General features: G+C 39.1%; 1 protein-coding gene across 2 annotated transcripts; it reads right to left on the bottom strand.

The window, feature by feature from the left end:
• Positions 1–35,967: 35,967 nt before the first annotated feature.
• On the bottom strand, positions 35,968–94,564 carry LOC113101067 (beclin-1-like). 2 transcript variants are annotated; one of them, XM_026265526.1, is made up of 6 exons: positions 94,447–94,564; positions 88,109–88,239; positions 87,931–87,995; positions 87,281–87,391; positions 86,232–86,297; positions 35,968–37,152 (listed from the first exon to the last, which is right to left on the bottom strand). In XM_026265526.1, the coding sequence occupies exons 2-6, from the start codon at positions 88,233–88,235 to the stop codon at positions 37,063–37,065; spliced, it is 459 nt and encodes a 152-aa protein (XP_026121311.1). In that variant the 5' UTR covers positions 88,236–88,239; positions 94,447–94,564; the 3' UTR covers positions 35,968–37,062. The 2 variants fall into 2 exon arrangements, with proteins under 2 accessions (XP_026121311.1, XP_026121312.1); XM_026265527.1 differs by lacking the exon at positions 87,281–87,391 and having other exon boundaries at positions 35,973–37,152.
• Between the last annotated feature and the right edge of the window lie 49,615 nt (positions 94,565–144,179).

Here is a 144,179-nt window from a genome sequence, read left to right as displayed (position 1 = left end):
TGACCATCAGTTATTTTACAAATGTATCATATTCTTGTTATAGGAATCATGTCCAAATTTATACCCTGCAAGAGCGGGAAAATGCGGACCACATGCTTGATAAGATAACATATGATTTATGATACCCCCCGAGCCAAGACAATATCTGATTGGTCAAGACAGCATTTGAGGTGTGGCCAACGGGCCAGTTTAAATACTCAGGACCCCATAAAATCTTGCTTTTAGTCTCTAGCTCTGCTTTTGCTATCAGTCATGCCTGCTTTTAGCTTTGCTTCTTAGCTTTAGCTTTTAGCCATGCTGTTTGTCATCACTGTTCTTTGAGAGCAGTTCCAGCGTGCTTCAGCCTGCACGCCTGCTGCTACTTAGCCACGATGAGAAGAAACACCACCTAGTTTCGTCAAACTTTATTTCTTTTCTTTTCTGTTTGAGAGTTTCATGTTCTGAGTTAAGTTTTGTAACGCTGTGTCTATGAGTCTGACCTCGACTGCCCGTTCAACTTCCACTAGCCACACAACTCTGCATCTTCAGCCAACGCCTAACCACGGGCTTCCCATTGAAGGCGTCACTTCAACAACTACTGAACTTCCAACAAAGGGAACACAGGCAATGTACCTTCAGACATTTGTACTGGTGTATCTAATATAATTTTAACCTCATTGAGGAACTCAATGCGAGGGTTATTTAAGTGATTGATGGTTGTTCATGTCTATGCATTTTAACGTACTGCTTTGAACTTGGGATTCCACAGTTCCATTCCTTCAACTTGTGTGAATGTGTGCGTGCGTGCGTTTATGTGTTAGATTAGTTCATACGTCTTCGATTTATCTAATAAAGTCTTATTCATATTAAAAAGAGAAGTATTAATGTCTTAAACTGCCGATCTTGTTACTGTGCTAATTGATAGTGTTTTCACTATAGTTTGGATATTAAAGGTCTCGTTATTCGCGTTTTTTCGAAGCTTTGATTGTGTTTACAGTGTACAATATAACATGTGTTCATGTTTCGCGTGTAAAAAAACAGTATTTGTCACACAATTCACCTATCTGTCATAAAAATGGGCTGATGACTTCCTTGTTCTATAAAGTCCCTCCTTCAAAAATTCGTAACGTTCTGATTGGGCCAGCAGTTCCTGTGTTGTGATTAGACACCAGCTTAGAGCAGGCTGACCTACTGGTAACGCGATTGGGCTAGAACGCACGTGCTGGAGATGTACTTATAATCACAGCAGCGTTTTTACATGAAAATCGCATTCGTTTTTTTGCACAGCCCTAACATCTAGTTAACCCTTTAGGCGCCAGAGGTTTTTTCCTAAAACGTTCGATTTTGACATCTTAATTTCAAAAGGCTATATCTTAAAATTTATAAAAGATAGAGACTTTCTGTCAATTATAAAAATATTAAGGATGACCCAATGTTTATGTAGGGATTTTATTTTCCCATCTAATTTGCATACTATGACGTCATATGGGGTGGTCATCTTGAATTATAGAATTTTCATGAAAAGTCACATATTTAAATGATAAAATGGAGCACTTCTTTCCCCAAAAAAATTTTCCCTCACCTTCTGTGTGCTATATTGCACAATACTGAATGCTCAGGTAAATAGTAAGCAGTAAACAAACTGTAAATCATTACTAATAAATGGTAGAAACAAACCGAATGCATGTAGCGGTTGGGATTTTCAATTTACTACATGCAGCAGGCACTCTGATTCCATGTATGGGGCACATATATATTACTCATATGACACACAAACACAAGTAGACAAGACCTGTTTAGTTCAAAAGCTATGCCCCGTGTCGCATCGCCTCTGCTTCTGCTAAGAGCAGCGCGGCCAGATCTGCCTCGCGCACGCGCTGAATGTGCACAGCTCGGACTACTGTCAGTGTCATCGCGACTCCCACCTTGCCTCCTAACTGTCCTATGAATACTTCGACCTCGTCTAACATACCCAGTGGCATTAGACAAAGTCTCCACTACAATACTGTCGCCGCGATTGCGGAGTGGTGCGGTCAGAAGACAAATATACATGTCTAGCGCGGTAAAAATCTCCCGCCTCGTCCCCGCAACAATAACTTGCCTGCTAATTTCACGATGAACACTCCGACCCTGGCAAACATTGTTCACACCTCTGACATTTGGCAAATGACCATTTATTTACATTGGGCAAAGGATTCACCATTTGTGCTTGGTGTAGGGCTATACTTTCACTTTCAATATCACCGTCATCTTCTGAATACAGATATTCCCCTTCAGAATGAGTGTCCGCGAATAAAAGTTCCAACACCTCATTGCGGCTTTATTGAAACTTTATTGATGCCACTAGATAATAATAATAATGAAAATAATAATAATCTAATGCCAATTCTCGCTGACGTTGACAATATTGTTCAGATAAAATGGCTCACTCTCACACAAGCTCTGCTTTTTTTCGCACTGATTCAATGCACTCTATCTCGAAGATTTTGTATAGGAGCATGGCGTTTTTTTCAGTCAGAGATGAAGTATTACATGTCTGCTATCTAGTGCAGGGGAGGTTGCATGAAATTTGACACCATATTTGACAAAATCGTCCGTTTTATTCAGTGCCGCATCTTGTCGAGTAAACTCGACCGTGGCGCCAAGAGGGTTAACAAAGCTAAACAGCGATGCCCTTTGTGTAATAAGTTACAGAAACTGTTAAACTTCAATAATAAAATACACTTACCGGTTGTGGTCCATAAACAACGCCTTCTCCAGACAAAGAGGGAACTGCTCCATCTTTCAAAAATAATCTTTGTGCGAATCCGGCATTAAACTGATTGAGATTGAGGAAGTTGTCCTCAGCAAGCTGTCCTCAGCAAAATGTGCTGCACATAGTTTTACATGTGGATTATAATTTTCAGGAACTGAGTTAAACATAAATTGTAACCATTAATCTTCAAGTACAGTGCCCTGGGAAGCCCAAACAAAGATAATTGGACTCCGAGATGAAAATAACAGCGTTTCGACGACATGGCAAACACAAACGCAGCTCTTCCTTCTCCGTCGGAGCACAACAAGGCCACGCCCCCTATTTGTGAATTCATGTGGGCAGAGGTTAGTCAAAAAACTGTTTTAGTGACGTCATTACTGAAGGAACTAGAGGGATGTAGTCCAAACGGGTCGTTTTTTGTAGGCGAATTCTGTTAAATAAAATATCTCGCTTGGCATTGAACTTCGAGCTTTAGAATTTTACAGATATTATTTATACTATAACAAGAACATTACACACTAACTAAAGTTTAAAACATGGGATCACGAAGAAGGGGACCTTTAATATCCAGCGCAGATTTGATGTTAAACGCCTCGTTCAGTGTATCGCAGCGCGTCTCAGTGAACAGCCGTGAAACAGTGATTCTGTTCAAATTCCCTTTAAAATCTTAAATGATTCCCTTTGAGCTAAATTGACCTGTTTCCCTTAGACAAGTCTCAGTTAGGTTAACACAGTACACGTACCATGGGCTTTTAAATAATATAATAAATAAAAAGAAAACCGATAAAATAAAAAAAGAATAGAGCAAGCTATTGTTAGACACACACACACAATTGCATAAGAAATGAAAAGAAAATACAATACAAAAAGATTAGAAAGGTAGATCGATTTTTTTTTTTTTTTTGATTGAGTAGAATAGAATTAGAATAGTGGGTGTTAAAGGGTCAAATAAAGATGGAAGAGATGATGGCTAAGGACTGCTTGGATTAAGTTGGGGAGGTCATTCCACCAGGAGGGAAACATTTCATTTAAAAGTCCGTAAAAGTGACTTTGTGCTTCTTTGGGATGGCACAATCAAGCGACGTTCACTTGCAGAACTGGCTGGAAGACCAGCCAAGAGGGCACTGCAATAGTCCAGCCTGAAGAGCTTGCACAAGGAGTTGTGCAGCTTGTTCCAAAAGAAAGGGCTTGATCTTCTTGGTGTTGAATAAAGCATATCTGCAGGATCGGTCAGTTTTAGCAATGTGGTCTGAGAAAATCAGCTAATCGTCAACCATAACTCCAAGGCTTCTAGCTGTTTTTGATCTTGCTTTTAGTCTCTAGCTCTGCTTTTGCTATCAGTCATGCCTGCTTTTAGCTTTGCTTCTTAGCTTTAGCTTTTAGCCATGCTGTTTGTCATCACTGTTCTTTGAGAGCAGTTCCAGCGTGCTTCAGCCTGCACGCCTGCTGCTACTTAGCCACGATGAGAAGAAACACCACCTAGTTTCGTCAAACTTTATTTCTTTTCTTTTCTGTTTGAGAGTTTCATGTTCTGAGTTAAGTTTTGTAACGCTGTGTCTATGAGTCTGACCTCGACTGCCCGTTCAACTTCCACTAGCCACACAACTCTGCATCTTCAGCCAACGCCTAACCACGGGCTTCCCATTGAAGGCGTCACTTCAACAACTACTGAACTTCCAACAAAGGGAACACAGGCAATGTACCTTCAGACATTTGTACTGGTGTATCTAATATAATTTTAACCTCATTGAGGAACTCAATGCGAGGGTTATTTAAGTGATTGATGGTTGTTCATGTCTATGCATTTTAACGTACTGCTTTGAACTTGGGATTCCACAGTTCCATTCCTTCAACTTGTGTGAATGTGTGCGTGCGTGCGTTTATGTGTTAGATTAGTTCATACGTCTTCGATTTATCTAATAAAGTCTTATTCATATTAAAAAGAGAAGTATTAATGTCTTAAACTGCCGATCTTGTTACTGTGCTAATTGATAGTGTTTTCACTATAGTTTGGATATTAAAGGTCTCGTTATTCGCGTTTTTTCGAAGCTTTGATTGTGTTTACAGTGTACAATATAACATGTGTTCATGTTTCGCGTGTAAAAAAACAGTATTTGTCACACAATTCACCTATCTGTCATAAAAATGGGCTGATGACTTCCTTGTTCTATAAAGTCCCTCCTTCAAAAATTCGTAACGTTCTGATTGGGCCAGCAGTTCCTGTGTTGTGATTAGACACCAGCTTAGAGCAGGCTGACCTACTGGTAACGCGATTGGGCTAGAACGCACGTGCTGGAGATGTACTTATAATCACAGCAGCGTTTTTACATGAAAATCGCATTCGTTTTTTTGCACAGCCCTAACATCTAGTTAACCCTTTAGGCGCCAGAGGTTTTTTCCTAAAACGTTCGATTTTGACATCTTAATTTCAAAAGGCTATATCTTAAAATTTATAAAAGATAGAGACTTTCTGTCAATTATAAAAATATTAAGGATGACCCAATGTTTATGTAGGGATTTTATTTTCCCATCTAATTTGCATACTATGACGTCATATGGGGTGGTCATCTTGAATTATAGAATTTTCATGAAAAGTCACATATTTAAATGATAAAATGGAGCACTTCTTTCCCCAAAAAAATTTTCCCTCACCTTCTGTGTGCTATATTGCACAATACTGAATGCTCAGGTAAATAGTAAGCAGTAAACAAACTGTAAATCATTACTAATAAATGGTAGAAACAAACCGAATGCATGTAGCGGTTGGGATTTTCAATTTACTACATGCAGCAGGCACTCTGATTCCATGTATGGGGCACATATATATTACTCATATGACACACAAACACAAGTAGACAAGACCTGTTTAGTTCAAAAGCTATGCCCCGTGTCGCATCGCCTCTGCTTCTGCTAAGAGCAGCGCGGCCAGATCTGCCTCGCGCACGCGCTGAATGTGCACAGCTCGGACTACTGTCAGTGTCATCGCGACTCCCACCTTGCCTCCTAACTGTCCTATGAATACTTCGACCTCGTCTAACATACCCAGTGGCATTAGACAAAGTCTCCACTACAATACTGTCGCCGCGATTGCGGAGTGGTGCGGTCAGAAGACAAATATACATGTCTAGCGCGGTAAAAATCTCCCGCCTCGTCCCCGCAACAATAACTTGCCTGCTAATTTCACGATGAACACTCCGACCCTGGCAAACATTGTTCACACCTCTGACATTTGGCAAATGACCATTTATTTACATTGGGCAAAGGATTCACCATTTGTGCTTGGTGTAGGGCTATACTTTCACTTTCAATATCACCGTCATCTTCTGAATACAGATATTCCCCTTCAGAATGAGTGTCCGCGAATAAAAGTTCCAACACCTCATTGCGGCTTTATTGAAACTTTATTGATGCCACTAGATAATAATAATAATGAAAATAATAATAATCTAATGCCAATTCTCGCTGACGTTGACAATATTGTTCAGATAAAATGGCTCACTCTCACACAAGCTCTGCTTTTTTTCGCACTGATTCAATGCACTCTATCTCGAAGATTTTGTATAGGAGCATGGCGTTTTTTTCAGTCAGAGATGAAGTATTACATGTCTGCTATCTAGTGCAGGGGAGGTTGCATGAAATTTGACACCATATTTGACAAAATCGTCCGTTTTATTCAGTGCCGCATCTTGTCGAGTAAACTCGACCGTGGCGCCAAGAGGGTTAACAAAGCTAAACAGCGATGCCCTTTGTGTAATAAGTTACAGAAACTGTTAAACTTCAATAATAAAATACACTTACCGGTTGTGGTCCATAAACAACGCCTTCTCCAGACAAAGAGGGAACTGCTCCATCTTTCAAAAATAATCTTTGTGCGAATCCGGCATTAAACTGATTGAGATTGAGGAAGTTGTCCTCAGCAAGCTGTCCTCAGCAAAATGTGCTGCACATAGTTTTACATGTGGATTATAATTTTCAGGAACTGAGTTAAACATAAATTGTAACCATTAATCTTCAAGTACAGTGCCCTGGGAAGCCCAAACAAAGATAATTGGACTCCGAGATGAAAATAACAGCGTTTCGACGACATGGCAAACACAAACGCAGCTCTTCCTTCTCCGTCGGAGCACAACAAGGCCACGCCCCCTATTTGTGAATTCATGTGGGCAGAGGTTAGTCAAAAAACTGTTTTAGTGACGTCATTACTGAAGGAACTAGAGGGATGTAGTCCAAACGGGTCGTTTTTTGTAGGCGAATTCTGTTAAATAAAATATCTCGCTTGGCATTGAACTTCGAGCTTTAGAATTTTACAGATATTATTTATACTATAACAAGAACATTACACACTAACTAAAGTTTAAAACATGGGATCACGAAGAAGGGGACCTTTAATATCCAGCGCAGATTTGATGTTAAACGCCTCGTTCAGTGTATCGCAGCGCGTCTCAGTGAACAGCCGTGAAACAGTGATTCTGTTCAAATTCCCTTTAAAATCTTAAATGATTCCCTTTGAGCTAAATTGACCTGTTTCCCTTAGACAAGTCTCAGTTAGGTTAACACAGTACACGTACCATGGGCTTTTAAATAATATAATAAATAAAAAGAAAACCGATAAAATAAAAAAAGAATAGAGCAAGCTATTGTTAGACACACACACACAATTGCATAAGAAATGAAAAGAAAATACAATACAAAAAGATTAGAAAGGTAGATCGATTTTTTTTTTTTTTTTGATTGAGTAGAATAGAATTAGAATAGTGGGTGTTAAAGGGTCAAATAAAGATGGAAGAGATGATGGCTAAGGACTGCTTGGATTAAGTTGGGGAGGTCATTCCACCAGGAGGGAAACATTTCATTTAAAAGTCCGTAAAAGTGACTTTGTGCTTCTTTGGGATGGCACAATCAAGCGACGTTCACTTGCAGAACTGGCTGGAAGACCAGCCAAGAGGGCACTGCAATAGTCCAGCCTGAAGAGCTTGCACAAGGAGTTGTGCAGCTTGTTCCAAAAGAAAGGGCTTGATCTTCTTGGTGTTGAATAAAGCATATCTGCAGGATCGGTCAGTTTTAGCAATGTGGTCTGAGAAAATCAGCTAATCGTCAACCATAACTCCAAGGCTTCTAGCTGTTTTTGAAAGAGTTATGGTTGATGTCCCTAACTTGATGGTGAAATTGTGATGAAACGATGGGTTTGCTGGAATCACAAATAATCTGTCTTGGAAAGGTTGAGTTGAAGGTGATGGTCCATCATCCAGGAAGAAATAACTGTTAGACAAGCTGAGATTTTCTTTTATGAGCAAATTTTATCATTTTTGCCATTTCCATGCGTTGTATTTTAACGGACTCCTCCTAGAGATTTATTCAGATCAACAACAAATTTGGTATGCCTGATCTAAAGGCATTTGCGATGTTAAATTGCGAAGAACTTGAGTTTTCGTCGAAGGGCGTGTCTGTGGCGGCCTGGCGAATTTCGATGATTCGCCATGAAAAAATAAAGTTGTTATAACTCACATACTGTATAAACTTCACATGTTTGATGAGACTCCGAACCTAAACAGATTGACATGCCCATATTCAGTTATAGACATAGCGCCACCCATTGGCAACAGGAAGTGACATATTTTACACTGTGACGAACTACTCCTAGAAATTTTATGTCTTTTTTTGTGGTCAGTCTAATCTAAAGGCCTGTGCGAAGTTGTGAAGATCTTGAGTTTCCGTTAAAAGGCGTGTTTATGGCGCCGTGAGGAAGTTCGTTGTCTCACCATGGAATAAAAGATGTTATAACTCAGGCATAAAATGTCTGATCTTCCCCAAACTTCACATGTGTGATAAGGGTCCTGGCCTGAACAGATCTGAAGGCCAATATTCCATCAGGTGTGGCAAAATGGCTCGATAGCGCCACCTATAAACTCTTCAACAGAGTGCGCCTCGAGCTATGTTTAACGTACATTTACAAAAATCGAAACACACATGTAACACACCAATACCTACAAAAAAGTCTCTTGGTACGAAATCCGATCCCCAACAGGAAGTCGGTTATTTAGAATTTTCTCTGCAAAATTGGCATTGTTTTTGCCATTTTCAGGGGTTGTACTTTAACGAACTCCTCCTAGAGATTTATTCAGATCAACACCAAACTTGGTCAGTTAAATCTAAAGGCCTTTGCGATGTTAATTTGTGAAGATCTTGAGGTTTTGTTAAAGGGCGTGTCCATGGCGGCCTGACAAATTTTGATGTTTCGCCATGAAAAAGGAAGTTGCTGTAACTCAGACATACAATGTCCAATCTACCCCAAACTTCACATGTTAGATTAGACTTCTGCCCTTAACAGATCTACATGCCCATATTCAGTTATAGTCATAGCGCCACCTGCTGGCAACAGGAAGTGACATGTTTTACGCTGCGACAAACTACTCCTAGAAATCTTTTGACATTAATGTATTTTTTGTGGTCAGTCTAATCTAAAGGCCTGTGCAATGTTAAATTATGGAGATCTTGAGTTTTTGTTAAAGGGCTTGTCCATAACACCATGACAAAATTTTATTTCTCGCCACAGCCAGCGAAGTTGTTTTAACTCAGGCATAAAATCTTTCCCAAAATTCACATGTTCGATAAGAGTCCTGCCCTGAACACATCTGAAGGCCAATATTACATTATAATGATAGCGCCACCGGCTGGCAACAGGAAGATTGGCACATATATGGAATAAACATTGATATATTCTACTTATATTTATGAGTTTAAACGCATATTTCTCACTGTTCACCTATTTACTAAAGCCACACGCTTCCGGTGAGCCCGGGTGCGAGGGCCCGTTCATCGCTGCTTGCAGCTTTAATTACTTTTGTAATGGGGTGAAACATGAAAAGGGGGTTTCAAGCATTAAAAATTAAGGGTGTAATGCAGCTGTAATTTCATATACGTTAGAATTTATCCTATTTAATGTTGTTTTTCTAAGCAAAAAAAATGAGTATCATACATATCATACAGAAGAAAGCCACTAAAAATGTCATTCAGTGTAACGTGACTGTTGAGGCAGTCCACCCTCAATACCATGGACTGAGGTGAGACCCTTCAGCAAGGCACCATAACTGCTCCCCAGGCGCAACAGCAATATGGCTGTGCACTTGGATGGGTTAAATATAGAGCTCTAATTCAGAGTATGGATCACCATACTTGGTCATGTCACATCACTTGGTCAGGGGGCACATTTGTCAGCAAAACGTTTTTTGTAAGGAAGTGAAAGTCATTTAAAATATAATGTGATTACAGCTGTATCTCAATAAATTAGAATGTCATGGAAAAGTTCATTTATTTCAGTAATTCAACTCAAATTGTGAAACTTGTGTGTTAAATAAATTCAATGAACAGAGGATGAAGTAGTTTAATTCTTTGGTCCTTTTAATTGTGATGATTTTGGCTCACATTTAACCATCAACCCAACCAAACCCACCAATTCACTATCTCAACAAATTAGAATACTTCATAAAACCAATAAATAAATAAATAAATAAATACAAAAATTGTGAACTGTTGGCTTTCTGGAAAGTATGTTCATTTACTGTACATGTACGCAATACTTCGTAGGGGCTCCTTTTGCTTTAATTACTGCTTCAATTCGGCGTGGCATGGAAGTGATCAGTTTGTGGCACTGTTGACAGTGGCCTTCAGCTCATCTGCATTTTTGGTCTCTTGTTTCTCATTTTCCTCTTGACAATACCCCATAGATTCTGTATGGGGTTCAGGTCTGGTGAGTTTGCTGGCCAGTCAAGCACGCCAACACCATGGGCATTGGTTGTGCATCTTTTTCTTCCACATTTTCTCCCTCCACACAACTTTCTTTAACATGCTTGGATACAGCAATTTGTGAACAGCCAGTTTCTTTGGTAATGAATGTTTGTGGCTTACCCTCCTTGTGAAGGGTGTAAATGATTGTCTTCTGGACAACTGTCAGATCAGCAGTCTTCCACATGATTTTGTAGCCTAATGAAACAAACTGAGAGACCATTTTTAAGGCTCAGGAAACCTTTGCAGGTGTTTTGAGTTGATTAGCTGATTGGCAAGTCACCATACTCAAATTTGTTGAGATAGTGAATTGGTTGGTTTTTGTTAAATGTGAACCAAAATCATCACAATTAAAAGAACCAAAGACTTAACTACTTACAGTCTGTGCACTGAATTTAATACACTTGTTTCAAATTTGAATTTAATTACTGAAATAAACTTTTCCACGACATTCGAATTCATTGAGATGTGCCTGTACATATTATTTTATGTATTTTAATAAGTACATGTAAGAATAAGTATATTGTTTAATTTTTACATAAATATATCCAATATGCTAAGTGACCATGGTTTGTTACTCTGAATGACGTTTTGTCAAAAAGGGAAATAATATTGTCATTGTTCCCATAACTGCAATGTTTTTGTATTAGTCTGTATCATTAAATGATTTTTAATAATATTCATTGCATTTACATTTAATCATTTAGCAGACGCTTTTATCCAAAGTGACTTAAAAATGAGAATATAAGCAATCAGAGCAATGAGAGAACAACAACAGTATACAAGTGTCATGACAAGAACAGAACCCGTAGTTACGTTTTTTTTTTTTTTTCTTCGAGAATAGGATAGACAAGAAAAGGTAAGTGCTAGTATTAGTTCGTCAAGTGCTGGTGAAAAAAGATGAGTTTTTAGATATCTTTTGAAGATGAGTAAAGACAAAGCTGTTCGAATTGAGATTGGGAGGTCATTCCATCAACTGGGAACAGTCCAGGGAAAGCTCCGTGAGAGTGATTTTGGGAAGGCACCACAAGGCATCGTTCACTTGCATAATGCAAGCTTCTGGAGGGCTCATAAGTTTGAATTAGTGAGTTTATTGGTGCCGCACCAGTAGTCGTCTTGTAGGCAAGCATCAGTCCCTTGAATTTGATGCGAGTGGCTTTTGGTAGCCAGTGTAACCTGATGAGGAGAGGAGTAATGTGAGCTTTTTTTGGCTCATTGAAGACAACCCTCACTGCTTCATTCCGGATCAGTTGTATAGGCTTGATTGTACATGCGGGAAGGCCCATCAGGAGAGCATTACAATAGTCCAGTCTGGAGAGAACAAGAGCTTGGACAAGAAGTTGTGTGGCTTGCTCAGACAGGAAGTCTTCTTAAAGGGGGGGTGAAATGCTATTTCATGCATACTGCGTTTTTTATACTGTTAAAGAGTTGGATTCCCATGCTAAACATGGACAAAGTTTCAAAAATTAAGTTGTACGTTTCTCCTTCCGGTTTGTCACAAGTTTCGGAAAGTTTTTTTCGAGTATGGGTCTGTGTGACGTTTAATGGAGCGGAATTTCCTTATTTGGGTCCTAGGGGCACTTCTCTCGGAAGAGCGCGCGCTCTCGTATAGCAGAGCACTGAGAGCACAGACATTCACTGATCAGAGCGAGAGCGAAATGTCACAAAAGAAGTGTGTTTTTGGTTGCGACGGCAAGACAACCCTGCACAGATTACCAAAAAAAATAAAAAAAATAAAACATTAAGGGACCAGTGGACGGAGTTCATTTTTAAAGAGCATCAACGGAGTTGTGCAAGTGTTTTTGTTTGTTCCCTGCATTTCGAAAATGCTTGTTTTACAAACAAGGCCCAGTTTGACGACGGATTTGCGTATCGTTTATTTCTTAAGGATGATGCAATCCCAACGAAAAAGGGTCACGATCATGTGTTGGAGCTGCGGTGAGTAAAACTGCCTAAAATATCTCTGCCTCCTTGTTAGTGTGTCCGCCTCCCATGCCGGAGACCCGGGTTCGAGCCCCGCTCGGAGCGAGTCGTTGCTGCTGCTGCTCTCGTTCAGTTTCAGCCTCGGGATCTGATTCTGGATCATAAATAAACGGCTGAATCTGACTGTTAGCCATGGTTTGTTTTGGATGATGTTTTTTTTTTCCTCACGGTAATGTCACAACTTCCAAACGCTCTCAACACAAAAGCCTACTCTTGCTCGTGATTCTTTAGTGAGCTACAGTGCTTCAAGTCAAATGAACGAACAACCATGTGAAAGTGATTCGAAAGCATAAGGAGCCATCTGCTCTGCTCTTTATAGCTCTCATGAATGTTACACAATGATCAACCTGCATAGTGCAAATAGCCAAAACCTGGATATTTTATGCAATATTAAAATCATGGCTGGGACGTGTCCCATATTAACGGCGCATGTGGTAACCCTAGCATTAAACCACAAAAACATTACCCTGAAAGACAAAATTTCTACTTCAGCTCAAACAATCAACTGGCCATGTATTTGAAACACTGAGCTTGACCAGTAATCACAATATATTCACAACATCACAATATATTTATAAAAAATAAAAAGTGTCATGTCATTCAGTGGCATTTCACTGAATGACATTTGTTTTTGTAACTTAGGTTACCACACCATGAAAAGGTGAAATTATGAAATATTAAAGAGCAATGAACTCACTTTTCTCGCAGCACCACACAGTCTTCACCATGCCATCTGATGATGTCACAGACTGCCAAATGGCTTTTAGTTTTTTATGTGATTTCAGAATGGCTTTTTGTTCCTGTTACACTGAATGGGTAACACTTATATAAAGTTCCATTAGTTAATGTCAGTTAACTACTTTAGTTAACATGAACTAAGCAAGAATAATCCTTCTACAGCATTTATTAATCTTAATGTTAATTTCAACATGTACTAACACATTATTCAAATCAAAAGTTGTGACATTCGCATCCTCCTGCACCTGAATGAACAAATACAAATCGCAGTTTATACAAACAGAAAAAGATGCTAAAGAGCTCAATTCAGCACTGCGGTGTTCTGGTGGTTCAGGGCGCACACAGAGACGCGTCTCAAAGTCTTCTTGCTTTTGTACTTTACAATTGTACATACTAAATATGTCAAAATACCCACCTTGGAAAGTGTGTTCGAAAAAGTCTGTGGTTATGTCTTAAGTGAAAGTAAAGAGTTGAAAAGAAATTGGATGTGTATCATTATAATGGAAGCACTGTCTTTTAAAGTGACCATGCCTAATTTACTAGCTCTGCTGTCAGTGTCTTTAATGTTAATCCAAGAAAATGAAAGTAAATCACTCACTGCTCTTGATTGAATTCCTTGGTATTTTTAACAATAATTTATCCACAGTCAACCCATAAATCTGATATAATTGATTATATTGTTTTACTGGTGGGTGCAGGACACGATTTCATTTATGTAAGCGAGTATAGCAAAATACAGTGATCTGTGAAATATTATACCAAATTCATACTACCCAAAATTCTTCATACTGTAGACTACCAGTGAAACTGATCACAAATAAATAAATAAATAAATAAATAAATAAATTAGGGTTTCTTTCTTTTATTGCTGATGCAACATTTTCACACCACAGACTGAACAAAATTAAGCATTGCTTGGTAACTGTTCAAAAAAGTATGGATAGTTGTGTAAATATTGTCATACACAGACAGTTATCTGAAGTTTTGGTTGATTCCATTAATTATCTTTTTATCAAGGTTATCTGACATTATCAAGAGGAATTTGTTCTGACACGGTTAAACAGTTGAGTTCTTGTCATATTTTATTACCAAATTCTAAACTATAGCAAATAAACTAATAATGTGATAATGATAATGTGAAAATGATAAGTGATAATGTGAGAAATGTTGAAGGTGTCTGAATAAATTTTTGTTTGATCGTGTATTTTATTTTACAGTGAAGACTGTGCAGTGCTATTTTAAATTAGTTTCTGGACACCTACAAACTTAACTTTAACTTTATTAAACAATTTCAAACAGGGCCCACTGGTACAACCTGCACCAGGGCCCCTCTAACCCCAGCTGCAGCCCTGGGTTAAGGTAACAAGACTGAGCAATGCACTGTGTGTACTGTAAGAAATAAAACAAGAAGGCATGTGGTTTAAAAGATGGCAAGTAAAATAAAAAGCACATTTGTATGTAATACAGTTTCATTATCATCCAGAGCGGCTTACTATTAAAAATTTGTGCGACCAAATCATGTTTTGCGCCAGTAACTGAAAAAGTTAGTCGCGCAAGTGCCACCAGTGGAAAAGGTTAGTGTAGTTCCCTGTATTGTTCATTGTTTGTTCATGCTGCCAGCTGCCCCTGCCGAGGGAATATACTGCCATACTGCTAGTTGCTGTTTACATTCCTCCGAACAACAACAACAGGAGCGATGAGAGGAGCCTACAAATTTGGGCGTGTACTGAGAGACATTTTCAACATCTCACTTAGTCAGGCTGGTGTCCCCATGTTTCAAAGCTACCACCAACATTCCAGTCCCTAAGAAGCCCTCTCCATCCTGCTTCAATGACTACGGTCCAGTTGACCTTACTCCTATTATTATGAAGTGCTTTGAATGGCTAGTCATGCACCATATCAAGTCTAATTAGTGGTGGGCCGTTATCGGCGTTAACCTGCTGAGGCCAGCCTAAAAAGATGCTCAGGACGGTTTACGGGCCACTGCTGCGCATCGTCACGAAAGCTTATCTTTTTCACATGTTTTTAAGCCTTACCGCTTGTCGATTTAAACATTAAAGCATCCAAACACAAGACGCGGTAAAGCTGAACAGAGTAGCTGGTTACTCGCGCTGTGTTCAGTGCGGAGAGAGAGAGAGAACCACGTATCATGGACAGCGACACTGAACCGAGCTCTCTTCTGCAAAGTTCTCCTTGAATTCCCTCCTGCACCTGAACGAACAAATACAAATTGCAGTTTGAACAAACACAAACATGTGAAAGAGCACAATTCAGTACTCGCGGTGTTCTGGTGTTCAGGGCTCACACAGAGAAAGGCGTCTCAAAACACTTGATCATCGAATTTGCTTATTTTTGCTCTTGTGCCGACAAATACATACAAAATGTGTCAAAATATCCACCTTGTAAATTATGCTTGCAAAAACTGTCAGTTATTTCTTAAGTGAAAGTAAACAGTTGAGGAAAAAAATGGGATGTGTATTATATTGGATGCGTTCATGGTCTCTTAAAGTGACCGCGCCTAATTTAGCTACTAGCTGCTGTAATGTTAATCCAAGAAAATGAAAATCACTCACTGCTCTTGACTGAATTTGTAGTTTTAACAGTCAAACCCAAAATTATTCAGACACCAGATATAATTTTTGTTATATATAGCAAAACTGTAATAATGTGAGAAATGTTGAAGGTGTCTGAAAAAATTTAGGTTTGATTGTACATTTCATTTTTACATTGAAGACTATCCAGTGCTATTTTACATTTAATTATTTGGTTTCTGTACCTTGACACCTACAAACTTGAAAAAAACTTAGGCGTAAGGTTGTTTGCACCTTGTGCAATGTAGAATTAGTTTACAGCTTTTTTTTAAGCACGTTGTGATGCATTTTGGAAACAGGAGATGAGCCCCTTTTCTAATGCACCACCTAGCTTGATAAACCCCTGCTCAAAGACTTACTGTTTGTCAATTTTATTTGGGTAACACACATATTCTGAATGTCTTCGGCAGAATTAAAATGAGCCATTTTAATCAAGATTAATCTAGATTAATTTCAAGATCACAGTGAGATTAATCTAGATTTAAAAAAAAATATTCTATGCCCACCACTTAACATTATCACTATATATATATATATATTAGGGCTGGGACTTTAACGCGTTAATTGAGATTAATTACACAAAAAATAACGCGTTAACTAAGATTAATTAATTACAGAAAAAAAAAATGCCCGCATTTTTAATTACTTAATTTTTGCACCGAGGAACGTTTCTCACTGGATTTGTTTCGGCGGACCGATTATACTGAAGCACCAACTAGCGTTCGCTCCGCATATCACTGCAGTCTGCAGCACATCGAGCCTCAAGTATCACCTCAAGCAAAACATATAGCAGCTAGCGTGGACTTTACACTTTATGTTGAACTATATATTATTTTGTTGGTGCAACGGCCCTAATATATATATATATATATATATATATATATATATATATATATATCAGGGGTGTAACGGTTCACAAAATTCACGGTTCGGTTCGATACGATACACTGATGTCACGGTTCGGTTCGGTTCGGTTCGATACGTTTTAGATACAGCAAAATGTAAAACCTCTCAACTTTTCAGAATGCCGCAAGCGCACCGCGGGTCATGTGACAAGAACCAACCAATCAGCTTCATCCTTTCCCGTAACAACGTTGAGAGCTCAGCCAAGATGAAGGAACAGCTGATCATAGTTGTATATGGATTGCAATTTTGAAATAAATTCAGTAGCAGAGCTACTGCAAGCGATCTTTAGAGCTGCAAATCCATTTATCCTTCGCTGAAATTTCCGCGTCTCATGGAGAGAGCACGTCATTGTTGCTTAGCAAAGACAGACGCCTCATGAGCGCTTCTGCCCGAGCGCTTTGGAAAGGAGGAGAAAGACGCGCTTAGCGTTTTCCATGCGTTTTTAGGCACGATATGTGAACGGCCCCTAAGGCGCTCGCTCACTCAGCACGCGCTGAAGGCTCGTTGCAAAATGTCTAATGCATTTAACAGACCAGAAATATAAGATCCTAAAATAACCAACAGGTCTGGTGTTTGGGTTGGATTCCCTGTAAGATAGTGTCTAAATGCTGCAGGGATAGTTTGCTGCGTGCATGTTTCTCCTTTTTTTCGTCTTTTCCCAGATAGTACTGACGCATATATCCCAGATATTCCCGCTGTTTTTTTTTTTTTTTTTTTTTTGTAATCCCGCTGGTGTACCCTGTCATGTTGCAGATGCGACATACCGTTGTTTTTTTATCCACCACTCTCTTGCCATCACCATTATAGCTTAAAGGGAATCCAAAGTGCACCCAAACACCAGACCTGTTGGTTATTGGAGGATCTTCTCATTTCTAGTCTGTTAAACGCATTGGCTATTTTGCAACGAGCCTTCAGCGTGTACTGAGTGAGCGAGCGCCTGCTGAGTAGCCTAACATAAACATATAAGATGGTGTTTTTTTCTTCTTCGGGAGTGTCAGGGGCGTTGCCTGTTACGTTGTTTGGGTTATTGGGCTACCTTGTTGAACGCATATCATTATATTTCTTTCTCTCTCTTTTTTTTTTTTTTTTCAAATATAATTAATTACTCCAACGAACCGTTCGGTATACATAATGCGTACCGCGTACCGAACCGAAAGCGTCGTACCGAACGGTTCAATACGAATACGCGTATCGTTACACCCCTAATATATATACACACACACACACATACACACAAGAAGGTATATGTATATATTCGTCACTTACTACAAAATATTCAGAAATCTGAAGAACACGGACTTCAGGAAAGCAGGTTTGATGAATCAGTGGCCTGGTGTCTGCAAGTTAAGATTTTAAAAACACCTTTGCTCATGTGCGAACAAGTATACACACAACCGTGGATGATTCATTTCTCACTTCTGACAAGTCAAGTCAGGGGTGTGCGACAGCGTCGTCTGCAATAATATGGTAAGATTTGTTGTAATGATGTGTGATCTGACATTATCAGGTATATCACCAAATCACATAGAGTGCACTCGCTTGATTTATTAGTCTATTAAAATTTAAAAATCCAGGCATTTTAAATTATAGACAGAAAAATGTATTCTGCATTTTTTTATGTTTATATAATTTAATATAGTTAACTTAATCTATATCACACAAAAAGTACCCTTTTTCTGCAAATATCAGCATGAAGACATTTAATAATCATTTTATACAAGCTTAGTAAAGCAATAAGTGACTTACGTTTTAGACATAGTATTGCTTGTTTTTGCTAAATTTTGCCAACGAAAATATTTCCAAACAAAGATCACAGCACTGCTTTGCATCTCCAAGTAATGGACAGTGTTTACTTATTGAATGAACCAGCTTTTTGAACGAATCGGTTGAATACTCATTAACACAGTCAAATGCTTTGTTTCTGAATGAATCAGCCGTTTGAATGAATCAGTTGAATCTCAATGGCTCATTCATTGACAGTCACTTGTTGGCACCTACTGGCTGTTTTAATTTCAAATTTTGACTATTTTGTTCATGTTTTAAATTATTTAAAATATTAGTATTCAATGTTTTATGTAAAAAAACAAACATTATTTATCCATCTGTAACTGCAGGTTAAATGCATCCATGTCCCTCTGAGATACATAAAATGTAAATAAACCTAAACTCTTTTTCAGATGCAGATTCCAAAAAAGTTTTCTTATGTTGAAACGAAAGACACCAGGTACAGATGAAGTGCTTCTTATTCTTTATCCAAAAATAGAAAATAGATAAAAAGAGTTAAAACTGAACAAAATCTACTGAAGCTGTGTATGAGTATTAAACATTTATATATATATATATATATATATATATATATATATATATATATATATATATATATATATATATATATATATATATATATATATATATATATATATATATATTTGCTTTTCCATTTTGCATTTACTTGTACTTTTACTTTCAATACTTAAGTATGTTTAAAAATCTAAATATACTTTTTGTATTTAAGTACAATAGATATCACATACTTTAAGTCTCTATTCTAATATTTAAAGTGAACACTTTACTTGAATTTCCCATTTCTTTATTTTCTTTATGCATTTTTTAATTATCTTATTGAATGTATCTGTATTGTTATTTTATGTGAAATAGATTGAACCAGTTACTTCAATCACAATAATATAGACTGCTACCAATAAACATTTTTTCAACATTACACTGCAAAGGTGAACATAAACTACCTCTGACATAGCATTTGTTTATACAGACTGTTTAATTGTTATAGATCACACCTCTGTGGCTCTCTCCGATCACTGAAGGACACTATTAACCCTCTGGAGGTCGATCCCAGCATTCAAAATTTGAGTTGAGTTACTGAAATAAATGAAGTTTTCCACAACATTAAAATTTATTGAGATGCACCTGTATTATTGGGGGTGGTGTTAGCGCATTGGATAAGACACATGCCTTTGGTGTGAGAGACCCGGGTTCGAATCCACTGTGAGACATCAATGTGTCCCTGAGCAAGACACTTAACCCCTAGTTGCTCCAGAGTCGTGCGACCTCTAACATATATAGCAATTGTAAGTCTCTTTGGATAAAAGCGTCAGCTAAGTGAATAAATGTAATGTAAATGTATTATTCAATATATAGATTTTAAAAGTATCAGTATAATCTGTGTCCCATTCACTAAGAGAGACACAATATGACAAAGTAAGGGGAACTCTACAGTTTAAATGCTGTAATTTTGCATAATTTACAATAAATATAATAATGAATAACATTAGTATCTAATTAAATATAATAAAAACCTTAGGGCTGGACAATATGGCCAAAATTTATATCACAATATATTTCAGTTGATACAAGATAATTCCAATATCGATATGAACACTATAAAAAGCCTTGTAAAAACTGCTAAGAACATCCACAACAGATGCCTGTGCATACAAACTTATGAAAAATTAATTTGCCAAGTCTATGCCTCATTTAAAAGCATATATATATATATATATATATATATATATATATATATATATATATATATATATATATATATATATACAGTATTGTTCAAAATAATAGCAGTACAATGCGACTAACCAGAATAATCAAGGTTTTTAGTATATTTTTTATTGCTACGTGGCAAACAAGTTACCAGTAGGTTCAGTAGATTGTCAGAAAACAAACAAGTCCCAGCATTCATGATATGCACGCTCTTAAGGCTGTGCAATTGGGCAATTAGTTGAAAGGGGTGTGTTCAAAAAAATAGCAGTGTCTACCTTTGACTGTACAAACTCAAAACTATTTTGTACAAACATTTTTTTTTTTTTTTTTTCTGGGATTTAGCAATCCTGTGAATCACTAAACTAATATTTAGTTGTATGACCACAGTTTTTTAAAACTGCTTGACATCTGTGTGGCATGGAGTCAACCAACTTGTGGCACCTCTCAGCTGTTATTCCACTCCATGATTCTTTAACAACATTCCACAATTCATTCACATTTCTTGGTTTTGCTTCAGAAACAGCATTTTTGATATCACCCCACAAGTTCTCAATTGGATTAAGGTCTGGAGATTGGGCTGGCCACTCCATAACATTAATTTTGTTGGTTTGGAACCAAGACTTTGCCCGTTTACTAGTGTGTTTTGGGTCATTGTCTTGTTGAAACAACCATTTCAAGGGCATGTCCTCTTCAGCATAGGGCAACATGACCTCTTCAAGCATTTTAACATATGCAAACTGATCCATGATCCCTGGTATGCGATAAATAGGCCCAACACCATAGTAGGAGAAACATGCCCATATCATGATGCTTGCACCTCCATGCTTCACTGTCTTCACTGTGTACTGTGGCTTGAATTCAGAGTTTGGGAGTCGTCTCACAAACTGCCTGTGGCCCTTGGACCCAAAAAGAACAATTTTACTCTCATCGGTCCACAAAATGTTCCTCCATTTCTCTTTAGGCCAGTTGATGTGTTCTTTGGCAAATTGTAACCTCTTCTGCACATGCCTTTTTTTTAACAGAGGGACTTTGCGGGGGATTCTTGAAAATAGATTAGCTTCACACAGACGTCTTCTAACTGTCACAGTACTTACAGGTAACTCCAGACTGTCTTTGATCATCCTGGAGGTGATCATTGGCTGAGCCTTTGCCATTCTGGTTATTCTTCTATCCATTTTGATGGTTGTCTTCCGTTTTCTTCCACGTCTCTCTGGTTTTGCTCTCCATTTTAAGGCATTGGAGATCATTTTAGCTGAACAGCCTATCATTTTTTGCACCTCTTTATAGGTTTTCCCCTCTCTAATCAACTTTTTAATCAAAGTACGCTGTTCTTCTGAACAATGTCTTGAACGACCCATTTTCCTCAGCTTTCAAATGCATGTTCAACAAGTGTTGGCTTCATCCTTAAATAGGGGCCACCTGATTCACACCTGTTTCTTCACAAAATTGATGACCTCAGTGATTGAATGCCACACTGCTATTTTTTTGAACACACCCCTTTCAACTAATTCAACTAATTGCCCAATTGCACAGCCTTAAGAGCGTACATATCATGAATGCTGGGTCTCATTTGTTTTCTGAGAATCTACTGAACCTACTGGTAACTTGTTTGCCACGTAGCAATAAAAAAATATACGAAAAACCTTGATTATTCTGGTTAGTCACATTGTACTGCTATTATTTTGAACAATACTGTATATATATATATATATATATATATATATATATATATATATATATATATATATATATATATATATAAAAAACAGCACAAATAAAGTTAATAATAATTAATGTTCCGCTTATATACACACACACACACACCTAAAGGATTATTAGGAACACCTGTTCAATTTCTCATTAATGCAATTATCTAATCAACCAATCACATGGCAGTTGCTTCAATGCATTTAGGGCTGTGGTCTAGGGCTGTCACTTTTGTGAAAAAAATCATTTTCGATTTTTAAGACATAAGTGTTTATTGAATTGATTGTAAAATCGATTTTTCATGTCTAAAAAAAAAAAAAAGACGTTTCCTTTTTCAAAGTCAAATAACGGACGAACGTAAAGAGAGGCACAAGTCAGCAATATTTCCTATTGTCCGAATATGTACAGTCCCTGACTCTGCAGGACCGTTTTTTTTTATTAACTCTTGCGGATGGAAGCAGGCTACCTTGTCCATATGCCATACAGCCATATGAATTACTTTTGGGTGGTATGGGGAATTTTCTAATGTAACCTATCGCTGGGCTAACTATGATTAGCAATGTGTATTATTTTAAGAGACCATTCAAAGGATGGCACACACATCTATCGCTGTATGTTTGTTTAACATTTAAACTAGCTAGTGCGCTAAAGGTTGGCAACTTTTCACCTATAAAACAGAATCTTGCTGATTTACTAGATAAAACCAACACACCAGTTCATATGCATAGATTATTTTACCTGATATGAAGTGTGCACTGCAAACACAAGCATTATTTATGATCAACTCCGTCCAGTCTGTACGCCGTATTGCATTCAACCACAATTGTCTTGATTTCCGTGAAGGAATATCTGCCGGGATCCGGTAAAACTTTAGTTTTGAAAAAAAAGTGCAGTTCCTTCTATTCTGTCAGCCAAAAACCCAACAAGAAGACATTTTAAAGTCAAAACCTCACACTTTTAGAGCACCTGCAATGAGTTCTGCCTTATGTTTTGCCTCCAGCTACAGTGGTGACGCGATTAAGGCGCGTAAAATTGCTGGTATTTTCTGTGTAGCTTTCGCAACATATATTGCACTTTCGGAATTCTTTATTTTCTTTTTCTGCTTATTTGTGAGTTTTGTTACATCTATATTTTTAATTGTTTTATTCTTTTAAAATTAATAGTATACATATTTGGTTAAAATCGATTCCCTATTTTCATTTTCGAAACTTTTTTGGTTGGTCCGATCGATTGTGCAATCGATTTTCGAACTAAAAGTGACAGCCCTAGTGTGGTCCTGGTAAAGACAATCTCCTGAACTCCAAACTGAATGTCAGAATGGGAAAAAAAGGTGATTTAAGCAATTTTGAGTGTGGCATGGTTGGTTGGTGTCAGACGGGCTGGTCTGAGTATTTCACAATCTGCTCAGTTACTGGGATTTTCACGTACAACCATTTCTAGGATTACAAAGAATGGTGTGAAAAGGGAAAAACATCCATTATGCGGCAGTCCTGTGGGCGAAAATGCCTTGTTGATGCTAGAGGTCAGAGGAGAATTGGCCGACTCATTTGGCGTTGACAGAATTAGAACATGGATCCATCATGCCTTGTTACCACTGTGCAGGCTGGTGGTGGTGGTGTAATGGTGTGGGGGATGCTTTCCTGGCACACTTTAGGCCCCTTAGTGCCAATTTGGCATCGTTTAAATGCCAGAGCCTACCTGAGCATTGTTTCTGACCACGTCCATCCCTTTATGACCACCATGTACCCATCCTCTGATGGCTACTTCCCGCAGGATAATGCACCATGTTACAAAGCTTGAATCATTTGTCAAAATTGGATTCTTGAACATGACAATGAGTTCACTGCACTAAAATGGCCCCCACAGTCACCAGATCTCAACCCAATAGAGCATCTTTGGGATGTGGTGGAACGGGAGCTTCGTGCCCTGGATGTGCATCCCACAAATCTCCATCAACTGCAAGATGCTATCCTATCAATATGGGCCAACATTCCTAAAGAATGCTTTCAGCACCTTGTTGAATCAATGCCACGTAGAATTAAGGCAGTTCTGAAGGCGAAAGGGGGTCAAACACAGTATTAGTATGGTATTCCTAATAATCCTTTAGTTGAATATATATATATATATATATATATAAATATATATATATATATATTTTTTTTTCATATTATTGTATTTAGCCTTCATACAAACAATAAATGTGAAGTCACTTTCAAATAATCGTCTCACCTAATTAATATTAATATCTTAAACTTTAAACTATAGGCTAATATACACTACTTGTCAAAAGTTTTTGAAACAGTAAGATTTGTAATGTTTTTTTAAAAAAATTATCCTCTGCTCACCAATTCTGCATTTATTGGATCCAAAATACAGCAAGAAAAATAAAATTTTGAAATATTTTTACAATATTTTTGGTAATTTGTACATGATTGTATTTCTGAAAAAAAAAAAAAAAAATGTTATGCGTGGTTAGTGAAAAACTAAAAATTTTAAAACACTTGAATAAGGCCACAAAACACAAAGAACAATGGTTCCCGGGATTTTTTATAACAGGAGCTTGTAGCCTAGAATCTTTCTTTCTAAATGATGTGAAAATCATCTTGTTTAATCACTCACAGAAAACAATGTATTGATTAAAATTTTCTAAGACACCTTTTGTTGGTAATAGTCATATGCGAGTAGGCGTCAACTATCATGAATATTGTTGTGATTTACACCTGAGAAGACAAAGGCCTGCATAATGATTATCTATAAGGCAGTGTGCTCCAAAACGGTGACAATATTTGCTTTTAGAAGATATAAGAATTCAAAGCTTGCAGTTCATCTCAACAAATTTTTTGATGTTACATCATACTTCATCTTCTCATCAAATCTTCTGACCAATTAAATACTCTCTAGAATCTTAAGCACCCATCTCCTGCACTATAACTATAGACACTGACACGCCAGCTAAGATGAGTCACTTGTTCACAGTGTAGTATTTCCTGCACAGTGAACGTTTCGTAGTGCACAGTGTAGGTGACAGGGAATGATTCAGACAGTGTATATATGCTTTTATTTATGCAAATGAGGTCTGGTTTCACGTTGTTTCACACAAACCGTGGCAGTGCATATCCAGTAGGAAATCTACAAAATATCTTTATGTAACATAATCTTTACTTAATATCCTAATGAATTTTGCCATAAAAGAAAATCTATAATTTTGACACATGCAATGTTTTTTTTTTTTTTTTTTGGCTATTGCTAAAAATACACCCCAGCGACTTAAGACATAAAGTTTTGTGGTCCAGGGTCACATATACTGTATTGTCATACCATCCAACCCTAAATTACTTCATGATTTTCTGCTCCGAATAAATTTTGGAAGGGTAAACAAAAAAAAGGCTTTTAAAGACCATTTTAAGGCATAAAGAAACCTTTCCCCTTTTTGTTCCATAAAGCTACTAAGAAGCCAAACTACTCGACATTGATGCATGAATCTCTGTCTCTTTTATGTCACCCTGAAAACCCACTGCTAGAATTCACGACACAGAGAATCATCAATCAGTCAGTTTACCTTTCTCCATTACTGCATCAATCTGTGTCACTGATAAATGTGCTTTCTGTGTATCTGCCTAATTGTTTGTCTGGTTTGCTTTGTTCTCCATGGTACCTAAAAGCCATTCAGGGAAGGTTTAGTGGCTGACAAGGCACATTAATGGTCACACCAAAGTGTATTTGGTGTACCACCACATTTATTAGGGCCCGAGCACCGATGGTGTGAGGACCCTCTTGGAATTGCTCCGTTTATTATTATTATTAGGGCCCGAGCACCGATGGTGTGAGGACCCTATTGTATCTGCTCTGTTTTTAGGGCCCGAGCACCGAGGTGCGAGGACCCTCTTGTATCTGCTTTGTTTATTAGGGCCCAAGCACCGAGGTGCGAGGACCCTCTTGTATCTGCTTTGTTTATTATTATTAGGGCCCGAGCACCGATGGTGCGAGGACCCTCTTGGAATTGCTCCGTTTATTAGGGCCCGAGCACCGATGGTGTGAGGACCCTATTGTCTCTGCTCTGTTTCTTATTATTATTCTTCCGCTTCTCCAAAATGAATCGCATTTTTGAGGGCTTAAACATACTCAAAAAGTCATGAAACTTTGCACACGTGTCAAACCTGGTGAAAATTTTCGTCTGATATAGGATTCAGAAGAGGGTGTGGCAAAATGGCTCGACAGCGCCACCTATACTAAGAAAATCAACAGCCTTCCGGCTATGTTTCACGTACATGCACGAAAATTGGCACACATATGTAACACACCAATACCTACAAAAAAGACTCTTGGAGCAAAATTCTAAACCCAACAGGAAGTCGGTTATTTTTAATATTATGAGCGTTGTATTTCAACGAACTCCTCCTATAGATTTCTTCAAATCAACACCAAATTTGGTATGCCTAATCTAAAGGCCTTTGCAAAGTTAAATTGCGAAGATCTTGAGTTTTCGTTGAAGGGCGTGTCCGTGGCGGCCTGGCGAATTTCGATATTTCTGTATGAAAAATGAAGTTGCTATAACTCAGACATACAATGTCCAATCTGCCCCAAACTTCACATGTTTCATGAGACTCCGAACCTGAACAGATTGACATGCCCATATTCAGTTATAGTCATAGCGCCACCTATTGGCAACAGGAAGTGACATATTTTAAGCTGTGACAGACCACTCCTTGAAATTTTTTGACATCAATGTCTTTTTTATGGTCAGTCTAATCTAAAGGCCTGTGCAATGTTAAATTATGAAGATCTTGGGTTTTCTTGAAAAGGCGTGTCCATGGCACAGTGACAAAGTTCAAATTCTCGCCATGGGAATAAAAGATTTTATAACTCAGGCATAAAATGTCCGATCTTGCCCAAATTTCACATGTGTGATAAGGGTCCTGGCCTGAACAGATCTGAAGGCCAATATTCCATCGGGTGTGGCAAAATGGCTCGATAGTGCCACCTATAAACTTTCAACGGAGTGCGTATACACATTTAACGGAGTGCCTCTCGAGCTATGTTTCACGTACATATACAAATATCGGTACACACATGTAACACACCAATATCTGCGAAAAAGTCTCTTGGTTTGAAATCCAAATCCCAACAGGAAGTCGGTTATTTAGAATTTTCTCTGCAAAATTGGTGTTGTTTTTGCCATTTTCAGGGGTTGTACTTTAACTAACTCCTTCTAGCGATTTATTCAGATCAACACCAAACTTGGTCAGTGTAATCTAAAGGCCTTTGGGAAGTTAAATTGCGAAGATCTTGAGGTTTCGTTAAAGGGCGTGTCCATGGCGGCCTGACAAATTTCGATGTTTCGCCATGAAAAAGGAAGTTGCTGTATGTAGGGAGGCCGACCAGTTGGAGTGGAAAAGGGAAATGACGTGCTGTACAAAAAGTTGATGCAAATCCAAAAATGTTGTTTTATTGGAAGGTGCAAAAATATTGTCAGTGCAAAAGAGAAAACAAAAATAAACAAAAACTGTACAAAAAGAAAAGAAAACAGCAACAATGTGCTAATTCTGGCTAAACCAAACGGCCCAAGTTTGCAACACTGCTCAGCATTAGAGTCCACAATCAGAACTGAACTTCTTTCAGTCATACAGCCTATTTATAGGCTGAAGCCCCGCCTATAGAGCATACCAACTACGTACAAATGTTTTAGTCTTTGAGTGATCAAATTAAATAATATAAACACCCAACACAACAATCAAACCTTGCAAACAGGTAAAACAACAACCATTAACAGAGACAGAGCTGAACAACTAATCAAATGGCAAAAGAAGATTTTCCTAAATCCCATCCCCCTCTGACATCACACCAAAATGGTATCTTCCACAGGAAGTGATGTGGCTATTGCTTTAAAAAGACAGATTGACCTGGATTATGGGTTTGGTCGTACAGAGGGTGAACCTGGAAGTTTAACTGCAAAAAGGTTTGTGGAAAATATGTGAAAAATAAAGGTAATTATCCTATGAATTATTAAGTGTCCTGGCATTCTGTTATTTTTAGAAAAATGATAGCAAACTTTAAGGAAAACTATCAAGATTTGAAAACTATGACTAACACAGATGCAACAAACTTTAGATTAAATAAAACAACAACTCCATAAAACTTTCCTGAGGTGTACACAGATGTTAATGATGCCGGCAATGCACAGTTTCAGTGAAATGGGTATATGTTTTAAAGTCCAAGTTTATATAGTCACCAGGCTAACCTGTGACATTTCCCCCCCTTTCCTCAGACACCTGAGGTGTCCTAGAGAGGTAATCTGCAGCACAATTTTGTGACCCAGCTTTGTACAAAATTTCAAAATCAAATGGTTGGATGGCTAAAAACCATCTGGTGATACGAGCATTTGTGTCTCTCATACGGCCTAACCAGGTCAATGCCCTGTGATCAGTCTCAAGTATGAATTTGCGTCCCAGCAGGTAGTATCTTAAAGCATCCAATGCCCATTTAATTGCCAGGCACTCCTTTTCTACTGTAGAATACCTAGATTCACGGGGAAGGAGCTTTCTGCTGATGTAGGCAATTGGTTGGAGCTGCCCTTGACCTTCCTGAAGCAGTACAGCCCCAAGGCCACGCTCAGAGGCGTCCGTCTGTACAGTGAAAGTCTTTTCAAAGTTGGGACTCTGTAAAACAGGCTCTGTGCATAAAGAGCTCTTTAAGTCCTGAAAAGCCCTTTCACAGTCCTGAGTCCAGTTAACTTTACTTGGCTTGTCTTTTTTAGTTAAATCAGTTAGGGTAACGGCTCGTTCAGAGAAGTTGGGGATAAAACGCCTGTACCACCCCACCAGTCCGAGGAAAGAACGGACCTGTTTCTTGGTCACTGGCCGTTCAGCATTCTTGATGGCCTCCACTTTGCCCACCTGGGGACGTATTACTCCATGACCTAGCACATACCCTAAGTATTGTGTTTCAGCCCTGGCTAGGGTGCATTTGTCTGGCCGGATGGTTAAACCAGCATTCTTAATTCTCAGTAGTACGTCCTTCAGATGACACATATGTTCCTGCCAAGTTTGACTATAGATGATTATGTCATCTAAGTATGCAGCAGCAAACCTCTCAGTCCCCCTAAGGATCTGGTCCATCATCCTTTGGAAAGTAGCTGGAGCTCCATGAAGGCCAAAGGGTAGGACACAGAACTGAAAATGTCCAAAGGGTGTTTTAAATGCGGTCACCTCCTTGCTCTCTGGACTTAGTGGAACCTGCCAATATCCTTTGCATAGGTCGAGTGTGGTGAGATACTTTGCTCTGCCAAGACTCTCTACTACCTCATCCACTCTTGGCATGGGATACGGGTCAAATTTGCTCACACTATTGAGTTTGCGAAAATCCAGACAGAATCTAAGAGTGCCATCCTTCTTGGGCACTAGGACAATGGGATTGCTCCATTCACTGGATGAAGGTTCAATCACACCAAGGCTTTGCATGGTCTCCAACTCCTCCTTCATAACTGGCAGAAGTCTTTCTGGGACCCGATATACTGGCTGACAAATGGGTTTGGGATCCTTGAGAGTTATGTGGTGGTGGATAACACTTGTTCTGCCAGGTGTTTCCATAAAAAGTTGGGCTGGAATACATTGTAGAAGTTCCTGTCTTTTACCATCTTCCAGGTGCTCAAAATTCAGCTGACTGTTCCCCTGACGCCCAGGCAGGTATTGTTCCTCGATTTCCTCCTCTCCCTCAATGGATCTCACGAACAAAGCAGTTGCAGTTCCCACTTCTTCCTCAGACATAGGTTCTAATTGTGTTGAACGAGAATACCACTTCTTCAACATGTTAACATGGAAGATTTGCAAGGGCTGGGTCCTGGAGGGGATCTCTATCTCATATGTCACAGGACCCACTTTCCGCTTTATTTGGTAGGGGCCCTGCCACCTAGCCAGCAGTTTATGCTCACTCGTTGGTAACAACAACAATACCTTTTCACCTGGTTCAAATGCACGGGATCTGGCTGATCTGTCGTACCACTCTTTTTGCCGTTTTTGGGACTGCAGGAGATTTTCTCGTGCAAGGGTTGTTGTCTTTTGCAGATGCTCTCTCATCTTTAGCACATAGGAGATAATATTTTTCTTGTCTGGTTTATCATTAGCCTCCCAACTCTCCCTCAGTACATCCAGAGGCCCTCTGACATCGTGAGCATACAACAGTTCAAATGGCGAGAACCCTGTGGAGGCATGAGGCACCTCTCGATATGCAAACAGGAGGAATGGAAGCCACTTGTCCCAGTCTTTGCCCGTGTCAGACACATATTTTCTCAGCATTGTTTTCAAGGTCTGGTTAAAACGTTCAACAAGACCATCAGTCTGTGGATGGTAGGGGGTGGTCCGTACTCTTTTTATGCCTAGCAATTGATATACCTTTTGTAGGGTGTGGCTCATGAAGTTTGGGCCCTGATCTGTGAGCACTTCCTGAGGTATGCCTACCTGCGAGAAAAAACGTAGGAGTACAGTGGCTATTTGCTTAGCTGTGACCTCTCTTAGTGGGTATGCCTCAGGGTATCTGGTAGCATAATCGCAAATAACCAAAATAAATCGGTTCCCTCTCTGACTCTTTTCCACAGGCCCAACTATGTCCACCCCTATTCGCTTAAAAGGAGTGTCAACTACAGGAAGTGGTATAAGGGGTGCGTAGGCAGGAGTACGGCCCGTAGTGAGCTGGCATTCTGGACAAGATTTACAGAACTCCTTAACCTCACTGTACATCTTTGGCCAGTAAAATCTTTTTGCAATTCGCATTAATGTCTTCATAAAAGCCAAATGACCTGCCCAGGGAATAGAATGCCCAAGTTCTAATACCTCCTTCCTGTATGCTTTAGGTACTATTAGCTGCAGTCCCTCTTCCTTACTCTGTCGGTACAAAAGACTATTTTGTACAACAAAAGTCTCACCAAGCAAAGACAGAACACCATCATTTTCCTCAGCCTGTTTAAAACATTCAGTCAAGGTTAAGTCCTTACGCTGAAGTTGGGCTAGATTACCAGGGAAAACTAAGTCTGCTTCAGTGAGTTCGGGTTCTTCTACCCCTTCCTCAGCTTGCTCTGAAGTTTCCAACAACCCTTCAACCCATTCCCTGCGTTTCTGCAGCCTTTCCTGCTCTGTAGGCCGTGACTCACCTAAGCTAGTCTCAGAGCTGAAGGGCATTTCGTGCAGAATGTCTGGTGTTATTTCTTGGGGCTGTGGAATCTGACTAAGCTGCTTGGCTTGGGCCCTTGTGACAACGCCACACCATACAGTCTCTTGCAGCAATTCAGCTAATACAGGGAAGTCAGTACCTAACAGTACAGGATAGGGCAGCTTGCTTGCAACACCCACATTCATCAGATAGGACTGATTACAGACCTCAATATAAACCTCAGCAGTAGGCAACTCAGTGCTATCCCCATGCACACAGCAAACTGTCACTGCGTCTCCTTCACTCCAGGAATCTCTGGGTATATATTGGGCCTGGACCAGTGTATGGGAACAACCTGTGTCCACCAATGCAGAAAGGGGTTTACCATTTAACAGTACAGTGATGACTGGCTCTCGATCGGGCTGTGTTCTTAACTGTTCTGGCCGGGGCATATAACAAAGACTAGCTGTCTTGGGCTTCTTGAGTGGGCAAAGGGGCCTAGTGTGACCTGGCTCACCACAGTTATAACATATGACAATCTCTCCCTTAACTGTTGTCTGGGGCATTGTGGCCAATGTTGGGGGTTTAAAATGACTGGGCTTAAATATTTTAGGGCCTCTTTGAGAGTGTGAACCTCCCCCCAACCCATCAGACTTACCCTGCAAAGGGTGCAAGATGCCAGCATATCGAGTAGTTCCAGGTCCCTTCCGGGCAGCAATGTAGGCCTCAACCAATGTTGCAGCCTCTGCAGCGGTGTCGGGATCTCTTTCCTTTACCCAAGTCCTCACCTCAGGGTACAACACTCGCAGGTACTGCTCCAGCACCAGGGACTCCATAATATCCATCTTATTACTTTGCTCATAGTGTACCCATTTGGAGAACAAGTCCTTCAGTCGGATGTAGAGTTCCGTAGGGGTTTCATCGGCAGGGGTACTAAGGGACCGAAATCTCAACCGGTATGTCTCTGCACCAATTTCATATTTTTTTAGAATTGCAGCTTTCACTTGGTCATAGTCTCTGGTTTGTAAGGAGTTCATAGCCACAAAAGCACTTCGGGCCTTGCCAGTTAATAAGGGAATAAGACGAACGGCCCAGTCATCCCTTGGCCACTGATACACCTCTGCAAGTCTTTCAAAAGTTGTAAGGTAGTGTTCAATATCATCACTGTCCTCCAGCTTGGCTATTCGAGGTTCATGGTCTATCACCCGATTAGCAGCTCCTGCTGAAGCTCCAGTTCTTGTCCGCTCCATGTCTAGCTGCATTTGGGTGACCTGGTGGCTGAGGACCTTGTAATTTTGTTCACGGCGAGAAGTCTCCCTCTCCTGCCTTTCATCCCGGTCCTTTTGATACTGCATGAATGACTGAAACATTTGTGCCAGCGCTGTGATGGCAGCATCTCCCCCAGTGATTGGGATTTCTGCAGGCAACAATCTCTCCTCATCAGCACCTCCAGCAGCAGCTTGATCCATTACTGCATCTGTGCCCTCTACAGGCTGACCCCTCGTTTTAGGTGGCATGTCAGCAGAGCATTACCTTATGTAAGCACGTCACTCACTGGTGGGAGGATCCCACTTCTGACACCATATGTAGGGAGGCCGACCAGTTGGAGTGGAAAAGGGAAATGACGTGCTGTACAAAAAGTTGATGCAAATCCAAAAATGTTGTTTTATTGGAAGGTGCAAAAATATTTTCAGTGCAAAAGAGAAAACAAAAATAAACAAAAACTGTACAAAAAGAAAAGAAAACAGCAACAATGTGCTAATTCTGGCTAAACCAAACGGCCCAAGTTTGCAACACTGCTCAGCATTAGAGTCCACAATCAGAACTGAACTTCTTTCAGTCATACAGCCTATTTATAGGCTGAAGCCCCGCCTATAGAGCATACCAACTACGTACAAATGTTTTAGTCTTTGAGTGATCAAATTAAATAATATAAACACCCAACACAACAATCAAACCTTGCAAACAGGTAAAACAACAACCATTAACAGAGACAGAGCTGAACAACTAATCAAATGGCAAAAGAAGATTTTCCTAAATCCCATCCCCCTCTGACATCACACCAAAATGGTATCTTCCACAGGAAGTGATGTGGCTATTGCTTTAAAAAGACAGATTGACCTGGATTATGGGTTTGGTCGTACAGAGGGTGAACCTGGAAGTTTAACTGCAAAAAGGTTTGTGGAAAATATGTGAAAAATAAAGGTAATTATCCTATGAATTATTAAGTGTCCTGGCATTCTGTTATTTTTAGAAAAATGATAGCAAACTTTAAGGAAAACTATCAAGATTTGAAAACTATGACTAACACAGATGCAACAAACTTTAGATTAAATAAAACAACAACTCCATAAAACTTTCCTGAGGTGTACACAGATGTTAATGATGCCGGCAATGCACAGTTTCAGTGAAATGGGTATATGTTTTAAAGTCCAAGTTTATATAGTCACCAGGCTAACCTGTGACACTGTAACTCAGACATACAATGTCCAATCTGCCCCAAACTTCACATGTTAGATAAGAGTTCTGCCCTTAACAGCTCTACATGCCCATTTTCAGTTATAGCTATAGCACCACCTGCTGGCAACAGGAAGTGACATATTTTACGCTGAGACAAACTACTCCTAGATATTTTTTGACATTAATGTATTTTTTTGTGGTCAGTCTAATCCAAAGGCCTGTCCAATGTTTAATTGTGGTAATCTTGAGTTTTTGTTAAAGAGTGTGTCCATGGCGCCATGACAAAATTTGATGTCTCGCCACAGCAAGAGAAGTTGTTGTAACTCAGGCATAAAATATTTGATCTTCCGCAATCTTCACATGTTCCATAAAAGTCCTGGCCTGAACACATCTGAAGGCCAATATTCCATAATAATGAGAGCGCCACCTGCTGGCAACAGGAAGATTGGAACAGTGTATATGGAATATACTTTGATATATTCCACTTATATTTATGACTTTAAATGCATATTTCTCACCGTTCACCTTTTTACTAATGCAACTCGTTGGCGGGGAGCCTGGGTGCGAGGGCCCGTTCATCGCTGCTTGCAGCTTTAATTATTAGGGCCCGAGCACCGATGGTGCGAGGACCCTCTTGGAATTGCTCCGTTTATTATTATTAGGGCCCGAGCCAATGGGCGCAGGGCCCTATTGTTCCCCTAAGGATTATTCTTCTTCTTATTATTATTATTATTATTTTTATTTTTTATGAATCTTCCGGGGGTTTTTGGGGGCCTTAACATACTCAAAAACTCTTGAAAATTGGCACACACATTGGAACCTGCGGCCATCAGGACGCCGCAGAGGATGGGACCCGGGCGTGGCTCTACAGCGCCCCCTGGAATACAGACAGAAATCTTGAACCATAGCTCACACACACTTGCATGTATTTATATGAAACTCAGTACCCTTATAGATATCATTAGGCCGAACAAATTTTGCGCTCTATGCCATAGGCTCCGCCCAACAGGAAGTCAGCTATTCAGGGCTGTTTAAAAAAAGCATGCTGTGGAATTTGATATACTTGTCATAGGTGTTTTACTTGATTGCCACCAAACTCGGTCAACATGATCTCAAGACATTGGGGATGAAAAATTGCCAGGGGATTTTTAATATCTCGAACGGTTTGCCCGTGGCGAGGCGTTGAAATTAGGGCAAAAAATTAGAAACAGGAAATGCCTAATAACATCCACATACATTAACTGAGTTTGATCAAACTTCATCAGTTTGTTCGATGTATGATACCGATCGCATATATGTGACTATTAAGAGTCAGCGTTATAGCGCCACCAACTGGCAGCAGGAATTGAGTCATTTTCAAAATGCTTTGAATTCAGCATCTTATTTTTACTCGATTTGCTTCAAACTTCATCGATGTAAATCTGTTGTGGGGATATTGATATCTTATATATTGTTGCCATGGCAACGTGTCAAACTTGAATATTCTGTTATGGTGATTTTGAGGCAGATAAACTCAGATTTACATGATTTACATACAGATTTACATACAGTGCTTCATGTTTAAACATGCAACAATTTCTTAATCAGTTTACAGACAAATGTATTTTCCCCAATAAGTTAAAGGACAGGTAATGAATAACAAAAATGCATGTTGTTTTATTAAAGGAAAAATATATTTATATTGAAAATATAAATTATAGGTATAATGTATGAAAATAGACATTTTGCATATTAATCCATGAAGCCAACCCCCCTAAAATAGGCTACCACTTTTAATGCTCTGATACAAAGTAAACCACAATTTCTTTTGAATAATATAAAAAGCGCCACTAAAATAAAAAGGTTAAAGCGCCACTCAGTGGTAAAAGGCTGCAAATGCACTTTATACCGCCGCCACAGCGGTACGTGCGGCGGTAAAAAGGGCCTTTTGAATGTCTACTTAGTGTATAAAGCCCTGAATGGTTTAGCACCTCAGTATTTGAATGAGCTCCTGTTACATTATACATTACAAAACTTTGATAATACCTAGAATATCAAAATCAACGAGTCCGTCTGTTGTTTCGTTATCTAGCTTGGCTCAGTGTTCATCTTTAGTCCTCTCTCTCACAACTCTCTCTCACAACAGACACGGAAGAGAAGACAATGCTGAATAAAGTCGTATTTTTTTGCAATTTTTGGACCAAAATGTATTTTCGATGCTTCAAAAAATTCTAACTGACCCTCTGATGTCATATGGACTACTTTGATTATTTTTTTCTTACCTTTCTGGACATGGACAGTATACTGTTCACACACCTTCAATTAAGGGACTGAGAGCTCTTGGATTAAATCTAAAATATCTTAAACTGTGTTCCAAAGATAAACGGAGGTCTTACAGGTTTGGAAAAACATGAGGGTAAGTTATTAATGTCATAATTTTGCTATTTGGGTGAACTAACCCTGTAAGCAATAATCACACAAATAATGTTGTTGTTTTTTTTCTGAAAGTAAGCGCAATTGGCTTACACTTTAGACACACCATTGTCTATTTTTATATTTCATTTATGAGAATATTTCCAAACAAAGCTATAGCAGAAGCACTGTGAGTCTATGAGCAATACATTTAGGTGATAACTTTCTAATTAAATAAACATTTTCAACAATTCTCAAAGATTCAAAGACCAATTTTAGAATCAGTTCCCTTGATTCAGTTTCATATTTCAAAATAGCATTACTTTTTCCATAATTTCATTTCTATATTCACAATATTACACTTTATAAAACATTAATCTCAAAACATTATTTATGCAATTGTAATTGCAGAGACAATAGCTCATGACTTCTGAGCCGCATTAAACAATCTGTGCAAAAACATCTGTCACTTTAGAAGCAGCTTCTTATGCAAAAAATGGGAAATCAGAAACAAATATTGTTTTTTCTGAAGACAAGATTGACTGAAATGATAATCATTAATACTTAAAACTTGTGACTTAAATGTCTACGGTTTTCAGTGTCTAAAAATGCAACTGACAGAATTAGCACAAATTGTAAATGTTCAGTAATTCTTTTTACAATATTGTTTGTTAAATTATGCACATTATTTGCTGTTTGTCACATGTAACAAGAAATTTTAATTGCAGAGTCAACGTGCTCATGACTTCTGAGTTGCATTAAACAATCTGTGCAAAAACATCTCTATCTTTAGAAGCAGCTTCTTATGTGAAAAATGGGAAATAAGACAAACAAATATTGTTTTTTTTTCTGAAGACAAGATTGACTGAAATGATAATCATTAATACTTAAAACTTGTGACTTAAATGTCTACTGTTTTCAGTGTCTAAAAATGCAACTGACAAAATTAGCACAAATTGATGTTTGTCACATTGCTTGTGATATAATGGCATCCTTTTCCACTGGCTAAAATCACAAATATATTTCTTACCTGTAGGAAACTCCGTTGTTTAAATCATAATTGTAATCTTTAAATGGTTAATCATGCAACTCTAACTAGAATGTGTGTGTGTTTGTCTAAAAAAAGGTGTCATCAAGCTCATCATACCTTGCGGGTGGGATGTATTTCCGAGACACACCATCCTGTTTGCTCTCCAAAAAGGTCTCCTAAAATAACACACAAAGGTTTTTAACGTATTAAAAATTTAGTTTATTCAAGATAACAATATTTTTTTATATATTAAATTACACAATTAGAAGAGTAAAGTTTGTAAACCGATTTTGGTGTTAGTGTGTCTAAGCCTAGTTTGAAAGTTTAAACATTTAAAAAAAATTGCTAGGTTGTTCTGGGTGGTGCTAGGCAGTTGCTAAGGTAATATAAATAGTTGCCAGTGTGTTACTATGCATTTGCTAGTTGTGACGACCGTGTACCCAGAAAGACACAGGGAGAGCGAGAGATCCAATTGCAGGTATTTAATAAGGTAATCCAAATGGTAGTCGAATACAGCCAAGGTCAAAACCAAAAAGACAGTCCCAACAAAAACAAATAAAAGGGACAGAAAAAGGGAACTCAGAATGCGAGATGACTCGGAGGACGAGCAGACAGGAGGAATCTCGGGGGACGAGAAAGCTGGACACACGAAAGGGTAAGGACCCCATACAAACAACAGGAAAGACTGGAATATATAGGGAGGCTAATGACAATAGAGTACCTGCACCTGGTGCAATTAACAGGAGTGCAATTACCGTGAAGACAGGACCAGACTAGAGGAATTCTAGTGCCTAGGGTGAAGTGCCTAACGGGAAGTGAGCCCACTAGTGGACACCCAGAGAAACTGAGACTAGACAGCGTGACACTAGTGTGTTCTGGCTGGTGGCTAGGCAGTTGTTTGAGTGTTACTGTGTTCTCAGCATTCAAAATAGAAGTAAAAATTCATCTTTACTTTCACTTTTTATTAATTTAATACAGTGGTCTCAAACTCAATTCCTGGAGGGCCACAGCTCTGCACAGTTTTTCTCCTACCCTAATCAAACACACCTGATCCAGCTAATCAAGGTCTTCAGGATTACTAGAAACTTCTGAGCATGTGTGATTTGGAGCTGGTTGGAGCTAAACTCTGCAGAGCTGTGGCCCTCCAGGAATTGAGTTTGAGACCACTGATTTAATATGTCCTTGCTGAATAAAAGTAATCATTAGGGCTCAAGCCCGAAGGGGCGAAGAGCCCTATTGTTCCCCTAAGGATTATTAGGGCCCGAGCACTGCAGTGCGAGGACCCTATTGGAATTGCTCCGTTTATTATTATTAGGGCCCGAGCACCGATGGTGTGAGGACCCTATTGTATCTGCTCTGTTTTTAGGGCCCAAGCACCGAAGGTGTGAGGACCCTATTGTATCTGCTTCGTTTATTATTAGGGCCCGAGCACCGAAGGTGTGAGGACCCTATTGTATCTGCTTCGTTTATTATTATTATTATTATTATTATTATTATTATTATTATTATTATTACGGTGCCAAATGAATCGCCTTTTTGAAGGCCTAAACATGCTCAAAAAGTCAGGAAAATTTGCACACACCTCCAAACTAGCGAAAATTTACGTTTGATATGGGTTTCAGAAGTGGCAGTGGCAAAATGGCTCGATAGCACCACCTATACACGTTCAGCGGTGTGCGCCTCGAGCTACGTTTCACGCACATGTATGAAAATCGGTAAACACATGTAACACACCAAGACCTACAAAAAAGACTCTTGGAGCAAAATTCTAAACCCAACAGGAAGTCAGATATTTTTTATTTTATGAGCAATTTTTTTGTCATTTTTGCCATTTCCATGTGTTGTATTTTAACGAACTCCTAGAGATTAATTCAGATCAAAACCAAATTTGGTAAGCCTAATCTAAAGGCCTTTGCGATGTTAAGTTGCGAAGATCTTGAGTTTTCGTTCAAGTTCGTGTCCGTGGCGGCCTGGCGAATTTCGATGATTCGCCATGAAAAATGAAGTTGCTATAACTCAGACATACAATGTCCAATCTGCCCCAAACTTCACATGTTTGATGAGACTCCCAAACTGAACAGATTGACATGCCCATATTCAGTTATAGTCATAGCGCCACCTATTGGCAACAGGAAGTGACATATTTTACACTGCAACAAACTACTCCTAGAAATTTTATGACATCAATGTCTTTTTTGTGGTCAGTCTAATCTAAAGGCCTGTGCTATGTTAAGTTTTGAAGATCTAGAGTTTTCGTTAAAAGGCATGTCAATGGCGCCGTGGCGAAGTTCAATGTCTCGCCATGGGAATAAAAGATGTTATAGCTCAGGCATAAAATGTCCGATCTTCCCCAAACTTCACATGTGTGATAAGAGTCCTGGCCTGAACACATCTTAAGGCCAATATTCCATCAGGTGTGGCAAAATGGCTCGATAGCACCACCTATACACTTTAAACAGAGTGCGCCTCGAGCTATGTTTCACGTACATGTACAAAAATCGGTACACACATGTAACACACCAATACCTACAAAAAAGTCTATTGGTACGAAATCCGAATCCCAACAGGAAGTCGGTTATTTAGAATTTTCTCTGCAAAATTGGTGTTGTTTTTGCCATTTTCAGGGGTTGTACTTAAACGAACTCCTCCTAGACATTTATTCAGATCAACACCAAATTTGGTCAGTATAATCTTAAGCCCTTTGCGATCTTAAATTGCGAAGATCTTAAGGTTTCGTTAAAGGGCGTGTCCATGGCGGCCTGACAAATTTTGAGGTTTCACCATGAAAAAGGAAGTTGCTGTAACTCAGACATACAATGTCCAATCTGCCCCAAACATTGCATGTTAGATAAGACTTCTGCTCTTAACAGATTTACATGCCCATATTCAGTTATAGTCATAGCGCCACCTGCTGGCAACAGGAAGTGACATTTTTTACACTGCGACAACCTACTCCTAGAAATCTTTTGACATTAATGTATTTTTTGTGGTCAGTCTAATCTAAAGGCCTGTGCAATGTTAAATTGTGGAGATCTTGAGTTTTTGTTAAAGGGCGTGTCCTTAACACCATGACAACATTTGATGTCTCGCCACAGCAAAAGAAGTTGTTGTAACTCAGGCATAAAATGTTCAATCTTCCCCAAACTTCACATGTGTGATAAGAGTCCTGGCCTGAACACATCTGAAGGCCAATATTCCATTATAATGATAGCGTCACCTGCTGGCAACAGGAAGATTGGCACATATATGGAATAAACATTGATATATTCTACTTATATTTATGAGTTTAAATAAATTTTTCTCAACGTTCACCTAAAGCCACTCGCTGTCAGTGAGCCCGGGTGCGAGTGCCTGTTCATCGCTGCTTGCAGCTTTAATTAGGGCCTGAGCACCGATGGTGCGAAAACCCTCTTGGAATTGCTCCGTTTATTAGGGCCCGAGCACCGAGGTGCGAGGACCCTCTTGTATCTGCTTTGTTTATTATTATTAGGGCCCGAGCACCGATGGTGTGAGGACCCTATTGTATCTGCTCCGTTTATTATTATTATAATTATAATTATTGTTATTATTCCGTTCCCCAATGAATCGCATTTTTGGAGGCCTAAACATACTCAAAAAGTCAGGAAAATTTGCACACACCTCCGAACTGGCGAAAATTTATGTCTGATATGGGTTTCAGAAGTGGGCGTGGCAAAATGGCTCGACAGCGCCACCTATACACGTTCAGCGGTGTGCGCCTAGATCTACGTTTCACGTACATCTATGAAAATCGGTACACACATGTAACACACCAAGACCTACAAAAAAGACTCTTGGAGCAAAATTCTAAACCCGACATGAAAGTCAGATATTTTTTATTTTATGAGCAAATTTCGTGTCATTTTTGCCATTTCCGTGCGTTGTATTTTAACGAACTCCTCCTAGAGATTTATTCAGATCAACACCTAATTTGGTATGCCTGAACAATATCCTGTTAATCTTGAGTACCTATAGAGTAGTACTGCATCCTTCATAACTCCAAAAAGTCTTTATTTTTATTATATTTATAAGAGAAAGATAGTCTTTACCGATTTTTCCAGGAAAAACACGAGCGCCTAGAGGCGTGACGTGTGGGCGGAGCTAAAGAATCACAAGCGCGAGTAGGCTTTTGCGTTGAGAGCGTTTGGAAGCTGTGACACAGATCCAGAGGCTGAAATTTTTACAAGAGCAGCATCAGCAAAGGCGTCTCTGTGTGGTATGTACTGAAACTGTATATATTTGCTTAGCGGTTTTGGAAAATGACTAAGTTCCACTTTATGTCGTGTTTTTTTTTTTTTTTTTTTTTTTTTTTTTTTTTTTTTACGCTGTACATGTGGAAAGTGCAGTTTGATGAAAACATTGCATGTTGTTTACTTGATGTGCTTACGCGCTGATAGCTAAGTTAACAACACAGAGATATTTGAAGCAGTTTTACTCACCGCATGCAGTTCCAACACACAATCGTGACCCTTTTTCGTTGGGACTGCATTATCCTTAAGAAATAAACGATGTGCAAATCCGGTGTCAAACTGGGCCTTGTTTGTAAAACAAGCATCTTCCAAATGCAGGGAACAAACAAAAACACTTGCACAACTCCGTTGATGCTCTGTAAAAATAAACTCCATCCACTGGTCCCTTAATGCTGTTTCTCTTTTGGTAATCTGTGCAGGGTTGTCTTGCCCTGGCAAACAAAAACACACTTCTTTTGTGACTTTTCGCGATGCTCTCGCTCTGATCAGTGAAGTCTGTTGTGCTCTGAGTGCTGTGCTATACGGGAGTGCGCGCTCTTCCGGGAGAAGTGCCCTTAAGACCCATATAAGGAAATTCCGCTCCATCTAACGTCACACAGAGCCATACTCGAAAAAAACTTTCCTAAACTTGTGACAAACCGGAAGAGGTTTTTTTGGAACAAAAATACTCCTTCAAACGTACAACTTAATTTTTGAAACTTTGTCCATGTTTAGCATGGGAATCCAACTCTTTAACAGTGTAAAAAACCCAGTATGCATGAAATAGCATTTCACTCCCCCCCTTTAAATTGCGAAGATCTTGAGTTTTCGTCAAAGGGCGTGTCCATGGCGGCCTGGCGAATTTCGATGATTCGCCATGAAAAATGAAGTTGCTATAACCCAGACATACAATGTCCAATCTTCCCCAAACTTCACATGTTTGATGAGATTCCGAACTTAAACAGATTGTCATGCCCATATTCAGTTATAGTCATAGTGCCACCTATAGGCAACAGGAAGTGACATATTTTACACTGCGACAGACTACTCAGAGAATTTTTTTGACATCAATGTCTTTTTTATGGTCAGTCTAATATAAAGGCCTGTGCAATGTTAAATTGTGAAGATCTTGAGTTTTCGTTAAGGGGCGTGTCCATGGCGCCGTGACAAAGTTCTAAGTCTAGCCAAGGGAATAAAAGATATTATAACTCAGGATTAAAATATCAGATCTTGCCCAAACTTCACATGCTTGATAAGAGTACTGACCTGCACACATCTGGAGACCAATATTCCATTGGGTGTGGCAAAATGGCTCTATAGCGCCACCTATACACTTTCAATGGAGTGCGCCTCGAGCTGCGTGTCACAAACATGTATGAAAATCGGTACAAATATGTAACACACTAATAGCTACAAAAAAGTATCTTGGTACAAAATCCGAATCCCAACAGGAAGTCGGTTATTTTGAATTTTCCCTGCAAAATTGGTGTTGTTTTTGCCATTTTCAGGGGTTGTACTTTGACGAAATCCTCCTAGAGATTTATTCAGATCAACACCAAACTTGGTCAGTGTAATCTTAAGCCCTTTGCGATGTTAAATTGCGAAGATCTTGAGGTTCCGTTAAAGGGCGTGTCCATGGCGGCCTGACAAATTTTGATGTTTCGCCATGAAAAAGGAAGTTGCTGTAACTCAGACATACAATGTCCAATCTGCCCCAAACTTCACATGTTTGATAAGACTCTTGACTTAAACAGATCTACATGCCCATATTCAGTTATAGTCATAGCGCCACCTGCTGGCAACAGGAAGTGATATCTTTTATGCTTCAACAAACTACTCCTAGTATTGTTTTGACATTAATGTATTTTTTGTGGTCAGTCTAATATAAAGGCCTGTGCAATGTTATATTGTGGAGATTTTGAGTTTTTGTAAAAAGGCGTGTCTATGGCGCTGTGACAATATTTGATGTCTCGCCACAGCAAGAGAAGTTGTTGTAACTCAGGCATAAAAAGGTTCAATCTTCCCCTAACTTCACGTTCGATAAGAGTCCTGCCCTGAACACATCTGAAAGCCAATATTTCATTATAATGATAGCGCCACCTGCTGGAAACAGGAAAATTGTCACATATATGGAATAAACTTGGATTTATTCCACTTATATTTATGAGTTTAAATGCATATTTCTCACCGTTCACCTATTTACTAAAGCCAATCGCTGCCGGTGAGCCCGGGTGCGAGGGCCCGTTCATCGCTGCTTGCAGCTTTAATTAGGGCACGAGTCAATGGGCGCAGGGCCCTATTGTTCCCCTAAGGATTATTATTATTATTATTATTTGTATTTTTTATGAACCTTCCGGGGGGGTTTTGGGGGCCTTAACATACTCAAAAACTCTTGAAAATTGGCATACACATTGGAACCTGTAGCCATCAGGACGCCACAGAGGCTGGGACCCGGGCGTGGCACAGGGGCTCTACGTCGCCCCCTGGAACACAGTCAGTAACCTTGAACCATAGCTCACAAATACTTGCATGGATTTAAATGAAACTCAGTGCACTTACAGATCTCATTGAGCTGAACTACTTTTGCACTCTATGTCAAAGGCTCCGCCCAACAGGAAGTCAGCTATTCAGGGCTGTTTAAAAAAAGCATGCTCTGGAATTTTAAATACTCCTCTGAGGTTTTCCACCCGTTCACCACAAAACTTGGTGAACATGATCTTATGACATTGAGGATGAAAAATTGTGAGGGGATTTTTGATATCTCAAACGGTTCGCCCGTGGTGAGGCGTTGAAATTAGGACAAAAAATTAGAAACAGGAAGTGCCTAATAACATCCACATACATTTCATGAGTTTCATCAAACTTCATCGGTTTGTTCATTGCAATATGTTGCTTCCATATATGTAACTATAAGGTGTCAAAGTTACAGCGCCACCAACTGGCAGCAGGAAGTGTGTCATTTTCAAAATGCTTTTAATTCAGCGTCTTATTTTTACTTGATTTGTTTCAAACTTCATTAGAATGATGACAAAACACAGCCGATGTAAATCTGTTATGGGTATACTGATATCTAATATAGTGTTGCCATGGCAACGTGTCAAACTTGAATATTCTGTTATGGTGATTTTGAGGCAGACAACAAGCTCAGATTTACAAGCTTTTAAAAGGGCGTAAAGGAGGCACTATAGCGCCACCTTTTGTCAAAAGTGGGGGGGTTAGTTTTAGCTACAGACACCAAACTTGGTACATAAATTGTTCTTATTAAGATGGACAATTTTCTAATTCACAGTCATAAGCTACGACAAACAGGAAGTCAGCTATTTTTATTTTAATATGTATTTTTGGGCAAATTCGGCTGTGAATTAATGCATACTCCTCACAGGGGACGTGAACTATACACACCAAACTTTGTATACATGTTGAAAAAACATTGTGGAACTTAAATTGCGAATGGATTTTGGATAGCTTGAACGGTTTTGCCGTGGTGATTTTTTGAAATAACATTAAAAAGGGAAACATTAATTGTCTTGTATTTTTACATTTCAGCTTCCAAACATTTCAAAACCATTTTTCATTTAGAGAACATGCGATTCTGAAGAAATATGCATAGTTGCACAACTTTACAACACTGTATGATTAAAATAAAATTATAAAACTGCCAGACATCTGATCTCACTCTGAGGCATTCTCTCTGTGTGAGGGAAGGGTGGGGTGCTTGATGGCCTGCCTGACAGAGAGAGAGCGCGAGAGAGAGAGAGTTAACATCTCTTTAATCACCAGAATCATTGTGTGTTGTTGATTTTTTCATCATTACAGCTTAAGAACTCTTTCTATCATTTTCTGTCAGTTTTAGGGACGAAAAAAAAACCTAGTACAATTTGTAGGGCTCAGACAAAATGATTTTATATAATTAGGTTAAGAATTTTGTTAATTGCAAAATATATTTTTTTTTTTAAATACATACACGTTGACTTGTTTATATTTTTTTATTCTGATTATTTTAAACTTATTTGATACCGACCTATGACAGACATTGTGTGACATGACATGACATGACCTGAATTTACACAATCTTGCTGATTTAACAGTAAAACAGTTCAGCTCACTGATAAAGACTAAGCTGTAATGCAGGCAAAAATATTTTACAAATACTTATAGATCAATAAAATTGTTAAAAATGCTTTTTCACAAAGTGCATAATAATAAGGCACGTTGATATTCTGATGAATTTTTTTTTCCAAGCACATTTTACCAATTTCAAATCACATCAATCTTTAATAAATACTATAGATTTGGTATTTCATGATTTATGAGTGATATATATATAGTCCTCGAAGGCTGGAAGTGAAAAGCTCATATTCAGGAGTGCTGAATTTTTAGGCATGTCTTCTTGTCATGCATTGGTCATAGAGCTCATTGAAGCGATGCTTCAGGTGTTGAAATAGATTTGTTATACATTATACAGGTTCAATGTTTGCACAGTGTATACAGTATGTGTATGTCGTGCAGACGCAGCAGCGAGAGCATGTTATTGTAACGCAAAAACACATTAAAATAATGCGCGAGCATGAATCTCTCCGCTTGCATGCACATTTCCTTTACTTTGTCACAAAACGCGTCCTCTGATACATGCTGCTTTTGCTCGGAGAGCGTGCGCGCACTTAAAACCTGCTTCCTTTGCTCAAACTGTGTCCTGTGCACTCACAGATACATATTAAAACATGCTTAGCTAAGTGCTAAAGCATGCTACTAATGTAGTGAATAAGGAAGTTGCTGTAACTCAGGCTAGCAACGTCCGATCTTCCCCAAACTTCACACGTTTGACAAGGGTCCTGTCCTGAATACATCAACACCCCGATTCGGTTATAGTCATAGCGCCACCTGCTGGCAACAGGAAGTGTCATGTTTAAAAATTTTATGCACTATTTGCAACACAATAAAATTTGCCATTGAGTGCTTATCATGCTAGAAATATTTTCAAACATTCTAACAACTCTTGCTATGTGCTAAAGGATGCTATTAATACTATGAAACAGGAAGTTGTAACTCATGCATACAAGTTAGGTTTATATATATATATATAAGCTAAACGTTTTAATTTAATTTTCATTTCGATTCATTCTTGGAACGGTCCAGCATTTAGCAATAATTAGTATTAACTCCGTTATTATTCTTGATTTTTCAAACTACCGGCATTTTTGAATTATGCCTTATGTGTGACCAAAAATTAAGTATTATTTGTTTCAGCTGTTTGATCGTGCTGGTGCCTCGCGCACATATTTACTGGAAACAGCAGTCCTTCACCAGACATTTGGCGTGAGCACTTTGACATATTGTTAATTATGATTTTTTTTTTTTCATCAATACTGAAAGGCACACAGCCTATTTACCTCATGAATAATAGTTAAGATTCAAATGGGCAACATCACAAATATGGAAACATTTGATTTCTCCCGATTGAGAAAGCCCAAGCTTACCTTATGCTTAGCTTTAAATTATTATTATTATTATTATTATTATTATTATTATTTATTTCTAAGCCTATATTATTATATACTGCAATTATATTTATCCACTAGAATTATATATTTTTAATTATTGTTTTGTTCTGATAAATTTTTTAAATTTAAAGGATTTGTTGTAAAATATTTTCTAATAGCCTATTTATTTCCTCTCAGAAACTCTGATTTATTTTATAGCGTGTTTAAAAAAAAAAAAAAAAACATGCAGCAAACGAAAATAGGTGATTGATCCGTTAAAATGAAACCTATACACGACTCATATTTTTTTCCTCTGACAAACGTAATTTATTTTTTAGCATGTTTAAAAAATAAAAAATAAAGAAAACATTCAGCAAATGAAAATAGGCGATTAATCTGTTAAAATGTGTTACTCGTGGTTAACAGTAATTATAATTATTTTACTTCAGAACAGAGCCTGGGACTAATCTAGGTTATCCATGTTTTTTTTGTTTTTTTTTCATTGCATCTGAAAATTACTTTGTTCATTACATTCACTTCACGTGATCTGGCGCAGATCAGCCTCCCACAAAGCTCAGCTGTGGATGATTTAAAAATGTTTGATATAAAGCAGTAGTTCTCAACCCGTGGTCCGTCACGAATTCTAATGCGGCCTGCACCACATGCTGAAAAAAAAAAAAAAAAAAAAAAAAAACTCAATTTGTAAAATTTTATTGTTTACATCAATTTAAAAAACAAATATATGCTACTAATGAAATATAAGCTATATCCTAACATGAGCACTGGCATAAGCATTTAACGAACACATAACCTTTGGCAGAATTCAATTCAAATAGTCATCAACAGCCATTAGGTAAATTGCCTTTAAGGTAAAATAGTGCATCAGAATGGACAAATTAGTTTTTTAAGGGAGAAAAAAAAGAAATTCAAAAAATGCCAGCAGTGAACATGTACAAACTGTAAATAGTTGCAGTATCAGTATTGAAGGAGAAGTGCTGGATTTTCGTTTCTTTTTTTTTCTTTTTTTTTTGCCCCGCAACTCATTTAAAGTTCAGATAAATGGAAACACCATACACTATGTAACAATCCTTAATTGAAGAAATGTGGCAAAATATCTCAAGAGAGAACCTCATATTATTAAATTCAAAAGTACTTTCCATATTTGGATCAAAATAGGCTACATTTGTGAATGCACATTTTCTGAAATGTTGTGCGTCAGGTCATGCAATCTTAAACCCTCTGTCAAACTTTCTGCGTCCGCGAGTCCGCTATGGACCGCTAGGTAGGCGTGACGTAAAAATCGTCATTGGAGAGTGTGTGCCGAGGCTCTGAGCCGACGACCAGGCGGACAGGTGTGCGTGGTCAGTAGGCTCCAAAAGCAAAATTGCACATGTGCAGGCAGAGTGAAGAAGCTCGTTGCTACTCGAGCCTGTGCAATCCGTCAATAAAAGAATATAAAGACAGCGATGTGCAATAATTCTAGGCAACTGCAGAGCTGGCCATCAGCCTGCGCATTCAGAAGTATAAATTGAAGAAGTCTGCGTCCGCGCTGGCCGTGTACGCGTCCGGATTGCTCATACGGAAAGTATAACACAGGCGTTACAAATCGCAACTTCTTTGTGTTACTCCTTTCAAGCTGAATCTCACAAAATTGGTCAGCTCCCGACAGCATCAGGTGTTTTATTTATGGGGAGTAGAATTGTTTATTTCAATGAATGTAATAGATTATATATCATAATAGTTAGGCTATAATATTATAAATCAGGTTGGTTTGTATTGCTGACGTAATATGTAAATTATAAGCGTAGACTTGCACTTAGACCATAGTGCGGCCCGCTGGAAAAAAGGTTGAGAACCACTGATATAAAGGTTGCTGTCCCATTTTATACAGGAATTGTTCATTTAAAAAAATCAAATTATATTGTTAGTTCTAATTATATTGTTAACACAAGTTCATTTAGTTCACTTTTTTTTTAACTTATAAACTCCTTAAGAATTTAAAGTTAGTTTAATAGTATTTAAATTCAAGTTTTAAAAAAAAAGGTTTTAATTGCTTAAATTATTTTTATTAATTAATAATATGTTATGTTTATTCTTGTAAAAAATGTGTTTATTCTTTAGGAGAACAAGGGAAAAAATAAGGGACAATCCAAATATTTGTTTTGCTTTACCTATTTATGTAAGCTACAATTATTCAAATAATAATAATAATAATAATAATAATAATAATAAAATAATGTCATTAAAAATACCATTGGCCTGAGTAATTTTGACCATTATAGAATTGTGACTTTAAAGATTAGTCATTTAAGTGGTAAAAATGCTGTGAAATTAATAATGGCATGGATTTTAGAGCATAACAACTGAAGGTTTATGAAACATTAGCCAATAAAGCATTTTTTAAACAACGGAACTTAAAGTTGTGAACTAAAATATTATTTCAACCATAGAGCATGTGAATAAATAAAATGCATAATTTTCATAACATTTCATTATTCATAAAATGCATAACGTTTCTGGTGTTTGGATATGTACTTCAATATAATGAGCTCCAAGTTTAAGAATAGTCCTAGACTTCTCTCTCTCTTTAACAGCATTAGCTCAATGATATAAGTCTTCGTTCCGTTAGAATTTTCCTGCCTTGCTAAATGTTGGGCTCATGATCAGTAAGTTCGCCTCAATCTGATTCAGTAAAGTCAAACAGTAAAGACAGTGAAGCCTCGAGACCCGCGCGCTGTGAGGCGGGAACAGAGGACTCCGCTTGGTCTTAAAGTCTACCGCAAACATCTGCGATCACAAATAACAATGATTTTCGTAAAATAATGATTAATTATTAATTGATGATTTGTTATTATCATTATGGTCTTGTGAAAATAATAATATGGGCTGCGAGAAAATTCTGAATACAAATAGTAGCCTAGTGCTGCTGAGTGCAGGCATGTTTCAGCCCAGTAACACACCGTTCCACAGAGCCAAAACACAGACCGAATTCTGTTCAGCAGGAGGGGGTTGGGTTTTGGATAGTTATTCATGGCTTGTGCGGTCGAGATAAAGGTGTGAATTGCTCTTACATATGGACAGTGTCTAATGAGGCTTTCACTTGCTGAAACGGTTTATATAGGACTGTTGTTTTGGTTATATTCACAGTGCTGGCTCTCTCCGATGAGAGAAATGCAACATTCACAGATTACACAATTTGTTTTCGCTTAGAAACATTTTAAAGCTTTCTGTAGATATATTTTTAATGTACCTATGTGAGACACCACGATATTATGTTAATTAAAAAATTATACATTCATTATCATGAAAAATTAAAGTGATTAGATGGCGCCTCCCTGTCATTAATGCACATTAATAATTTTTGCACAAACACTTGAATATGAGCTTATCACAAGTAAAATTCATGCCAACTGCCAACACATTTAGCTTGAATAGAAGGTTGACTGCAAGAGTCGAGCGGGATGTTAAGAGTTTGTCTGTTTCTTTTACTGATTATTTTCGGGTTAAAGCATATTTTAAACAGATTCACACTCAATCGCTTTCGCAATAATGCGTTCAAACAAATGTAATCTTACAGTGCTACATTATCAGCATATGCTATCGAATTTTGAAATCTTGAAGTTAATCGATCTGTTTAGATAAAATAACTGACAAAGATGTTATTTTCATCACAAACAAAATTTTCACAGCAGAAAGCAGCAATTAAAGATTAGTCTGGCATGTGATATAGGGAAAAAAGTTTACACATAGCTTAAGCCACTTTGAAACTCTCCTGTTATTTTTTTTAATTATTATCATTATTTTATATGCTATGTTATGAACATAACATTTCAAAACATACTGAAATACTTTATTCATGGAGTGAAGGCGGAGCGTGTTTCTGGTATCAATAGCCGCATTTCCACTGTTGGGCCAGTGCGAGCCAGGGCTTAAAGCGGGCCGGGCGGGGCTCATAGCCTCGGGCCAGTAGCACCGAGGCCAGAATAGCGCAGGGTTTCCACAGTGGAGCCTGAAGCTCCGCTGCGCATAACTAAAACACGCCCTTTACATGCCTCTCAACATCATGCAACCTTATTATTTCACCAACATAGAGAAGTTATCAGAAAAAGTCACTGGAACATGCGGTATCACAAAACGAAGATGATAAAAGCGGCCGTTTGTTTGCATGCTTTGTTATATATTCACATTCAAAAGCATCGATGTAGAATAAGTGATACATTGATCATAGGCTATTGATTTAATTTATCAGGACTCAAAATTAATCACACATAAATACACTTATTTCTATTTTATTTATTTTTAACGCTTATGAAAATAGCCTGCTTATTCATTTGAGTCTGTTTCTGTTTATTAGCCACAGTAGCAGTCACATTTAGAATGAATGATAATATCTCTATTTTTATAAAAGCTCCCGAACAAAAACATTAGGCTATTATATTTTTTTATGACGTGAGCTAAACTCTGGAGATGAGGCTTGTGACAGAATAAGAAGCTGACATCTGATTTCCTCAAATGGTCATATTTACCATGTTTACTATGGTAATGTTAATGCCTAGCGTGCACAGACTTTTGCATCGCTTAAATATTTCTGCCTTGTATGGTGATTATAATACACATTGGATCAAGTTATTTCAAAGACTCGCTGCTGACTGAAAGTGAGTTTTGAGCTTGATTTATTTAAAAAAAGTGTTTAATGCTGGTGTTATAGCTGTTATCTTTCCGAAATGATCAGCAGCGCAGACTCTCTATTTTTATAAAAGCTCCCGAACAAATATCATTATTATATTTTTTGATGATATGTAACGTGGAGCTAAACTCACGAAACAAGACGACAGATTAAATGTTACTTAATAAATACACAATTGTGATAGGGAATAAGAAGCTGACGTCTGATTTATCCAAGCGGTCATATTTACCATGTTTACTATGGTAACGTTAATGTTTAGCGTGCATAGTCTTTTACATCGCTTCTAAATATTTCTGCCTTGTTTAGTGATTATAATCCACATCGGATCAAGTTATTTAAAACACTTGCTGCTAACTAAGAGTGAGTTTTGAGCTCAACTTATTTTAAAAAGTCTTTAATACTGGTGTTAAAGCGGTTATCTTTCTGAAATGATCTGCAGCGCAGACTCTAACATTACTTACGTTACATTAAAATTACTTTAGTTGTCAATTACTAAAGCTCTTTTTTACATCGTGTGAATGTTGTTGATTATAATGAGATAACTTGAGTTTAATCGTGAGGACGTTTTATTAATTCTTTAGAGTTTCAAAGATTTAATCGTGCCGTTTAATTTAATTAGTTTCTTGTTTTAGGCAAATTAGGCCTAAATAATGGGAACGAAATTATACAGTGCTTCACATTTAAACATGCAACAATTTCTTAATCTTAATATCTCAATTTCTGAATAATATAACGCATAATTAATATAATATAAATAATACTGCACACCTTTTAAATGTGTCCAATCTAAAATATGGTTTAATACCATGTAGCTTAGAAAATATAAGCACAGACTCTTTCTCTTTCTCATTCTAAGAAATGCACATAACTTCATAAATATCAAACTTTCATCAGTGAATATTAAATATATTAAATATTTAAACTATAGTGTTTTTCTTTCATTTTCCATGACTGAAGCCATCAAATGTAACACATCAGCGAGGCAAAACTGATGTCTATTTGCGAAAATGTGCTTTGATGCGCTTGTTTGATAACTTGGTTAAAGCGCCACTCAGTGGTCAAAAGCTGCAAATGCACTTTATACCGCCGCGGTACCCTTGGCATTAAAAGAGGCGTTTTCGATGTCTACTTAGTAGGGGTGTCACGATTTCGAAATTAAGTCACAGTCTCAAACTTCGAAATAAAAAATGGAATCGTCGATGGGATCGTCGAAAATGATTAATAATTCACTTGACTTGACCCATGACTTCATCAGTGGACCAGATACATGCGAGTAATCATTTCTTTTGATTGTTTAATTTATTTTTGTCTTTAATGTAATTTAATGCACTGTTTATAGAGTAGATCTTTTGTAGATACTTGATTAACTGGAATTATTCTGATTGCTAGTGATTGCAGTCTTGTAATAAGAAATACACATATTTTACAGACTTTAATGATGCACACACACACACACATACTGTACATACATACATATATATATATATATATATATATATATATATATATATATATATATATATATATAAATCTAAATCTAAATGAATGACAGTGACGTGTTTAACAAGTGTTTTATCTTTAATCTTTTAAATAGATACATCGTAATATTTGAAGGTTAGTTTAGTCATTTTTTATTGTTTTTGTTTGTTTTGTTGTGAACTTGAATGTCATCTTTTGTGACTGCACTTACAAAAGAGAAACTGGATGGCAGTTTATTTTAAGTTTTCAATTGACTAAAGATATAAGTTATTGTTACATTATGTTGTTAATAAAAGTTTTAAATTTGACAGTGTAATGTGGTACATTGCAAACAAAGGTCAGATATTATATTACATAAAAGTATAGTTTGAAAAATGACAATCTGTGCTTTAAAAAGAATAAATGTAAAAATCGAGAATCGAATCGAACCGTGACCTTAGAATCGAAAATGCAATCGAATCGAGGATTTGGAGAATCGTGACACCCCTACTACTTAGTGTATTCAGACACCTTCAACATTTCTCACATTATCACAGTTTATTTGCTGTAGTTTAGAAATTGGTAATATGACAATAACTCAGAACAAATTCATCTTGATAATGTCGGATAACTTTGATAAAAAGATATGTAATGGAATCAACCAAAAATTCAGACAACTGTCAGTATGACATTATTTACACAACTATCAATACTTTGTTGAACAGTTACCAAGCAAGCAATGCTTAATTTGGTTCAGTCTGTGGTGTGAAAAGGTTGCATTAGCAATTAAAGAAAGAAACACTTAAGCAAAACATGGTCAGGTCCCTAATTATTTTTATTTTTTTTCACTGGTAGCCTACAGTATGAACAATTTTTGGGTATAATATTTCACAGATCACTATTTTGCCATACTCACTTACATAAATGAACTAGTGGCCTGCACCCACTAGTAAAACAATTCTATCAGATTTTTAGATTGACTTTGGATAAATTCTTGTTAAAACTACAAAGTAATTCAATCAAGAGCAGGGAGTGATTTACTTTCATTTTCATACATTAAAGACACTGACAGCAGAACTAGTAAATTAGGCGCGGTCACTTTAAGAGACAAACGCATCCATTATAATGATACACATCCGATTTTTTATGCAACTCTTTACTTTCACTTAAGACATAACCACATACTTTTTTGAACACACTTTCCAAGACGGGTATTTCGACATATTTTGTATGTATTTGTTTTCGGTACAAAAGCAAAAAGACTTTGAGACACGTCTCTGCTTGCTCCCTGAACACCAGAACACCGCGGTGCTGAATTAATCTCTCTCACATCCTTTTCTGCATGTTTAAACTGCGATTTGTATTTGTTCGTTCAGGTGCCGGAGGACGTGAACGTCCTGAAGGAGAGCTCGGATCAGTGTTGCTGTTCGCGAGATGCGGCTCTCTCTCTCGCACCGAACAAAGCGCGAGTCACCAGCTGCTCAGTTCAGCTTTCCCGCATCGCGGGGCTGAAGCCAAATTGATGTGTAGAAAGCTCGGAGCATGTTATAAAACGTATTCTTAGAATACATATTTCTGTTTTAATAAATACTCATGTTAAATAATAGCATAACACATAAGTAGGTACAAAAATAATCAGTGATGCATATGCGACCATTTTTGTCGCAGTGTAGTTCCCTGCTTTACCATGTTATGCAACACTGAGCAATCGCTATGATGTTCAGTCTGACAGAGAACATCTCACAAGCACATATAAACACTAATTTTCATGTGTATAATATATTCTTCTAATTGTTTTGTGCCGTTTCGCTGCAGTGTTTTAATGTGAAAGGCTGTAAATTCTCTATGTGGACTTCAAGTGTTCAGAGAAATACATCGCCAGCTCGCGGGCAGTTGGGTGCTGCGAATATATCATGTTATTACTTTAAACAGTTCAGAAACATCTGAATTTAGCTCTTGGTGTGTTCTAACGGGTAGATTGTGTGCAATCACCGATATAATTTAATTTTAAAAGGTCTTAAATAAGATTAAATTTGCTCTTTGTGAGCTCCGTGTAGACAATGCCTGAGCTGACCAGCCGTGATTCTTCTCTCGTCTTTCTGACTGCTTTCTGCCCAGAAATTAATTATTAATGAGCCCTAACCCCTGTACTAATCAGATATGTTGGTTTAGCTTGTCAGTGTGAAGGAAATTGTATTATTTAGTATTTTTAACTGGTTTAAAAGTGAAACGAAACCCGACTCCTCCCCCAAATCTCTCTCGGCTATTGCAACTGTAGGGGCGCAATTTTTCTCAGATAATGTAAGTCTATGGGTAATATATTTTGACATTTAAAAATTAATTTAAAAAAACTTTAAGTCTGATTAGTCTGAAAAGATATAGCACATACCACCGCTCTATCCCGCAGATGTCTGCCGAGTTTGGGGCTTGTGACTTTAAAGCCCTAGGAGGAGTAGCGTTTAGAATTTCTGTCAGAAAAATAATAATAAGAACTAGAATTAAAAGTTAGTGAACTAACTTTGATGTTGGCTTGGCCATCTTGGCCATGGGGCAAAAGAGCCACAGTACTTGTGTGCCCAACATTCTTGAGTTGCCCCGCAGCAAAAAATAAAAAATAATAATACCATAAAAAATACACCTTATTTCAGTCTTTTTCCATGGTCCCTTGCTGTTTTCTTTTTTAATAAAAAGCCTAGGCTATGATAACAGCTACGACAGGGTTGTCTAGCTGAATGCGAAATAAGTCATGCAAAAACCATAATCTCCTAAATACCATTCAATTTAATCTTATTTTAATAGTACTGACAACATATTTTAAGTTATCACACTACTGAAAAATTAAAGAAGGTACACTATATATAGTATACTTCGGTGAGTCAAGAGCTAAACAAAAAGTTCTGTTTCATTACAAAATACTGTAACTTTTATAAACGTTATACTATCACCACAAAATTTTAATTAATATTTAAAATAAATATTTCATAAAACTGAAACTTAAATATATTATTTCTATAGGCTATACAAAACAGAAAAGAAAAAAGACTAAATAATAAGGCTGAATAAGCTGATCTATAGCATGTTAAATGGTGGTTGCCTGTCTATGAATGGTACACCCCTCTAAGCACACAGAAGTGGTTTGACCCAAGTCCTCAGCAGCCAATTACACTGACCTGTTCAAACTGATTTTTAAGGCATACTTCACTTGTATTTCACGTGTATTTAACTTGTATTTAAAACGTGAAATACACGTTAAATACACGCTGATTTTTCATGAGTAAACAACGCGTATTTAACGCTTTAAATACGTGTTGTCTACGCGTGAAATACACGTATTTAACATGTATTTGACCCTCTTGGCCTTCCATACACATTAGAAGGGAGACGTGAAAAAAGGACATCGCGTACTTTATCACAGAATATTTGTTCGACAGCACTTGTTTAGTTTAAAATTAGACATGTCAAGCTTTCTATAGATATATCTCTCATGTCTCTTCGTTGAGTATTCATGGAGTTACAGTTCATTTTAATGACGTGTTTGTAAATGAAGATCAGCGCAGACAAGGTTGAAGACAGCACACCTTGTTTGTTATCTTTATTTTATAAGTGCACAAAGTTTTGTTGTTATTATGTTTGTATCCAAAAATAAGTAGACCCTTTACAGATTCGATTGATGTATTGCTCTTATCTGTACGATTAAAACTGAAAATGTAATTTAAGTAATTGTCGGGGTTATCAGCAGAAAATGACTCAAAACGCGTATGCGTTAATCGACTCCAGAGTTAAAAGGCTGTCGTGACTTTTTTCCTTCCAGTATTCATAAGCTGTATCACGCTGTCAAATTATATGTCATTTTGCACACATAAACAGCTCAAAAACACCTGAATTCTGCTCTTGTTGTGTTCTGGGTGGATTAGTGCTGTGATATTATTTTTGGAAGCTCTTAAAAAATGCTGATGAAGTGCTCATTTCTCTCTCGTCTTTCTCTCTGTTCTTTGGTCAGAGACATAATTTATTAATGAGATATCTGACCCGGTAATAATAACATATGTTGATTTAGCTTGTCAGAGTGAATGAAATGTGTAGCCTATTTATTTGTCTGATCTCGCCCCAAACGCGGCTGTCATGTGACTTTTTTTTTCCCTTCGCGATGTCAAATATTGCATTTTGCACACATACACGGCTCAAAAACCCCTGGATTTTTCTCTTAGTGTGTTCTAATGGGTGGATTGTGTGCATTCGCAGGAATATTTATTTTAAGAAGCTCTTAAAAATATATATAAATGACTTTATCATGTTGTGACGATGGATAGCAATTGATGTGACGTTCAGAACTTAAGCCTGACAGATAAAATCTCACAAGCACATATAAACACTCATTTTCATGTGTATAATATATTATTCTAAGTGTTTTGTGCCGTTTCGCTGCAGGGTTTTAATGTGAAAGGCTGTGAATTCTCTATTTAGACTTGTTCAAAGAAATACATCGCGAGCTCTCGGACATTTGGCTGCCGCGAATATATCATGTTATGACTTTAAACAGTTCAGAAACATCTGAATTCAGCTATTGGTGTGTTCTAACGTGTGGATTGCGTGCAATCGCCGATATAATTTAATTATAAAAGGTCTTAAATAAGAATAAATTCGCTCGTTGTGAGCTCTGTGGAGACAGCCTGAGCTGAGCAGCCGTGATTCTTCTCTCGTCTTTCTGACTTCTCTCTGCCCAGACATCAAGTATTCATAAGCTGTATCACGCTGTCAAATTATATTTCATTTTGCCCACATAAACAGTTCAAAAACACCTGAATTCTGCTATTGTTGTGTTCTAATGGGTGGATTAGTGCAATTCGCTGTGATATTATTTTTGGAAGCGCTTAAAAAATGCTGATGACGCGCTCATTTCTCTCTCGTCTTTCTCGCTGTTCTTTGGCCAGAGACATAATTTATAAATGAGATCTGACCCGGTAATAATAACATATGTTGGTTTAGCTTGTCAGTGTGAATGAAATGTGTAGCCTATTTATTTGTCCGATCTCGCCCCGAAACGCGGCTGTCATGTGTACTTCAAGTGTTCAGAGAAATACATTGCGAGCTCGCGGACATTTGGCTGCCGCGAATATATCATGTTATTACTTTAAACAGTTCAGAAACATCTGAATTTAGCTCTTGGTGTGTTCTAACGTGTGGATTGCGTGCAATCGCCGTTTTAAAAGGTCTTAAATAAGAATGAATTCGCTCGTTGTGAGCTCCGTGGAGACAGCCTGAGCTGAGCAGCCGTGATTCTTCTCTCGACTGCTCTCTGCCCAGAAATCAATTATTAATGAGCCCTAACCCCTGTACTAATCAGATATGTTAGTTTAGCTTGTCAGTTTGAAGGAAATTGTATTATTTACTTGTATTTTTAACGGTTTAAAAGTTAAACGAAACCCGACTCCTCCCCTAAACCTCATTGCAACTGTAGGGGCGCAATTTTTCTCAGACAATGTAAGTCTATGGGTAATGAATTTTGACATTCAAAAATTAATTAAAAAAAAAAACTTTAAGTCTGATCAGTCTGAAAAGATATAGCACACACCACCGCTCTATCCCGCAGGTGTCTGCCGAGTTTGGGGCTTGTGGCTTTAAAGCCCTAGGAGGAGTAGCGTTCAGAATTTCTGTCAGAAAAATAATAAGAAGAAAAAGAAGAAGTTTAAATAGCATAACAGTATGTTGGCTTGTTGCCAAGCCAACATAACTAGAATTAAAAGTTAGTGAACTAACTTTGATGTTGGCTTGGCCATCTTGGCCATGGGGCAAAAGAGCCACAGTACTTGTGTGCCCAACATTCTTGAGTTGTCCCGCTGCAAAAAAAATACCATAAAAAAATACACCTGCAACAGTGTTTTTCCATGGTCCTTTGCCATTTTCTTTTTTAATAAAAAGCCTAGGCTATGATAACAGCTACGACAGGGTTGTCTAGCTGAATGCGAAATAAGTCATGCAAAAACCATAATCTCCTAAATACCTCCTAATAAATAAATATTTCATAAAACTGAAACTTAAATATATTATTTCTATAGACTATACAAAACAGAAGAGAAAAAAGACTAAATAATAAGTCTGAATAAGCTGCATGCTAAATGGTGGTTGCTTGTCTATGAATGGTACACCCCTCTAAGCTCACAGAAGTGGTTTGACCCAAGTCCTCAGCAGCCAATCACATTGACCTCTTCAAACTGATTTTTAACGTGTACTTCACGTGTATTTCACGTGTATTTAACACGTGAAATACACCTTAAATACCCGCTGATTTTTCACGTGTAAACAACACGTATTTAAAGCGTTAAATAATATTGGATATAATATCGGAGTAATATAGTATTTTAAGAAGCTCTTAAAAATATATATAAATGACTTCACCATGTTGTGCAGCGCCGATAAATAAATAATATTAAATACGTGTTGTCTACGCATGAAATACACGTATTTAACGTGTTGTTGACGCATTAAAATTCACGTGTATTTGACCCTCTTGGCCTTCCATACACATTAGACGTGAAAAAAAGGACATTGCGTTGTTTTGATATGGATTACTTTATCACAGAATATTTGTTCGGCAGCACTTATTTGGTTTAAAAGTAGACATGTCAAGCTTTCTATAGATATATCTCTCATGTCTCTTCCTTGAGTATTCATGGAGTTACAGTTCATTTTAATGACGCGTTTGTAAATGAAGATCAGGGCAGACCAAGGCTGCAGACAGCACACCTTGTTTGTTATCTTTATTTTATAAGTGCCCAAAGTTTTGTTGTTATTATGTTTGTATCCAAAAAAAAATAGACCCTTTACAGAGACACGTTAAAATTAACGTGTATATTTGACCCTCTTGGCCTTCCATACACATTAGACGTGAAAAAAGGATATCGCGTTGTTTTGATATGGATTACTTCATCACAGAATATTTGTTCGGCAGCACGTGTTTGGTTTAAAAGTAGACATGTCAAGCTTGCTATAGATATATATCTCATGTCTCTTCATTGAGTATTCATGGAGTTAAAGTTCATTTTAATGACGTGTTTGTAAATGAAGATCAGCGCAGACAAAGGCTGGAGACAGCACACCTTGTTTGTTATCTTTATTTTATAAGTGCACAAAGTTTTGTTGTTATTATGTTTTTATACAAAAAAGTGGACCCTTTACAGATTCGATTGATGTATTGCTCTTATCTGTACGATTAAAACTGAAAATGTAATTTAAGTAATTGTCAGGGTTATCAGCAGAAAATGACTCAAAACGCGTATATGCGTTAATCGACTCCAGAGTTAAAAGGCTGTCGTGACTTTTTTCCTTCCAGTATTCATAAGCTGTATCACGCTGTCAAATTATATGTCATTTTGCACACATAAACATATCAAAAACACCTCAATTCTGCTCTTGTTGTGTTCTAATGGGTGGATTAGTGCTGTGATATTATTTTTGGAATCTCTTGAAGCCAACTTGATGTGTTGAATGCTCAGAGCACGTTATAAAACGTATTCTTAAAATACACATTTCTGTTTTAATAAATGCTCATATTAAATCATAGCATAACACATAAGCAGGTACAAAAATAATCAGTGATGCATATGCGATCATTTTTGTCGCAGTGTAGCTCCCTGCTTTACCATGTCATGCAACGCTGAGCAATCGCTGTGACGTTCAGTCAGACAGAGAACATCTCATAAGCACATATAAACATTCATTTTCATGTGTATAATATATTATTCTAATTGTTTTGTTCCGTTTCGCTGCAGTGTTTTAATGTGACAGGCTGTAAATTCTCTTCAAGTGTTCAGAGAAATACATCGCGAGCTCGCGGGCAGCTGCCGCGAATATATCATGTTATTACTTTAAACAGTTCAGAAACATCTGAATTTAGCTGTTGGTGTGTTCTAACGTGTGGATTGCGTGCAATCGCCGTTTTTAAAGGTCTTAAATAAGAATGAATTCGCTCGTTGTGAGCTCCGTGGAGACAATGACTGAGCTGATCAGCCATGATTCTTCTCTCGTCTTTCTGACTGCTCTTCTGCCCAGAAATAAATTATTAATGAGCCCTGACCCCTGTAATAATCAGATATGTTGGATTAGCTTGTCAGTTTGAAGGAAATTGTATTATTTACGGAATTTCTGACCGATTTAAAAGTGAAAGTAAACCGAATTCGCTCGCAGTGAGCTCCGTGGAGACAGCAGCAGTAATTCTTCTCTCATCTTTTTGACTGCTCTCTGCCCAGAAATCAATTATTAATGAGCCCTGACCCCTGTAATAATCAGATATGTTGGTTTAGCTTGTCAGTTTGAGGGAAATTGTATTATTTACTTGGTATTTTAAACCGGTTTAAAAGTGAAACGAAACCCGGCCGACTCCTCCCTTAATCTCGGGTATTGCAACTAGGGGCGCAATTTTTCTCAGATAATGTAAGTCTATGGGTAATGTATTTTGACATTTAAAAATTAATAAAAAAAAAACTTTAAGTCTGATCAGTCTGAAAAGATATAGCAACCAGCACCGCTCTATCCCGCAGGTGTCTGCCGAGTTTGGGGCTTGTGGCTTTAAAGCCCTAGGAGGAGTAGCGTTCAGAATTTCTGTCAGAAAAATAATAATAAGAAAAAGAAGAAGAAGAAGAAGAAGTTTAAATAGCATAACAGTATGTTGGCTTGTTGCCAAGCCAACATAAAAAGAAGAAGTTTAAATAGCATAACAGTATGTTGGCTTGGCAACAAGCCAACATACTGTTATGCTATTTAAACTTCTTCTTTAAATAGCAGAAGTTCTATTTAAATTCTTTAAATTCTACAGAACTAGAATTAAAATTTAGTGAACTAACTTTGATGTTGGCTTGGCCATCTTGGCCATGGGGCAAAAGAGCCACAGTACTTGTGTGCCCAACATTCTTGAGTTGCCCCGCTGCAAAAAAAATAAATAAAAAAAAGTGAGTGAAAGTGAAGTGACATTCAGCCAAGTATGGTGACCCATACTCAGAATCTGTGCTCTGCATTTAACCCATCCGAAATGCACACACACAGAGCAGTGAACACACACACACACACACACACACACACTGTGAGCACACACCCGGAGCAGTGGGCAGCCATTTATGCTGCGGCGCCCGGGGAGCAGTTGGGGGTTCGATGCCTTGCTCAAGGGCACCTAAGTCGTGGTATTGAAGGTGGAGAGAGAACTGTACATGCACTCCCCCCACCCACAATTCCGTCCGGCCCGAGACTAGAACCCACAACCCTTCGATTGGGAGTCCAACCCTCTAACCATTAGGCCACGACTTCCCATATGTTAAAATAATAATACCATAAAAAACACCTGCAACAGTCTTTTTCCATGGTCCCTTGCTGTTTTCTTTTTTAATAAAAAGCCTAGGCTATGATAACAGCTACGACAGGGTTGTCTAGCTGAATGCGAAATAAGTCATGCAAAAACCATAATCTCCTAAATACCATTCAATTTAATCTTATTTTAATAGTACTGACAACATATTTTAAGTTATCACACATTACTGAAAAATTAAAGAAGGGACACTATATATAGTATACTTCGGCGAGTCAAGAGCTAAACAAAAAGTCCTGTTTCATTACAAAATACTGTAACTTTTATAAACTTTATACTATCACCACAAAATTTGAGTTAATATTTATTATAAAATAAATATTTCATAAAATATTATTATATAATAAAAATAATAAAATATATTATTTCTATAGGCTATACAAAACAGAAAAGAAAAAAGACTAAATAATAAGGCTGAATAAGCTGATCATGTTAAATGGTGGTTGCCTGTCTATGAATGGTACACCCCTCTAAGCTCACAGAAGTGGTTTGACCCAAGTCTTCAGCAGCCAATGACATTGACCTCTTCAAACTGATTTTTAATGTGTACTTCACGTGTATTTCACGTGTATTTAAAACGTGAAATACACGTAGTAAACAACGTATTTAACGCGTTAAACAATACTGGATATAATATCGGAGTAATATGGTATTTTAAGAAGCTCTTAAAAAAATATATAAATGACTTTACCATGTTGTGCAGCGCCGATAAATAAATAATATTAAATACGCGTTGTCTACGCATGAAATACACGTATTTAACGTGTTGTTGACGCATTAAAATTCATGTGTATTTGACCCTCTTGGCCTTCCATACACATTAGATATAATGAAGGGAGACGTGAAAAAATGACATTGCGTTGTTTTGATATGGATTACTTTATCACAGAATATTTGTTCGGGAGCACTTGTTTAGTTTAAAAGTAGACATGTCAAGCTTTCTATAGATATATCTCCCATGTCTCTTCGTTGAGTATTCATGGAGTTACAGTTCATTTTAATGACGTATTTGTAAATGAAGATCAGCGCAGACCAAGGCTGCAGACAGCACACCTTGTTTTTTATCTTTATTTTGTGCATGTGGCGAGTGGGGCGGGGCCGAGAGGCGTGGGAACGAGGAGTGAGGCCAGGTGTAGTGATTGGAGATGAGCTACACCTGCGCCCCACCGCCGGTTTTGAGTCCCACGTAGGAGATGGAAGGATATAAAACTGGAGCGACGACCGTGAAGGACGAGAGAGGACCAGGCCTGGGACATTATTTTATGTTTTGGTTTTTATTTGCGCGCACCAGTCGTCCGCGAGGGGCTGGTGCGCTGTTTTGTATTTATTTTGTGATTATTAAAATGTATTTTGATTGTGCGCCGGTTCCCGCCTCCTTCTTCCGGATGATTAGGAAGTTTGCATATCGTTACAGTGGTGCCGAAACATAAAATAATATCCCAGGCCTGGTCCTCTCTCGTCCTTCACGGTCGTCGCTCCAGTTTTATATCCTTCCATCTCCTACGTGGGACTCAAGACCGGCGGTGGGGCGCAGGTGTAGCTCATCTCCAATCACTACACCTGGCCTCACTCCTCGTTCCCACGCCTCTCAGCCCCGCCCCACTCGCCACAGTGCACAAAGTTTTGTTGTTATTATGTTTGTATCAAAAAAAAAAAAAAAAAAGTAAACCCTTTACAGATTCGATTGATGTATTGCTCTTATCTGTACGATTAAAACTGAAAGTGTAATTTAAGTAATTTCCGGGGTTATCAGGAGAAAATGACTCAAAACGCGTAGGCTATATGCGTTAATCGACTCCAGAGTTAAAAGGCTGTCGTGACTTTTTTTCCTTCCAGTATTCATAAGCTGTATCACGCTGTCAAATTATTTTTTATTTTGCACACATAAACAGCTACAAAACACCTGAATTCTGCTCTTGTTGTGTTCTAATGGGTGGATTAGTGCATTTGCTGTGATATTTTTGAAAGCTCTTAAAAAATGCTGATGAAGCGCTCATTTCTCTCTCGTCTTTCTCTCTGTTCTTTGGCCAGAGACATAGAGATCTGACCCGGTAATAATAACATATGTTGGTTTAGCTTGTCAGTGTGAATGAAATGTGTAGCCTATATTTATTTGTCCGATCTCGCCCCGAAACGCGGCTGTCATGTGGACTTCAAGTGTTCAGAGAAATACATCGCGAGCAGTTGGCTGCCGCGAATATATCATGTCCCAGACAGCAAGCAGACGTTGATTCAACGTCGATTTTTGGTTGTAAAGGTCAGTATCGGTCGTCGATCAAATTTCGATGTTGGCTCAACGTTCACTATTTGGTCGGAACATCAGAACGTTATTTAGTGGAAAATAAAGCATCGATTCAACGTCGAAATCACATTGACTCATCAACCGACACAGCCGACGCATCTGATCGAAATCATAACGTCAGATCTATGTTGAAATTTGATCAGAGGCATCGGAGATCTGCGTGTGCACTCTCACAGAAAGAAAAAGAGTAACTAAATGTATTTTTATTCATTATTTTATATAGCTTCGTGGGTTGTCCGTCTGCCACTGAATATTATAGGCTAAGTTACTTAAAGTCTGAAGTGGATTTTTTTTTTCTTTTTTTTTTTTTAAGGAAACAAGCGGTGACAACAAACAAATAGAGTGCCAGCGTTAGAGGTTCAAGTCAACTATTAGGTCTCATAGTATACACACACCCAAGCCGATTTTGTAATGAGCTCATCGGGGATTGAGTGTTTCTGTAAATTCTGCGTGTTTTAATGAGCGCGCGCTGAACATTGGAGCGCGTTCATTCAGATTCAAACACTGGAGCGGAGGGAGTTGGCATGGAAACGGGCGATCGACAACACTGGCAAGCTGCATGCTCCGTGTCTCGCTGCTGTTTTCACTGATTTCGGTAAGTTTAGTAAATTAAAATTGCACAAATATCATATGCCACTGTTCCTGACATCTCTTTTGCTTGTATTTGACCAGCAACTGTTGAATTTACTTCATATTAATGGTTTAGGTGTTTTCGAACAAGCCCGTGAGCATCTGAACCGTTATCAGAGGAAGTAACGTATGCTAACTGAGCTTTTATGAAGAGTTTGGGATTTTAATAACACATTTATGTGTAGATGAGAGGCATTGACAGTTCTGTAAAATATTTTCTGGTCATTTTCCAATGGATGATTGAAAATAGGCTTTTTTTTTTACCTAAATATACACTAACGTTACCGTTAATCAGTGACGTCATTACATCCGTCACAGTTCAAACGCATTTTGATCTTGTCTAATGATAAACAAATATTGATAAAAACTGTTCAGAATATTTATTAAATACATATTCTTTCTATTTTCTACATTTCTAGTTGCTTGGTTTATTGTGATAAAACTGTCGATGTATACTGAATATTGTTGTCTCTGTGACAGATTGCTTGTTATATTTCTAGATTCTTCTAGTGTTTGATGGCGTTCTGCATCCCTTCTGCGCAAGTTGCTGCAGCTGAGGAGGACAGTGATGCACGCGTACAGGAGTGATTGACATACCTGCAATATATATATATATATATATATATATATATATATATATATATATATATATATATATATATATATATATATATATATATATATAGATTAGTGCTGTCAATCGATTAAAAAAAATTAACTAATTAATCGCAAAATTTTTTAAAATTAATCGCGATTAATCGCAATTAAAAGACTGAAACTTTTTGGATATGTAAACTCAAGACAAAGAAACTATTTAAATTCAAAATATGATTGTTTATTGGAATTTTTGTTTAACTTGTAACACAGATTTTCTCATGTAAACAACATACCTGCAATAAACTATCAATATCCTCCAAATTAACTGTTGGCTTGAAAGCCATATTTATTACAGAAATAAAAACACAGGCATGTAAGTACCATTTGAATTTCAAAACAATCAATGCCAATAAAAAACAAAAATGATTTCCATGTTGAATTCTAAGTGGACTGCAAAAAAATTCCAAAGTATAGTCATTGCCAGTGCTTTAAGTGGGCCGGTACGCACTGGTACTCAGTACCGCCACATCCAAATATAGCTCTTGAGCGTACCGCCACCTCTCCGTGCGCCCAGAACATGCTTGTAGCGTACCGGTACGCTCATTTGGACATCTGTTTTAATAGAGGTTTTAATCTTTTACCTGCACTGCCGATTTTCAGAGCGCCCTTCACAATGCAAGCTTCCTAATTCATCCCACCCAGAGCAGAAACTACATTACCCATTCACCCTTAAGTTATACAAGTGAATAGCGCACGTGTCGCTTTTCCCACTGTTAAGTGTCAACAACTCAACGTGGCCGGAGAAGGTGTGTGAAACTCGTTGTGAGTTATACTAAAGCAAAATCTTGAGTATTTATTGTCTGAAAAACATTAAAAACTGCCTGCGGAGGTTGAGTCGTCCTGCAGCCCCCGCTGGCTGTTCATTGGCTGCAGCATCTTTTTTCTAAGTTCTAAAAAAATACCGTAGACGGCAAGGCACAAATTTAGATATTCATTTATCTAATTAATCTATAGCCTATGCACAAAGACAATATGATCTTTTTGACCCCTTTTTGTTTTAAAGCTTGATGAAGAGAGAGAGCGCAAGTTGCTGCAGCTGAGGAGGACAGTGATGCATGCGTACAGGAGTGATTGACAGTTCGCGGCACTGTGTACAAAAAATACTCCGCTACACAATTATTTCGTTATTTTCGTTTAAGCTTATTAACGTTAGCGTTACAGAAAGGTCTGATTTACGCACTGTTACAGGCATTGTTTTTTTGTTTTTTTTTAAACAATGACATTTGAGTTCATGATTTTAATGTTGCTGTTTCTTGTGGCAGACTGAAGAGTAATCCGGAAGAGTTTTATACTGAAACTTTCCGTCTAAAAGTCCTTCCTTGGTCTTAACCATATTTCTTTGCATGTTGAACACACATAGGCCACAACTGGAAATAAAAAAAACGGCAACCGCGTTAATTGTGTTATTTTTTTTTTACGCGTTAAATATTTCAAATTAACCGAATGCGTTAACGCGCTAATTTTGACAGCACTAATATATATATATATATATATATATATATATATATATATATATATATATATATATATATATATATATATATATATATATAGATAGATATAGAGAGAGAGAATTCTTTGCTAAGTAGAAAATTCTTCTTGACACTAACTTTTGATTAATGTGTCCTTGCTGAATAAAAATATGAATTTATTTTTAAAAATGTAGTCTACATTACCATTTAGAAGTCTGGGGTCTATATAACAATCAAGCATTAAAATTAATAAATAAACTCTATGCTGTTATAAACGGTTTACACAAAAATATAAAACAGCGCTGTTTTTTTAACATTCATATTTATCAGAAGTGTTTCTTTGGCAAATAGCAGCATATTATAATGATTTCTGGAGGATCATATGACGCTAAAGACTGAAGTAATGATGCTGAAAAATCAGCTTTGATCATAGCAATCAACTGACCCTTCGCAAAACAACTGTCCCTCCTTAAAAACTGTAGCTATGTCTGACACGCCATGCTGCTCTCACAGTACACACCTTGTTCTCACACAGTGAAAAATACATCGTGGACCAAATAGGAAACTGACAGAAGAAGACAGAGAAGGTCACTTCTGGTATGAAACAAGTGTTCAGCTTTTAAATTTGGCCCCCTTTTTTCTTTTTTTTTCTTTTTAAGAAATTCAAACAATAAATAGTGTTTTGTGCTGATTTAATGTGTTACAGATCGCTGTAGTGCCTCAGTTCAAGCAGCACACATGAACCGATTGATTCATATTTAATTGAAGCACAAAATAAAAGATGTCACACGTCTTTATACAACATTTTTCAAGTTTTAAGTCCACCGAAGTTAATCTACTCTCCTGTCTACCGTATTTTCTGCACCATATGGCGCACTGGATTATAATACACAGTCTCAAAACAGTGAGTTCAGTTGAACTTTATTCTACTATTTAACAATACACTCACATTATTTTTTTAATCAATCTTCTCCCACAGATCCATCAAAGTCCTCATCTTCTGTGTCTGAATTGAACAGCTGGGCAACAGCTTTTGAACAGCTTTCTTCATCAAACATGCCGGGTTCCCTCTCATCATGGTTGATCGCTGCCAGTGTACGTAGTGTATGTATTACGTCCCTGTGTCAACGGGAAATGTTCCGGCAGTCAGGTAAACGGAGCGCTTACCAAAGTCGCACACCAACATTTTTACAGATTTTGGAACTCAGTGTACACATAAGGCGCAACGAATTATCAGGTGCACGCCCAATTTTTGAGAAAATGAAAGGCTCTTAGATGCACATTATAGTGTGGAAAATATGGTAATTTTTTTGTCAGGCAAGATGGCAGTATTGGCGTTATGATGGGTCAGATCACCTGTCAATCAAGCTCACTGTGAACGTTAAATTACATTTTAACAGGTATTCACAAAGAAAACATTTCATGTTTCACTTCTGTTAAATGTGATGAAATAAATCATCTTTTGTGTGAAATATGAACAGCTATGCTAATCTTTCTCCTTTTGTTTTCTTGTTTCTCCAGCCTCGCGTGTGGAGACTTCAGAAGATCCCAGACCTCACAAAGATTTCAGATGATGGAAACTATAGATGAACATGCAAAGCTGATAAATAATCCTTAAATTGTAATCATTGCCCTAAAAGGTAAGTTTTCAGGGTGATTTAAGGTGTGCTCCTACATTTTCTGCTTGTACTCCTATGTATTTATGATACAAATGTAAATGAACATAAAAAGCTGTTGCATGCCTTTCTCATAAGCGCTCGCCTGTTAGCAATGCTAATTTTATTTAAAGAGGTTATTACTGAGATCATTAAAAAAGTAATTGTGACGAGTGGGGTGGGGCCAAGAGCCTTGGGAACGGAGCGAGGCTGGTGGAGTGATTGGGAAATGAGTAGGGATGGGGATCGAAAACCGGTTCCATTTTAGAACGGGTTCCAAATTTCCAAGAACCGGGTATTCAATAAGACGCGTGCATTTCGATTCTGCTTAACGATTCCAGCGTTTGAATTCCAATTTGATTAAAAACGATTAAGTGCAGGAACAGAAATAATTTGCGCCCTGTTTGTGTGCTGCATGCATGAAGCGCAAGCGCGTGCACAGAGAGCAGCGGTCGCGCTGCGGGTTCCCGGTTTGTGTCCGCTCTTGGACTGTTCTGTGTATTTCCACTGTAGAAAAGGTTGTTCAGAGTCGAAACTGACTTCTTTCATATTTGTTGACCAATATACAGAAAACCACATCAGTATATCATCATAAACACAGCCGTTTTTGTCTTACGTGAACGTAAACAGATGAGAAAGAAAACACACGTGTACAGTATTTTTGCTTAAAGAGACAACAGCCTAATAAATGCGATGCCTGTCATTAATGTTAATCAAAGAACAAAAGAAAACCATTCACTGATCTTGACTGAATATATTTAATAACTTTAATTGATTAATCTTTATTTTATTTATAAAAAGAAAACGATGAGGTTTTTTTAAACTTTTAATTACAGTGTCTGTACCTGAAATTTTGTTTAGTTGTATTTATTTATGATATTGCTTATTGATTTGTTTGTTCCTATCTTATTACTGACTGTTTACTTGTCTTTAAGACTTTAACCCCTTACTAGTAACCCCCCTTTTTTGGCATGGAGACCGAAATTACATACCCAAAATAAAAAGGTTTCTGCTCATGATTCTTTCTGACTAGATATATAATCAAACTTTGTTCACAAAGCTGACACTTTAAAGTTTACTGTTCAGGAATCAGAATCACTCAGACTGTCATGATAATAGAGATATATAAGCTCAAACATAAAAACAAAAATAAAAATATAAAAAAACATATGTTTTAAATGTATTTAAAAAATTGTTGATGTAGGATATGAGTTTGAAAACACAGTGTAGCTAAGGCCACAAGTCTTCCAAACCTTCATAAAAAAATTCATAATCGAATCTGTAAAACGGTGAATTTTATGAAATATTTTCTAATGCCATTTCATGTGTGTTTTTAGAGAAGGCTAATCAGATTGATTTATGGCCCTTGTCATCTCTGTGAGATCTCACATGTAAACTCTCCAGTGTATTTTGTGTGTTTGGCTGTGAAAACTGCCCGATTAATCCCTATCTGTTATTCCATTGTTCTCACCAAACGAGTCTTTCACACCTCCGCCAGGTATGACACATTATCCGCATTATTCTTTTATCATTATTCTTTTGTTTTTATTCCACCTTTATTAGCCTTGATTGTGGTTTTTCAGGCTTTACAAAGACACAAAGCAGCAATCTCACTTCAGTCTCTGTTTGCATTTAGCCCTTATTTATCAAAAGTCTTACTATAAAAATACAACAAAACATTTTCTTACGACCTTACGTGAATTCTTGAGACAAAAATGCATTATGAAGAAGAAAAGCACCTGCTATTAGTAGCATTGGTGCTAACGTTAGCATCAAGCTACATCTGACAATTTATGAAATTATTAGTACACTTTTACTAAAAACTCACTTTAAACCCCGATCGAGTGTTTATAATAACTTCCTTTAGCGATCAGGGGTGGAATTTGGTCGTTTACTGTTGTAAAAATATGTTATTTGTAGCCTTTTTCATCGCTGCACAAGTTAGCATTTCCGATGTACATTTTCGATTTTTTTTATAAAAACGCCCCAGATCTCAAGAAATTCTCATACCAAGCTTTACTATCGTAATCGCGGGTTTATTGTTCGGATATTTTGTGTGTACAGAGGTGTTTCAGTGTTGTTTTGGCCAGATAACTACCAGGAAGTGTGCAGGAAGCATGTGACACGATGGGGCGGTGTCCAGATATTACACTCTCAGATTGACTTTTGGGAAGGCCCAATCAGAGTCTGAGTCACACACCGCACGAGCTGCCGGCACAGCAAACACATACACAGATCGCTGGGAGAGGCTGTTTATCATCTGATCGCGTAAATCCGTGGAAAATTAATAGAAATGACGATTCTGTCTGAAGAAATATGAAGTAAACATCAGTAAATATATCCATATATCTCCGCAGATATGCATCTTTGGTCTGTAAATCCTTATTGACGCTGTTCAGTGAGTCTATGTGAACACAAATAAACCGCTCTTGACGTGACTGAATATGACTGAGAGGTGAATTTCTATTCAAAATGTGGCATAATACGGATTTATTATTTTGCACTCCTGACATAAATCACTAAATATCTGTCACTGCAACAATGTTTTATCAAAATATTGGTCAAATATCGAAGCTAGAGTCTTTAAACTTTCAATTGATGCATAGTTTGTCCAGATGAAGTAAGACAGTGATGTTTAATGTGCTGTGAAAGTGAAACAATAATAAACTGGGGCCGTCAGCGATGTTTGCACGCAAAGGGGTTTTAATATTTGAAATGTATAATAATCTAGTTGTTTTTGCTATGGTTTTTTTTTAACGCACAGGCAAAATTCATCTTGCAGTATTTTGTAGGCTGCTGATTTTTGCTCATGTTATTCAGCTGCAACAGTATACATTGTAAAAAACAGAATACATATTTGACATCTAAATGTTTGACTTAATTTTTTTTTTTTAAATATTGGATTTTTTATCTTATTGGAATCTAAACTAGGAATCGATAAGAATCGGAATCGAAGCAGAATCAGAATCGAAATCGATAAAAATGATACCCAACCCTAGAAATGAGGGATACCTGCTCCACTCACCGGTCTCGCATCCCACGGATGAGATGGGAGGGATACAAAAGAAGAGCGACGACAGTGAAGGATGAGAGAGGACCAGGCCTGGACTTTATTTTGTGTTTGTGCGTGACAGTCGTCTGCGAGGGGCTGGCACAATGTTTTGTCTTTATTTTATTTTTAAAGCTATGTTTGATTGTCCGCCGGTTCCCGCTTCCCCATTTCTGATGCCGTTACAGTAATATTGTCACTTTATTAAACGATCCTCTATGAAAATATAGTTTCACAGTGTTATCAATGTACTTTCAGGGAGGAACTTGTCAGCAAATCTACTTAACAGAACATCAGTGGAAGCAGTTAACCGTTACAGACGTGTTTGTTGGATCAGGGTCAGATCTGAATTCTGCAGGTAGGTAGATCTCCAGGAACAGGATTATATATCCCTGTTATATTGCTAATGTATGATGAATTTTGTTTTTATTGAAGGTTTCCTGGGATGACCGTTGAAGAGATCAGCACATCAGATGTTGGCCTGGACAGCTGTACCTACAGTACACCACACTGACTTCTTTGCATGGATAGCTAACTACTACTATTATGTTCTGTGAAGGTATTATTATAGGAAACCTGAGCACCTGTGACAGTGGAAATGTTGTAATGAATAGTCACACATTCATATTTGTAAATTGAAAGTCACAGATACATTTTTTTTAGTACTAACAATGTTTCTTTTTAACATTCTCTCCAGCAAACACAACACAACAGTTACACCATTTCATATTCTGAGGTGCACAAACCCTATTCTACAAATAAGAGAACAACAGTATAGACCCTTTGCATGTGACGTCACCCTCTACTCGCGAATTGTGAACACCATGATGGACGGCAGAAGAGCTTTGCTGTAGGATGGACCGCAAGTCAAACGAGTTCGTGTTCGTTCGTGTAATGTTTTTTGTTTTTACTTTTTTTCACTACAGTTTGATAATGGTCAAACTGTGTAATTACAATGTTAAAGTAGCTGACAACAATAAATATTCTTATTAGGAATAAAATTGCATCGTTTTTTAACTGTGCAGAGCAGTAACGTTAGCTGAATAGTTAGGCCTACTATGCTACTGTAATTTTAATATTGGTCATTGTGGTGGTACTTGGACAGCCAAATATTTTCTGAGGTGGTACTTGGTATAAAACGTTATACAGTAGATCAACTGCATTAGAAAGTTGCATTGGCACACCCAGTGAACAGCTTGTTCAATAGAAGAAGTCATAAAGTTTAGTGTTTTTTATTTTAAACTGATTGAAACTTCCACTACTATTTAGCTTGTGCTTCCGGTGATTCTGCCGTCTGTCATGGCGTAGGCATGTGGTCATAGTCACATGTTTGCAAAGGGTCTATACAAGTGCTCAGTTTAACCCCTTTCACACTGAGATTCTAGATAATACACGGGTAATGTGTCCTGGCAGTTGTTCCCGGATCGTTAGATTTTGGTTCATTCACACTGCCAGTTATTTTCCTGAATCTGTGTGTGCATTCACACACAAACCATAAAGATTCCGTAAAGACACGACATTACGATGTGACGTGTTTTGTTTCACTTAAGCTGGCAAACGATGTCAGCCTCAGAACGGATATCGAGGAACTAATTGATCTCTGCTTCATTACAGTTCGCACATATTTTTTCGTCACAAACATTGATTTGCCTTTTTTTTTGGGGACCACCATGCATTTGAAAGGGGCTTTAGTCTAGCACACTACACAAGTTGTTTACTGTTTTTTTTTGTTTTTGTTTTTTTTACAAATTAGAGCAAAGTGAATATAAATTAACTGAATAGAAAAGGTAAGTGCTTTTGGAAAATGTCTTAAGACTCAGCTGTTCAAATTAATAAAGGCTGGTCATTCTACCATGATCTTGTCTACAAATATTACTATTCTCATAAAGTCTGTAAATATGTCCAGTTCTAATAAACACATTTCAGGAAAAAAATATTCAATAATATGAGCAAAGTGAAATGCAGCCCTGCAAAAATCTGGTATAACTGAGCCTGTGAATTTGTTATTTTGTAGAATAGGATTTATGCACCTGTAATGAAGATTTTGAGAAGGTTTTGTTGTGTTTGTGAGAGAGAAAGATACAAAATACAATCTTGAAACTCCAAAAACATTTTCTTTATGATTTATTGAAATTCCAATGTCACAAGTGCTCAAATTTGTTATAATAATGTACAAAGTGTCTCAATTGTGGCCTACACGATCAAACCTGACCTGATAAGGTCACATCTCTGATATTACAAACAACTCAAGTTTTGATTGCAAATGAAAACTGATTGATCTATGTACCTCTGTCTTCTTTATAAACCATCATCTCACTCATATGTCTTTTATTTTGTGGAACACAAAAGCAAAGAGTGACAGCCTCAGTCACCATTATTTTTTTATATGTGTATATATATAATATATATTTAGAAAAGCAATGATAGTGAACTGTGACTGAGGCTGTCAGTTTGTAAGGTTCTGCCTTGCATCTTCTTTTGTGACCCACTGAAAATAAGTCAAAGACATTTGGTCTTTTTTTATTTTTTATTCAGTGAATATAGCTTTTAATTTGTTACTTGACACAATTTATATTAGCATATAATATACTTTATACCTATTTGTGTATTTGTAACTGTGTATAAACTGTATTGTATAAATAATAAAGAAATTGTGACTGAATGTGATGTGTTTAATAACGTTTTACTTATACATGCTAATTTATTTAGTAGTAAGGTGTGAGATTTTTAAAACAAGCAGAAAATGTTAATAGTAAAGTAGTTTTACCAAAATGAAATCAACGTCGTTTCAACGTTAGGTAAGCAAACCAATTAGATCGATTTTATGTTGAAAACGTATTGATTCTCTGACGTCGTTTCAACTGACTGAAAATCGACGTCGGTTCAACGTTAGGTAAGACAACCAATTGCGTCGATTTTCCGTTATTTTTGAATGGCGCGCCTGACATCGGATCAACGTTAACCCGATGAGCAAAACGATGTTGGATCGACGTCGGAGATCAACGTCGTTTCGACGCCGCGAGACATCTGAATTTAGCTCTTGGTGTGTTCTAACGTGTGGATTGCGTGAAATCGCCGTTTTAAAAGTTCTTAAATAAGAATGAATTCGCTCGTTGTGAGCTCCGTGGAGACAGCCTGAGCTGAGCAGCCGTGATTCTTCTCCCGTCTTTCTGACTGCTCTCTGCCCAGAAATATATTACTAATGAGCCCTAACCCCTGTACTAATCAGATATGTTGGTCTAGCTTGTCAGTTTGAAGGAAATTGTATTATTTACTTGTATTTTTAACCGGTTTAAAAGTGAAACGAAACCCGACTCCTCCCCTAAATTTCATTGCAACTGTAGGGGCGCAATTTTTCTCAGACAATGTAAGTCTATGGGTAATGTATTTTTACATTTAAAAATTAATTAAAAAAAAAGTCTGAACTTTAAGTCTGATCACTCTGAAAAGATATAGCAACCTGCACCGCTATATCCCGCAGGTGTCTGCCGAGTTTGGGGCTTGTGGCTTAAAAGCCCTAGGAGGAGATACGTTTGTAATTCTGTCTCAAAAGAATAATAATAATAAAAATAAAAATAAGTTTAAATAGCATAACAGTATGTTGGCTTGTTGCCAAGCCAACATAAAAATAAAAATAAGTTTAAATAGCATTACAGTATGTTGGCTTGTTGCCAAGCGAACATAAATAGTAGATCAGTAAGTTAGCTTTTTCAAGCCAACTTCATGATAAAAATCCTAACAATTACAATAGGGTTTCAGCACTGCGTGCTTGAACCCCTAATAATAATAAAAAGCCTTACAATTACAATAGGGTTTCAGCACTGCGTGCTTGAACCCCTAATAATAATTAAAGCTGCAAGCAGCATTTACCGGGATTCAAGTATTTTAGGCCTCTGGGGTGGTCTCGGCCAACCTGGATGTATGGATGACAGTTAAACACATCCAAAATGGAGAATAGGCTCACAGACAGACACACACACTGAAAGTAAATGATTAGACTAATATATTATGTGACGAGTCAGCTGCCTCCTCCCTGATTGTCACCGGCACCCCGTCCTAAATCGCCGCCCTTCACCAGGCTCCCGACTGGAGTGGGTGTGTGAGAGGAGGGGCGCTGGACGAGTCAGGGCTGGCGGCGTGTGATGGGGCACACCTGAAGGAAGTGGAGCCTCATTACCGCCGCTGTTTAAAAGCCCAACGCGCCTCTCCTCAGGAGACCGGTCTCTTCCCCGTGCATGCACACTGGTGTCCTCGTGGGTCCAGGAAGGGTGCGTTGAGGGACTCCCGCGCCACCAAGACGTGAGCTGCCGGACCCGCGATCCGGATGGGAACCGCACCCGTATACACGGCCGACGGGCCAGGATGCCGGGCCGTCCATCCCCTACCAGCGCCGCGGCCAACGAGAGAGACGCGGCCGCTAGGAGAAGCCGCCGCCCCTCGCGCCCCGGACCAAGGAGGGGAGCGCGTGCGGCCGCCGGACTCCGCCCCTTGCCTGGACCCTTCCTTGATGAACACTGCCCGACCTACACAAATCCCGCAGCACGACGAGGACACCAGATTCCCTGTTACTTTGGACACTTTCCCCCTTTGGCCACTTTTATTCCCTTTGTTTTATGATTTCTGTTAATAAAAGCCTCTCCGAGGCCTGACGCCACGCCCACTGTGTCTGTCTTGTGCTCCTCGCGTGACAATTAATATTGGTTTTCAACCTATGGTATTACAAGTGGGCCGCCAGTTACTATCAAAATAAATAATAATGTTGTTCATATATGTAAAAATGTCTAAGTTGTAACATAATAACATCATTTCATATATATATTATTAAATAACAAAAAAATAAATATTAAACTGTAATTATGATTCCACTATTCAAGCTCGCTGATTGGTTTAAGAATAAATCTCCAATTTATCTTAGATATTTTTGCTGCATATGTTACAGAACAACAACAGTTGTACTAAGCGGTGCCAGTCCAAGTTATTTTCTGTTCATTGCCAGTTCATTCAATGAAGACAAGTTAACAATCTAGCTTCTGAGTACTAAGTTATTAACCCAACAATAGCGGGGTCAATTATTTTATTTATTTATTTATTTTTTTTGCAGTGGGCCGCACAAACATATTTGTTTGGTTGTGTGGGCCGCGAGTTGAAAAAGGTTGGGAACCACTGCTCAATAAGCATTAAATAAGTGATAGGTGACAATAAACTTATTGCAAGTCTTCTCTTTTTAAGAGTTTAGATGTCATTTTCAGGTTAAACTGTAATCATGTGGCAAAATTGTAAAAACTGATATATCTGTATGAACAAAATGGAAAACATTGACTCAATGAGATTTAAAATGTTATAACAGTTAATTTATTAATGTTTTGGCATGAATTCATGAAACCTTTGAACAGTACTGTTTAACTTAGCTGAATGAGCCCATTAGTGGTCTTTCCGTTGCCATCTACTCTTTGTATTCACTCTCACAGTCCATATTATAATTTTCACAGGACCATAATGATAATAACAAATCATCAATTAATAATTAATCATTATTTTACGAAAATCATTGTTATTTGTGATCGTGGGTGTTTGCGGAAGGCTTTAAGACCAAGCAGAATCCTCTGTTCCCGCCTCACAGGCCAGCGGGACTCGCGCTCAGTGATGCAGCTTCACTGTCTGCGGTTTGACTTTACTAAATCAAATTGAGGCGAATAAAACTTATTCATCACAAGCCCAACATTTAGCAAATCAGGAAAACATTCATTCTAACGGAAGGAAGACGTATATCATTTAGCTAATGCTGTTAAAGGGGGGGGTAAAATGCTCGTTTTCACTCAATATCCTGTTAATCTTGAGTACCTATAGAGTAGTACTGCATCCTTCATAACTCCAAAAAGTCTTTATTTTTATTATATTTATAAGAGAAAAATAGTCTGTACCGATTTTTCCCGGAAAAACACGAGCGCCTAGAGGCATTACGTGTGGGCGGAGCTAAAGAATCACAAGCGCGAGTAGGCTTTTGCTTTGATAGCGTTTGGAAGCTGTGACACAGATCCAGAGGCTGAAATTTAACAAGAGCAGCATCAGCAAAGGCGTCTCTATGTGGTATGTACTGAAACCTTATATATTTGCTTAGCGGTTTTGGAAAATGACTAAGTTCCACTTTATGTTTTTTTTTTTTAAGCTGTACATGTGGAAAGTGCAGTTTGATGACAACATCGCATGTTGTTTACTTGATGTGCTTACGCGCCGATAGCTAAGTTAACAACACAGAGATATTTGAAGCAGTTTTACTCGTGCAGTTTGATAACAACATCGCATGTTGTTTACTTGATGTGCTTACGCACTGATAGCTAAGTTAACGACACTGAGATATTTGAAGCAGTTTTACTCACCGCATGCGGTTCCAACACACGATCGTGACCCTTTTTCGTTGGGACTGCATTATCCTTAAGAAATAAACGATGTGCAATCCGAAATGCAGGGAATAAAACAAAAACACTTGCACAACTCCGTTGATGCTCTGTAAAAATAAACTCCATCCACTGGTCCCTTAATGCTGTTTCTCTTTTGGTAATCTGTGCAGGGTTGTCTTGCCCTGGCAACCAAAAACACACTCCTTTTGTGACTTTTCGCGACGCTCTCGCTCTGATCAGTGATTGTCTGTGCTCAGCCTCTCAGTGCGCCGCTATACGGGAGCACGCGCTCTTCCGGCAGAAGTTCCTTAGGACCCATATAAGGAAATTCCGCTCCATCTAACGTCACACAGAGCCATACTCGAAAAAAACTTTCCGAAACTTGTGACAAACCGGAAGAGGTTTTTTTGGAACAAAAATACTCCTTCAAACGTACAACTTAATTTTTGAAACTTTGTCCATGTTTAGCATGGGAATCCAACTCTTTAACAGTGTAAAAAACTCAGTATGCATGAAATAGCATTTCACCCCCCCTTTAAATAGAGAGAGAGAGAGAGAAAGAGAGAGAAACTAGTCTAGGGCTATTCTTAAACTTGGAGCTCATTATATTGAAGTACAAATCCAAACACCAGAAACGTTATGCATTTTATGAATAATGAAATGTTATGAAAAGTATGCATTTTATTTATTCACATGCTGTATGGTCGAAATAATATTTTAGTTCACAACTTTAAGTTGTGTTATTTAAAAAAAAAAAAATGCTTAATTGGCTGTTTCATAAACCTTCAGTTGTTATATGCTCTAAAATCCATGCCATTAGTAATTTCCATAAATTAACCTTTAAAGTCACAATTCTACAATGGTCAAAATTACTCAGGCCAATGGTATTTTTTTATGACATTTTATTATTTTTTATTTTATTTTTTTGAATAATTGTAGCCTCCATACATAGGTAAAGCATTCGGATAATCCCTTATTTTTTCCCTTATTTTCTTAAAGAATAACAATGATAACATATTATTAATTAATAAAAATAATTTAAGCAATTAAAACCTTTTTTTTTTTTTTACTTGAATTTAAATACTATTAAACTAACTTTAAATTCTCAAGGAGTTTATAAGTAAAAAATGGTAAAATGTCACAATGCATGTTAAATAGCCTAAATTAACTTGTGTTAACAATACAATTAGAACTAACAATAAAATTTGATTATTTTAAATTAACAATTCCTGTATAAAATAAGACAGCAACCTTTATATCAAACATTTTTAAATTGTCCACAGCTGAGCATCGCGGGAGGCTGATCTGCGCCAGAGCGCATGAAGTAAATGTGATGAACAAAGTCATTTTCAGATGAAAAATATATAATTCTAATGGATAAATATAATCGCAGTATATAATAATATATGTTTAGTAATAAATAAATAATAATAATAATAATAATAATAATAATAATAATAATAATTTAAAGCTAAGCATAAGGTTGGGCTTTCTCATTCAGGAGAAATCCAAACGTTTCCATATTCGTGATGTTGCCCATTTGAAGCTTAACTATTATTCATGAAGTAAATAGGTTGTGTAGTTCACGCATGTTTCAGTATAGATTGAAAAAAAATCATAATTAACAATATGTCAAAGTGCTAAAGCTGAATGTCTGGTGAACGACTGCAGTTTCCAGTGAATGTGCACGAGGCACCGGAGCGATCAAACAGCTGAAACAAACAATACTTAATTTTTGGTCACACATAAGGCATAATTCAAAAATGCTAAATGTTGGTAGTTTGAAATATCAAGAATAATAAAAGAGTTAATACTAATTATTGCTAAATGCTGGACCATTCCCATTTCGCTCTTCATACGGAACCTGAAGATTTTTTTTTAAACCAAGAATGAACCGAAATGAAAATGAAAACATTTAGCCTATATATATGTGACACACACACACAGGCCTTATATTTATTTACTGTTTAATAAAAATAGCATGCATATGATCCTTTGTGTAAAGGTCTTTTTAATTTATGTTTAGTAGAATGTAGCCTAAGACTTTTTTTTTTAATGTTACAATGTTATATCATAATGTTATTGTTGTTTTACTTCCTTTTATCTAATTTTACAATTACATTCATTTCGCAATCCATCCCTTTGCGCCACCTGGCGGTAGTTTCGCGAATGATTTTAACAAGCGACTGAATTACAGTTACCGCTGCGGCACCAAAATGAACCAAAATGCGATACCAACTTCAAATAAGCTGCAGCCCGCTGGAGGGGTCAAGATGAATAATAATTTCTAAAACTTCAGTACAAGTCAAGCCCTTTGTCGTGTTGCTTGCTGCTCTTCTCACCATTAAATGACCAGCAGGATGGCATGCAAGTGTTTAAATCTACATACTTTGCTTTTGTTTAGTCTATACTTATCACCACCATTTAAAGGCAGCAGATGCATAAATACACTTTTGTTTACTCCATGTAGTTCTGAGAGCCGAGGTACATCAAATACATCAAGGTAATTGCGCAAAGGTCTCTCTCACACACACACACACACACAATATAACATGCTGTTATACTCCATATAGCTTCATATACTAGTCAGAAACTAAGCTTTTTTTGCACAGGCCTATCTAAAGGTTTAATGGTCCAACCTAGTGATCAACTGTAAAAATTACAAATGTTACCTCTTCCCAACAGGGAAAACCACCAACAATCAAGAATCCCACACACACACAAACACTATAATTTGCTGTTATACTCCATATAACTCCACATACAAGCCAGAATCTAGGCCTTTTTTTTTTGCACAGGTCTATCTAAAGGGTTAATGGTCCCACCTAGTGATCAACTGTAAAAATAAAAAATTTTACCTCTTCCCAAAAGGGAAAACCACAAACAATCAAGAATGCATGATTATATGGTGTCATGGCTTTGCAATCAAAAAATGTATTTATAATGGAAGTCAATGGGGCAAAAACAGCCAAGTACAGTAAATGAGGGAGAAAAAATAAAAATCTAATGCTGCACAAAAACTAAAAATGCATCAAAGCCAATGTTACTATTAATCTTTGACATTCCCAAGACTGTTATAAAAAGTAAAAAACAAATCCAGCCACAATTACTTTTATATTGAAAATAAGTCATTTTGTGTTTTTTTTCCGCCAAATCAGTGACATCATTTATGAACTTGGCAATCAAAGAGTTAAAATCTTGGATTTTTAAAAAAACATTTGGTAGTTTTGATCAGGACTGAAGTTGATTAAAAGATTTATGCAACAAAAAAAAATATGAAAAAAAAAAAAATGAACCTGATACATTTTCACAGCAGTTTAATTGAGTGGATGTTTTCATCCCGAACATAACTTAAGGGTAGTGAATTTGAACAATGCACAAGGGTTAAGAAAAAATTAAAAAATTTTAAGTTGTTATATGCATTCAAATAATTAGACATTCTAAAGAAGAATGTGGTAACAATAAAAAATATGGTGAGAAAAAATAAAACATTTCATAGGGCCCTAAACATGTATTTTTTGTTAAACTTTTATTAAATTGATGTAAAAAAAAAAAAAAAAAAAAAAAAAAAAAAAAAAAAACATTTATTATTACTACTACTACTACTAGTAGTACGGTTCAGTAGTTTTTTTTTTTTTTTTTTTTTTTGTTAATAAAGCACTATTTTAGTTTTTGTTCAATATCCGTTTTAAAAACTATCAGTTAATTAGACAGTATCGGACAGTGTGGTCCAACCTAGCTATTGGTATCGGCAAAAATCGGTCGACCTCTAATTATTACATTTGGATACATTTGAGGCCATGTGACAGAAAAAAATACAGTTTCTGTTCTGGATTTTATACCATTTAATTATTTTAGCCTATTTAAAGGCATTCACTTAAAACAAATGTAGCTACAATAATCAAAACTTTCTCATCTGATCAGAAAAGAAAGACAACTAGCAATTTCAAAGTTTAAGATCTATATTAGCAATCTAACAACAATTATTCAAATTATAATTACATGATTAATTTGAAATGTTCTTGGCCTACAGAATAATAATGCTAAATCAGAAAAGTCTTGTCACATCTAGTTTGAACAGTCAGAATCATATAGGTTATAGATTGATAAATAGAGTATGAAAAATAACTATATTTGCAGCATTGCTGTTTTCTGGGGCCTGTACCATGATGGTAGCTGAACAAATTCAGAGTTACAGGATTAGTTTTGAGTTGACAAAACCAAACCTCTCCAATCTGGCTTTGTTGGTACCATGATGCTGTTCGTCAACTTTCTTTGTCAATTCAGGCTTTGATCCTGAGTTTGTGGAGCGCGTTCACTTGAATGCGTGACATCACTGGCGAAAAGCCAATCTTGCAATACAAAGCAAGTTTGATTTACTTCTCGTGAGAGACCTAGCGAGATTGAAAACTAAAAGTTAAAGGTTTTGCTAAAGGTTGAGAGATCATGACAAATTTAAATGTCATATGAAAAATGACGGAGGACTAATAAAATAAATGATCTTGCTCCATCAGTGTAGTCACAAGTGGAACTTGTTAACTTAGTTTATACATTTGAAAATATATAGTGATAGAGACTTGAACATGTAAATTCAGATTTGTAATTTTTTAAATAGTTCAATCTTTTGATACTACAGCTTATTTATATTGCATGATCTGTATACATTAATATTTATTTAAAATAATTTTAAAAAACTGTTAAACTAAAATTGCTTGCGTGTAAGAGATAAATAATCATATGAATCACAATAATTATATAAATCAAAAAATGACTATTATCATTAAAGCCAGACTTCAATTTTTATTTATTTTTTTTAACCATAAGTGACCTTTAATTTGGAGCAAGATAAACTGGAGTGACTTTGTGTCAGACATATGTCACTTCTCTCACATCTGATTGGTTCACCTTCAGTTTGAGATCTTGAATCCAGAACATAACCTGCCCCGGAGCAGGTTAGCCGTGTAGCGTAAGATACCATGGCAACGAACACCGATTAAAGCCGAGCTACTTTCATAGTACCTAAAACCCAGGGTTGGCGGCAACTAAGCTGAAACATAGCTGGCTAGCCACCTAATCCAGCTTCATGGTACAGGCCCCAGGTGTGTTCGATTGTTTGTTGTTGTGGTTAAAATAACGGTGTCATCTGCAGCTCTAGAACTTGGCACCAGCATACATCCGGAGAAAGAGAGACAGCACACGGAGCTGAAAGGACTCGAATAAAGCCCATTTGGATTTTGATAAAAATATTAGAGGACAACCCTAAACGCTTGTTATGTGATCCACTGCACTGTTTTTACGCACTGCTTATTTAAAATGGTGCTGTGTTATCCCTTTCAGTCCAGATGGTGTCTTTCAAGTCAAGTCTGGAGTCAAGTCAAGTAACCTTTATTTATATAGCGCTTTAAACAAAAAAGATAGCGTCAAAGCAACTGAACAACATTAATTAGAAAAACAGGGTGTCAATAATGCAAAATGACAGTAAAAAGCAGTTCATCGTTGAATTCAGTGATTTCATCATCTCAGTTCAGTTTAAATAGTATCTGTGCAATCATTTGCAATCAAGTCAACAATATCGCTGTAAATGAGTTTACCCCAACTAAGCAAGCCAGAGGCGACAAGCAGCAAGGAACCAAAACTCCATCGATGACAGAATGGAGAAAAAACCTTGGGAGAAACCAGGCTCAGTGGAGTCATTTCAGGTTGAGTCTGAGCCAAGCCTGAAGTCAATAAAAATTTGACTCAAGTCACCGTATACCACTTAATTGCCCATATCTGGGTTATGAAGAACAAGGTAAAATACTTTATAATTATATTTATAATTAAGGTAAAATACTTTATAATTATTTTTTATTTTTTGCCAAAATAAGCCATTTAAAACTACTGATATGCTTATCATTGTTTTTCAGTATACCATAGAAACGTGGAAAATTATCGACAAATACTGAAGCAGCAAACTTTGCAAAACAACATTTTTGTCACTGCTTAAACTTTTGGCCATGACTGCATATGTATATCAGGGCTCGACATTAAAGGGGGGGTGAAATGCTATTTCATGCATACAGATTTTTTTACACTGTTAAAGAGTTGGATTCCCATGCTAAACATGGACAAAGTTTCAAAAATTAAGTTGTACGTTTGAAGGAGTATTTCTGTTCCAAAAATACTCCTTTCGGTTTGTCACAAGTTTCGGAAAGTTTTTTTCGAGTATGGCTCTGTGTGACGTTAGATGGAGCGGAATTTCCTTATATGGGTCCTAAGGGCACTTCTGCCGGAAAAGCGCACGCTCCTGTATAGCAGAGCACTGAGAGCACAACAGACATTCACTGATCAGAGCGAGAGCGTCGCGAAATGTCATAAAAGAAGTGTGTTTTTGGTTGCCAGGGCAAGACAACCCTGCATAGATTACCAAAAAAAAAAAACAGCATTAAGGGACCAGTGGATGGAGTTTATTTTTACAGAGCATCAACGGAGTTGTGCAAGTGTTTGTGTTTGTTCCCTGCATTTCGAAGATGCTTGTTTTACAAACAAGGCCCAGTTTGACGCCGGATTTGCACATCGTTTACTTCTTAAGGATAATGCAGTCCCAACGAAAAAGGGTCACGATCGTGTGTTGGAACCGCATGCAGTGAGTAAAACTGCTTCAAATATCTCTGTGTTGTTAACTTAGCTATCGGCGCGTAAGCACATCAAGTAAACAACATGCGATGTTGTTATCAAACTGCACGAGTAAAACTGCTTCAAATATCTCTGTGTTGTTAACTTAGCTATCGGCGCGTAAGCACATCAAGTAAACAACATGCGATGTTGTCATCAAACTGCACTTTCCACATGTACAGCTTAAAAAAAAAAAAAAAAAAAAAAAGACGACAAAGAAAGTGGAACTTAGTCATTTTCCAAAACCGCTAAGCAAATATATACAGTTTCAGTACATACCACATAGAGACTGATTGCTGATGCTGCTCTTGTTCAATTTCAGCCTCTGGATCTGATTCTGGATCATAAATATACGCTGAATCTGACTGTTAGCCGTGGTTTGTTTTGGTTGGTTTTGTCCTCACGGTGTCACAGCTTCCAGACGCGCTCAACGCAAAAGCCTACTGGCGCTCGTGATTCTTTAGCTCCGCCCACACGTCACGCCTCCAGCCACTCCTGTTTTTCCGGGAAAAATCGGTACAGACTATCTTTCTCTTATGAATATAATAAAACTAAAGACTTTTTGGAGTAATGAAGGATGCAGTACTACTCTATAGATACTCAATATTAACAGGATATTGAGTGAAAACGAGCATTTCACCCCCCCCCTTTAAATATGAAATTAAACCACCAGTAGGTGGTGGCAAGTCTTAATGAGTGAATCATTGTTTCAACAGATTCCTTCAAACTGCTGATTCATTCAATAAATGAAACAAGTAACCGTTTTTATAAATGGCTCACTGAATCATTGACTCATTCAAAAATTAATCAATTAGTAACAAAAGACTGTTGTGAGTTGCTCTGAGATGCGGGAGTGTGCTGCTGTGGCTTTGCTTAGAACTATTTTTATTAGTGAAATGGAGCAAAAACAATCCTATCTGTCTAAAATTTAAGTCAGTTAAAATTACTTATTTATTTAACTAAAGTTGTATAAAATCAATATCACATTTGCAATCGAGCTTAAAGTCAGGAAAACATCACTCCTGGTCAGGTCTGGACTGGGACAAAAAAAGGGCCCTGGCATTTTTGCTCAGACCGGCCCACCACAATCCGTCGGACATAACCAACCAGTACACCATCTTTGCGGTCCTTGTAGATATGCATATCTACAGTTCCATTCCCAAAAAACCCTAAAAAGCTGAGAACTAAGTGCGATGGACCAGTGTACTCACTCTCTCTTGACTGACTCCCTGGTGATCAAAGGTGCTCTCCTCCACTGCTAACTCAACCTGGCTTGACTATACATAAGGACAGAGAGAGAGATGATTACAATTATTTGGAAGAGTTATTAAAAGTACACTTAGTAAGGATCGATTTTGGTTATATAGTCCTGTATTCTTGAAGAGCAGGATTTCAAGATGGACAATGTGCTCCATGTTAAAAAACTAGTTAATCATTTAGAACCCAATAGAATGTGGATTTAGAATACTGCTAATTCTAAAAATAAATGTTTTTTTGTTTTTTTTCAATGAACCAGACAGCAGAAAAACTAGTTTACAATTGCAAGTATAGGCTACCGGTACTTTGGTTTAAAGAGCACAAAACCCTCTTTAATATGACACCAAACAACATTTACCTCTCATTGTTGAGATACTTCCCATCAAAAAAAAGAAAAACAAACTATACTACCAAATTACATATAATAATATATATTATATTCATATTATTCAATCACCGTTAATATTGCATATTAATGATATTGGAAATTCATTAAAAACATCTACTTCATTGAATATACAGCTAAACAAAAATAAACAGCTTTCAAAATGCAAGACCGGTTTTAATCCCCAAATATCAAGCGTTAGCTACCTCTTCCAATGCGTAACTCGTCGTGGGCGCTTTGACACAGGCAATCTGAGTAATAATTAAAATAATCAAATAGCATCATTTTAAGCTTTTCTAGAGATGGGCCGTATGGACATTATGGGTTTTATATGGTTAACATTAGAATAGTCAGCCGAAGTTGCAATTGAATAAGTTAACGCTGCTAACCTAGCTACAAAAACAATGCAAAATAGCTTAAGCGGTGTTATTTGACTTTAGCTGACTGAGTGGCTAGTGCAGTGGGTGACAATCTGACAGACTTTATAATAGCGACAACGATTTTGTTGTCTTATTATAATATTCATTAATTAAGGTAACGTTAAATCATCACACTATTCTCCTGCACCCGCCCTGATTAACACTCCCTCTCTGTTAATCATGTAGCTACCATGCTTACCTTTTCTATTACACTCTTCTGCTCACTCTGTCCCTCCTTGACTTCACTATCAGACACCTGCTCCTCTGCCTGGGTGCCGCCGGTGCTGCAATGGCTAGTCACCTCCATGTGCTATGTTCACATGTTTTTGCAAAATGTCGTCAGGTACTGTAGGCTTGGAAACTGAAGCTACAGCCCTAAACATGTTGGTTATTTTTGCACAGGTTGAGGCATCAACCTCTAGAATTTTTATTTTTTTGGCCCGCAACTTCTCTGCAACCCCTTTGCGCTTTTGTTTCTCCATCCTAAGTCCAGATTTCGGTCTCTGAGCCACTGCACTGACTGCATCTGGCCCAAGAAACAGAGGGTGAGGGGTGGAGCCTGTGATTGGGCCAGCCAGTAAAATTCTCTTTCACTTGCCCCTTAACAAAATCCACTTGTCCACAAACGCTAATGTTGAGCCCAGTATATAATATATATATATATATATGTGTGTGTGTGTGTGTGTGTGGTTATAATGTCAGATTCAGGATGTTATTATGTGCAGGCATCATTGTTTGTTACCAAAGCAACCACTGCATCCGCACCACTTCTTGTTTGTATGGAAGAGCATCTGTACACATAAGAGCCAACAAGATCACAAAGCAGTCTTGCTGGTGTGATACACTCACCTCAGGAAAACGGCTGCCCTCACTGCTTTCTGACTGTTTATTGGCTGTCACAGTCAATAATGGAGCTGCAAAAAATAAAAATAAAAAGATGAGTCAAATGTTTTATTTGATTAGCTCCAGCTGTCTCTGTTTGTGGAAAGAGACCAGTTTAAAGTTGTGATGAGCTGTATGGCCATACCTGTGAGCTCATGGAAAGTCATTCTGTCTAAGACGTTGAAGGATGTGTCGAGCTTCAGTGGCTGACTGCAGCGCTGACACACAAAACTCACCTGCATGGTGTTGCTAGAAAACTTCAAACCCTCCATGTTTCTGTAGGGAGCATAATACACATACCATTAAAATAGCTTTAAGGATATGTACCTAGTTAGTTATGTGTTCATAATATATATATATATATATATATATTATATACACACACACACACACACAGGGCTCAACATTAGCACTTGTGTACAAGTGGATTTTGTTAAGGGGCAAGTGAAAGAGAATTTTACTTTTTAATTTTAAATACATGTAACAATTCAGGGGAAGAAGGAGGCGGGAACCGGCAGATAAACATAATAACTTAATAAAATAAAGACAAAACAATGCTGCAGCCCCTTACGGACGACTGCCGTGCACAAACAAAATCAAAACATAAAATAAATCCAGGCCTGGGTCCCGTTTTCACTAAGGAGGTTCAACCAACTCTGAGTTGACTTACCCTGAGATGGGAAACTCTTTTGGTTACAGAACAGCTGAAATGAGTTGGTTTAATCAACTCTAAATTGACTGACTCTGAGTTAAGCACGTGCACCACAACTTAAAAAAGCCATTATCAATGGAGCGTCAATATTACGATTCACCATGGCAACAGCTCCCACCAAAAAGCCGTCTGCATACTTCCGACTCAATACAAATGTAATTCTTCTCAGTGTTATAATACCACAGGTGAAAACTGGCAGAAGGTTAGATTAATAAACTAATAGCTAATCATTTTATGGAATCTCATGGGTAAAAAATATATATAAAAACATAATATTAATAGTAATATTTTAAGTGCATTTGTCTTATTTTACAAATGATCTGCCAATAGAGTAAGAAAAATACGGCAGTGGCTATTTACACTAAGTGGAATTAACATACTTTCTTAGTGATAGATCCTATTTACAGTAGGCTAAGTGCAAGTAGCTCTAGATGCTATTTACAGAAAAAAATGTGCAGTGAAAATCGTGATATATTCTATTTACCATGTAAAAGTAGCAGTTCTTTGCAACAGGCTAAGTGTAAATAATTATAAGATGCTAGTTATACTTTATACTGGCAGATACATTTGCACCTCAGTATTGTTTTACATTAAAAGGATGCAATAATAACAGATTGTAAATGATTATATTTATTACAATTACAAATAGTTCGGCAAAAGCTGGACTCTAACCCAATCAATCACGTTACAAGCTAGTTTTCCGTGCCCAAAACATTACTGCCTACACCATTGAAGCTGTTATTCATGTGTCGTATTTAACCTTCGATGTCGATGAAGGGCGGAGCTACAGTAGATTTGCACTTAGTAATAGAAACTCAGAATAATCTTGTTTTCCATTTGCATAAAGATTATTTTTATTACCACACTGGTATATCATTTTACTTAAGTAAAAAACACTTAATTTAGATCCCCCTCAGGAAACAAGATTAAGTATCTTATAAAATTTTCTTATATAGAAAATCAATCTTTATTTAATTCTTTTATATTTGTACTTCTGGGGGGGCACTTAGTAAGAAGAGCATTTTTCCAGCGTGCATTAATGTGTTTAAAAAGGGTGAGGAGACCGAAAGAAAATCTGTGTTTCCTGAAGAAAACCTGCTCCTGACCAGGGGCCCGTTCTTCGTACGTCGCTTATTACATCCGAGATCAAATGACGCATCCAAGATGATATCATCGTGCTAATCATGTTCCGGCTAATTGGGTTCTTCGAACACACATGTTGTGTATGATTAGTATCGCTGGATTGAGTTATCTGAGATAATTGCGTGTTCATGTGTTGGCTTAAAAGGGGATATGTATCGATACTCGAAACAATGATGAGCAGTGCAGCGATTGGCTGGTGGCAAGACGGCAATGTAATGACGTCATATAATTTAAAATGACACCCGACGAAAAACTTGACAAATTTCTGGACTTTTATAGGGAAACAGCCAAGCAAACAAAACTACATAAATGTTATAATAGATACATGAAACAGATAATAGATACATGTTTTTATTGTATTATAATTTTTTTTATGATTCCCAATTATTTAGATTTGCAAGTTATAATAGTTGTGCAGTCTTTACATTTTTATTTCAATGTAGAAATTATCTATTCATTTCATTTTATATTTGGACAGATTTGTCACGTAACAGCATTTATGAAGGTTTCTTAAGGGTCAATATCATGTTATCTGCATCTCCTGAGCTCCATCAAGCCACTCTTATAATAGCAGTCATCACTCAAAATAATGCACGACTCTATTATCTGTATAGCATGTGTGTAAGACTCTAATACAATTATGAAGTAATAATTTTATGACATAAATATTTTAGTGAGTAAAACTGGCTGTCTATGGTAGGCTGTTATGGACTACACAGCATTTTTATATTATTTTTAAATAATTTTTTTAATGATTATTATTTTAAATTATTATCCCTGGATCAGTTCGATACTCTTGTAATAAAGTAGCGGTGGTAGCAGACATTTTTTAAGTATCAGTTCTGGTTGAAAAGAAGCGATCTAATCCTGTTTACATGAAATAAGCCTGCTCCCAAGCAGGTTTAAGCTTACGGACCTGTTGCTATGACATCAACTCCGGGATGAGCTTCGAAGAAGCGTCAACATTTAAATCCAGCTAACTGAGTTAGCGAGGTACGAAGAACAGGCCCCAGGTTAGATTCATAGAGTAAGTTACCATAGTAACTAACTCTGAGTATAAGTTGCCTCTCTTTCAGAAACAGGCTCGACTTACCCTGCTTTCTCGGGTTTAACAAACCTCCCATTCTGAAACAGAAAACCTAGAGTTTCATCTCATTTTAGGGTTAACATACTCAGAGTTTTCACTTAACCTCCTTTGTGAAATGGGCCCTTGGTCCTCTCCCATCCTTCACTGTCGTCGCTCCTCTTTTGTATCCTTCCATCTCCTTCGTGGGACTCGCTTCATTCCCACGGCCACGCCCCACTCATCCCACAGCCCAAAAATTAGGGCTGTCGATTTAAAATGTTTTTAATGCATTTAACGCACACACCTTGCCCCAGACCTGCGTAGGTCATCTTATATTTCAAGTAGGTGACTGGTGATGAACATTATTTAGGGAAACAACTCTGTGTGATGTAGCCTATAGAATCCAGTTAAAATATTTATACCATATGATTTAGTTGCAGTATCAATGCTGTTTTTATCCAAAACAGCTTGAGAGCAAATGTTATACTGATTTTATGCAGTTCAGGAAGTTAATATTGTATCATATTTTTGACACAATATTGTCTGTTTTTGCTCAGTTTTTCCAATGACAATATTACCCATAAAGCAATATTACCCATAAAGCAGAACTGTTGTGCATCTGTGAGCAAAACACAGCAGTGACTCATTTCTAAATGAATCCGCATTCTGAAGAAATTGCTCGTCGAGGTCATCGATGACATCGACGCAAAATATGCGCATCGATTCGTCGACCTGTTTTTATTTCTCTAAAATACGTTTGCAAAACGTTTACCTTATGTGCGCTGAATATACCGGATCAACATTCTGTCCAACGTTATATAACCAATCAAGGGGGTTTTCTGCATTGATCTTTTTTTTTGGTAGAATAGAATGACTGCTACGCCTGACAAGGGCGTATACGAGAGAGAGCCCCGGCTACGCGCGCGCACTCACAGTCTTCAAACAACACGAGCACTTCTTGCTCTCTCTCTCTCTCTCCCTTGTGCATATTAATCAAAATCATTAAACACGATAGAAAAAGGGCGAAACACCAAAGTTTAATGCGCGCTCGCGCACTTACAGTCTTCAAACTACACGAGCACTGTCTTGCTCTCTCTCTCTCCCTCGTGCATATTAACCAAAATCATTAGACACGATAGAAAAAGGGCAGAACGCCAAAGTTTCACGTGCGCTCGCACACTTACAGTCTTCAAACTACACTAGCGCTGTCTTGCTCTCTCTCTCTCCCTCGTGCATATTAACCAAAATCATTAGACACGATAGAAAAAGGGCAGAACGCCAAATTTTCACGTGGAGCATTCGGTGATTTTTTTTTTCTCCATGACAGGCTGCCGGCTCCCACTGTTAATTTTTATTTATTTATTTATTGGAAAAGCACTCTCTGTATTAGCTTAAAGCCCTCAAGTTTACATTGGTTACTGTATTCTTTCAATTGCTCTAAACAAGTATTTTGGGTGACCTTTGTTATTGAATGCTAGACTTCAAGTTGTTGTTATTTTCATCTGAAAGAAGAACTTTTTATCAGTAAGCTAGGCCCTATGTGTTCAGTAAGCTTGTTTCAGTAAGCTATGTGTTTTCAAGGCTTCAAGGTTTTATTGAGTGCTATATCTCTATACAAGTGCAAAGTAATGTATTCTTAGTCTTTTATTTTGTAATTTTTAGAGCAATAAACATATATTGCAATGTTAAGGAATTCATGTTTTTTTTCATTCAGATATGTAAAACAACATGTATAAATTGTTAGTAGTCAATTAATGGGGAGATAATCAAAATCGAATCGGTCTGAAAAAATGAATCGTTAGATTAATCGATGCATCGAAAACATAATCGCTAGATTAATCGTTTAAAAAAATAATCGTTTATCCCAGCCCTAGAACCAATGATTCAATTGCCCATCCATAAAGAGAGCCATTTACTTAATTCCTAAATAAATCAGTCGTAAGAATAATATGAATAAAGGAATGACTTTTAAGACATTTCTACAACCATCTACAGGCAGTTTTTGTTTTTCAATTATTGCATAATTTTGTAAAAAATAATACTATGAGCCAAAAAAAAGCTCATGTTACTCATCTCTTCATCAGGTTACACTGGCTATCAGTAGCTGCACACATCAAAATCAAAGGAATTGATGCTTGCCTACGAGACCACCACTGGCGCGGCACCAATATACCTAAACTCACTAGTTCAAAATGATGTGCACTCCAGAGCTTGCGCTCTGCAAGTGAATGGCGCCTTGTGTTGCCATCCCAAAGAGGTTCAAAATCACTCTCACTGACTTCTTCCTGGCCTGTGCCCAGCTGGTGGGATGACCTCCCAATCTCAATTCAAACAGCTGAGTCTTCAGTCACTTTCAAAAAACATCTAAAAGACACATATTTATCGCCAGCACTTGACCAACTAATACTAGCACTTATATTTCTATTCTATTCTCTAAAAATAAAAATAAAATAAAAATCATAGCTCCGTGAACTGCGCTATACTGAGACTTGTCGTGGAACTTGTATACTGTTGTTGTTCTCTTGTTGGTCTGATTGCTTCTATTGTTCTCATTTGTTTCTATTATATATATATATATATATATAACACATCTCATATTTATCTTTATTTGATTTGTTCATGAGAAATACTGTATTGTTTAGAATTGAATAGAAGTCCTGACCATAACCTTGTAAAAAAAATTCTCTTCTGTTTCTACCTCTGAAATATTTTGATTGTCCATTGAATTTTTTTTTTCTTCCTGTATCCCAACTCTTGCTTTAAGATAAGGATTTACCTTTATTTTTTATTTTTTTAATAATTGAGACATACGATTGAGACATACACACATCCAAGATGTTTCTAACGTTTTTCCCCATATAGTAATGCTAAATCTTTACATTGTCAAATAATTTTCTATTATGTCTAAATTTATTTCGAGCTATTTTAAAATCATTTCAATTATCTTACATATATTTAAAGTACTTATTAAAATTAACCATGGTTTTACCAAAAATAAAAAATAAAAACATGGTAACTATAGTTAAACCATGGTAAGCACTAATCAACCATTGTTTTGCTACATTAACCATAGTATTAGTTGTAAAACTGTGGTTATACAAAAGGTAATCAATATGGAAAAAAATTAAAAAAAAATAAAAATAAAAGACTTTTACTAGCATAAAACCATGGTTAATTTTCATATAATAATTTTCGAGAATGTTGCACAAAAATGTATTGCTTCGATACATAAATATACAAGTGCTTATTTCATAGCAATTCAAACGGCATTACAAATAACTTTAACAAATATTACATTTATTCGGGTATTTTCATGGTTGAAATCTAGATTACTAAAGTTCTATGTCGTATTCTGACTTAATTTATCAAAGTTTGCCTTGTCAGTAACGTTAGCTCCATTCACTATCTGTAACAAAAATGTATAGCTTTCAAGATCTCAATAAAGTTCAAAATATATAGCTAAGGATATAGATTCTTACCTGCCTCCAAGCAAAAACAACATCTCATATGGTTAAATTCATAGAAGAAACAATTATTCGATATTATTATATTTAAAAAGTACCTTTCAATCGACGTCTCCTTACGGTATCAGTGCGCTTCCTGTTTACTACTGGCACGGGAAATTACGTATGTGGTGTTCCATTTCTTCTTCTTCTTCTTCTTCTTCTTCTTCTTCTTCTTCTGAATTTTTATGGCGGTTGGCAAACCAGCTTATGGTGCATTACCGCCACCTACCAAACTGGAGTGTGGAGCTCAGACAAGCAAGGAAATGAAAAAAAAAAAAAAAAAAAAAAACTAAATTATCCCGTATAACCCTATGTCTTTAATAAATTTAATAATGGCTCTATACTTCTTCCATTGCTCAAAATTACATTCCAAAAAGCTTTGTATATTGTAAGTGTTAATGTCCAATTTTTCCATTTCTTGAATAAGCAATATTCCTTCCTTTTCGTACAGTTGACATGAAAATAAAATATGCTCTATTGTCTCTGATTCATCACAATTTCTACATTTACCTGTTGCATGCTTTCCTATTTTAAAAAGGGAATGATTTAGTCCAGAATGTCCAATTCTAAGACGTGAAATGATAATATCTTCCTTCCTGTTCTTATATACACTTCTTCCATTTCCTACAAGTTGTTGGATGCTATTAAGATGTCTGCCCTTGCTATCAACATCCCATGCTTCTTGCCATTTACTATGAGTGACTTCTTTCACTTTAGCCTGAACCTCTTTTTTACTAAGAGCCACTTGTATGTCAACATCTGCATGATTTAAAGCTTGCTTAGCTAGTTTGTCAGCCACTTCATTAGCCTCTACTCCCACATGAGCAGGGACCCACAGAAACATAATAAGACTAGTATTACTATTTCTCAATAAACTTGCTAGAATATCAAAAATAATATCTTGCCTAGTTGATTTTAGTCCACTTGCAAGGCTTGAAAGTGCTGCATAAGAATCAGAACAGATGACTGCTAACCTAGGTTTTACCTCCTCCACCCAATGAAGTGCTACCAGAATGGCAATAAGTTCTGCTGTATACACCGATACATTATCAGTTAATCTTTTGCTGATATCACATTGAAATTTAGGGATATGCACTGCAGAAGCAGTTCTTCCAGAGGCAGGATCTTTAGAACCATCTGTGTATATGTGCAACCACGATGTATAGCTTTGATCTATATATTGCTGTGCAATAATGTTCTTGGGGATATCCTTGTCATTGTTAATTTGCGTTTGAATTTGAAAATCAACTAATGGCTTTGGGAATATCCATGGTGGAATATTAGATACAGACACTATTGGGCTAACTTCTAATCCATCAATACCAGCTTCTAATGCTTCCCTGTTAGCAGTCCATCCAAAGCTTTTAATAGTCTTATTCCCATGTTCCCAGCATTCTTTCATAACTCCTTTTACTGAATGACTTTCCTTATGCCCTTTTATATTAACCCAGTAATTCATTCTAAGCTTATACCTTCGCAGGTAAAGAGGAGCTTCTCCAAGTTCTACCTGCAAGGCTGCAATGGGAGATGTTTTGAAGGCACCACAACAAATTCTTAGAGCTTGACTTTGTATAGTTTCAATCTTTTTAAGTAAGGTTTCAGATGCAAATCCATAGATAATACTTCCATAATCCAGGCTTGACCTGATTAATGTACAGTATATTCTTTTCAGCGATATTCTGCAAGCTCCCCATTCAACCCCTGATAAACATCGTAGTATATTAACTCCTATTTTACACTTCTCTATTAACTTTTTAGCATGAGTAGCAAAAGTCAATCTTTGATCCATCCATACTCCAAGGTATTTAACTGCTGTAACTTGCTCCAGGTCCTGTTTGTATAATTTCAATTTAACAACTGGTATTCTTTTCTTTTTTGTAAAGCAAATAACTTGAGTTTTTGCTACTGACAACCTAAAGCCCCAGTTATTTGCCCAAGCTTCAACAGCTTCCACTGATTCTTGTAACTTTTTTGACACACAAATAATATTACGTCCTCTTTTCCAAATTGCCCCATCGTCTGCAAATAATGCCCTACCTATATCACCTTTAAGATTATTAAAAACATCTTTTATCATTATATTAAATAACACTGGACTACAAACACTTCCTTGAGGTGTCCCATTATCTATCTTATATGTCTTGGAATACTCTACTCCTACCCTTACTTGTATTGTTCTTTCAAGAAGAAAGTCCATAATCCAGTTATACATTTTCCCTCCGATCCCCATGCATTTAAGTTTTATTAGAAGGCCCTCCTTCCAAAGCATATCATATGCCTTCTCAATGTCAAAAAGAACCCCAACAAGAACTTCTTTATTTACTTGAGCTTTTCTGATATCAGCTTCCAAGCTTAACACAGCATCCATTGTATTTCTCCCTTCCCGAAATCCACTTTGGTATGGTGACATAAGTCCTTTACTTTCCAGAACATAGTTTAGCCTGTATATAATCAATTTCTCCATCAATTTACACAAATTGGAAGTCAAAGCAATTGGTCTATAACCAGTTGGGTTTGATTTATCTTTACCCGGTTTACCTATTGGAACAATTATTCCATGCTTCCAAGAGGGTGGAATCTTTCCCTCATTCCAAATCCTATTAAACAGACATAAAATCATATTTAAAGATCTGTCAGTCAAATGCTTGATCATTATATAACACACATAGTCTTTTCCAGGAGATGTATGTTTAACTCCACCTAGAGCTCGTTTTAATTCATATAAAGTGAAATCTGCATCTAAAGCATCTCCAGAAGGATTCCTTTTAATCATCACATCTGGGTGCTGATTCTTATTCTGCTCTCTAAGTCTTTTTGCTTCCTCTGATACATTATCATCACTATGAACTCTGACAAACACTTTAGCCAACATTTCAGCTTTTTCATTGTCGGTTACTGCTATTATTCCTTCATCATTTTTTAAAACTGGAAGAGTTTGACTTCTATATATTCCACCCATTTTTCTTATTGTCCCCCACACTTCACTTATATCAACATCATCTCCAATTGTACTACACCAATCTCTCCAGTATTTCTTTTTAGCAGCACGAACAGTCCTTCTGACCTCAGCTTGTGTTTTCTTATATTTAATAAAATCCTCAAATAAATAAGTTCTTTTAATTTGTCTAAATGCTTTATTTCTGTCCTGTACAGCTTTACTACACTGTTCTGTCCACCAGGGAACTGATTTCCTCTTTCTACTTTGTACTTTTCTTCCTATTACAGTATCAGCTACATCATACAATACTTTGCAAATCCTATCATTAAATTCATCCACTTCCTCCATTGATTTTGGTTCTATTGCTGTAAGTCCTACCTCACTTAAAAAAGCATATGCTTCCCAATTAGCCTTTTTAAATCTCCATCCTGGAGCAGGCTTCAAATTTTGTTCTAACACACTCATCCCTACATTACAAATGATAATATAATGATCACTTCCCATACTATTGTCTTCACACACATCCCATTCACAGCTCCTTGCTAATTCTTCTGACACCAGAGTTAAATCTATAGCTGATCCAATTCCCCGAACTACATCAATTCTTGTGTTTCTACCATCATTTAAGCATACCTGTCACAAACACACCCTCTGTGGCTCCCTCCGATCACCACCAGAGGGAACCGTCGCCCGAGTATTAACCTCTTTCAAAACTCCATTTCCCAATACACCCCTTACCTGGGGCTGATTACCTGCACAGGTGTCGCTCATCTCCATCCCCTATTTAATGAACTCGCCCTGTTCTCTCAAACGCAAAGTCTTGTTTTGCCCATGCAGACATTACCGAGCATTTTCCCATTGTTTGATCTCCCGTGTATGACCTGGACTGCTTATTGGACTCTTATTCTTTGCCGCCTGCCTTACCGACCACTGCCTTGTTCTCTCGTCTCTGCCTGCCAGCCGCCAGCCCTGATTCTATGCTCTGTCAAGGTTTATGATTCTGATTTGTCTACGTTGTATCTTACGCCCCTGATTGATCTGTTTCTGTTTACTCTGTTGATTATTGAAATAAAGCTGCTTATGGATCATAACGCCCCTGACTCAGCGTTACAGAAGACTTTGCCAGATATTGATCCAACGGCTTTTTTCCAGATCACGGCAGAAGTATCCGCTCAAGCCTGCAAACCCCGGAGGGAAATATTCCAGCAGCACCTCAACCACAGCAAATGGCCGCCGCCGTGGCCACACCTCCCGCTTCAGTAAGCCCGCGCTTGGCGTTCCCAGAAAAGTTCGATGGATCACCTGCCAGATGCAAGGGGTTCCTATTACAATGTTCGATGTTTGTTAACCAGCAGCCCTCGTTATATCCCACAGAGGACAGCCGAATTTCGTTTGTGTGCTCTTTGCTCACGGGGAGAGCACTAGAGTGGGCCACAGCCATCTGGAACGGTGATCGATCAGTTTTCACCACCTTTTCAGCATTTCTGCTCCGATTCAGAGAGGTTTTCGAACATCCCGCGGGAGGAACGGAGGTTGGCGAACAGCTTATTGCACTCCGTCAAGGAGGAAGATCGGCCGCAGATTATGCTCTCTCATTCCGCACCCTAGCTGTACAAACTGGCTGGCCAGACGACCCTTTACGCCTGCACTTCAGGAGGGGACTGAATGCTGAGCTGCAGACCGAACTAGCCTGCCGAGATGAGGGCAAAACCCTCGAACAACTCATCGATCTGTCCATCAAGGTAGACAATCTGATTCGGGCACGTCGGCCCCGATACTGAACTTCATCACTCACCCCAGTCAACAGCTCAAGCCCGGATCCAGAACCCATGCAAATCGGAGTTACCCGATTAAGCGAGGAGGAAAAGTCACGCAGGTGACAGCACAACTTGTGTTTATACTGTGGCTTGGCTGGACATCTACGGGCTTCATGCCCCACTCGACCGCCGCGACATTCAGCTGCGGTGAGTTATCCTTCTAGATCTTCTTCTATGTTAGAAATACCAGTCATGTTATATGTTAAGGGAATTAGCATCGAGGTGAGGGCATTGATTGATTCCGGAGCTGCGGGAAGTTTTATTGATACCACTTTCATGGAGACTCATAACATCCCTTGTATTCCATGTACCTCTCACTTGGCAGTGGCAGCTCTAGATGGGCGACCGCTGGGCTCCGGTCGCATCCAAACCATCACTGAGGAGTTAGAACTCACCGTCGGGGCCCTCCATTCTGAAAAGATCCACCTCTACAGCTTCCAATCTCCTCATAACCCCATCATCTTGGGACTGCCCTGGCTGGAAAAACACAATCCAATCATCTCCTGGTCCAAGAAACAGATATCACAATGGTCAGATTACTGCAAACAACATTGTCTCCATTCCTGCACCCGACCCACGATCACTCCTACTTCCTCATCGGCCTCTCAACTGCCTCAGGAGTATGACGATCTCCAGGAGGCTTTCAGTAAAACCAAGGCTGCGCAACTACCTCCTCATCGACCAGGCGATTGCGCCATTGAGCTGATGCCAGGCGCTCAACCACCCAAGGGCCGAGTTTTTCCATTATCTCAACCCGAAGCCGCAGCCATGAAGGAGTATATCGAGGAGGAATTAGCCAAGGGATTCATTCGACCTTCAACTTCACCAGCTTCTGCAGGATTCTTCTTCGTGAAGAAGAAGGACGGAGGACTCCGCCCTTGTATAGATTACCGCGGCCTCAACGACGTTACGGTGAAGTACCGATATCCCTTGCCACTCGTCCCAGCGGCTCTAGAGCAACTACGCCGAGCAAAGTACTTCACGAAGTTGGACCTCCGAAGCGCCTACAACCTGATCCGAATTCGAGAAGGGGATGAGTGGAAGACGGCCTTTTCAACCACCACTGGGCACTACGAATACCAGGTCATGCCGTTCGGCCTTTCCAACAGTCCTTCCGTGTTCCAAGCCTTTGTGAACGACGTATTCAGGGATATGTTGAATCGTTGGGTCATAGTCTACATAGACGATATCCTCATCTACTCCGAAACGTATACAGAACATGTGAAACAGGTCAAAGCCGTCCTCCAACGCCTAATCCAGCACCAACTGTATGCTAAACTGGAGAAATGTGAATTCCACAAGCAGACTATCTCCTTCCTGGGTTATGTAATCAGCGCTGGAGGAGTAGCCATGGAGGAGGGGAAGGTTCGCGCTGTAGTCAACTGGCCCCTACCCCAGACTCTCAAAGAACTACAACGCTTCCTGGGTTTCGCTAACTTCTATAGAAGGTTCATCCGCGACTTCAGCTCCATCGCAGCACCAATGACTTCTATGGTTAAGAAGGGCTCTCAGCGTCTCCACTGGTCCTCCGCCACCCTCAACGCCTTCCAGGCCCTCAAGGATAGATTCACCACAGCGCCCATCTTACATCATCCTGATCCAGAGCAGGAATTCATTGTGGAAGTAGACGCTTCAAGTTCAGGTCCCGGGGCTGTACTCTCACAACGTCAGGGAGATCCACCGAAATTATACCCATGTGCCTTTTATTCTCGGAAACTAAACGCAGCCGAGAGGAATTATGATGTTGGAGATCGCGAGCTCCTCGCTATGAAAGCAGCATTCGAGGAATGGAGGCACTGGCTAGAGGGGGCTAAACACACCTCCACAGTCCTTACGGATCACCGCAACCTTGAATACCTCCGGTCAGCCAAACGCTTGAATCACAGACAAGCCAGGTGGTCGCTCTTCTTCACAAGATTAAATTTTCAAGTCACTTATCGTCCGGGTTCCCAGAATACCAAAGCAGATGCACTCTCTCGTCTCTACGAAACCAACAACCAAACTCCAGACCACGAACCCATCATTCCTCCCACGATCGTTCTTGGACCCATCCAATGGGACATTATGACTGAGATCATTGAGGCCCAACGCATCGAACCTCCACCTCCTGAGACTCCCCAGAATCGCACATTCGTCCCTCAAACACTGAGACAACGAGTACTACATCAGGTCCACTCTACCCCAAGCTCAGGACACCCCGGTATAACCGCCACCATCCAGCTCCTATCTAACCGCTTCTGGTGGCCCTCAATGCAAGCAGACACCATCAATTACGTTAGAAACTGTATCACTTGCAACACCAACAAATCATCCCATCAATTACCCGCTGGTCTTCACACGTTACCCGTTCCTCAACGTCCTTGGTCCCACATAGCCATCGACTTTGTTACTGATCTGCCTCTCTCGCAGGGCAAAACCACAATTCTATCTGTGATCGACCGCTTCTCCAAAGCCTGCCGCTTCATCCCATTACCCAAACTCCCGACTGCCTTCGAAACAGCAGAGGCACTTTGTGAGAATGTGTTCCGGTTCTATGGCCTCCCGGAGGACATTGTCTCCGATAGGGGTCCCCAATTTACCTCCAGAGTATGGTCGGCATTCTGCCAACAGTTGGGCATCAATGTTAGTCTCACATCAGGTTACCACCCACAATCCAACGGACAGGTCGAACGTCTGAACCAAGAACTCTCCCGTTTCCTTCGATCCTACTGCAACCAGAATCAAAATGATTGGAGCCGCTTCCTTCTCTGGGCCGAGTACGCACAAAATTCCCTTCAAAAACCGTCCACTGGCATGACTCCCTTCCAGTGCATCCTAGGATTTCAACCTCCTCTCTTCCCATGGTCTGGCGAACCATCCGAATTGCCTGCAGTTGATGCTTGGCTGAGACGCTGTGAGGAGACCTGGGACAGCGCTCATGTTCACCTTCTCCGAGCAGTTCGTCGGACCAGAAATCAGGCCAATCGACACCGCAGAGCTCATCCGGATTACCAGCCCGGACAATGGGTCTGGCTGTCCACACGGGATCTTCGCCTCAGACTACCATCCAAGAAACTTAGTCCCAGGTACGTGGGCCCTTTCAAAATCCTCCGTCAAATCACCCCAGTATCATTTAGACTATCTCTCCCATCTCATTACCGTATCTCACCCACTTTTCATGTTTCCTTGCTCAAGCCCGCTGGTGGACCGAGAGGAGCGGAGAACCTAGAGGAGGCTGGTGACCAGAGAGCGCCTCCCCTCATCATCGATGGCCAGGAGGCCTATCAGGTACACGAAATCCTGAATTCACGTCGCCGGGGCCGATTCCTACAGTATCTGGTCGATTGGGAGGGGTACGGTCCGGAGGAGAGGTCCTGGGTCAATGCTGATGACATACTGGACCCCACTCTCATCACGGACTTCCATCGAGATCACCCAGACAGACCCGCTCCTAGACCCCGAGGAAGACCCCGGCGACGATCACCTCATCGCGTCAGGAGCCGCTCGCAGGGGGAGGGCTCTGTCACAAACACAACCTCTGTGGCTCCCTCCGATCACCACCAGAGGGAACCGTCGCCCGAGTATTAACCTCTTTCAAAACTCCATTTCCCAATACACCCCGTACCTGGGGCTGATTACCTGCACAGGTGTCGCTCATCTCCATCCCCTATTTAATGAACTCGCCCTGTTCTCTCAAACGCAAAGTCTTGTTTTGCCCATGCAGACATTACCGAGCGTTTTCCCATTGTTTGATCTCCCGTGTATGACCTGGACTGCTTATTGGACTCTTATTCTTTGCCGCCTGCCTTACCGACCACTGCCTTGTTCTCTCGTCTCTGCCTGCCAACCGCCAGCCCTGATTCTACACTCTGTCAAGGTTTATGATTCTGATTTGTCTACGTTGTATCTTATGCCCCTGATTGATCTGTTTCTGTTTACTCTGTTGATTATTGAAATAAAGCTGCTTATGGATCATAACGCCCCTGACTCAGCGTTACAATACCAGTGCATGACTATCTATAATTTCTTCTATAACTTCCCCATTATGATCATCATTAATACTTCCCCATAATGTGTTATGTGCATTAAAATCCCCACACCAAATAACTTTATATCCTGATCTTGACCCAATAACCTTTTCTAAACCTTTATTTAATCTATCACAAGGATTGTAAAAATTAATAACTTGAATATTCTGTTTTTCTGCATATATATCAATAGCTACTACTTCATACTCTTCAAACTCATTAATGACTCTGTATTGTACCTGATTCTGAATAAAAGTGGCCACTCCACCCCCATTTCCTACTTTTCTATCTTTCTTAACTACACCATACCCTTGTATGACAAAATCTAAATGAGACTTTAACCAAGTTTCTTGAATGCATATTATATGTGGTTTCTCATCCAGTTGATCTATAAAATGTTTAAATTCTAGCCCATTTGCAATAAGACTTCTCGCATTCCATTGCAAAATTGTTAAAACCATTGAATTATGTAATTCTACCTGGAGTTTGAGTGACTGTTTGAATTTTCAGTTTATCATTTATTTTTTCCACAGTCACTCCATCTACATTTAAGTATTTCTCTGCTGCCCTAATAATGATCTTAATTCTTTCTGTTCTACTTTCTGTTTGAGCAGAACAGTTTATCACTTCAGCCATAAATGAGACAAACTCCATTTTCCCAACTTCCAACTTATCCTCATTTACCTTTCTCTGAACCAAAACATTCCTAGTCCATTCATTATTTTTGTTCACTCCCTGTGTCTGCTCAACTTGTTTTACTTTTTGGATTGCCTCAGCATATGTCATTCCCTCATTTATTCTAACATTCTGCACTTTTACTGCATGCTTGTGAACACTACATCCCCCAAATCCAGCACTATGCTCACCACCACAATTGCAACATTTAACCTTTGCTCCTTCATCACATTTACCATATTCATGGTTACCCCCACATCTCGCACATCGTAGTTTGCCTCTGCAAACCGCACTAACGTGCCCATACTTCTGACACTTGAAACACCTCAGAGGAGGAGGAACATATGGTCTTACTAGGTAGCTAATGTAGCCTAATTTAACCCTGTCTGGCATTCTTTCCTGATCAAACTGCAGCATGACCGACATGCTATCAATTCTTTCTTTATTTTTAACATATTGAAGCCTTTTCACTCCAATAACTTTCCCTCCATCAATGCAGCTCTTAATTGTATCAGTAGACACATCAGTTGGGATTCCTGTAATCACACCTTTTACCCAAGGTTTCCTATTATACAATGTGCATGATACCTGATATCCAAGCATCGATTTTATACTGAGGGCCCTCTTCTGTTGTTTCTCATCTTTGCACATGATAACCAAATTTCCATCTCTAAGCGTCTTTGCACTATTTATATCTCCTACAGCTTTTTTCAGAGCTTTAGTCAATTTTATGGGATTTACTGTTATGCCAGACTCCGCAAATTTCAAAATTACCTTAAATTCTTCAACATTTTTCCTACCTACTTCTTCCTCCTTTCCACTATCCGTAAATGATCCTTGACTACCGGTTTTCTTCCTTTTCCGATTAACTATTTTCCACCATTTATTTCCCCCAGCATTCCCGCTACAGGATTCATCCTCCATTTCCGGCTCACTACCAGAACTAGCGCCATTTCCTGCCATCAGTCGCCACCACACTCCAGTCCGACGCGCGCTCTCCGTCCACCGATCACACTTCCTGTGTAGCCAAAAGCCACTATCCGGATCTCTTCTTCTTCTTCTTCTTCTTCTTCTTCTTCTTCTTCGTTTGATTTTTACGGCAGTTTGGCCGTTGCCAATATTGCATTACTGCCATCTGCTGTCTCACTTTAACTTACTTTATCTTAATTAAATTCGTCCTTCCAGTCCAGTCTTTAAAAAAATGAAACCAATATCTCCTGTCCTTGTCATTATTTCCACATGTTACTATATTTTTTACATTATACTAAACTATACCTATTTCCCGTACGTGATTCTTGAACTCTATCCTTGTATTTCTTATATGATATAGATGTGCTTGTTTCCTCCTCCTGACATTCATGACATGGAGGTGTATCAGTAACTCGAGAGGTTGAAAATGTGAATGTGATAATTTGTCATATTAAAATTCGTATTTGTAAATTGAAATTTACACTCACAGCTCTGATGTGAAAAGCTGAATCTTGTTTTGAATTGGAAGTTTTTAGATTAATAACACAATGTTTACGACATATTTACTTTTGCACTTTACTTCAGTTTCGCTGCACAACGTCAAGTCGGCACCTACGACCTCTCTGACCTACGACCTCTCAAATCCTAGCGCTTTGACTTTTGCTACTCTTTTTGCAGTATTCCTGTTGCAAAACTTACTCGTGCACTTATATGCAGAAGTGAGAACGCAACGCAGAGCCAGCGGATGGGCTTTGGTGACAATGAAGACATTTTATTTGTCGATGGCCGGACGAACATCGCCAGTCATCGCAATTTGCCAAGAAAGAAAATTGTCGTGTTTAATGCATATGTATCAATTATTTGTAAAACATGGCAAACAATTTTCACTGAATCCTTCGCTTCTACAGTATTTTAAGATACTGCATTCATTTTGTCATTCAGGTAGGCTATTATCTGGCAGAAAAATAATGCACCATATTTCATATTTCCATATTGATTATTACATAGTAAACTCGCTGTAGATGAGCTACTGAGAAACATTTGAGACATGCTTTGATCTCACCGCCACGCGGTCACGTGGTTCAGGGAGCTATCAATAGTACTAATCGCGCTGTCTTTTGAATGGGATTGATTGGGACAGACAGCAGTTTCACTATATTTGCAGTCATCTCTAGTAATTATTAACACATGGCCTAATTTGCATAGATTTTGCATGGATAACTACGCTGACTATGCTTTACAATAGCATTATTCTGGGGAATGAAACATCATTATATTCTTATACTCTTTGACAGTCAAATGTTATCAAACACCTTCAGTGTAATTTAACCAATAAAATAAGTGTACTAATTTTTAGCTCAGACCTGTTTAGTTAATTTGAAGAGATTATGGTACTTAATAATATGCCATTATTCCATTTAAAATATAAAATTTTCTAATATGCTTATTATTTATTTATAATTAGTTTAGTGTTTAGGGTTAAAATAGAGACAATTTTAAATTCCAGTGAAAAGAGTCAAATTAGAGAGGCATTTGGTGGCCAGAAAGATAATATTCATATTGTAAAGCCATTGTTTAACCTTATAAATACATGTATTTAGCTCTACTCTAGTTGCTCAAAACAATTGCTGGCTATAACTGCTTATTTTTTAGGTTTTGTCTCTTGTTTGTTTTTTGTTTTGTCAAACACTCTATTTTTGTAAGCTTTTTTTATGTTGCATTTAAAAAGTTTCATTACTGTCGAGCAAATTAGGAATTTAACCCAATTAAGAAATTTTAATTATTTTTACAAGACATAAAAATAATAAAAACAGCAACCCTGGTACAGCGAGATGCAGTGGAATATACAGAAATATGTTTAATTATTTGCCTACCAAATAATAGTGATTTACTGTAGCGGCCTAAATCACTTTTTCCATAGACAGCACATGTCTGGCCGAAGTCGAAACGTCGGCATCATTCCTTAGGCCGGGCATACACTGTGCGATTTTCATCCGTTTTTGAGCCGAATTCTGACTCATGTGACTCTTTTTCAGGTCGGGCCGAATTTCAGCATTTTCGTGCGTCGTTTGTCGTGCAGTGTTCGTGCAGTGTACAAGGGGAAACGAGAGGCGATAAGCCTCTCCCAACCGGCAATCGGTTGGTCGGATGGATTTCTGACATGTCAGAAATTTTGGTCGCCTCTCGTGAGGTATCGCACTATTGAAGCAGGGCTACGAACCGATTTTCCGCGTTTCCCTCACTGCACATGCGCGAAACCATAAACGAAACCATCGTGACACCTGACACAGCTTGTAGTGTGGACTGAAGTGATGGAGGGATAACTTGTGGAGTTATGCAAAGAAAATTAAAAATAAAAGAGGGGAAAAAACGCCTGCTTACCTCCAGTTCGCGTTGCAAAATGGATTGATCATATTGGCCACGTCTTCCCAGCCACCTACGCGTCTAGATACGCCGACGCCTTTTTTTTTTTTTTTTGGACGTTTCAGCACACATAATTGCGCTTTGCGCATATGCAGTGCGTTTATCCCGGGAAAGCATGTTTATTCTGAAACAGCCACAAACATCCGGGTTCTGAGGGATCCTACGTGTTGATTTGGTTGATTCCTCACGTATAGTGTGAGCAGTCAAATCGCAACTCGGCAATCGGACCGTACAGTGAGCGCACAAAAATCGTGAGCTTTGGCTTTACATCGCATGCGAACTACCCGTACAGTGTGAGTTGGTACCTTGCCGAAATCGCACAGAAATCGAACAGTGTATGCCCGCCTTAAAACATCTATAAAACATCAGCCAGGCGGATGCCGATATAATTCGGTCAGTGCTCTTCTCAAGGTCATCAATCGTCGGCCCCGAGTTGGTTCACGACAGCGGGCTGATGCCGCGCTTATCTGTGTGTGCGAACCCAGTTATTAATTTCTTTTAAGCAAGGCTTACACTACAGGATTTTTAGCCCGATTTAGCCCCTATCTCCCCCTCCCGAGAATTGGAGCAAACAACTTGTCGAGCACCTCGATCTGTCCCGATGTTCGGCGCGGATTATCTGGTAATGTGAGGTGTTGACTGATCGAATCTCGCACTTCCCGATCTTCTCAAACACAATTCGGAGCACCCCCGATTATTATCAAACATGGTCGCCTCAGCACGATTCATTTCACGCATGCACGTAATTACGTAGTAGAAAACGTCACCGTTTCCCCTACACTATCGGTATATAGGAAGGAAACACTTAACAGCAAGGCGGCACAACTTGCGGCAAATTTGTGTAACGTTAGTTGTATTGTGTTTAACATTTAACAGCGGGTCTAGTTTGATGCTTTTAAATGTAACTTACGCTATGCAGTACTATGTGTTTACGTGGCTGCCAATCCAAAATAATAAAGGATTTGCGAGTCGTTCCATACATTGCGATTCATTGCTGGTATTAGTCTTAACTTACTTAACTTGCCGTGTTTTGGTCTGAGGTCAGTAGTATTGTCAAAGGCGGTTTGTGTGTTTTTTTTTAATTTTATTTATTTTTTATTAAAAACTTCTAATCGAACTGGCGTCATTCTACCAACTCATCAGTCAGTTAAATAAAATAACTGCTCTTGAGCCCTTTGTCAATTTAATCAGACTGAATAAGCTTCTTTTTGCACAAAAAATCTTTTATGTGCACTTGTTTTTCACTTCACTGATTTGCACTCTATCTGCCATGTGCCTTGCGCTGCTTTATTTAACTTGATTTTTAATTTTATTATGTCTTTTTTACATTCCCTGATTGTATAGTTGTATCTACATTTTATATTTGATCTAGATTTTTAGGCTCTACTGTTAGTGTATCTGTAGCACCGGTGTCTGAGAGTAACGCAATTTCGATTCTCTGTATGTACTGTACATATGGAAGAATTGACAATAAAGCAGACTTGACTTGACTTCACTAATAGTTAACCTTTAAGTTGAGTAATTTTGTATTAGAATGGGTCTATATAGGCTAATATATATATATATATATATATATATATATATATATATATATATATATATATATATATATATATATATATATATATATATATATATATATATATATATATATATATAGGCTAATATCTAAATGAGGAACATAATCCCTTCAATGTTGTTTACAGAAGACAATAAGGAACAAAATATGCATTTCTGCCAAGACTGTCTGCACTTACAAGAAGAAAGAGCGACAAACAAATGTGGGAAAACGTTATAGAGTATTTCAAACTGACAATGGAAATGACTTGAAAGAAGCATGTGTGCACACAGAAGTTTTATTAAAGAGTAAAAATTCTCTCTCTCTCTCTCTCTTTCTCTCTCTCTCTCTCTCTCACACACACACACACACACACACACACACACACACAAAATCTCTTTCTCTGCCTCCCTACCTCTCCCATACCCTCTCTTCCCCTCGCACACACACACACACACACACACTGCCTCACATACACACACAACCCTCTCTCACACACATACTAAGCATTTAGGGAAGTCGTGGCCTAATGGTTAGAGAGTCGGACTCCCAATCAAAAGGTTGTGAGTTCGAGTCCCGGGCCGGCAGGAATTGTGGGTGGGGAGAGTGCAAAGCACAAATTCTGAGTATGGGTCACCATACTTGGCTGAATGTCACTTTCACTTTCTTTTTCACTTTCCTCTCACACACACTCCCTCTCTCTCAAACACACTCCCTCTCTCTCACACACACACACACACACACTCACACACACTCTCTCTCTCTCTCTCTCACACACACACACACATACACTCTCTCTCTCTCCCCATCACACACACCCTCCCTCTCTCTCTCACACACACACACACACACACACACTCCCTCTCTCTCACACACACACACACTCCCTCTCTTTCTCTCTCTCACACACACACTCCCTCTCTTTCTCTCTCTCACACACACACACCCTCTCTCTCACACACACACACACACACACTACCTCTCTATGGCTAGGCTATGTGTGAATAATCAGAAAATAAAAACTGCATGTAGAAGTGAAAAGGTTTGCTCCAGTCATGTAAACATCTTACTGCGATTAACTCCTTACTCTGATGATTGGAAAGAATTGCATTATTGGTGTACATTTGACCCACTTGACTTGAAATGTTTGTTACGATCTTCTATTTTTGAATACATCACATGATGTAACATGTTGTATAAATCTAAATAATGTATCAGTTTCCAACCAGTTTCAAGTTTTACATTTAATTCTGTAATTCACACACTTTTCCACTATATTCATTTTTTAGACCCACCTATATAGAATGCATATGTGAAAATGGTTGTCTGGTTAGTTTGGCCATACCTTGACTATTTGGGATCAATAAATCCTATAAATAGGTGGTAGGGTGCCTGCCATCAGCTGTTCTGCCTCCTCTGTCCAGAAGGCAAAGCTCTTGCCCGAAGTTCTGTCCATGCCTATTCAAAAGTATGGTACTTTTAATCCAGCATAATTGTAAAGCAGAGCAGTGTTTCACTGCTTGAAATGTGTCCTACCCTGCAATCGAGAATTTCTCCAGAATCTGGAGACACCACTACTTACGAATAGATGGTATGTCAGTCTGTAATACACATGTAATATTGGAGTCTTGCATTGTTTGTTTTTTAACATTCTTGGATACAATGCATTCCATGAATTACAATTTACATCCAAAAAAGTGAACCATGGCACCAGTACAGATGCAGAGGGCATACTGTTAAAGAGAAAATAATGATTATGGAGATTTAGGAATCAAACAGGAAACCGTAGAACAGTAGAAATAGTACAAGTTTACCATAAGCATGAATATCCCACCGCTCTGTCCATCTGACTGAACTGGAAATGGCTGAAAAGTAATATACAGTTACTCAGCTTTGATGTTGACAACCATATATAGTGTACACTGAGCAAAATGAAATAGCAAAATTACATAGTAAGCAAAGTTGTATCTTTCTCCCCCTCACACACACACTCTCCCTCTCTCTCTCACACACACACACACTCTCTCCTTTCCTCCCTCTCTCTTTCACACACTCTCGCTCTCCCTCTCTCTCTCTCTCTCACACACACACACACACAAACATACACACACACACTCAATTCAAATTCAAATGAGCTTTATTGGCATGACTTGCACAGTATTGCCAAAGCATTGTACATTACATGAATAAGGAATAAACAATTATATAATACATAAAACAAAAACAGATTTGTAAAATAATTAAGTATATGTATACTTTCTCCTTTTTTTCTTCAAACGAGAAACAAGTAAAAGACAACAACAAATAACAAAAAATTTATAAAATAAATAATAATAATAATAACTTTGCACAACAGTACATGTAAGAAATGCTTGTAACAACAATGAGTTTTACAAAATAATTAACTCAAATGATATATAGGGAATTTGAATAATTAATCAGGAATATGATTAATTTATATCTCAGATGACAGTTACATTAAATTTGATTGATTATGAAAAATAGCTCAATTGCCTATACCAATAAATAATCACAGGGCACTGTAACTTACTCATTAATATGTCAATATTCCATTCTTCATACCAATTATTGTGATATCTCTTACTGTAAATTACTGCAAATCAAACAGTGGTTTGTCCAGCAAACCACTGTTGACCTATCAATTTTCAATAAAGTTATCACGCCTTATAATTCAAGGAAAAATATTCTCTGGCCATGAAAACATTATCCTATCCTTATGATAAATTTAGTTTCTAAATTTAAAGCTTGTAGCTAAAGATCAGACATCTCAGTGACTCGTAATGTAAGTGGGGTGGAGTCCAAGCCAATCGTAAGTATATGGGTTTTTAATAAATCAACTAGTAATACATCAAACTACAAATCACACAGAGTAAATATGCGTACGACACTACAAACAGTAAGCTTTATACAAGACATAACGGAATCCAAATAAAAGAGAGAGAGAGAGAGAGAGAGAATAGAATGAGATCACATAAGGAGCTCAGGTATGGAAATCATAGTCAGTAACTTTTGGAAGCCAACAACGATCAGATCATAGCAACAATTTAAAGCAGCTTTTAAATCTCCATAGAGAAACTGATACTTGCATGGCCCAGTGTGCGTGGCGTGAGATCGGTGTCGCGCGTGTGAGCTTTGCGCGCTGTTCCTTTTGAAAACAGTGTGCGTGGTCCTGGAGGCCATGTGACGCGCGTTCACGCTGCGCTGGATCTTGGCGTGAGCGTGGAGCACGTGGTCCTTTGTTCTGTCCTCGCGCGGTATTTGAAAGGTTCAACAAACAATGTTCCAGAATTCGTCTTCCTTGTGTGGAGAGGCGAATAGTTGAATAAACTTAGTAAAGAAAAGAAAAGAAACAACAAAAACGAAAGCTTCCAAAGGAGCCATTAAAATGGCTTTTTCTCTCAGCCCCTGTGCTGAGGGGGCTTGCGCTATGAGCACGGCCTAAGGCCGTGCGGAAGCAACGTTGGTCGATGCAGGAGGGAAGGGAGTCAGCGTAAGAAGAGAGAAGGCGGACCTTGTTCGGTCGTTCTTATGGCTTGAGATGGTCCCCGCCTCTTTTCACGTGAACAGCCAATGAACGTCCGCGATCTGAAGCGGAGGGAAAAGTTCCTTTGTCTCTGTGGAGACAACCCCCTGGTGATCTAGGGCTTTTTCAAGGGATTATTCTAGCAAATTTGTAATTCAGATTAGATTTTTCATTACTTTGCTCTAGATAAATGGGTCTGTCAGAGCATGACGATTAGAACAATACTAAACATAATATATATATAAATGATCAAAACATGAAGTTACATTCAAATGCAGAATTACACATATTTAAATATTTGCTTAACACATGATAACACTGCAGATAGTCCCAATTTATATGGGAAACATCTAATGTACCAAAAAGGAATACGTAATACATTTATAAAATTTGGCTTCTCTCCTCTCCTGTTGTCCAGGGTGGTCGTAAAGTTTTACGACCTGCAAAGGTGGGGGTTACATACACATGACTATTTGAGAAAGAGTTAGGCTGAGGAGAACATTTCCACTTATAAGTCAGCAATTTAACCATTTACCCAGGATTAACCATTTTTATGCAATACACAAACATTAAAAATACATATTAATAAGGACTTACAAAAGTAAGGAACTTTACGAAAGGTTTCCTTTGTCTCCAGTGTATTTGAGGAATTTGGGGGGGGATTTCAGGTCTCCTTTGAAGCTCGCATGGGTATCGTAAATAATTTAAGTCCAGCCAGGCTGGTGCCAGGCCCAGGCATTTAGTGCAAAAAGGGTTTCATTTGGAAAATCTGAATTAAACACATGAATCGATGATCTGCATATCCGTTACACCTCCCCCTTTACGTCAGATGAAGTCCCTGTGTGGACATCATCGGACGGCAATCATCAGGATGGGCAGATGAAAGGTGGATCATGACGGCAGGTGGTTCAAGATGGCAGGTGGTTCCTGGAGCTGAGGATTCAGCTTGGTGAGGTTCGGTGTTGTCTTTGACTTGGCACCCCCTTTCCGGGGATTCCATCGGAGACCTCCAGCCACAGTTGTCGTGAGTTTGGCTGTAGAGGTTTGCATCTCGTTGAGTATCCTGTATAGGATGAAGGTCACGCCACGAGTCAGGGCGGGACCAATGACGGTGGAGATGCACCGTGCAGTGTCGGGAGCAGTCCAGACTTGGACCGCAGATGACGGGTTCAGAACGGGCTGTCGAGGCTGTGCTTGGAGGGCTGTGTCGACAGGAGTAATGTAAATGTGTTTGGTGGTACCTTTCAGTACTTGGTCAAGCAGGTTGGCACGGGTGGCGGTGTCATGCTGGTCGTAGGTCAGCATAGCTGAGCGCACAGGAGTGTTGACGAGCCATCTGTTACCCACAATCTCTGCTTGCGTTTCTGTGACTTGTATACGAGGCTTGGCTTCGGCAGGGCAGCGCGTATCGCTGACCCAGGGTTGCAGCTCGCAGATTCCTTCAGAGTTGTGTCTGAGGAAGGGTTTGCTAAGGCAGAGATAATGAATGTCTTTGGACAAAGCACACATGTGCATGTTTGGGGCCAGGTACAGCTGTGTGTCGCTGTCGTGGTAGGCCACCACATTTGGAATGTGTGTTTTGGTGTGGGTGTTGCTTTTCCACATCCTGACACTGACAATGTCTTTAGGTCTGTAGACTTGGCTTGACTCGCTGATGGGTTGGTTCAGGAGCACGTTCACTTCTCTCTGTTTGGGGTTGACGTGCCGTAGGAAGGCGCTATCCAGAGAGTGGGCCAGGTGTATGTGTAGCAGGTCAGCTGGCATGGTGATGGTGTAAGCCAGCACAGTTAACACAAGGCTTAAGGGTATCATGTATGGTGGGGTTTTACTCGTGGTTAGGCTGTCATTGGAGGAGCTAACCTCCCACAGCATGTCTGTTGTTAACGCTGTAAACAGCTGAGTCTGGGTAAAGTCCTTCTGGAAGGCAGTAAACAGTGGTTTCAAGGAGTTTACGGTCTGGTTCGCTGCATTGACACTGGACATAACAATGTTAAACATTCTGGCGGCAGCAGCGGCTCTAAGCAAAGCTCCCGGGAACTGTTTGGAGCGGTGGTGGTGTCCACTTAACTCCATTTGTGTAACAGTCACTTTCTCATGTTGGCTGAACATGTGTTTGACATCGGCCTCAGTGTGAGTGAGGGAGTCCTCTCTCCATCGGAACCTTGTACAGCTGTATTCGGTTACAGTGCTTGGGTAGTGTGCCCTGTCATCGGTAGTCAGGAGTCTCAGCGGTTTTCTCGGTTGCAGCTGTCCTCTCTTTGGCTGACAGCACGGCATGGCAAACAACAGCAGCATCCTGGTACAGATAATAGGGAGAGAGAGAGAGAAAGGGGAGAAAGAAACAAACGAGGGCTGTCTTTGGTTGGACAGGGCAGCCTCTTTGCTTAGTGGGCGGCGACTGGGTTTAGCTCGCCCTCGCCCATGTTTTGCCACATCTTGCTGCTGGCATGACACTTGCTTCAGTGTTTTGTCAGTGGCTCTGGTGCTGCGTGGTGCAGCACATGCTGCGTCATGGAAATATATTGGCATTATCCCCCTTTTGCTCCGTGGCATTACAAGCCCTGGCATTGTGATGTCAGACGGTGCACAACCCACAATATTGTTCTGTGCACGCAGCATGGTTTGTGTATCATGCAGTGGTCTGGGGCTTTGGTTGTCAGTGACTGTAGACTGGTTGCCAGGGTGGATGGAGGGGTCTGAAAGGTGGTAAAGCAAAGTCATTATCAAGTTTTCAGAAGCATGCATGTCCGCTATGTTGGTCTGTGTTGACAACGGAGCCAGCGTGAGTGATTCTGAGGTAGGCAGTTTAGCTAGTAAAGTTCTTATGCTGTGTGTAATCACTTCAACCTTGAATGTGGGTGGGTGGGTTGGGAGAGACCACAGAATGTTGTTTAGTGTGCCAGTTTTGGCAAGGGTGTCAGTGTGATCTTTAAAGTCCTTGTCTAGACTTGGTAACTTCGAGTGTCCTTTTGCCTTCTTCCAGTACCCGATCACATTGTGTGTTTTTGTGATGTAATCACCTTGCTGGAACAGGTGTTGGTGTTTGACATGCTTGTTGTTTGCTAGTGTGAGTCCGAGTTCTACACATTCAGGTGAGGGTTGGAAGAAACGCAGCGTGTGGTGTAAGGTTTGATCACATTGCAGGTTGAGCCGAACAGCGACCCCTTTGGTGTAAGATGGTACCACCGTACCCTGTTTGTTGACTAAGGTACAGAGGCATGAACTTGAGCCTGTCGTTAGGGCGTTGTACTCATGGCTGGCTGCTGGGGTTCCCGTGACCTCTGTGACCTGACCGTCTGGCTCTGTGGGAGTTCCCGTGACCTCTGCGACCTGACAGTCTGGCTCTAGCAACCTGTGTGGCTGGAGAGAAAAAGGTTCTCGCACTTGAGCAAAGTCTTTTAGCTGTTTGAAGTTCAGAAAAGGGTCAAAGTGTTCTAGCAGGTCTTTGTCGATGAGCAATGTATGAGTGTTCATTGGTGGGACATACATGGGATGTATTAGACTCATCGGAACGATTGTCAGGTGAATGGAAACAACCTGTTCAAACTGGATGTCATCCTGTCTGTACACCTGTACATTCAGTTCATAAGTTTGAGGTGTAAGAGTTCGATCTTGTCTCTTAGCTTCAAATTGGAGTCTTTTGAAAAGGTGAGATGAGATCACCGTCAGGTTTAATCCTGTGTCGATCAGGTCTTCCCTGTTGACTCCTTTTCGGCCCACCCCTTTTTGACAAGGCTGCCCAGGAATGTTGGCATCAGGGCAGGTGTGACGATTGGTGGGTGGTGAGGACCGGTCTTGTGTTGCTCGCTGTAAAGGCAGGTAGTCAAAACAACATTTTCTGGTACCTTGTGTTTGTGGTACCTGGTGTGAGGACCTGTGCTGTCTCGTTCAGGGTGTGCAGCTGTTGACTGTGGAGCTTGGGTGTTGTTGTCACTTTGTGCTGTAACAGTTAGCTCTGTGGTCTGTAGATGACGGGCAGTGTTCTGGGTGCTTGGCTCATCTTCCTTGTGAGTTTTCATGTGAAGAAGCACTTTCAGCACCCTCAGGATCTCTGCTGTCTCAGACGTGGCTGCACTGTGTTGCCCTCTGCTGGCTTGGAACGGTATTGACTCTCTGTAAAAATGTCTGTGACTGTGGTGTTGTAGGGCGCCATCTAGGGTTAACTCCGAGCAGTGCTCAGAGACAGAGACTTTGGGTTTTTTCACAAATAGTCTTTTGCTTGGTGCAAGCTTTGTGGGCTAAGTTCAGTAACTCTTGTGTAGTCCTGTTACGGGGACACGCTGGGACTCTGAGATGAAAACTCCAACTGGCATGTAGGTTTAGGAGGACCAGAGTTTTTAAGTTGAAATCCTGTTCCATACCTGGTTCGTTGCATGCTCCAAAGTAGGTGTTTCGTAGCTGACTACAGAAAGTCTGTGGGTTTTCAAATCGGCCCTGTTTGAGGTCCATAGCAGTAAGGAGCCCATGGTCTGAGTTTGGATCAGAGAATTCAAGAATCAAAGTCTGTAGCAGTTGCTGGTAGTACACTTTGACAGTCTCTGGTTGACGATCCAGAAAGCAATGCACATCACGGCTGGACGTGATTTTTAACAGGTACAATGTGTTCACATCTGTCATGTTGGCGACAGTTTGCAAATGAAAGTCAATGGCTTGTAAAGAAGCATGAACGTCATGTCCTCCTGCAGGATCTGGATTGAATGTAGAGATGCTTCTGGCTAGCTTGTGAAGTTCTCTGTGAGCAGTGCAGGGTTTAGTGACATGCGTTCTCTGGAAGGGTTCTGTCCCCTCCGTTGTTGACAGATGTTCTTGTAAGCTGGCTGGTGATTTCCTTAGAAGTGGGCTTACACCCCCTTTTCCAGCTCTGGGTTCTTGGCTGAAAGGGTTGGAGTGGCAGCCCGGGAGAAATTTTGTGGTGTGCGTTTCTCCGATCCAGCCACTCTGATCCAGCTGAATTTAGCTCGGGCCGCTTGCAAGTGTGTTTTGCAGCCCCAGGTTTTATAGTCTCTTTCTTTCAGTTCAGTCTCTGCTCTTTTTAGGAGAGCGTCGCTTTGCTGGAGTTTTTTGTTGATTTCTTTTCTGGCTTCTCTCTCCAGCTGTTCTCTTTGATCTGTGTCGAGGCGAAGATCTTGCAGGGCATTGTGAAGTCTTTCAACTCCTTTCTGTAGCTCTGGATCTGTGTCGTCCTCTTTCTCGCGCTGGGTCTGGGTCTCGAGGAGGAGCTGATCCAGATGACTCTGGGTTGGGGCCTGGTCCATCCAGGCCTCCTCCGCGATGTTGCTCCATTCACTGAGCCGTGCCTGGGCGACGAGAATGTGAACTAGGCTTCCGAAGATCCTGGCGAGTTCTCTGTAGTAGTCGCTTTGGTTTGGATCGCGTGCCATCAGTTCATCTAGCTCGGTGTCTAGTTGCTCTGGGTGCTGCAGGTTACTGGCATCCTTGGGCAGGAAGGGGGTCGTCACTGCTTTCAACCATGTCGAGAGGTGGCCCCCGTGGACTGCTGGACTGGATGCCTGGAACATCCTGATTCTCTGTCGGTGAGAGAAGCACAGCACACACACACAAAAAGACCAATGCAAGTTCGTTCTACGTTTAACGAGCTATATTCATACGGGCTGTGCCGTTTATGAGAATTTTGGGGCTAACTGATGCAAACAGTCAGACAGTTAAGTAGCCAATTAACTTGGGTCAACGAAGGACCTGAAATGGAGATTTGACAGGCAGTAGCCTAGCGGGTCGTGTGATGACACCGGCTGCTGGTGGTCGCTCTACTATTTAACTTCGTTGGTGGCTCCCAGGTTACTGTCTCTATATGAAATGAAAGAAACAAATCACAACAGAACAGAGGGTAGAAAAAGATCAAAGTGAAACACAACACTTGAAATGAGATGAAAACAATAGAAACACAATGTGTTAGTGAGAATGAGGAGGCCTAAGCCTACTGCTAGGTTTTAAGATAGGGCCAACAGGTGAGTGGGCTATCTGGGTAGGAAACCTAGAGATATGGTGTGGCTTAAAGAAGCAAAAGGGTCAAACACTTAAAATATATCCGGGGGAATATCTAATATTCTGTGGCTTATAATAAGTGGATAGGTTTTTATCACTTTTGGTTCACCTGGTTGAATTGAAGTCATTCAGGTGGGAACCAGTGGCTTGGTCAACCTCTCCGGTGCTCCCCAAACACTCAACCGCAGTGTCCCCGGTCCTCCGTTACTCTGGCGTGGCGCCGTCTCGAACGGCTTGTGACTTTTAGCACAACCTTTGGAGTGCCAAAATTGCTGATGTCTCTTGAGACAAGAGGAACCGAGTTTCACTCGCAGCCAGTATCGGTAACACCGGTCGGGCAGCCTTGCTCACTGGAAACCTGAGATGACTGTCCAATCACCGAGGGAGTTCTACAATCAAATACACAAAGGATGAACAAAGGAAACTTAAAGTTAATTAAGGTTTGGTTTGTTTAACATCAATTGAGTAAATATATATGTAGAGAGGAAAGGTAACAGCTTTACATAATAATAATAAAACAAAACAAAGGAATTATGATAATAATGGTAATTATCAAAATAACCTAAGTCAAAAGAGAGAAGAAAAATAATAAACATCAAATTAAAAGACAGGAATGAAACAAGGGAGAAGGAGTAGGTGGTTTTCACCACAAGGGGGGGGAAGTACTGCTTCTCTGTCTTTAACCTGCTGAGCAGAAAACTTAATTCAAATTAAAAATTCAAAACTGGTTTAAAATCAAAATTTAAAATAAGCATGTAAGAATTAAAAGGAAAATCTGAATAATATCCTATAATAACCCATGATAGCTTGTAAGTTATCATTAATAATTATGAAATTAATCAAACAGGGTGAGATTAATCAAAAAGGGTAAAAGTGGACATGCAATTCAAAACAGAATGGAAAAGACAGAGGTCTGTTTGTCGATTTAACAGGAGACTGCCACTAGATGGCTTACCTTCTAAGTGGGTCAATCAGTGGTTGACCTGAAACATCTAGATTTCCACTATTAAACAATTACATTTTAATTCAAATCATGTTTGAACCAAACTCAAAGTAAATGTAAACAGTCAAAGGCAGGGAACATTCTTTTGTTTCCCTGTAATAATATTCACACGAGCAAAGCTGTAAATGCAAATAATTATTGAGAATTTAAACATCTAATTCAAATACATCACAGGGGATTATAAATTAGCAATCAGAGCGCATTATCTGAAACGGCCACAGGATGGCAGCTTTGCACTCATGCAAGCTGGAATCAGAAAGCAGGGCGTACCCTGAAATTTCTAACCCACGCGTTCCCTCTGGTGTTTAGATAGCGGAATTACAATTTCCCACAAATGTAACAAAAACAGGAATTTTCCAACTGTTGACTCCAATAAACATTTATGAAAATAGCACTTATGATTTAAATGTTTTAGGTTTAAAAATCGGGTAGCTAAGCCAATTTTAGACCAGGAGTTTTTATCGTTTATTTTTTTTTGAATATCATGTGGTTTACCACGAATTCAATAACGATATTTAATAAGCAAGGCCTTTTTAACTGAAATAGAGGAACATCGCTCATGTTCAGATTTACATGTTGCAACTAATAAAAGATTTCTTTATCTTTTAATTATTCATATTAAAATGTTCTCACTGTAAAAAGATTTTGGTCTTTCTTAACAGGATACTTTTTAACATTATACTGCAGTTTACTTTCATTAAAAATACAGTGACTATACTGTTAAGTTTCTACAAATATCTAGCGCGCTGACTGACCAGCTTTTTGCCTCAGTCAGTTGAGTGAGTTAGCGTCTTGCGACTTATCTCACAAGTAACGTTACATAATTTCATAGCGCACGTGCAGAAATTATTAAAATACTATATACACAGATTGATTGCTCACAAAACGAAGTTTGAAATGGCCGCGTTATCCTCCACCATTCTGTAACAACAATGAGTTTAACACAATAATTAACTCAAATGATATATAGGGAATTTGAATAATTAATCAGGAATATGATTAATTTATATCTCAGATGACAGTTACATTAAATTTGATTGATTATGAAAAATAGCTCAATTGCCTATACCAATAAATAATCACAGGGCACTGTAACTTACTCATTAATATGTCAATATTCCATTCTTCATACCAATTATTGTGATATCTCTTACTGTAAATTACTGCAAATCAAACAGTGGTTTGTCCAGCAAACCACTGTTGACCTATCAATTTTCAATAAAGTTATCACGCCTTATAATTCAAGGAAAAATATTCTCTGGCCATGAAAACATTATCCTATCCTTATGATAAATTTTCCTTTTGAAAACAGCGTGCGTGGTCCAGGAGGCCATGTGACACGCGTGCACGCTGCGCTGGATCTTGGCGTGAGCGTGGAGCACGTGGTCCTTTGTTCTGTCCTCGCGCGGTATTTGAAAGGTTCAACAAACAATGTTCCAGAATTCGTCTTCCTTGTGTGGAGAGGCGAATAGTTGAATAAACTTAGTAAAGAAAAGTAAAGAAACAACAAAAACGAAAGCTTCCAAAGGAGCCATTAAAATGGCTTTTTCTCTCAGCCCCTGTGCTGAGGGGGCTTGCGCTATGAGCGCGGCCTAAGGCCGTGCGGAAGCAACGTTGGTCGATGCAGGAGGGAAGGGAGTCAGCGTAAGAAGAGAGAAGACCCCATTTTATTATTTAATCTGACTCCATTTTAGTATGACCTCGAATTTAGGTTGAAATGCAAATTGGTTGTATGCCTTTTTAATTAATATTCTTCTGACATTTGATTATTCTAGTTAACTCTATTTTTATATTAACTCATTCATTCGGGTGCTCATGTTGCTAACAAGGATACAACGTAATCTACTAGTCAATAATTACAGAGTAAGACAGAATAGAATCAAAATGTAACAATTTATTTACAGTCAGGTAGATATGTATTTTGCCAATTACATATCCAATTGAAACACATCAAATCATATCAATACAAAACATCAAATTCTCAAAGATGAATCTAAAAGTAAAATATGCATACCTGACCTTAGAAAATACATAGTATGAAGTGAAGAGACACACAACACACTACGGGCTTTCTGGCTACAGAAATCGCCCTGATCCTTTTGCTGCAATCCTTTAAATACCTCAGACCAAGACAAACATCCCCCGAGATGAAGACAGAAACTAACAATTGGAATTTGCATTAACTCAGGTCCCAAGCCTGGGTGGTTTTACAACTCAATGGGAAAAGCGGGTAATTTACATGGAGGGCCCTAGGAAAGGACACTCCCATCACAGTAATCAAGATATCTCTTGACTCTTCAGATCTGTATTATCTTCTAATCTACTTTTGTAAGATTGAGACCATTGTACCAGTTGCACTGAGACATTTCCAATGTTACTAGACATGAATGTTAGTTCACTTGCATTGATATTTTCATGTAATCATTTTGAGCAGACTGAGTAGAAGGAAGAATGGGTGAAGGGATTTATAATGAAACAAATGGCCAGAAGGGGAGGAGGTCTCCTGCTCCTCCACTCCGTGGGGTGTCTCGAAGATGCTCGTGTATGTTTGTATTGTCTGTTTCTCAGGAGATCAAAGTATCTCAGGTTCTTTTGTCCTTACAGGACTTACAAAAGTAAGGAACTTTACGAAAGGTTTCCTTTGTCTCCAGTGTATTTGAGGAATTTGGGGGGGGGGGGGGGGGGGGTTTCAGGTCTCCTTTGAAGCTCGCATGGGTATCGTAAATAATTTAAGTCCAGCCAGGCTGGTGCCAGGCCCAGGCATTTAGTGCAAAAAGGGTTTCATTTGGAAAATCTGAATTAAACACATGAATCGATGATCTGCATATCCGTTACACCTCCCCTTTACGTCAGATGAAGTCCCTGTGTGGACATCATCGGACGGCAATCATCAGGATGGGCAGATGAAAGGTGGATCATGACGGCAGGTGGTTCAAGATGGCAGGTGGTTCCTGGAGCTGAGGATTCAGCTTGGTGAGGTTCGGTGTTGTCTTTGACTTGGCACCCCCTTTCCGGGGATTCCATCCTGTATAGGATGAAGGTCACGCCACGAGTCAGGACGGGACCAATGACGGTGGAGATGCACCGTGCAGTGTCGGGAGCAGTCCAGACTTGGACCGCAGATGACGGGTTCAGAACGGGCTGTCGAGGCTGTGCTTGGAGGGCTGTGTCGACAGGAGTAATGTCAATGTGTTGGGTGGTACCTTTCAGTACTTGGTCAAGCAGGTTGGCACGGGTGGCGGTGTCATGCTGGTCGTAGGTCAGCGTAGCTGAGCGCACAGGAGTGTTGACGAGCCATCTGTTACCCACAATCTCTGCTTGCGTTTCTGTGACTTGTATACGAGGCTTGGCTTCGGCAGGGCAGCGCGTATCGCTGACCCAGGGTTGCAGCTCGCAGATTCCTTCAGAGTTGTGTCTGAGGAAGGGTTTGCTAAGGCAGAGATAATGAATGTCTTTGGACAAAGCACACATGTGCATGTTTGGGGCCAGGTACAGCTGTGTGTCGCTGTCGTGGTAGGCCACCACATTTGGAATGTGTGTTTTGGTGTGGGTGTTGCTTTTCCACATCCTGACACTGACAATGTCTTTAGGTCTGTAGACTTGGCTTGACTCGCTGATGGGTTGGTTCAGGAGCACGTTCACTTCTCTCTGTTTGGGGTTGACGTGCCGTAGGAAGGCGCTATCCAGAGAGTGGGCCAGGTGTATGTGTAGCAGGTCAGCTGGCATGGTGATGGTGTAAGCCAGCACAGTTAACACAACTGTGCTAACCTCCCATAGCATGTCTGTTGTTAACGCTGTAAACAGCTGAGTCTGGGTAAAGTCCTTCTGGAAGACAGTAAACAGTGGTTTCAAGGAGTTTACGGTCTGGTTCGCTGCATTGACACTGGACATAACAATGTTAAACATTCTGGCGGCAGCAGCGGCTCTAAGCAAAGCTCCCGGGAACTGTTTGGAGCGGTGGTGGTGTCCACTTAACTCCATTTGTGTAACAGTCACTTTCTCATGTTGACTGAACATGTGTTTGACATCGGCCTCAGTGTGAGTGAGGGAGTCCTCTCTCCATCGGAACCTTGTACAGCTGTATTCGGTTACAGTGCTTGGGTAGTGTGCCCTGTCATCGGTAGTCAGGAGTCTCAGCGGTTTTCTCGGTGGCAGCTGTCCTCTCTTTGGCTGACAGCACGGCATGGCAAACAACAGCAGCATCCTGGTACAGATAATAGGGAGAGAGAGAGAGAGAGAGAGAGAGAGAATAGAATGAGATCACATAAGGAGCTCAGGTATGGAAATCATAGTCAGTAACTTTTGGAAGCCAACAACGATCAGATCATAGCAACAATTTAAAGCAGCATTTAAATCTCCATAGAGAAACTGATACTTGCATGGCCCAGTGTGCGTGGCGTGAGATCGGCGTCGCGCGTGTGAGCTTTGCGCGCTGTTCCTTTTTGAAAACAGCGTGCGTGGTCCTGGAGGCCATGTGACGCGCGTTCACGCTGCGCTGGATCTTGGCATCAGCGTGGAGCACGTGGTCCTTTGTTCTGTCCTCGCGCAGTATTTGAAAGGTTCAACAAACAATGTTCCAGAATTCGTCTTCCTTGTGTGGAGAGGCGAATAGTTGAATAAACTTAGTAAAGAAAAGAAAAGAAACAACAAAAACGAAAGCTTCCAAAGGAGCCATTAATATGGCTTTTTCTCTCAGCCCCTGTGCTGAGGGGGCTTGTGCTATGAGCGCGGCCTAAGGCCGTGCGGAAGCAACGTTGGTCGATGCAGGAGGGAAGGGAGTCAGCATAAGAAGAGAGAAGGCGGACCTTGTTCGGTCGTTCTTATGGCTTGAGATGGTCCCCGCCTCTTTTCGCGTGAACAGCCAATGAACGTCCGCGATCTGAAGCGGAGGGAAAAGTTCCTTTGTCTCTGTGGAGACAACCCCCTGGTGATCTAGGGCTTGTCCAATTTCCAGGGATTATTCTAGCAAGTTTGTAATTCAGATTACATAGATTTTTCATTACTTTGCTCTAGATAAATGGGTCTGTCAGAGCATGACGATTAGAACAATACTAAACATAATATATAAATGATCAAAACATGAAGTTACATTCAAATGCAGAATTACACATATTTAAAGATTTGCTTAACACATGATAACACTGCAGATAGTCCCAATTTATATGGGAAACATCTAATGTACCAAAAAGGAATACGTAATACATTTATAAAACATAAAAACAAAAAGGTAATGAATACATTCCATAGAATGCATTGGGGAAAAGAAACCAGTGATTTGGCTTCTCTCCTCTCCTGTTGTCCAGGGTGGTCGTAAAGTTTTACGACCTGCAAAGGTGGGGGTTACATACACATGACTATTTGAGAAAGAGTTAGGCTGAGGAGAACATTTCCACTTATAAGTCAGCACTTTAACCATTTACCCAGGATTAACCATTTTTATGCAATACACAATTATTAAAAATACATATTAATAAGGACTTACAAAAGTAAGGAACTTTACGAAAGGTTTCCTTTGTCTCCAGTGTATTTGAGGAATTTGGGGGGGGGGGGGGTTTCAGGTGTCCTTTGAAGCTCGCATGGGTATCGTAAATAATTTAAGTCCAGCCAGGCTGGTGCCAGGCCCAGGCATTTAGTGCAAAAAGGGTTTCATTTGGAAAATCTGAATTAAACACATGAATCGATGATCTGCATATCCGTTACATGCTCTTGCTTCAGTTTTGTCCACTGGCTGACAGTCTTAGTTTGTGACAGGCTGATACATATCTTGCTGCTGTTGTGATCATTTTGGAATTTTCCCCTAAAATGTGATTACATTTTTTTTATTTGGTAATGCCATAAAATTTGGTTTAATTTGTTGGAATTTGTGGAAATATGCAGCTCTTATGTTATGATAGTAATCACAGTGTAGTAAGAAATGTTCCTCTGTCTCCAGCTCTCTCTGAGAGCACAGTGAACACACTCTCTGCTCTCTCGGCTGCCATCTCTGTCTGTGTCGTCCTCTCTCTACAGCCAGACAGTGATCGCTCAGTCTGTATTTTGTAAGTGTTTTTCTTAATTTGGGATCTTTTACACAGCTCAGGTATTCTGCTGGTTTATAATCTTTCTTCAGGTCTAAATACAGCTCCATCTTCTTCTGTGATTTAGTAGCATGTTTCCAGTAGGTGATGTAATTCTGTTTTTGTAACTGGATAATTTGGTTTGGCCGGATGGTGCTGTGCTGGTCTGGCTGTAGTTTGAGCATCAGCTCTGAGAGAGCGCTCCTCTGCAGGTTCTGCTCCTGACACTGCAGGGCTTCAGCCTGGTATGAGCTCGGCTCGCTGTGCTTCAGGTGCTGGTAGAACTTCACCGCTCTCTTTTGGATATTGATCAATAAGGGGTATTGTCCTAATTCAGCTCTGCACGAGTTGCTTGCCGTTGATCTGTTTACTTTTAGGATATTTTTACAAATTTGTGTATGCAGAGTTTCGATTTCTTCTTTTTCCCATTTTGAAAAATCTTGGGTTTTTAGAGGTCCCCATATCTCGCTGCCATACAGAGCAAATGGTTCAATTATTGATTTTAGGATTTTTAGCCAGGTTTGAATTGGAATTTCATGTCGAATAGTGTTTTTAATCATGTAGAAGACTCTCAGTGCTTTTGCCTTCAATTCATTCACAGCCAGATTAAAGTTCCCTGTAGAACTCAGTTTTAGTCCCAGATAGGTGTATTCATGGGTGTGTTGGAGGACTTGGTTTCCTGCTCGAAAGATGTATTTATTTTCCTTACATCTGGATCTGTTTTGAAAAATCATTATTTTAGTTTTTGAGAGGTTAATTTTGAGAGCCCACGTTTGACTGAATGTCTGTACGACGTCGAGGAGCTGCTGTAGTCCCTCTTTCGTTTTTGACAGAATCACTAAATCATCTGCAAAGAGGAGACATTTAACTTCTGATTGCGTCAGGGTTGGGCCGGGGGCAGTCGAATTATTTAAGGCTTTGGCTAATTCGTTGATATATATATGTTAAATAGAGTGGGGCTCAATGGGCACCCTTGTCTGACTCCTTATTGTTGGGAGAAAAATTCTGTTTGTTTATTTCCTATTTTTACAGCACATGTATTGTTTTTATACATGGAGCTTATCAAATCAAAAGTTTTCCCTCCAATCCCATTCTCCAGGAGTTTTCGAAAGAGTCCTTCATGCCAGATAGAGTCGAAAGCCTTCTCAAAGTCAATAAAGCAAGCAAAGATATTGATAATCGAACAGAATATTTCCCCCAGGTTGCTATTGACACATATGCCTCTGTAATTGTTTGGCTCATATTTGTCTCCTTGTTTAAATATTGGTGTAATTAAGCCTTGGTTCCAGGTGTCGGGGGAAAATCCTACTCTCAAAACAAGGTTGAATAATTTGATTATTGCCTTTTTTAATTGGTTGTTGGTGTATTTTATCATTTCGTTTAATATTCCGTCGATGCCACATGCCTTGTTGGGTTTTAGCACATGTAGTCTATCGGTAAGCTCATTTACTGTGATTGGAAAGTCCAGGGGGTTCTGATTGTCTTTAATCTTTTCACATTCTCTCCTTCCCCCTCTCTTTCACACAGTCTCTCTCTCACACACTCACTCACACTTTCCTTCCCTCCCTCTCTCACACACTCTCTCAATTTCAATTTCAATTTAGGTGAGCTTTATTGGCATGACAAAAACTGTACATTTGTATTGCCAAAGCAGTTGCAGCTGGGCTGCTTACAAATAGTGCACATATGTATTTACAGAAAGAAAAAGAGTAATAGTAATAATACAAATATATAAAAAGTATTAACCATGTAGTGCAAAGTGAATTAGTGTATGTGAATGTATAAGTTAGAAATAAAATAAAATAGAATATGGTATTAGATTTACAGAGGCAAAATATACATCTAAGTAATACAACACAGTAATATGGCATAACACAATCTACATGTGCTGGAAACATCAGGTCAGGGCAGGTTGAGTGTTTTCTCTAACATCATGACAGGCAGACACATACTGAGCAGCAAATACACAGCAGTTCTTGTGTTCTCCTAACAGATACGGCAGTTTCTCCTGGTTCGGAAGAGTTTTAAATGTCTGATGGATCTGCTGTATTTTATCATAGAACCCTGTCCGTATGTCCGTGTATTTGGGGCATTCTGTTAGGAAGTGCAGTTCTGTTTCCATCTGATTCAGATCACAGTGTGAACACAGTCTCTGCTCCGCTGGCAGCCATGTTTTTCTGTGTCTGCCCGTCTCTATCATCAGCTTGTGTCCGCTGAGTCTGTATCTGGTCAGTGTGCTCCTCAGTTTCTGATCTGACACTGTGTACAGATACTCTGCCATACTGTACTCTCTCTTTAGAGTCAGATAGCATCGCATTTTACTCTGTTGATCTGTTTGGGTTTGCCAGTGAGTGATGTAGTTCTGTTTGATTTGTGCAGTAATCTGATTGATTCTGATGTGATTCAGAGCATCAGTAGATGTTAGTGGAGCATCAGTACTGAAGCTCTGGATCAGCTGAGGGAGGGGACTGCTTTCTTTGCTCATCTCTTGGTATTGAAGGGCTTTATAATGATATGATTGGGGGTCACTGAGTTTCAGATGTTTCCAGAATTTAATTGCCCTTTTTTGTATCTTTACGATTAGAGGATATTTGCCTAATTCTGCCCTGCATGCGTTATTTGTTGTGTGGCGGTGCACGTGTAATATATTTTTACACAGTTCTGCATGCAGGGTCTCAATTGGATGTTTTTCCCATTTGGTGAAATCTTGATTTGGATTGGTCAGTCGACCCCACACCTCACTGCCATAGAGTGCAATGGGCTCAATTACTGATTCTAATATTTTCAGCCAAATTCTAATAGGGATTTCTATAGGACATTGCCGTTTTATGGCGTAGAAGGCCCTGCGTGCTTTATCTCTCAGTTCATTCACAGCATGATTAAAGTTTCCTGTGGATGTGATTTTCAAACCCAGGTAGTTGTAGTGTGATGTGTGTGTTATAGGGTTAGTGCCTAATGTAAATGTGTGTTGTGTTCCCTGGGATCTGGATCTTTTCTGGAAGATCATGATTTTGGTTTTCTTCAGGTTGACTGTCAGGGCCCAGGTCTGGCAGTATTGTTCTAGCAGGTCCAGGTTCTGCTGTAGACCATGTTGAGTGGGAGACAGCAGAAGAAGATCGTCAGCATACAGCAGGCATCTGATCTGTGAGGTGTGTAGTGTGAGGCCAGGGGCTGCGGATCGCTCCAGACTGCTTGCCAGTTCATTGATGTAGATGTTAAATAATGTTGGGCTTAAGCAGCAGCCCTGTCTCACACCACGCTCTTGGGAAAGATACCTCGTACGTTGGGTCATAGGTTTTACCTCCTATGCCGCTTTCAATAAGTTTCTCTCTCTCTCTCTCTCACACACACACACACACACACACACACTCCCTCTCACACACAATCCCCCCCCCCCTCTCTCTCTCTCTCTCTCTCACACACACACACACACTCTCCTTCCCTCCCTCTCTCTCACACACACACTCTCTCTCACACACACACACTCCTTCCCTCCCTCTCTCTCACACACACTCTCTCTCTCCCTCCCTCTCTCTCACACACACACTTTCTCTCTCCCCCTCACACAAACACACACACATTTCCTCTCACACACACACAACACACACTCCCTCACACACACACACACACACACACCCTCTCTCTCTAACACACACACACCCACACTTCCTCTCACACAAAAACACTTCCTCTCACACACACTCCCTCTCTCTCTCTCACACACACACTCCCTCTCACACACACACACACACACACACACGCTCCCTCTCTCTCTCCCCATCACACACACCCTCCCTCTCTCTCTCTTTCACACACACACACACACCCTCTCTCTCACACACACACACCCTCCCTCTCTCTCTCTTTCACACACACACACACACCCTCTCTCTCACACACACACACACACCCTCTCTCTCTCTCTCACACACACACACCCTCTCCCACACACACACTCCCTCTCTCTCACACACACACTCCCTCTCTCTCACACACACACACACACTCAAATTCATATTGCTTTATTGGCATGACATACAAAGGTACATATTGCCAAAGCATTGTACATAGCAGAATAGAAACAAAGGTAGCACTTTATTTTACAGTCCTGTTTCCCATGTACATACTATGTACTTATTATAGTAATTACAATAACTATGTAATAACTAGGTACTAACCCTGAACTTACCCCTAAACCTAACCCTACCCCATGTAGTTACCTTGAATTACCAGAGCTTTCCTAGATAAATACACTGTAAGTACACTATAAGTACATGTAAGTAGACGTACTGTAAAATAAAGTGCAACCGAAACAAACAAAACAAAAATACAAATATACATAAGGAAAAAAATAATAAAATACATGCAAAATACATCCATATACATTTCTATAAACATTGATGGTACTACTAATGTAGATGTGTTCACTCTTTTCCTCTTAGTTTGTGGCATTTGTAAATATTCAATTCAATTCAAGTTTATTTGTATAGCGCTTTTTACAATACAAATCGTTACAAAGCAATTTTACAGAAAATTATGTTTCTACAATATTTAGTAGTAGCTAGTAGTTTGCGCACATTTGACAGGATTTTAGAAAAAAAATATATAATAATAATACAAGACATAGTCAGCTAGACGATGAACTATCAATATTATTAATTAAGTTATTATATGATGCAGTCACACATGTAGCAATAATTGTTAGTTCTGTTTGTTGATTCAGGGTTAGCATCATCTGAGATCCTCTGAGGGTCAGCATCATCTCTTCTCAGGTGTTCTGGATCCAGACTGGAGCTTGTGTAAATCCTAGTTACCACGGGATGTAAATCATAAAACATAGAAACAAAATAGAGACATCATTAGCATAGCTGCTGATCCAACAAAGTAAAATTAGTTTAACCAAAGCTAATGAATAAAAATGCACCTTTGATCAGATGCAACTACACTCACAATTTAAAAGATACATTATTCGTATGCTTGGCGAAAGAGATGTGTTTTTGATCTAGATTTAAACAGAGAGAGTGTGTCTGAACCCCGAACATTATCAGGAAGGCTATTCCAGAGTTTGGGAGCCAAATGTGAGAAGCTCTACCTCCTTTAGTGGACTTTGCTATCCTAGGAACTACCAAAAGTCCAGCGTTTTGTGACCTTAGGGTGCGTGATGGGTTGTAGCGTGGTAGAAGGCTAGTTAGGTATGCAGGAGCTAAACCATGTAGCGCCTTGTTACGTCCTTAGGGACTGTTAGCATTTCTGTGTGTTTTGTTTCTCTTCTGTGTCTTTTTGCCTCTCTTTCACTGTCGCTAACAGGCCGTTGCTGATTTGCTGTTTGGCCTGTCAATCATCTGTGACGAGTTGATTGGATGTGCCCTGTGAGGGCGTGATCTTAATCATCCCAACGCCTGACACCTGGAGAAGAGCTATTTAAGTGAGATGCTACTGCCAGTGCAAGAGAGAGACTTTTTGCTTTGATTTTGTTTGTGCTGTGCCTTTTGTTAAGTAAGTTTGTCATGTGAATATTGCCTGTTGTGATTTAACTCCTTATGTGTGAGCTTTTGAAGTTTTAAAAAACTCTTCAAAGCTGGGTTAAGTTGGAAGGAGAAAAAGGGGTTTAGGTAAGCATGTCACGTGACATACATTTGCACACATTTAGAGTTAATTTTGTCTATGCACACTAGTTTAGGGATTTGTGCCACCCTCTGTATTTTTGGTTTGATTAGTTAGAGTAGTTTAGTTACGACGTCACGGACGTTGAAGACTTTTTCTTTTTGATCTTTTGTTTTTAGTTTAGGAGTAGATGGAAATGGTTTAGTTAGTTTCCTTTTTGATTGTTGTTTTATTTGGCACAATCCAGGTTTCCCCTTTGTCCTCCTCAGTTCCTAAAAATTATCTTTGTTTAAATATTGGTTTTCTTGATGTAAAATGGTTATTTTACAATTATTAAAATTAACTTCATGTGATTCTCGTGTCTCTCTGTTTTCTCATTTCATTCAGTGATATGGTTGACAGGTGCCCGAACTGGTTTAATGTTCCCCTTCTCAATCCCTAGATTATTAAGAGCTAAAGAAGGGTCGTAACATAATGGGGGCTCGTCCGGGATTCAACTGAATTAATAAGGAACCAGTTCAGGACACCGTCTCTTGTATCACTGTGTGTATTGAGAATTTGTATGGCGGTTGAACAGCGTCATCAGGATGGTTATGTTTAGTTTGGAAAGGTTTCTTGAAAGTCCCTCGCTAGAAGAGTTAGATAGTTGTAGGAAGGATGACTTGGTGATGATAGCAAGTCATTTTCAGATTTCAGTAAATAAAAATGCTCTTAAAAAAGAGATTAAGTCTGTGGTATATAATCGATTAGTGGAGTTGAATGTGCTTGTGTTGCCGGAGAATGCTACAGTTGGGAACAGTGTAGAGGTGGATACTTTTGGTAGGAGTGAGAATGTGAGTGAGGAGGAGCTAACGCCTATGGCGGAGGCTGAGGTCAGAGAGGGGTTGCCTCCATTTGAACCATTCTCCCCTATGTCTGTCTGCTCAAAAGAGGAAACGAGACTTAAGGTCCGTTTGGCCCGTTTGCAACTTGACTCAAAGGAAAAGGTGCAGGCTCGGCAGGCAGAGATGAATTTGCGGTTACAAATTCGTAAGTTTGAAATCGAGGCGGAGACGCAGGTAAAAATGAGACAGCTGGAGCTTGACGCAATGCGAATTGTGGGAGGGTCCGCTGTGCTACCAGATCTCCCTCGAGTTAGTCCCGCTGCCACTGTTGAACGTTCTCCCATTGTAGTGCCTACTCCTACTGTTGCCCCGACGTCTGCTTCATCCGTAGCAACAGAGTCATTCGATGTTGGTAAAAATATTACCTTAGTGCCACATTTTCGTGAGACTGAGGTAGATTCATACTTTAGTGCCTTTGAGCGCATTGCTATGTCTTTTCGGTGGCCAAAAGAATGTTGGGCTTTGTTATTGCAATGTCGCTTATGTGGTAAAGCATTGGAGGTTTTCTCTACCCTTTCCTTAGAGGACAGTTTGAACTATGATGCTGTAAAATTAGCAATTCTACGTGCCTACGAGTTAGTTCCAGAAGCATATCGGCAGAAGTTTAGAGGCCATAAGAAGAATTCTTCTCAAACCTTTGTTGAATTCTCCCGAGAGAAGGCACTTCTCTTTGATAAATGGTGTAGTGCAACTAAAACTGATGATTTTAATTCCTTAAGAGAATTAGTTCTGCTTGAGGAATTTAAGGGATGTTTATCCGAACGTGTGGTTGTCTATTTGAACGAACAGAAGGTTAGTTCGTTGTCGCAAGCTGCTGTTTTAGCAGATGAGTTCATGCTCACTCATAAGGGTGTCTTTTTTGTGACACGCACTGAAAAGAGCGTGACTGTTAGTCCATCTCAAACTCAGGGTGTTCGGGAGAAGTCTGGGATGTCGAAATCGAAAGAGCTAAGGGATTGTTTTTACTGCCATAAACCCGGACATTTGATTGCTGATTGCCCGGTGCTTATACGTAAGCAGCAGTCTAAGAACCCCAAGAGTGTTGCATTAGTGAAGACTTTACCACCGTCTGAATTATCATGTTGTACTGATGTTTGTGACACAAATTATAAACCTTTTGTTATGCCAGGGTTTGTTTCCTTATCTGGAAAGGAAGAGGATTGGAGAGAAATCTGCATTCTCCGAGATACAGGGGCTATGCAGTCAATTATGCTGTCTGATGTATTACCGTTCTCGGATGAATCCTATTGTGGCTCAAACATTTTGATTCGTGGGATAGAATTGCAGGTAGTGTCTGTACCTCTACATAGTGTCCATTTACAATGTACACTAGTTTCAGGTGTCGTGCGAGTTGGAATTCGTACTTCACTCCCTATAAAAGGAATTACACTCATCTTAGGAAACGATTTGGCTGGAGGCAAAGTGTTGCCAGCTCCAGAGGTGACTGATGTTCCGCAGGTTTGTCCAATTGTTGATGTGGTTGATTTGCATCCTGATGTGTTTTCTGCTTGTGCAGTTACTCGTGCTCAGTCAGGTAAAAGATTGGACGAAGTTGATTTGGCTGACTCACTGATGGGATCGGCGTTAGCAGGTGATGGGAAACCCTGTGGAACTAAGATAAATGGTGAAAATGTTTCTAAGGTGAAAAATTCTGATAATTTACTTGAAAGTTGTAGTTCATTAGATCTGCCTGTTACTCGTTCTCAAATCGTTATTGCACAGAACGGTGATCCCTCTTTGAGTAAATGTTTATCAGCTGTAATTAGCCCAGAGGCTGCAAAGAAAAAAAATACTGCATACTTCATAGACAATGGTTTACTTATGCGGAAGTGGTGTTCTAAGGTTGAGGAGGATTTGGACTGGAATGTGGTATATCAAGTGGTAGTTCCAAATAAATATCGTTCTCATGTATTGTGTGTGGCGCATGAACATTTGCTCTCTGGACATTTGGGGGTAATGAAAACTTACCAGCGTATTCTTCAGCATTTTTTTGGCCTGGGTTGAAGCGGGACGTCGCCAAATTTTGTCGTACGTGTCATACTTGTCAAATTGCAGGAAAGCCGAATCAGGTTATCTCACCTGCTCCACTGTCTCCTATCCCGGTTATAGGAGAAGCGTTTGAAGAGGTACTGGTTGACTGTGTCGGACCATTACCGAAAACGAAAGCAGGTAATCAATATCTATGTACGATAATGTGTAGAGCGACCAGATTTCCTGAAGCTATTCCATTGCGGAAGATTACGGCTCCTGTCATTTTGAAAGTTTTGACTAAGTTCTTTTCTACCTTTGGACTTCCTAAAGTTGTCCAAACAGACCAAGGTACAAATTTTTTGTCGCGAGTTTTTACTCAAACACTAAAGTCTTTGTCTATTGAACATCGGGTTTCTAGTGCATACCACCCAGAAAGCCAGGGTGCAATCGAAAGGTTTCATCAGACCTTAAAATCCATGCTTCGAAAATTCTGTATGGACACAAGTAGAGATTGGGATGAAGGAATTCCCTTAGTATTGTTTGCTGTACGTGAGAGTGTGCAGGAATCGCTTGGTTTTAGTCCGGCTGAGATGGTTTTTGGACATACTCTTCGGGGACCTTTAAAGGTTTTAAAAGAACAGATGACAGAGAGTAAAACGGAGAAACGAACGAATGTCCTAGATTACGTTAGTCGATTTCGAGAGAAACTGCAAAGTGCATGTGATCTTGCATGTAAGTTCCTGAAAAATGCGCAGTCGGAGATGAAGGCTCGATTTGACAGACACGCTGTTGCGCGGTCTTTTCAACCTGATGACAAGGTGGTGGTATTATTACCAATACCAGGGTCTGCATTGTCTGCTAGATTTACTGGTCCGTATAGCATAGTTAGGAAACTAAGTGATACGGATTATGTTATATGCACTCCCGAAAGGCGGCGCAAGACTCGTGTTTGCCACATTAATATGCTTAAAGCATACCATGATCGGGATGTATGTAAACCTGTTAAGCTGGTCACTGACAATTCAGCCGTATTGATAACATCAAAAGATTTGTCTGTTGTAGAAGGTGACATGAATGCTGATGAGGATGGATTGGTGGTGAGAAATACTCCTCAACAGTGTAGTAAACTGGATAACTCCGTTATTCTATCCAATCTGACTTCTCAGTTATCTTCTCTACCTGATGGGCAAAGACATGACGTGGCAGCTCTCATCACCTCATTTCCCGTTCTATTTTCTGATGTCCCCTCCCAGACTAGGGTGTTACAGCATGATATTGATGTTCGAGGTGCGAAACCGATAAAACAACATCCGTATAGAGTTAACGAGATTAAGAGAACTGCTATGAAGACAGAAACTGACTATTTGTTAGAGAATGATTTAGCTCGCCATAGTTATAGTCTGTGGAGCTCCCCATGTCTTCTCGTTAAGAAACCTGATGGTTCTTTTCGTTTTTGTACGGATTACCGAAAAGTCAATGCGATCACAGTGCCTGATTGTTATCCGCTCCCTAGAATGGAGGATTGTGTCGACAGTATTGGTTCTGCCAGGTTTGTTAGCAAACTTGATTTACTTAAAGGCTACTGGCAGGTTCCATTAACCCCACAGGCATCCGACATATCTGCATTCGTAACTCCGGATTGCTTTTTACAATATCAGGTTATGGCATTCGGGTTACGAAATGCCCCTGCTACGTTCCAGCGATTGATTCAGATCGTCCTTGCTTGGGTACCAAACTGTAAGGCATATTTGGATGACCTGGTGATCTTTTCTAATGACTGGGAAGAGCATTTGTCATTGTTGCGTATGGTGTTTGAACGTTTAAAACATGCGTCTTTAACACTTAACCTCGCTAAGTGTGTGTTCGGTCAAGCCACTGTGACCTATTTAGGAAAGCAGGTAGGAAATGGGCAAGTACAGCCGGTAGAAGAAAAAGTGGTGGCTATTACGAAGTTTCCTGTACCTGTTACACGGCGAGAGTTAAGACGATTTTTGGGTATGATTGGTTACTACCGAGGTTTTTGTAAGAATTTTGCCACCGTAGTAACTCCTCTTACTAACCTCCTCAGCCCCAAGCAGACTTTTGTGTGGTCTGAAGAGTGTCAGGTGGCCTTTGAGAATGCTAAGGCTTTGATGTGTACCAGTCCAGTTCTGGCGGCTCCTCAATTTGATCGTGCGTTCAAGCTGGAGGTCGACCCAAGCGCAGTAGGCGCTGGAGCAGTCCTGATTCAGGAGGGTGAAGATGGTGTGGACCATCCAGTTTGTTTCTTTTCACGTAAATTCAATAAACATCAATCAAATTATTCTACCATTGAAAAGGAAACCCTAGCCTTGCTACTAGCCTTACAGTTCTTTGAAGTCTATTTGGGTTCTTCCAGTTTGCCTACAATTGTGTTTACTGATCATCATCCCCTTGTGTTTCTGTCTCGCATGTACAATGCAAACCAACGATTGATGCGTTGGGCTCTGTTTGTTCAGAATTATCACTTGGAAATTCATCACAAGAAAGGTTCGGAGAACATCCTTGCCGATGCTCTTTCTAGGGGTTGATTTTTAGGTATGTGGGTATGATAGGAATTCCCTTGTTTAGTGTTTGTTTTCTTTATCAAACGATGAGTTTGATTTTAAATGTGGGGGTGTTACGTCCTTAGGGACTGTTAGCATTTCTGTGTGTTTTGTTTCTCTTCTGTGTCTTTTTGCCTCTCTTTCACTGTCGCTAACAGGCCGTTGCTGATTTGCTGTTTGGCCTGTCAATCATCTGTGACGAGTTGATTGGATGTGCCCTGTGAGGGCGTGATCCTAATCATCCCAACGCCTGACACCTGGAGAAGAGCTATTTAAGTGAGATGCTACTGCCAGTGCAAGAGAGAGACTTTTTGCTTTGATTTTGTTTGTGCTGTGCCTTTTGTTAAGTAAGTTTGTCATGTGAATATTGCCTGTTGTGATTTAACTCCTTATGTGTGAGCTTTTGAAGTTTTAAAAAACTCTTCAAAGCTGGGTTAAGTTGGAAGGAGAAAAAGGGGTTTAGGTAAGGATGTCACGTGACATACATTTGCACACATTTAGAGTTAATTTTGTCTATGCACACTAGTTTAGGGATTTGTGCCACCCTCTGTATTTTTGGTTTGATTAGTTAGAGTAGTTTAGTTACGACGTCACGGACGTTGAAGACTTTTTCTTTTTGATCTTTTGTTTTTAGTTTAGGAGTAGATGGAAATGGTTTAGTTAGTTTCCTTTTTGATTGTTGTTTTATTTGGCACAATCCAGGTTTCCCCTTTGTCCTCCTCAGTTCCTAAAAATTATCTTTGTTTAAATATTGGTTTTCTTGATGTAAAATGGTTATTTTACAATTATTAAAATTAACTTCATGTGATTCTCGTGTCTCTCTGTTTTCTCATTTCATTCAGTGATATGGTTGACAGGTGCCCGAACTGGTTTAATGTTCCCCTTCTCAATCCCTAGATTATTAAGAGCTAAAGAAGGGTCGTAACACGCCTTATAGGTAAGTAATGATAATTTGTAACTGATACGGAACTTAATAGGTAGCCAGTGCAGAGACTGTAAAATTGGGGTAATATGATCATATTTTCTTGACCTCATAAGGACTCTAGCTGCTGCATTTTGGACTACCTGTAGCTTGTTTATTGACGAAGCAGGACAACCACCTAGAAGTGCATTACAATAGTCCAGTCTAGAGGTCATGAATGCATGAACTAGCTTTTCTGCATCAGAAACAGATAACATGTTTCGTAGCTTGGCAATGTTTCTAAGATGGAAGAATGCAGTTTTTGTAACATTGGAAATATGATTTTCAAAAGACAAATTGCTGTCTAATATAACACCCAGATTTCTGACTGTAGAGGAAGTAACAGTACATCCGTCTAGTTAGGGCCCGAGCACCGAGGTGCGAGGACCCTCTTGTATCTGCTTTGTTTATTAGGGCCCGAGCACCGAGGTGCGGGGACCCTCTTGTATCTGCTTTGTTTATTATTATTATTAGGGCCCGAGCACCGAGGTGCGAGGACCCTCTTGTATCTAATTTGTTTATTATTAGGGCCCAAGCACCGATGGTGCGAAGACCCTCTTGGAATTGGTCCATTTATTATTATTAGGGCCCGTGCACCGATGGTGCGAGGACCCTCTTTGAATTGCTCCGTTTATTATTATTATTAGGGCCCAAGCACCGATGGTGTGAGGACCCTCTTGGAATTGCTCCGTTTATTATTAGGGCTCAAGCCTGGAGGGCAAGAGCCCTATTGTTTTCCTTAGGATTATTATTTTTAGGGCCCGAGCCAATGGGCGCAGGGCCCTATTGTTCCCCTAAGGATTATTAGATCTCAAGCCCGAAGGGGCGAAGAGCCCTATTGTTCTTCTAAGGATTATAAGGGCTCAAGCCCGAAGGGGCGAAGAGCCCTATTGTTCTTCTAAGGATTATTCTTATTAGGGCTCAAGCCCGAAGGGGCGAAGAGCCCTATTGTTCTTCTAAGGATTATTCTTACTAGGGCTCAAGCCAGAAGGGGCAAAGAGCCCTATTGTTCTTCTAAGGATTATTCTTCTTATTATTATTAGGGCTCAAGCCTGGAGGGCGAGAGCCCAATTGTTTTCCTTAGGATTATTTATTATTATTATTATTATTATTAGGGCTCAAGCCTGGAGGGCGAGGGCCCTATTGTTTTCCTTAGGATTATCTGTTATTATTATTAGGGCTCAAGCCTGGAGGGCGAGAGCCCTATTGTTTTCCTTAGGATTATTAGGGCTCAAGCCTGGAGGGCGAGAGCCCTATTGTTTTCCTTAGGATTATAAGGGCCCGAGCACCGATGGTGTGAGGACCCTCTTGGAATTGCTCCGTTTATTATTATTATTATTATTAGGGCCCGAGCACCGAGGTGCGAGGACCCTCTTGTATCTGCTTTGTTTATTATTAGGGCCCGAGCACCGATGGTGTGAGGACCCTATTGTATCTGCTCTGTTTATTATTATTAGGGCCCGAGCACCGAGGTGCGAGGACCCTCTTGTATCTGCTTTGTTTTTAGGGCTCAAGCCCAAAGGGCGAGAGGCCTATTGTTTTCCTTAGGATTATTTATTATTATTATTATTATTAGGGCTCAAGCCCAAAGGGCGAGAGGCCTATTGTTTTCCTTAGGATTATTTATTATTATTATTATTATTATTATTTTTTTTTTTTTCCAGGGGAAACCCTGTGGAACTAAGATAAATGGTGAAAATGTTTCTAAGGTGAAAAATTCTGATAATTTACTTGAAAGTTGTAGTTCATTAGATCTGCCTGTTACTCGTTCTCAAATCGTTATTGCACAGAACGGTGATCCCTCTTTGAGTAAATGTTTATCAGCTGTAATTAGCCCAGAGGCTGCAAAGAAAAAAATACTGCATACTTCATAGACAATGGTTTACTTATGCGGAAGTGGTGTTCTAAGGTTGAGGAGGATTTGGACTGGAATGTGGTATATCAAGTGGTAGTTCCAAATAAATATCGTTCTCATGTATTGTGTGTGGCGCATGAACATTTGCTCTCTGGACATTTGGGGGTAACGAAAACTTACCAGCGTATTCTTCAGCATTTTTTTTGGCCTGGGTTGAAGCGGGACGTCGCCAAATTTTGTCGTACGTGTCATACTTGTCAAATTGCAGGAAAGCCGAATCAGGTTATCTCACCTGCTCCACTGTCTCCTATCCCGGTTATAGGAGAAGCGTTTGAAGAGGTACTGGTTGACTGTGTCGGACCATTACCGAAAACGAAAGCAGGTAATCAATATCTATGTACGATAATGTGTAGAGCGACCAGATTTCCTGAAGCTATTCCATTGCGGAAGATTACGGCTCCTGTCATTTTGAAAGTTTTGACTAAGTTCTTTTCTACCTTTGGACTTCCTAAAGTTGTCCAAACAGACCAAGGTACAAATTTTTTGTCGCGAGTTTTTACTCAAACACTAAAGTCTTTGTCTATTGAACATCGGGTTTCTAGTGCATACCAAAAATGCTTTTTACAATATCAGGTTATGGCATTCGGGTTACGAAATGCCCCTGCTACGTTCCAGCGATTGATTCAGATCGTCCTTGCTTGGGTACCAAACTGTAAGGCATATTTGGATGACCTGGTGATCTTTTCTAATGACTGGGAAGAGCATTTGTCATTGTTGCGTATGGTGTTTGAACGTTTAAAACATGCGTCTTTAACACTTAACCTCGCTAAGTGTGTGTTCGGTCAAGCCACTGTGACCTATTTAGGAAAGCAGGTAGGAAATGGGCAAGTACAGCCGGTAGAAGAAAAAGTGGTGGCTATTACGAAGTTTCCTGTACCTGTTACACGGCGAGAGTTAAGACGATTTTTGGGTATGATTGGTTACTACCGAGGTTTTTGTAAGAATTTTGCCACCGTAGTAACTCCTCTTACTAACCTCCTCAGCCCCAAGCAGACTTTTGTGTGGTCTGAAGAGTGTCAGGTGGCCTTTGAGAATGCTAAGGCTTTGATGTGTACCAGTCCAGTTCTGGCGGCTCCTCAATTTGATCGTGCGTTCAAGCTGGAGGTCGACCCAAGCGCAGTAGGCGCTGGAGCAGTCCTGATTCAGGAGGGTGAAGATGGTGTGGACCATCCAGTTTGTTTCTTTTCACGTAAATTCAATAAACATCAATCAAATTATTCTACCATTGAAAAGGAAACCCTAGCCTTGCTACTAGCCTTACAGTTCTTTGAAGTCTATTTGGGTTCTTCCAGTTTGCCTACAATTGTGTTTACTGATCATCATCCCCTTGTGTTTCTGTCTCGCATGTACAATGCAAACCAACGATTGATGCGTTGGGCTCTGTTTGTTCAGAATTATCACTTGGAAATTCATCACAAGAAAGGTTCGGAGAACATCCTTGCCGATGCTCTTTCTAGGGGTTGATTTTTAGGTATGTGGGTATGATAGGAATTCCCTTGTTTAGTGTTTGTTTTCTTTATCAAACGATGAGTTTGATTTTAAATGTGGGGGTGTTACGTCCTTAGGGACTGTTAGCATTTCTGTGTGTTTTGTTTCTCTTCTGTGTCTTTTTGCCTCTCTTTCACTGTCGCTAACAGGCCGTTGCTGATTTGCTGTTTGGCCTGTCAATCATCTGTGACGAGTTGATTGGATGTGCCCTGTGAGGGCGTGATCCTAATCATCCCAACGCCTGACACCTGGAGAAGAGCTATTTAAGTGAGATGCTACTGCCAGTGCAAGAGAGAGACTTTTTGCTTTGATTTTGTTTGTGCTGTGCCTTTTGTTAAGTAAGTTTGTCATGTGAATATTGCCTGTTGTGATTTAACTCCTTATGTGTGAGCTTTTGAAGTTTTAAAAAACTCTTCAAAGCTGGGTTAAGTTGGAAGGAGAAAAAGGGGTTTAGGTAAGCATGTCACGTGACATACATTTGCACACATTTAGAGTTAATTTTGTCTATGCACACTAGTTTAGGGATTTGTGCCACCCTCTGTATTTTTGGTTTGATTAGTTAGAGTAGTTTAGTTACGACGTCACGGACGTTGAAGACTTTTTCTTTTTGATCTTTTGTTTTTAGTTTAGGAGTAGATGGAAATGGTTTAGTTAGTTTCCTTTTTGATTGTTGTTTTATTTGGCACAATCCAGGTTTCCCCTTTGTCCTCCTCAGTTCCTAAAAATTATCTTTGTTTAAATATTGGTTTTCTTGATGTAAAATGGTTATTTTACAATTATTAAAATTAACTTCATGTGATTCTCGTGTCTCTCTGTTTTCTCATTTCATTCAGTGATATGGTTGACAGGTGCCCGAACTGGTTTAATGTTCCCCTTCTCAATCCCTAGATTATTAAGAGCTAAAGAAGGGTCGTAACACGCCTTATAGGTAAGTAATGATAATTTGTAACTGATACGGAACTTAATAGGTAGCCAGTGCAGAGACTGTAAAATTGGGGTAATATGATCATATTTTCTTGACCTCATAAGGACTCTAGCTGCTGCATTTTGGACTACCTGTAGCTTGTTTATTGACGAAGCAGGACAACCACCTAGAAGTGCATTACAATAGTCCAGTCTAGAGGTCATGAATGCATGAACTAGCTTTTCTGCATCAGAAACAGATAACATGTTTCGTAGCTTGGCAATGTTTCTAAGATGGAAGAATGCAGTTTTTGTAACATTGGAAATATGATTTTCAAAAGACAAATTGCTGTCTAATATAACACCCAGATTTCTGACTGTAGAGGAAGTAACAGTACATCCGTCTAGTTAGGGCCCGAGCACCGAGGTGCGAGGACCCTCTTGTATCTGCTTTGTTTATTAGGGCCCGAGCACCGAGGTGCGGGGACCCTCTTGTATCTGCTTTGTTTATTATTATTATTAGGGCCCGAGCACCGAGGTGCGAGGACCCTCTTGTATCTAATTTGTTTATTATTAGGGCCCAAGCACCGATGGTGCGAAGACCCTCTTGGAATTGGTCCATTTATTATTATTAGGGCCCGTGCACCGATGGTGCGAGGACCCTCTTTGAATTGCTCCGTTTATTATTATTATTAGGGCCCAAGCACCGATGGTGTGAGGACCCTCTTGGAATTGCTCCGTTTATTATTAGGGCTCAAGCCTGGAGGGCAAGAGCCCTATTGTTTTCCTTAGGATTATTATTTTTAGGGCCCGAGCCAATGGGCGCAGGGCCCTATTGTTCCCCTAAGGATTATTAGATCTCAAGCCCGAAGGGGCGAAGAGCCCTATTGTTCTTCTAAGGATTATAAGGGCTCAAGCCCGAAGGGGCGAAGAGCCCTATTGTTCTTCTAAGGATTATTCTTATTAGGGCTCAAGCCCGAAGGGGCGAAGAGCCCTATTGTTCTTCTAAGGATTATTCTTACTAGGGCTCAAGCCAGAAGGGGCAAAGAGCCCTATTGTTCTTCTAAGGATTATTCTTCTTATTATTATTAGGGCTCAAGCCTGGAGGGCGAGAGCCCAATTGTTTTCCTTAGGATTATTTATTATTATTATTATTATTATTAGGGCTCAAGCCTGGAGGGCGAGGGCCCTATTGTTTTCCTTAGGATTATCTGTTATTATTATTAGGGCTCAAGCCTGGAGGGCGAGAGCCCTATTGTTTTCCTTAGGATTATTAGGGCTCAAGCCTGGAGGGCGAGAGCCCTATTGTTTTCCTTAGGATTATAAGGGCCCGAGCACCGATGGTGTGAGGACCCTCTTGGAATTGCTCCGTTTATTATTATTATTATTATTAGGGCCCGAGCACCGAGGTGCGAGGACCCTCTTGTATCTGCTTTGTTTATTATTAGGGCCCGAGCACCGATGGTGTGAGGACCCTATTGTATCTGCTCTGTTTATTATTATTAGGGCCCGAGCACCGAGGTGCGAGGACCCTCTTGTATCTGCTTTGTTTTTAGGGCTCAAGCCCAAAGGGCGAGAGGCCTATTGTTTTCCTTAGGATTATTTATTATTATTATTATTATTAGGGCTCAAGCCCAAAGGGCGAGAGGCCTATTGTTTTCCTTAGGATTATTTATTATTATTATTATTATTATTATTTTTTTTTTTTTCCAGGGGAAACCCTGTGGAACTAAGATAAATGGTGAAAATGTTTCTAAGGTGAAAAATTCTGATAATTTACTTGAAAGTTGTAGTTCATTAGATCTGCCTGTTACTCGTTCTCAAATCGTTATTGCACAGAACGGTGATCCCTCTTTGAGTAAATGTTTATCAGCTGTAATTAGCCCAGAGGCTGCAAAGAAAAAAAATACTGCATACTTCATAGACAATGGTTTACTTATGCGGAAGTGGTGTTCTAAGGTTGAGGAGGATTTGGACTGGAATGTGGTATATCAAGTGGTAGTTCCAAATAAATATCGTTCTCATGTATTGTGTGTGGCGCATGAACATTTGCTCTCTGGACATTTGGGGGTAACGAAAACTTACCAGCGTATTCTTCAGCATTTTTTTTGGCCTGGGTTGAAGCGGGACGTCGCCAAATTTTGTCGTACGTGTCATACTTGTCAAATTGCAGGAAAGCCGAATCAGGTTATCTCACCTGCTCCACTGTCTCCTATCCCGGTTATAGGAGAAGCGTTTGAAGAGGTACTGGTTGACTGTGTCGGACCATTACCGAAAACGAAAGCAGGTAATCAATATCTATGTACGATAATGTGTAGAGCGACCAGATTTCCTGAAGCTATTCCATTGCGGAAGATTACGGCTCCTGTCATTTTGAAAGTTTTGACTAAGTTCTTTTCTACCTTTGGACTTCCTAAAGTTGTCCAAACAGACCAAGGTACAAATTTTTTGTCGCGAGTTTTTACTCAAACACTAAAGTCTTTGTCTATTGAACATCGGGTTTCT

This window comes from Carassius auratus, unplaced genomic scaffold (genome assembly GCF_003368295.1).
Source record: "Carassius auratus strain Wakin unplaced genomic scaffold, ASM336829v1 scaf_tig00217462, whole genome shotgun sequence".
In the NCBI taxonomy this organism is placed as follows: Eukaryota; Metazoa; Chordata; class Actinopteri; order Cypriniformes; family Cyprinidae; genus Carassius; species Carassius auratus.
The sequence above is the reverse complement of the archived record's forward strand: the minus strand, read 5'-3'. Positions and strand labels throughout refer to the sequence as shown.

Bases quoted from the DNA above. Each gene is read 5' to 3' on its own strand.
- LOC113101067 (XM_026265526.1), bottom strand. From the start codon at position 88,235: ATGGAGGGTTTGAAGTTTTCTAGCAACACCATGCAGGTGAGTTTTGTG. The intron at 87,996-88,108 runs GTATGGCCATAC...TATTTTTTGCAG, and splicing joins GACTTTCCATGAGCTCACAG to CTCCATTATTGACTGTGACA. The intron at 86,298-87,280 runs GTAAGCATGGTA...CCTTATGTATAG, and splicing joins AGAAGAGTGTAATAGAAAAG to TCAAGCCAGGTTGAGTTAGC.